General features: G+C 42.1%; 1 protein-coding gene, 2 non-coding genes and 2 pseudogenes across 11 annotated transcripts; 4 read left to right on the forward strand and 1 right to left on the reverse strand.

The window, feature by feature from the left end:
* The first annotated feature begins 13,191 nt into the window (after positions 1 to 13,191).
* FAM120C (family with sequence similarity 120 member C) lies at positions 13,192 to 111,968 on the forward strand. Of its 9 annotated transcripts, XM_066357557.1 has the most exons (17): positions 13,192 to 13,977; positions 46,664 to 46,910; positions 48,551 to 48,633; positions 55,953 to 56,081; positions 68,583 to 68,685; positions 69,249 to 69,325; positions 69,887 to 70,164; positions 72,481 to 72,754; positions 73,387 to 73,558; positions 79,124 to 79,373; positions 98,781 to 98,895; positions 101,947 to 102,156; positions 103,540 to 103,741; positions 105,532 to 105,670; positions 106,035 to 106,092; positions 107,420 to 107,465; positions 109,859 to 109,990. In XM_066357557.1, exons 1-16 carry the CDS (start codon positions 13,258 to 13,260, stop codon positions 107,462 to 107,464), a joined length of 3,102 nt encoding a protein of 1,033 aa, XP_066213654.1. In that variant the 5' UTR covers positions 13,192 to 13,257; the 3' UTR covers position 107,465; positions 109,859 to 109,990. The 9 variants fall into 9 exon arrangements, 5 of the variants coding, with proteins under 5 accessions (XP_066213654.1, XP_066213653.1, XP_066213655.1 ...); XM_066357556.1 differs by lacking the exon at positions 107,420 to 107,465 and having other exon boundaries at positions 109,859 to 111,968; XR_010747894.1 differs by lacking the exons at positions 103,540 to 103,741; positions 107,420 to 107,465; positions 109,859 to 109,990.
* Positions 19,172 to 19,278, forward strand: LOC136386593 (U6 spliceosomal RNA). The gene has a single exon (XR_010747963.1). It is a non-coding gene; the product is annotated as a U6 spliceosomal RNA (small nuclear RNA).
* Positions 53,065 to 53,171, forward strand: LOC136386577 (U6 spliceosomal RNA). Its single transcript, XR_010747947.1, has one exon. It is a non-coding gene; the product is annotated as a U6 spliceosomal RNA (small nuclear RNA).
* Positions 57,286 to 58,564, reverse strand: LOC136385964 (DNA repair nuclease/redox regulator APEX1 pseudogene; annotated as a pseudogene).
* On the forward strand, positions 75,649 to 77,020 carry LOC136385744 (SWI/SNF-related matrix-associated actin-dependent regulator of chromatin subfamily E member 1-like; annotated as a pseudogene).
* Positions 111,969 to 114,579: the final 2,611 nt, after the last annotated feature.

Below are 114,579 nucleotides of genomic sequence, written 5' to 3' on the forward strand. Positions count from 1 at the left end.
AGAAAATAAAGGCTGTGTTAAAATGAGTATGTCATCTTATTAAAAATGTCCTAGTCACTGCACTCATCTGGCTTAAACTGGTTTTCATTTACCAAATGTAAGTTAGCAGATTTTTTTTAATTAGCACATTTTAAAAAATGCAGTCCTATAGATTGACTGGCTGAACAAACTAACCAAGCTACGGCCCCAACAACTTTTGAACTGGACTTCTTTTCCACACTTGTCAGCAAGCGATAATTGTCAGAATCACTATGATTTACTAAGTACCTACTGTGGTAAATAGGCTTTTACCTGTGATATTTTCATTCATAAAACATTCATATAAGTTAGGTCTGTTACTATATATACTTTATAGAGAAAATTTGAGGATCAGAGAGATTATGGAATATACCAAGGTAACACAGCTAGTAAATGGTGAAGCCTGGATCCAAATCCAGGTCTGTCTGATTCCAAAGCTCATGGGGAAAACACTGGATCATACTCTTAGATATACTGCAGAAAAAATAATCCAAATACATTTATAGTAGGTTTTCATAAAATTATTAGGATTACTATGTACTCTTTTTTTTTTCTTTTTGCAGGGGAGTGGGGAGAGACAAGAAGGGAGAGGCATGAGAAGTATCGACTCATAGTTGGCATGTACATGCCTTGACGGGAAGGGGGGGGAGACTCCAGCCAACCCAGTGATCCCTTGCTTGAGCCAGTGAGCTTGGGCTTCAAGCCAGCAACCTTTGGGCTCAAGCCAGCGACCTCGGGTTTTGAACCTGAGGCCTCTACATTCCAAGTCAACACTCTGTCCACTGCAGCACCACCAGTCAGGCTAGTATGTACTCTTTACATATTTTATTTTTACATGAGGTTATATCTAGTACTTGTTTCATAATTTCAGGAGTAGAAGTATATGTTTGGTACAAGAAAGGATTCATAATGTGCCCTCTGCACAAACTTATTAAAGAGTATTCCTTTTATTTATTTATTTATTTATTTATTTATTTATTTATTTGTATTTTTCTGAAGCTGGAAATGGGGAGAGACAGTCAGACAGACTCCCGCATGCGCCCGACTGGGATCCACCCGGCACGCCCACCAGGGGCAATGCTTCACCCACCAGGGGGTGATGCTCTGCCCCTCTGGGGCGTCGCTCTGCCACGACCAGAGCCACTCTAGCACCTGGGGCAGAGGCTAAGGAGCCATCCCCAGCGCCCGGGCAATCTTTGCTCCAATGGAGCCTCGGCTGCAGGAGGGGAAGAGAGAGACAGAGAGGAAGGGGGGGGGGTGGAGAAGCAAATGGGCGCTTCTCCTATGTGCCCTGGCTGGGAATCGAACCTGGGTCCCCCACACGCCAGGCCGACGCTCTACCGCAGGGCCAGAGTATTCCTTTTATATTGACAGTGATTATGTGTCCACCTTTAGAAAAATGTGCATTTGGATATTTACCTCCCACATCTCTTATTCATCACACTACCGTGACTTAGCAGACTATCAAATGAGGTTGGATCACTTGTTCAGTTGATAATTTAGGATGAAAATTCATGCATATATTTATGCAAACAATCATGGAGGAAGAGTAAGAGGCCTATCAGAAATATGCAAGATTAGGTAGGGATTTTTAATGGTTTAGAAAATGTATATTCTTGATTTATTGACACAGTGACTCAGGCTTTCTATCTTAGTGAGGCAGCAAGGCACATAGTAGAACAAGCATGAGCTTTTTGATTCACAGACCTCTCAAACTTTCATTTTCTCATTGTTAAATGATGTTATATTAAATGAGCTGTATAAAGGCTACTGACCCTGTTCCCAATTTGCTAATTTTGCTTATTGTTAGGCAGTTCTGGTAACTTGCATACTAAACTTGCACTGGGAAATCAGGCTGCTTTGGAAATGGGCTCCAATTCTTTTTTTTTTTTAAGTGAGAGGAGGGGAGATAGACTCCCACATGCACCCTGACTGGGATTCACCCAGCAACCCCTGTCTGGGGCCAACACTCAAACCAATCAAGCCACTGGCTGTGAGAGGAGAAGAGAGAGAGAAGGTGGAGAGGGAGGGGAAGAAGCAGATGGTTGCTTCTCATGTGTGCCCTGACTAGGGATCAAACCTGGGATGTGCACACACTGGTGTAACACTCTTAACACTGAACCATCCAGCCAAGGCCATAGGCCCTGATTCTTATAACAGTTTATATAGATATCTTTTGGAGTCCAGCAGACCTGCATTTGTATTTTAGCTTTTCCCTTAAGATCAGGAACAAAACACGAATATCCACTTCAACAGTCCTATTCAACATAGTACAGGAAGTTCTAGCTACAGCAATCAAACAAGAATAAAGATAAGACATCCAAATTGGAAGAAGAAAAACTCATTATTTGCAGATGACATGATACTTTATATAGAGAACATAAAGATCCCACCAAAAAACTATTAGAACTGAAATATGAATTCAGTAAAGTAGCAGAATACAAAATGAATATCCAGACATCAGTTGCATTTTTATACACCAATAATGAACTATCAGAAACAGAAACTAAGAAAACAGTCCCATTTATAATTGCATCAAAAAATTAAAATATCTAGGAATAAATTTAACCAAGGATATAAAACACCAGTACTAAGAAAACTATAAGGCACTGAAGAAACAAATTTAAGATACAAACAAGTGGAAGCATGTACCGTGCTCATGGATAGGAAGAAATAGCATTATTAAAATGTCCATACTACCCAAAGCAATCTATAGATTCAACGCAATTCCTATCAAAATACCAATGGTGTATTTCATAGAACTAGAACAAATATTCCAAAAATATATATGGAACCACAAAAAGGCCACAGAAATCTTTAGAATGAAGAACAAAGTTGGAGAAATGCTACCTGATTTCAAACTATACTACAAGGCTATAGAAATCAAAACAGCATGGTACTGGCATAAAAGCAGAATACATCAATGGAACAGAATAGAGAGCCTAGAAATAAACTCACTCCTTCATGCTCAATTAATATTTGACAATGGAGGGAAGAACATATAATGGGGTAAAGATAGTCTATTCAATAAGTGGTGGTGGAAAAATTGCACAGATACGTGAAAAAAAAATGAAACTATCCCACCTCCTTAGGCCATACAGAAGAATAACAAAGTAGATTAAAGACGTGTTAAATTCAAAACTATAAAAATGCTAGAAGAAAACATAGGTAGTAAAATCTCAGACATTTCTTGTAGCAATATTTTTTCTGATATATCTACTTGGGCAAGGGAAACAAAAAATAAACAAATGGGGCTACATTAAACTAACAAAGGAAACCTTCAACAAAATGAAAAGACAACCCACTGAATGGGAGAACGTATTTGCCAATGATAACATCTGATGAGTTAATATCCAAAATTTATAAAGAACTTATACAACTAAACACACACAAAAAAGCAATCCAATTAAAAATATGGGCAAAGGACCTAAATAGACACTTACCCAAAGAGGACATACAGATGGCCAGTAGACATATGAAAAGATGCTCACCACTAATCATCATAGAAATGCAAATTAGGTCCTGGCCGGTTGGCTCAGTGGTAGAGTGTCGGCCTGGCGTACAGGAGTCTCGGGTTCGATTCCTGGCCAGGGCACACAGGAGAAGCACCCATCTGCTTCTCCACCCCTCCCCCTCTCCTTCCTCTCTGTCTCTCTCTTCCGCTCCTGCAGCCGAGGCTCCATTGGAGCAAAGATGGCCCAGGTGCTGAGGATGGCTCTGTGGCCTCTGCCTCAGGCACTAGAATGGCTCTGGATGCAACAGAGCGATGCCCCCTGGTGGGCATGCTGGGTGGATCCCGATCAGGCACATGCAGGAGTATGTCTGACTGCCTCCCTGTTTCCAGCTTCGGAAAAATGCAAAAAAAAAAAAAGAAAGAAAGAAATGCAAATTAAAACCACAATGAGCCTGACCTATGGTGGCACAGTGGATAAAGTGTCGACCTGGAACACTGAGGTCATCAGTTCAAAACTCTGGCTTTGCCTGGTCAAGGCACATATGAGAGTTGATGCTTCCTGCTCCTCCCCTCCTCTCTCTCTCCTCTCCAAAATGAATAATAAATTCTTTAAAAAAAAAAAAAAAAAGCCACAGCCTGACCAGGCGGTGGCACAGTGAATAGAGCATCGGACTGGGATGCGGAAGACCCAGGTTCGAGACCCCGAGGTCGCCAGCTTCAGTGTGGGCTCATCTGATTTGAGCAAAAATTCACCAGCTTGGACCCAAGGTCGCTGCTCGAGCAAGGGGTTACTCCGTCTGCTAAAGGCCCGCAGTCAAGGCACATATGATAAAGCAATCAATGAACAACTAAGGTGTTGCAATGCTCAATGAAAAACTAATGATTGATGCTTCTCATCTCTCTGTTCCTGTCTCTCTGTCCCTGTCTATCCCTCTTTCTGAGTCTCTCTCTCTGTCTCTGTAAAAAAAAAAAATAAATAACAAACAGCAAGTGTTGACGATGTGGAGGAAAGATAACCCTTGTGCACAGTTTTAGGGAATGCAGAGTGCTGAAGCCACTGTGGAAAGCAGTATGGAGTTACCTCAAAAAATTAAAAATAGCCTGACCTGTGGTGGCGCAGTGGATAAAGCGTCAACCTGGAAATGCTGAGGTCACTGGTTTGAAACCCTGGGCTTGCCTGGTCAAGGCACATATGGGAGATGATGCTTCCAGCTCCTCCCCCCTTCTCTCTCTCTGTCTCTCCCTCTCCTCTCTAAAATGAATAAATAAATTTTAAAAAAGAAAAGAAAATCTTTAAAAAAAAATTAAAAATAGCTCTGGTTGGTTGGCTCAATGGATAGAGCATCAGCCCGGCATATGGACATCCTGGGTTTGATTCCTGGTCCAGCCACACAAGAGAAGCAACTATCTGTTTCTCTTCCCCTCCCTTTCCCCTTTTGCTCCCTCTTCCCGTCCCACAGTCAGTAGCTCAGTTGGTTCTAGCATTGGCCCTGGGTGCTGAGGATAGCTTGGTTGTTCTGAGCATGTCATCCTCAGGCACCAAAAATAGCTCAATTGATTAGAGCATCAGCCTCAGACAAGGGTTGCTGAGTGGATACCATTCGGAGGGCATGCAGGAGTCTGCCTCATTATCTTCCCTCCTCTCACTTGAAAATAAAAATAAGAGTGCAATTACCTTATGACCCAGTAATTCCACTTTTGGAGATATTTTCAAAGAAACAGAACAACTAATTTGAAAGAATATTTGCACCTCTATGTTCATTGCAGCATTATCTACAATAGCCAAGATCTGGGAGTATTTCGGGTGCCCATTAGTAAATGAGTGGATAAAAATGCTGTAATACATTTATACAATGGACTACTACTCAGCCATAATAAAGAAGGAAATCTTACCCTTTGTGACAGTATGGATGGACCTGGAGAATATTACGCTAAGTGAAATAAGCCAGTCAGAGAAAGTACCAGAGGATTTCATTTAAGTGTGGAATCAAGTGAACAAAATAAATTAGAAACATATTCACAGAGCCTGGCCTGCTGTTGTTCAGTGGGTGAAGCATCGACCTGGAATGCTGAGGTTGCCGGTTCAAAACCCTGGACTTGCCTGGTCAAGGTACATACAAAAAGCAACCAATTGCCTGACCTGTGGTGGCGCAGTGGATAAAGCATTGACCTGGAAATGCTGAGGTCGCCGGTTCAGAACCCTGGGTTTGCCTGGTCAAGGCACATATGGGAGTTGATGCTTCCTACTCCTCCCTTCATTTCTCTCTCTTCCTCTCTCTCTCCTTTCTAAAATGAATAAATAAAAAGTATTAAAAGAAGCAACCAATTGCCTGACCTGTGGTGGCGCAGTGGATAAAGCATTATCCTGGAAACGCTGAGGTCGCCGGTTGGAAACCCTGGGTTTGCCTGGTCAAGACACATATGGGAGTTGATGCTTCCTGCTCCTCCCCTCATTTCTCTCTCTTCCTCTCTCTCGCCTCTCTAAAATGAATAAATAAAAAGTATTAAAAGAAAAAAAAGAAGCAACCAATGAACAACTAAAGTGAAGCAACTATGAGTTGAAACTTCTCGTTCCCTCATCCCCACTCTGTAAAATCAGTAAATAAAATCTTTTAAAAAAAGAAACAGACTGACAGAGAACAGATTGATAGCTGTCAGAGGGTAAGGGAGTTGAGAGGCTTGGTGAAAAAGGTGAAAGGATTAAGCAAAACAAATAAACAAAAAACTCATAGACACCGACAATGGTATGGTGATTACCAGAAGGAAAGGGAGTTTGGGGGGACATTGAACAAGGTAAAGGGGGATAGATGGTGAAGGAAGGAGACTTGGCTTGGGGTGGTGAACACACAATACAATACACAGATGATGTATTATAAAATTGTACATCCCTGGCCAGAGAGCTCAGTTGGTTAGAGTGTCATTCTGAAGCGCAGAGGTTGCTGGTTTGATCCCTGGTCAGGGCGCATACAGGAACAGCTCGATGTTCTGTCTCTGTCTCTCTCTCCCTGCTGCTCTCTAAATATAAAATTAATATGTATGTGTGTGTGTGTGTGTGTAATTGTACACCTGAAACCTATAATTTTATTAATCAATGTCACATCAATAAATTCAATTTAGGCCCTGGCCGGTTGGCTCAGCGGTAGAGCGTTGGTCTGGCGTGTGGGGGACCCGGGTTCGATTCCCGGCCAGGGCACATAGGAGAGGCGCCCATTTGCTTCTCCACGCCCCACCCCTCCTTCCTCTCTGTCTCTCTCTTCCCTTCCCGCAGCCGAGGCTCCATTGGAGCAAAGATGGCCCGGGCGCTGGGGATGGCTCCTTGGCCTCTGCCCCAGGCGCTAGAGTGGCTCTGGTCGCTGCAGAGCGACGCCCCGGAGGGGCAGAGCATCGCCTCCCGGAGGGGCAGAGCATCGCCCCTGGTGGGCGGGCCGGGTGGATCCCAGTTGGGCGCATGCGGGAGTCTGTCTGACTGTCTCTCCCCGTTTCCAGCTTCAGAAAAATAGAAAGAAAAAAAAAAGAAAAAGAAATAAATTCAATTTAAAAATCCCAAAGAAGGCCTTGGCCAGTTGGCTCAGTGGTAGAGCGTTGGCCTGGCGTGCGGGAGTCCCGGATTCGATTCCCGTCCAGGGCACACAGGAGAAGCGCCCATCTTCTTCTCCACCCCTCCCCCTCTTCTTCCTCTCTGTCTCTCTCTTCCCCTTCTGCAGCTGAGGCTCCATTGGAGCAGCGTTTGCCCGGGCACTGAGGATGGCTCTGTGGCCTCTGCCTCAGGTGCTGGAATGGTTCTGATTGCGGCAGAGTGATGCCCCAAGATGGGCAGAGCATCGCCCCCTGGTGGGCATGCCAGGTGGATCCCGGTCAGGCGCATGCGGGAGTCTGTCTGACTGCCTCCCTGTTTCCAACTTCAGAGAAATACAAAAAAGAAAAAGAAAAGAAAAAAAGAAAAAAAAAGAAAAATAAACAAAAGCTCCCAAGTGACATATTAATATCATACATATTAATGTAAATAGGGTTAAGAGCCACTGTCTTTGTTTCCTTTACTAATCCTATGCCTTACCTGTGTTTTGCCAGTTGCTACTTCAAGAAACTCAAGCAGCCCTGGATGGATAGCTCGACTGGTTAGAACAGTGGTCGGCAAACTCATTAGTCAACAGAGCCAAATATCAACAGTACAATGATTGAAATTTCTTTTGAGAGCCAAATTTTTTTAACTTAAACTATATAGGTAGGTACATTCCTTATTGAGGTAGTGCCCGCACGTGGTATTTTGTGGAAAAGCTGCACTCAAGAGACCAAAGAGCCGCATGTGGCTTGTGAGCTGTGGTTTGCTGACCAGGGGGTTAGAGCATTGTCCAAATGCATAGAGATTGCCAGTTTGATTCCCGGTCAAGGCACACACAGGAACAGATCGATGTTTCTGTCTCTCTCTATAAAATCAATAAATAGCCTGACCCAGGTGATGCAGTGGATAAAGCATCAACCTAGAACACTGAGGTCAACAGTTCAAAGCCCTGAGGTTGCTGGCTCTGAGGGGGGCTCATCAGCAAGGGGGCTGTCACTGGCTTGGGGGGGGCAGGGAGGAGTTCGTCCACATGATCCCAAAGTTCTCCAGCTTGAGCCCAAAGGTCGGTAGGATGAAAAACCCATGATCACTGGCTTGAACAAGGGGACACTGGCCTGGCCCCGGTCAAGGCATATACAAGAAGCAATCAATGCATAACTAAAGTAGAAGTATCTATAAGTTGATGCTTCTCACTCTCTCTCTCTCCTGTCTCTCTCTCTCTCAAAAATAAATAAGAAAACAAATTGTTTAAAAAAAAAGAAACCCAAGCAATATGGCAGTTCCATTAGACCTTCTAATGATTTATTTTCTATAACCATATGAGCATAAACTTTATAGCCTCTCAAACAAGCTCCAAGAATTTGAGCTATAGAGAAACCTAAGTAGGCCCCTTGCAAAAACTGAACAGCTAGTTACTATAGGTGGAAGATGTCAGAAGATAGTCCAAAATGACTCCCCATGAAATCTCTTTATGCATCTCTCTGCCCTTCATGATAAGATTAACATTTATTGCCTGACCTGTGGTGGCGCAGTGGATCAAGCGTCGACCTGTAAACGCTGAGGTCACTGGTTCAAAACCCTGGGCTTGCCTGGTCAAGGCACATATGGGAGTTGATGCTTCCTGCTCCTCCCTCCCCCTTCTCTCTCTCTCTCTCTCTTACTCTCTCTTCTCTCTAAAAATTAATAAAATTAAAAAAAAGATTAACATTTTTTAGGTCCTTGCTGTGCCAGTTATTCTGCCAAGCACTTTAGTACATCACTTAATCTTTACAAGCTTCTGTAGTATCATTACCATCTCCCTTTTAAGGCCCTTGACTATGTTGAAAACTTTTCTACCACTGCCCAGCTCTTTTCCTGGCATATAGGAGGTACCAAATCAGTTAAATAAATTAATGAGTCCCTATTTCACAGATTCAGTAAGGAATCAAGAGGTTAAGTAACTTGCTAAAGTTATATAGCTAATAAAGAGTTGAACTGATATTGGAACCCATATCTTGGCTCCAAAGCACACACTTTTAACCACTATTCTGTGACATCTACTATCCACTTCTGCTTTCAGGGCTTTGATCTGTTATTTCTACCCTCTCTAGGGCCTATGTCCAGCATAAAGTTTCTCCTATAATTTACATGTTAAGATTCTTATTTGTAAGTAATAGAAACCCAATTTGAACAAGCTTAAGCAAAAAGATTAATTTATTATAAAGATGGCAGTGTCTCACAAAACCCAGGGATAATGCAGATGGACTTTAGGAACAAATACATCAGGTGTTTGAGTGCAGTCAGAATTTCTCATCTCTCCTCCAGCTCAATCCCAAATTGTCTGGAAAGGTACATAAAGGATGACTCCTGCTGCAACCATGAGGATAAGGGCAGAGAAGGTGGTACAAAAGGGGGTCTGGGGAGACAAAACAATAGATGTTTACCTGTAGTCCTCTTTTTATAAATAAAGATTTTATTTATTGACTTTACAGAGAGGAAAGAGAGAGAGACAAAGGTGGGGGCGAGGGGAGGAGTGGGAAGCATCACCTCACAATTAGTTGACTTTTGTATGTTGACTCTTCAAAGCCTGGGATTTGAAACCGGTGAGCTCAGCATTCCAGGTCGACGCTCCATCTACTGTGCCACCACAGGTCAGGCTACCTATAGTCCTCTTTATAGCCTATAAACACATGTGCCATTTCCCACTTATCTACAATTCCAAAAATGTCCACACCTAACATAACCTACGGACAAATGCAAGTCACATGCAACTACTGCATGCAGAAGCAATGGCATGCCATGGACATGTCCCTTCCTTGTCTAATTCAGTGACAATCTGAATGTGGCTCCTCTTGGCCCTGGCTGGGTACTCAATTGGTTAGTGTCATCCCGATATACCAAGGTTGTGGGTTCGATTCCTAGTCAGGGCACATACAAGAATCAACCAATAAACGCATAAATGAGTGGAGCAACAAATTGATGTTTCTCTCTCTCTCTCTCTCCTTTCCTCTTTCTTTCTCTTAAATCAATCAATAAAAATAAATAAATAAATTTGGCTCCTCTTGATCCTAACACATTTCACAAACTTAACTGCCACCAAAAGATCTAACATGCAATAGTAGAGAAATAATTAAGCCCAGTAAAAATTACTTTTTAGAAAAGTAATTGGCACACCATTATCAGCCAATAGGTTTGCGAATGTACCATTTCTACCTGGATAGTGATAAAGGTGCTAAATTACAGGCACAGAAAAATATATGGGGTCAATTTAATGATGCGCCTTCTTTCTTAACTAGTCTGTCCTTGGGCCAGGGCCTACTCTGAAGAGTAGTGATTCTCAAACTTGAGACAGTGCTTTAGAATCACTAGGAGGGCTAGTGAGACCTGCAAAACCTCGACACAAACACTCCATCAAACATCTGCACTAGGAGACTTGACCAAATTTTAGTGTTAGTATGGCTTCTAGCAGCCTAAGACAGTTCCCATCTAGAAAAGCTCAGGGCTGTTGAACAATTTACTTTTTACTCTAGTGACATAGGCCCTTGACCTCCCTGCTTAGAGCATTTACTAAAAGGGGCTTACAGGCCCTGGCCGGTTGGCTCAGCGGTAGAGCGTCAGCCTGGCGTGCAGAAGTCCGGGGTTCGATTCCCGGCCAGGGCACATAGGAGAAGCGCCCATTTGCTTCTCCACCCCCCCCCTTCCTCTCTGTCTCTCTCTTCCCCTCCCACAGCCAAGGCTCCACTGGAGCAAAGATGGCCCGGGCGCTGGGGATGGCTCCTTGGCCTCTGCCCCAGGCGCTAGAGTGGCTCTGGTTGCGGCAGAGCGATGCCCCGGAGGGACAGAGCAGCCCCCCCTGGTGGGCAGAGTGTTGCCCCTGGTGGGCGTGCAGGGTGGATCCCGGTCGGGCGCATGCGGGAGTCTGTCTGACTGTCTCTCCCCATTTCCAGCTTCAGAAAAATACAAACAAAAAAAAACAAAAAAACACACACACACAAAAAAACCCCCAAACTGACCAGTATTTCAATGGGAACTATGCTCCTCTCACTGACCACCAATGAAAGAGGTGCCCCTTCTGGAAGTGTGGCGGGGCCGGATAAATGGCCTCAGGGGGCCGCATGCAGCCTGTGGGCCCATAGTTTAGGGACTCCTGATCTAGAACCTGAGACTTAAATACACTGAAGATTTCCTGTCTCTTTGATCTGAGATTCTTTTTTCTATGGACCAGCATCTGTTATTTTTTAAACTATTTTTTTAAGACTTTATTCATTTTAGCGAGGAGAGAGAGAGAGAGAGAGAGAGAGAGAGAAAGAGAAGGGGCGAGGATAGGAAGCATCAACTCCCAGATGTCCCTTGATTGGCAACATCAGCATTCCAGGTCAATGCTTTATCCACTGCACCACCACTGGCCAGGCCAGACCAGAGCAGAGCAGCATCTGTTATTTCTGTCTCTCTGGTGGGAAATTGACTGGTTACTGTTTCCAAGTTTGATACTTAGAGGAAAACTGATTTCTCTGGCCCAATTCCAAATATGAAGGAATGAGGTTCTGATCAATCCAGTTTAGCTTAGTTGTCTACCTTTGATCCAATCGGCCATGTAACCATGGATAATGGAACATGATAATTTCTTTTTCTGTAACTCTGTAATTGGGGGAGGGTTAATTCCTAGAAAAGAAGGGCTGAACAGACAATCCAGTAGGTTTCCATTATACTAGAAAACCTCTCTTCTTTTCATTCTTCATCCCTTCCAGCCACTGTTCTCTCCTTTCACTACTAGTTTTCAAAAGTTACCTATGTGCACTGCTTTACCATCCACTTATTCTTTGCCAATCTGACTTGTTCTATCTCCCCTATCCTTTTATGATAAACTCCTTTATGGACTTTGAATAAAAGCTTTTGCATCCTATTAGACTATTCTCAGACTTGATTCATCTTGACTACTCTTAGGTTCTGCACTATTGGGTTCTAAGCCTGCTTGTCATTATCTCCCACCTTCCATTAAGCTCCAAGGCAGATATGGCTACTACTCCCTGTAATAGATCATGTTTTTTGCCCTTCTCCTGCTGAAAGAGTAGGCCCTAAAAGCCAGACAGAAGACTGGTGCTACATTAGTATCAACTGAGGAACATGATGAAAACGTATTTTTTTTTCCAAAATACTGATTCTGTATGTCTGGAATTGGAGTCCTTGTGGTTATTTTATTATACATCCCTGACAGTTTGGTTCACAATGAGGTGTAAAAACAGAGGTTTTAACTATAAGACACTGTAACTCAATGAATACCAGAAAGACACAACTTGTAGTTTAATTTGTGTTGGTGCTTATCTCCCTGGGGAGAGATCCCAATGACAATTTCAGTTTTTTTCTGCATTGCCTTAAATAATGTAAGTTTTACCATTCATTAATTGCGGCCAACAACTATTCTTCCAATTGTGTGGTAAGTTAAAAGTTAAATGGATTGCTTACAAAATGGTAGTGATTATTATTTTATGTTCCACAAGTGTCCTTCTCCTCATTTATTAAAAGCTATACATATTACATTTTTCTCCTGAAATGAAAATTCCAGCTCCGGAGAATTTTAACATATTTGAGCTGAATTCAATCAATTCACTCCACTTACTTTCCCATGATGCATCACTCCTTCCCCCTCAAACCCTTTTTCCTGGGAAAGCATTAAATGGCATGAAGCAACTCGGTGGAAACTAGGAGTTGAAGAGCAAATCCTAAACACATATCATCAAGCCCCGCCACTTGTGACCCTGTGAGCGAAAGGGCTGACAAGTGTGGTAATCTTGTTCCTCGAATGTATCTTGAGGCCATAAGAGAATACTACAACTCCCAGGATGCCTTTCTGCCCCGCCCCGCTGGCCCCCCTCCTTCAGCTAGAAAGTGTGTACCATCCAGACCAGGCAACATGGCTCATAGGTGGAAGGAAGAGGCTTCACCACTTTTAAAGCGGTGAAGAGCGGTCGGAGAAGGAAAAAAAAAAGAGAAGTGACTAGAGCCCGTCATCAATTTTACTCTACCAGTTTCTCCCAAATCCGGTTGTCTTCATTAATCCCCTCCTCTCAAATCCAATCTGTGGTCTCCTCCCCACCCCGCCCTCCCTCGCTCACCCCTCCCCTCGGGAATCCTTTTCCCGCCCCCTCGCCCCCCGCGGAGTGCGCACGCGCCCGCCCCCAGCTTCGCGCCCAGATCGCCGCCTAGCCTGCTAGCTCTGCTCCCCTCTTCGTCAGCCCGCCGAGGAAGCATGGGCGTCCAGGGCTTCCAGGAGTTCCTGGAGAAGCGCTGTCCCGGGGCCGTGGTGCCCGTGGACCTCCTCAAACTCGCGCGCACGGTTTCGCGCCAGCAGCAGCAGCAGCTCCAGCAGCTCCAGCAGTTCCAGCATCGTCAGCTGCCACCTACAGCAGCCCTAGCGCCAGGGGCTCCACGCGTCGCCAGGGGCTCCGCTCCCCAGCAACCGCCGCTCCTGCCGGCTGCCTTAGGTGCCTACTCGGGGGGTGCGGGGCCCACTCGGCACCATCACCCCGCTCACCACTTCCACCACCACGGCCAGGGGCATCCTGGCCTGCACCCGCCGCCGCCGCCCCCGCCTCCCCCCCCGCCGCTTCCCGGGGCCCGGGTGCTGGTGGACGCGGGCTCGGCGCTGCCGCGGCTTTATGGCGGCTACCAGACGGATTGGGTGTGTGGCGGCCAGTGGAATGCCATGCTGGGCTACTTGTCAGCGCTATGCCAGGCTTGTGCCTATCCCGGCGACGACGGCCTGGAGCTGGTGGTCATGTTTCCCGGGGGCCTGGGCAAGGACCGGCTGGCTGAGTGGGGCCGTCGGTGCCAGACTGAGCGGCAGACAGCGCAACTGATCGTGGGACACGTGGGCAACAAGGGCACCCCTCCTCCACGGGCCTGGTTCCTGCCACCGGCCTGCCTGAGCCACTGCGTGAGGCTAGCACTCATCCGCTTCCGGGTCAAGGTGAGGGAGGGGCCGGATTTTAAATTTTATGCCCCCACACCTATACCCTCCTAACTAAACTCCTAACCACCCACCCACCCACCTGCCTGCCATCTACCCACCTACCTCCCATCTAGCCATCCACCACCCAGTCAACTAACCCATTTGCCTAACTCCCCTTGATCATTTTATCCATCTACGCACCCCTTCGTATCACCCCCTACCCATTCGCTCATCTACTTAATCATTTCTCTACCGTTGTCATCCCAATACCTCCCTTTAACCTTCCATTTATCCAATTGGCCTATCCTTAGGTTTTTGAAGAATTTCTTTTGCAGCCCCATCTTTCTCTCCTGTCTTCTGCCTAAAGCTAAAATGCCTTTTCCAAATTTTCCCAGTTGGCCTCTCTTCTCTATGTCTTGTTCCAACCTTGCAAGCAAATCAGATAAACAGATGTTAATTGAACACCTTTCTTCTACAATATTTTTTTCCAATTTTGACCTAGTGCTTTTTTCTAACCCATATGTCCGTCCATACGTTTTTCATTTCAACATGCTTCTACCTCCTTCCTTAGCCTACACACACAAACAAAAAACCCCACTGATTCAGTCAATGTTCAACAAGTATTAACCCACTGAGGCAGGTTTAAAAAACAATGCGAGACATGGTCCTGTTCTTGCAAAATCAAATATATACACATGAAACATTTATTTAATAGTGTAAATGCGTATGTGGTTGTGCATTTTGGTACATATTGTCAGTGCAGTACCTGCTTTGTGTGTGTGTGTGTGTGTGTGTTGTGGGGCATATCTCTGGGCCAAAGGGAAGGTTTCCTTGAAGAATTGGTTACCGGTTTTGAAGGGGGCTGCTTCAAGTGGGAGAAAGAAAATGAGCAGAAGCAAAAAGGGCTATTAAAGCGAGTGAGGCCCCGTGGTCAGTTAAGTCCAATCTCGGCATGTAGTTGGTCACTGCATATGGAGCCTGGGGAAGAGCTTGGCAGCATCCCAAGTTCTTGGCACTACTGCTATTGCTCTGTTGCTTTCCCATGCTCTTAGGTTTCAAGTTCCTACGTGTGAGGAATAGCAAGGCTTAAGGATTAAATGAGGTGGGCAGGAAGAAGAAAAAGAGTAGTGCAGGGTTGCGTAGGAGAAAACCTCAAGCCCACTTACCAACCGAGGCTTTTGGGGATATGTTTACAGTCAGAAAAACAGAACAGGGAATTGTGGGAATCATAAACTAAAGAAATGGTGCTGCGGGGAGTAATGAAAAAAATTGCAGCTGAGAGACTGAAAGACCTGCGTAGAGAAGAAGCATGCAGTGGTCGTAGAGCTTGTGGTTAGAGTTCACTCGTACTAGACGCCTGCCCAGCATCTAATTTCTACCTAGGCTGGGTAAATTATAGCTCCTTTTTTTTTTTAATACTCTGAGGGAATGTGATTTTTTTTTATTTATTCATTATAGAGAGGGGAGAGAGAGAGAGAGAGAGAGAAGGGGGAAGGAGAAGGAAGCATCAACTCCCATATGTGCCTTGACCAGGCAAGCCCAGGGTTTTGAACTGGCAACTTCAGCATTTCCAGGTTGACGCTTTATCCACTGCGCCACCACAGGTCAGGCAATTATAGCTCCTTTCAACAATGAAAACCCCAATCATGAGCTGTGTCAAACATACAAGGTAGAAAAAAAATATATATAACAAGTGCATTTTGCTTGTCTTCCTGATGAAACACTTTTCAGTAGGTTCATCATTCATAGTCATTGTTCCCACTTTGTTTCCAGTGCTACCACCCCAGCTTTAAGAACTTTTTACCTTATTGTCATTAACTGGATTGCTGGCCACAGTGGGTAACATTGATGAAATACTTATTATGTTCCAGGTGCTAATTTATATGCTTTAACAACAGAAAATTATCTCTTGATCCTCACAATAATATGTGAAGCAATATTATTGATTTTTGAAATGAGGAAACTGAGGCACAGGAAGTTTAGAAACTTGCCTAGAGTCACCCAGCAATAAATGGCAGAGCTGAGATTCTGGGATTTGTGCCCAGACAGTCTGGCTCAAGACTTATGCTTGTTAAGCTTATGCTCTTAACAACGGTGCTCTCTAAGAGGAATCTTTCTAAAGTGCCAGTGTGATTAGGTCATTCCCACACTCGACTAAAATCTTCCCTGGCTTCTGAGTAAACACAGGTCTGGGTCATTCATTTATATTATTCATTTATTGAATGCTTATGACCTATATAGTCTGGGTACTGTGCTAGTTGCTGAGGATTCAGAGGTAAATAGAGGACCTCTGCCCTCAAGAAGGTCAGTTTAATAAAAAAGCCAGACAAAATAAAGTTGTAGATACTATGAGCTAATTGCAAATTATGAAAAATGTGACTCTTATGGTGGGAGTACATGGTTAATTCTGAGTGAGGATGTCAAAGTTGAGGGAGGCTTCACAGGTGGATGCTGAGCCTTCAAACGGGTGCACAAAGGATATGGAGACCCAAAATGGCCTGTTGTAAGCTCTGAATAGATTTTGATTGGAGGCTGGCAAGAAAGTTAAACGTTGAACATGGGTTTGTGGTTTCCAAACCTTTTGGTTGATGTACCCTATCAGTCAACATTTTTAGGAAGTAACCCTCAGGTGGCCTTCATCAAACATAGTCTCATTTTCTAAATCTCAGCAGTTTATCAGAAAATAAGATGGATGGATGGATGGATGGATGGATGGATGGATGTGTGAGAAAGCAAGTGTAGTAAAAATGGTAGAATCTTGGTGTGGGTTCAATGTAAAATTATTTCAACTTTGCCATATATTTGAAATTTTTCATAATAAGATGTTCAGAGGGAAAAAAATCCCAGCATCCCTCTGTAGGTCTGAGAACCACCATTTGGGGAACATATAAATCTTATATCTATGCGAAATTATAAACTTTATTCTTTTCATATTTTCTACAGTGTCTTGTATATTTTAGGTGCAGGATACTTTTGTTCCCTGAATGAATAGGTTTGTGATCCTAAGAGAATGGAATGTAAGAGTAACTTAAAAAGTGCAATGTGGTTCCTAAAATAGTGGATTTAAGACTGGCTTCAAAATTGCATAGGTAAAATATCTGTAGCTAATTACCAGTGAGTGAAGTTCTCTCTCCTGGTTCTGGTCAGTGATTTCTGTTGTTTGTTGTTGTTACAGAGAGATTCCTGGTTTATAGAACAGACATAGAGGATATTGGTTAATAACTGATTTTGTTTATGGTTTCAGAGGAGTGTTACATTATCTTGAAGTTAACAGTTTTTCATTTGGATGATCTATATGCCTGCCATTTCTTTCTTTTTTTTTTTTTATGTAGTCTAGGTCACGTGTTTATATATATATATATATATATATATATATATATATATTTTTTTTTTTTTTTTTTTCTAATGACAGTTTATATTCGGCAGTGTTTTGTATTAGTTTCAGGCGTACAGCATAGTGACTGAGAAATGCTAGTGCTTCAGAACAAAACCCACTACTGTATTTCTCCTCCTTCTGGTTTTGTTCTTGAGACTACGCCACAAAATGGGCCTTTATTCCATTCTCATTTCATGTATGATAGAGAAAATAGAGGTGGAGAGATTAAGCAAAAGATAAATTGCTGGGTTATAAGTTTAGCTTTAGACAAGGTAGGACTTCTCATGAAGATTCATGAGATGAATTTTGTTATTTTGTTTATTTTATGTTCTGCAAACCTTTGTGGGAGGTAATCACCAGTAGCAGAAAAATGAAGTAAACACACCAGTTGCTAGCCTGATCTCTTCCTAATGGTCTCAGAAGCAGAACAACCTACAGCAGTTTTAGAATGTAATTTGGGAGATGATACGGGGTGGTTAAGGGAATGAATGCTTTGTTTTATTTTTTATTTTTTTAAATTTTATTTTATTGATTTTTAGAGAGAGAGAGAGAGAGAAGGGGGAAGGAGCTGGAAGCATCAACTCCCATATGTGCCTTGACCAGGCAAGCCCAGGGTTTCAAACCAGCAACCTCAGTGTTCCAGGTCAACGCTTTATCCCACTGCGCCACCACAGGTCAGGCAAATGCTTTGTTTTAATAGTTAATATATATTAGGGGAAAAAAAGATAATTAGCTCTAGCCGGATGGCCCGTTTGGTTAGAGTATCATCCTGAAGCACAGAGGTTGCTGGTTCCATACCCGGTCATGGCACATGCAGGAACAGCTCGACAGTCCTGTCTCTCCTGCTTTCCACCTTCCTCTCTAAAATCAACAATACAAATACTTTTTAAAAAGATAATTACATCAAACCCATCATTTCACAGCTATCCTTCTTTAGAATGGGATCAATTAAAGAAAAGTAAGTTGATTTAAAGAAACTTACTGCCCTGGCCGGTTGGCTCAGTGGTAGAGCATCGGCCTGGCGTTCAGGAGTCCCGGGTTCGATTTCCGGCCAGGGCACACAGGAGAAGCGCCCATCTGCTTCTCCACCCCTCCCCCTCTCCTTCCTCTCTCTCTCTTCCCCTCCTGCAGCCGAGGCTCCATTGGAGCAAAGATTGCCCGGGCACTGAGGATGGCTCTGTGGCCTCTGCCTCAGGCACTAGAATGGCTCTGGATGCAACAGAGTGACGCCCCAGATGGGCAGAGCATCGCCCCCTGGTGGGCATGCCGGGTGGATCCCGGTTGGGCGCATGCGGGAGTCTGTCTGACTGCCTCCCTGTTTCCAGCTTTGGAAAAATGGAAAAAAAAAAAAAAAAAAGAAACTTACTAAGGTGCAATATGTGGATGTGGCAGAAATCATGTTGGTGGTACATAAATGACCAAAGTTTAAGAAGTCTGACCACAAGTTGGTGTATCATTGTCTAGAATATAGTATAACAATGGCTGTTAATGTTAAATCCTTGTTCCAGGTCTGCATTGCTCAAAGTCTTCACAATCCCACCACACAATTTCCTTTGTTTTGTACATTCTTGTATAAAATTGTATACTTTTATTAGCCAGATAATGTGTATAGATACATGAGGAAAAACAATAGATTTTTAGAGCACTTAGTTTATGCCAGCATTGCTAAATGTATTATATAGCCAGAACAAAGCAAATGTGTAAGCTAAGTGAGTGAGTCCATAGTGATGTTATAGGAATTCAAACGTAGTAATCTCTTTTCTGTTTTCTCTGTCTCTTCACCTCTGGTTCCTTTCACTTACAACATCCTTAAATAACCTTTAAAAAACCAAAACTGTGCTCGCTTCGGCAGCACATATACAAAAACTGGAATGATACAGAGAAGAATAGCATGGTCCCTGCACAGGGATGGCATGCAAATTTGTGAAACATTCTGTATAAAATAAATAAGTAAATAATTTTAAAATAAATAAAGCAAAAACTTTCCCATTACTTTGTAATCCCCTTAAGTCATTATTCTTATCTGCTTATGTCCCTTTTAACCATTCTTCTTCTTTTTTTTTTTTTTTAAAGTGAGACAGACTCCTGCATCTGCCCCGACTGGGATCTATACGGCAACCCCGGTCTGAGATCAACACTCAATAGAACTGAGCTATCAGGGCCCAGGTCTGATGCTCAAACCAATCAAGCCACTGGGTGTGAGAGTAGAAGAGAGAGAAGAGGGAGAGGGAGGGGAAGAGAAGCAGATGGTCGCTTCTCATGTGTGCCCTGACTGGGGATTGAACCCGGGATGTCTGCCCATAATTCTTTTTTTAATTTTATTTATTTATTTACTTATTTATTTATTACTTTCTTTTTTAAAATTTTAATTTAGAAAATTAAATTTAACAGGGTGACATTGATCAATAAGAGTACATAGGTTTCAAGTAAACATTTCTATAGCATTTGAACTGTTGATTATGTTGTATACCCATCACCCAAAGTCAAATCATTTTCCATCACCTTATCTTTGTCCCTCTTTATACCCTTCCCCCACATTCTTCTCCCCCGTAGCCCCTCCCCCAGTAACCACTTCACTTTTATCTATGTCCATGAGTCAGTTTTATATACCACTTATGTGTGAAATCATACAGTTCTTAGGTTTTTCTGATTTGTTTCGCTCAGTATAATGTTCTTAAGGTCCCTCTTTGTTGTTGTAAATGTCACTGTGTCATCATTTCTTATGCCTCTGAAGTATTACATTGTATATATACAACATCTTCTTTATCCAACTCTCTATCAAGGGACACTTTGGTTGTGTCCATGTCTTGGCCACTGTGAATAATGCTGCAATGAACATGGGGATGCATGTGTCTTTTTTTTTTTTTTTTTTTTTTTTTTTTTGTGGCAGAGATAGAGTCAGAGAGAGGGACAGATAGGGACAGACAGATAGGAAGGGAGAGAGATGAGAATTTGTTGCAGTTCCTTAGTTGTTCATTGATTGATTTCTCATATGTGCCTTGACTGGGGGGGGGGGGCTACAGCAGACCGAGTGACCCCTTGCTTGAGCTAGCGACCTTGGGCTCAAGCTGGCGAGCCTTGCTCAAACCAGATGAGCCTGCACTCAAGCTGGCAACCTAGGGGTTTCGAAACTGGGTCCTCGGCGTCCCAGTCTGATGCTCTATCCACTGCGCCACCGCCTGGTCAGGCTGTATGTGTCTTTATGTACCAGTGTTTTTGAGATTTGGGGTTAGATACCCAGCATAGGGATTGCTGGGTCATATGGTAGTTCTGTTCTTAATTTTTTGAGGAACCACCATACTTACATCTATAATGGTGGTACTAATTTGCATTCCCATCAACAGTGAATGAGGGTTCCTTTTTCTTTACAGCCTCTACAACATTTGTTATTGCCTGTCTTGTTGAAAATAGTCAATGTAAGAAGTGTGAGATGATATCCCATTGTAGGTTTGATTTGCATTTCTCAAATAGCTAGTGAAGATGAGCATCTTTTCATATATCTGTTGGCCATTTGCATATCTTGGGAGAAGTGTCTGTTCAGGTCTTCTCCCCATTTTTAATTGGATTATTTGCTTGTTTGTTGCTGAGCTTTGTGAGTTCTTTATGTATTTTGGATATTAATCCCTATTGGAGCTGTTGTTTGCAAATATCTTCTCTCATTTAGTTGGCTGCCTGTTTGTTTTGTTGTCAGTTTCTTTTGCTGTGCAGAAGCTTTATAGTTTGATATAGTTGTGTTCATTTATTTTTGTCTTTACTTTCCTTGCCTTTGGGGTCAAATTCATAAATTGTTGTCTGTGGCCAAGGTCCATGAGTTTAGTACCTGTGTTTCCTTCTATTATTATTTTTTTTAAATTTGAATTTGTTGGGGTAACACTGGTTAAAAAAAATTATACAGGTTTCAGGTGCACAATTCTACAATACTTCATCTGTACACTGCATTGTGTGTTCACCACCCCAAGTCAAGTCTCCCTCCATTACCATCTACCCTGCCTCTATCCTGCTCCAACTGCCCCCACTATTATAGAGAAGAAAGGAGGGTGGAGGAGGGAGAGAGAAGCATCAACTCCATTGTTTCACCCAATTGTGCACCTATTGAGTGCTTTTCATATGTGCCCTGACTGGGGCTTGAAACCAGTGACTCAGGGTTGAGCTAGCACCTTCAGGATTGAGCTGGCACCCTTTTGGAGCCCTGATCTGAGCTATAACGGGACCCACGGGGTTAAACCAGTGTTGTTGGGATTGAGTCAGTGACCCCGAGATTGGCAACCCCGGGATCACGCTCTAACCACTGTGCCAGAAGCCCAGGCTCCCCCCATTCTTCTTCTTTATTTTTTTACAGTGGTTTTTTTTTAAAGATTTTACTTACTGATTTTGCCTGACCTGTGGTGGCACAGTAGATAAAGCATCCACCTGGAAATGCTGAGGTCGCTGGTTCGAAACCCTGGGCTTGCCTGGTCAAGGCACATATGGGAGTTGATGCTTCCAGCTCCTCCCCCCTTCTCTCTCTCCCTCTCTCTCTCCTCTCTAAAAAAAATGAATAAATAAAAAATTTTTAAAAAATTAAAAAAAAGATTTTACTTATTGATTTTAGAGAGAAGAGTGGGAGAGAAAGAGAAGAGGAAGGAGTAGGAAGCATCAACACATAGTTGTTTCTTGTATATGGCTTGACTGGGCAAGCCTGGGGTTTTGAACCAGCGACCTCAGCACTCCAGATTGAGGCTTTATCCACTGCACCACCACAGATCAAGCAACTCCCTCATTATTCTTTTTTTTTTTTTTTAAGCAGGAAAGAGAGAGAAACAGGCAGAACAGACAGGGAGAGAGATGAGAAGCATCAACTCGTAGTTGCATCACTTCAATTGTTTATTTATTGCTTCTTATAGGTGCCTTGACTGGGGGGCTCCAGCTGAGCCAGTGACCCATTGCTCTAGCCAGCAACCTCGGACTCAGCCCAGTGGCTTTAGGCTTTAAACCAGCAACCATGAGATCATGTTTGTGATCCAATACTCAAGCCGACGACATTGAGGTTTCAAACCTGGGACCTCAGCATCCCAGGTTGATGCTCTATTTACTGTGCCACCATGAGTCAGGCATCCCCATTCTTTTTTTTTACAGAGACAGAGAGTCAGAGAGAGAGATAGGTAAGGATAGACAGACAGGAACAGAGAGAGATGAGAAGCATCAATCATCAGTTTCTCGTTGAGACACCTTAGTTGTTCATTGATTGCTTTCTCATATGTGCCTTGACTGTGAGCCTTCAGCAGACCGAGTAACCCCTTGCTCGAGCCAGCGATCTTGAGTCCAAGCTGGTGAGCTTTGCTCAAACCAGATGAGCCCGTGCTCAAGCTGGCGACCTCGGGGTCTTGAACCTGGGTCCTCCGCATCCCGGTCTGACGCTCTATCCACTGCGCCAACGCTTGGTTAGGCCCCATTATTTTTGAAAAAAAGAATAGTATAGTAATTCCCATAACCTAGCCTATTGCTAGTTGATGTCTGATGTCAGGTTCTCTGAGATAGTTGACACTATTGAACCATCCTTTCCTTAAATTTTCTTCCTTGGGTTCCATAATGCTGCTCACTTCTGATAAGTCTCTAGTTCTTCTTTTCTAACTTATTCCTCTTCTGCCTACTTCCTTAAGCATTGTTGCTCTCAAGGCTTTTGTCCTTGTCATGTTCTTCTATTTATTTTTTAAGAAAATATTTATTCATTTTAGAGAGGAGGGGGGAGAGAGAGAGAGAGAGAGAGAGAGAGAGAGAGAGAGAGAGAGAGAAAAGAGGAGAAGTGCAGGAAGCCTCAACTCCCATATGTGCCTTGATCAAGCAGGCCCAGGGTTTTGAACTGGCGACCTCAGTGTTTCAGGTTGATGTTTTTTCCACTGTGCCACCACAGGTCCAGCTTTTTATTTCTTTAAATTTTCTTTAATTGATTTTACAGAGAAAGAGAGAGAAGCGTTGATTTGTTTCTACTTATTTATGCATTCATTGGTTAATTCTTGTATGTGCCCAGACCAGGGATTGAGGCCACAAACTTGGCATAGGGTCTGTTTATTTATTGAACACTCATCCATTATTATGACTTTATTTATTTATTTATTTATTTATTTATTTATTTATTTATTTATTTTTGTATTTTTCTGAAGCTGAAAACGGGGAGAGATAGCCAGACAGACTCCCGCATGCGCCCGACTGGGATCCACCCGGCACACCCACCAGGGGCGACGCTCTGCCCCTCCGGGGCATCACTCTGCCGTGACCAGAGCCACTCTAGCGCCTGGGGCAGAGGCCAAGGAGCCATCCCCAGCGCCCAGGCCATCTCTGCTCCAATAGAGCCTTGGCTGCGGGAGGGAAAGAGAGAGAGAGACAGAGAAGAAGGAGGGGGGGGGGTGGAGAAGCAAATGGGCGCTTCTCCTATGTGCCCTGGCCGGGAATCGAACCTGGGTCCCCCGCACGCCAGGCTGACGCTCTACCGCTGAGCCAACCGGCCAGGACCCATTATTATGACTTTAGTAAATACTAACTATATTCTAGCCTGACCTGTGGTGGCGCAGTGGATAAAGCGTCGACCTGGAAATGCTGAGGTCGCCAGTTCGAAACCCTGGGCTTGCCTTGTCAAGGCACATATGGGAGTTGATGCTTCCAGCTCCTCCCCCCTTCTCTCTCTCTCTCTCTCTCTCTCTCTCTCTCTCTCCTCTCTCTCCTCTCTCTCCCTCTCTATCTCTCTCTCTCTCCTCTCTAAAAATGAATAAATAAAAAAAAATAAAAAAGAAAATAAATACTAACTATATTCTTTAGATCAGTGGTCCCCAAATCCCAGGCCGCGGACTGGTACCAGTCCGTGGGCCATTTGGTACCGGTCGGCAGAGAAAGAATAAATAACTTACATTATTTCCGTTTTATTTATATTTAAGTCTGAACGATGTTTTATTTTTTAAAAATGACCAGATTCCCTCTGTTACATCCTTCTAAGACTCACTCTTGACGCTTGTCTCAGTCACGTGATACATTTATCCGTCCCACCCTAAAGGCCGGTCCATGAAAGTATTTTCTGACATTAAACCGGTCCGTGGCCCAAAAAAGGTTGAGGAACCACTCTTTATTTTTTTTATTTTTATTTTTTTCCCTATTGCTTTACTTTATTGCATTTGACAGATGTTGCGTTTTTTACAAACTGAAACAAGACCACCCACCAGCAGAAAGGTTACAACCTGCTTTGTTGTGATATGCACATTGTTGCAGTGGTCTGGAACTGAACCGGCAGCATCTCTAACCTGCATATTGTTTTTCTTTTTTCTTTTTTTTTTTAATAATTTTATTTTTTTAATGGTGCGACATCGATAAATCAGGATACATATATTCAAAGATAACATGTCCAGGTTATCTTGTCGTTCAACTATGTTGCATACCCATCACCCAAAGTTAGATTGTTCTCTGTCACCTTCTATCTAGTTTTCTTTGTGCCCCTCCCCCTTTCCCTCTCCCTCTCCCCCCTCCCCCCGTAACCACCACACTCTTATCAATGTCTCTTAGTCTCACTTTTATGGGACCACTCTTTAGATGGAGACTTGACTTGAGGATTAAACACATAATAAGTGTACAGATGTGTAGTAGAATTGTGCACCTGAAACCTGTATAATTTTGTTAACCAGTATCACCCCAATAAAATAAAATGCAATAATAATGATAAAAATGATAAGTTGAATAAATTGAATACAAGACAGAAAAAAAACCCAAAACATATTCTGATGATTCCTGGAGCTCTTTCTCTACTCCCAAGCTCTCATGAGCTTTTGGCATGTCTTTTCCGCTCTCTCCTACTTGGTGTCTCACACGTCACTCAAACTAAAAAAATATCCAAATTGGAACTTTGTATTTCCTCCCAGACTTACTCAACTTTCTATATTCTCTTCTTCTATGAATGTTGTTTCTCATCTCTTTCGAGCCCGAAATTGTGGAGTTCTCAATTCTTCACTCGCCTGTTCTTACCCATATCCACTTGGTCACCATATCCTGTCACTTCTACCTCACAAATGCCTCCTGAGTCCAGCCACTTTTGCCACTATTACTTTAGTTCAGGCTGCTATCAACAAAACAGAAAGGCAGCCAACCAAATGGAAGCGGATATTTGCAAATGATAGCCTCCAACAAGGGGCTACTATTCAAAATATATAAAGAACTTAGGTAATTTAACAACAACAAAAAAATCTGATTTAAAAAATGGGCATGGCCCTGGCTGGTTTGCTCAATGGAAAGAATGTCAGCCCAGTATATGGATGTCTCAGGTTCGATTTCTAGTCAGGGCACACAAGAGAAATGACCATCTGCTTCTTTCCCCTTCTTTCTCCCCCTACTTTCCCTTTTTTTCTTCTGCTCCCAGGGGCTCGATTAGTTCAGGTGTTGGCCCTGTGCACTGAGGATAGCTCAGTTCTGAGTATGTCAGCCTCAGGCTCTAAAAGTAGCTCGGTTGATTTCAAGCATTGGCCCTAGACAGGGGTTTCCATGTGAATGCCCGTCAGGGTATATGCTGGAGTCTATCTCCCCTCCTCTCACTTAAACTAAAAAAGTGTGGCCCTGGCCGGTTGGCTCAGTGGTAGAGCGTTGGCCTGGCGTGCAGAAGTCCCGGGTTCGATTCCCGGCCAGAGTACACAGGAGAGGCGCCCATCTGCTTCTCCACCCCTCCCCCTCTCCTTCCTCTCTCTCTCTTCCCCTCCCGCAGCTGAGTCTCCATTGGAGCAAAAGATGGCCTAGGCGCTGGGGATGACTCCTTGGCCTCTGCCCCAGGCGCTAGAATGGCTCTGGTCGCGACAGAGCTACGCCCCGGATGGGCAGAGCATCGCCCCCTGGTGGGTGTGCCGGGTGGATCCCGGTCAGGCGCATGCGGGAGTCTGTCTGGCTGCCTCCCCGTTTCCAGCTTCAGAAAAATACAAAAAAAAAAAAAAGTGAGCAGACCTAAATATGTACTTTCTTTTTTTTTTTTCTTCACAGAGTCAGAGAGAGGGATAGACAGGGACAGACAGACAGGAACAGAGAGATGAGAAGCAAAAATCATTAGCTTTTCATTGCGCATTGCAATACTTTAATTGTTCATTGATTGCTTTCTCATATGTGCCTTGACCGCGGGCCTTCAGCAGACCGAGTAACCCCTTGCTCGAGCCAGCAACCTTGGGTCCAAGCTGGTGAGCTTTTGCTCAAACCAGATGAGCCCTCGCTCAAGCTGGCAACCTCGGGGTCTCGAACCTGGGTCTTCCGCATCCCAGTCCGACATTCTATCCACTGCGCCACCGCCTGGTCAGGCATTATGTACTTTCTAAGGAAGACATACAGATGGCCAACAGACACATGAAAAGATATTCAACATCACTGGTTAACAGAGAAATGCAAATCAAAACCAGAATGAGATACCACCTCACAACCTTTAGAATGGCACTTATCAAGAAATCAGTGTTGGGCCTGACCTGTGACCTGTGATGGTGTAGTAGATAAAAGTGTTGACCCGAAATGCTGAGGTTGCTGTTTTTGAAACCCCAGGCTTGCCCTGTCAAGGCACATATGGAAAGCATCTACTGTGCTTCCTGCTCCTCCCCCACCCCCTTTCTCTCTCCTCTTTCTAAAATCAATGGATAAAAATATTTTTTTAAAAAGGTATTGGCCTGACCAGGCAGTGGCGCAGTAGATAGAGCATCGGACTGGGATGCGGAGGACCCAGGTTCAAGACCCCAAGGTTGCCAGCTTGAGCGCGGGCTCATCTGGTTTGAGCAAGGCTCACCAGCTTGAGCCCACGGTCACTGGCTTTGAGCTCTGCTGTAACCCCCTGGTCAAGGCACATATGAGAAATGAGTCAATGAACAACAACTAAGGAACCTCAATTAAGAATTGATGTTTCTCATCTCTCTCCGTTTCTGTCTGTCTGTCCCTCTCTCTGGCTCTCTCTGGCTCTGCCACACACACAAAAAAAGTGTTGGGCTCTTGCCAGGAGCTCAGTTGGTTGGAGTGTCATCCCTATATACCAAGGTTGTGAGTTCAGTCCCCGGTAAGGGCACATGCAAGAATCAACCAATGAATGCATAAAAAGGTGGAACTGTTTCTCTTTCTCTCATCAATAAATTAAAAAAATTTTTAAATTATGTTGGATAAAAGAGCTGATGGTGGGAATGGAAATTGGTGTAGCCGCTATGGAAAAGAGTAGAGGTTTCTCAAAAAAATAATGGAAGTACCATGTGATGCAGCAATCCCTCTTCTGGATATTTCCCCACCTTCATCTCTCTTTTATATATATATACTTATACTAAAATTTGTTGTCTTTCTGAAATTTAATTTGGGCTACATGTTGAAAGGCAGAAACCATGGGCTGAACCAAAAACACGAGGCTAGTGTGTTCGAAAATGAAAGTTTATTATTATATATTCTTATGGCAGAGACAGAGAGAGTCAGAGATAGGGACAGACAGACAGGAAGGGAGAGAGATGAGAAACATTAATTCTTCGTTGCGACTCCGTAGTTGTTCATTGATTGATTTCTCATATATGCCTTGACCTGGGGGCTACCGCTGACCGAGTGACCCCTTGCTTGAGCCAGCAATCTTGGGCTCAAGCTGGTGAGCTTTGCTCAAACCAGATGAGCCCTCGCTCAAGCTGGCGACCCCGGGTTTCGAACCTGGGTCCTCCATATCCCAGTTTGACGTTCTATCCACTGTGCCACCGCATGGTCAGGCAGAAAGTTTACTTTTAAATGCCTGGGTACAGGCGGGCTGAGACCAGCAAAGGGTGTCAGCCCATCATCTCTTATCTGGACCATAAAAATAGACTCAACTTGTTCCTTGACTACTCTCTTCCACTTTCCACATTACTGTTAAAGATGCCATCCTGAAAACTAAAGCTGACTTGATTGTGTGCCTGATGATACCCACTGGCTACGTTTTGCGTACCCTACCAAGTCCAGACTTCTCGGCTTGGCAGACAATGCCTTTCACAGTCTGACCCCAAACTCTTTTCAGGCTTACTTCATGCTTACCTTTGCTCACACCTCTTCTAACCATTGGAATGTCCCAACCATTCTGAACTCTTCCGGTGTCCTAGACACACCGTGTCTTCTCACATAGTGCTTTTCTTATGTTGCTTTTATCTTTGCATAGCAAATTCCTACTTATTCTTTCTCAAAGTTATCACTATGAAATCTTTCCCTGCCAAGTGAATGTCACCTTCCCTTATGATACCAGAATGCTCTTTTACCTCATATATTTTTCTCTCATACTATTTTCATATCACATTATAACCCCCCCACCTGTTTTACATTACATCTCTAGAGCTTATTTATCTTATAACTGGAAGTTTGTATGCAAATGTCTTGATTGAGTTCCAAGAGGACAGAGATTTGCTCTAGGGTTTGACACAGTATATACAATAATGGTTGGAGAGAGAGAGAAAGATTGTAGAGGGTTTTTTTGTTTGTTTGTTTTTTTGTAGAGGATTTTAAAGGTCAGATATGGAAGAATTTAGAACCAATGTGTTATAATATTTGTTAATTTCATGTAAATCAACTCAGACTCCAAACAATTGTCAGACTCTGTTAAGTAGAAGTAAGTTTTGTAGCTGCTTAGGAGTGCATTTATAGAATAACTTCCCCAAGGTGGTAATAATAATAGCTACCACATGAGCTAATAAGAGCCTTACATAGAGTCATATCATTTAATCCTCACAACCACCCTTCAGGATGCATATTAATCTCCATTTTTATTTTTTATTATTTTTGTTTTTATTATTAAATGAGAGGCAGGGAGGCAGAGAAACAGACTCCCACATGCGCTCCAACTGGGATCTACCGGGCAAGCCCACTAGGGGGCAATGCTCTGCCCATCTGGGGCTCTTTCTCCATTGCTTGGCAACCAAGCTATCATATTTTAGCCCCTGAGGTGAGGCCATGGATCCATCCTCAGTGCCCGGGGCCAGCTTGCTCAATGAGCCATGGCTGTGGGAGGGAGGGAGAGAGGGAGAGAGAGAAAAAAAGAAAGGAGAAAGGGGAGGGGTGGAGAGAAGTAGATGGTTGCTTTACCACTGAACCAATCAGCCAGAGCCAATCTCCTTTTATTTATTTAAGATTTTTATTAATGATTCTAGAGTGAGAGGAAGGAGAAAGAGAGAAAGAGACAGAGAGGAGAGAAACAAACATTTCTTTGCCGTTCCATTTATGTCATGCATTCACTGGTTACTTCTTGTATGTGCTCTGACTGGGGATCAAACCCTCCACCTTGGTGCATCAGTATGAGGCTCTACTAACTGAGGCACCTGGCTAGAGTTTAATATCTATTTGAAAAAAAGTCTGATAGGTACGTCTTTTATTTTTGAATAACTGCATCATGGAGTTATTTAATTTTTTTTGTTTTGTTTATTGATTTTAGAAAGGAGAGAGACGGAAACATTGATCTGTTCCTATATGTGACCTGACCAGATGTTGAACCCACAATCTTTGTGTATCAGGACGACACTCTAACCCAGTGGTCCTCAACCTTTTTTGGGCCACGGACCGGTTTAATGTCAGAAAATATTTTCACGGACCGGCCTTTAGGGTGGGACGGATAAATGTATCACGTGACCGAGACAAACATCAAGGGTGAGTCTTAGACGGATGTAACAGAGGGAATCTGGTCATTTTTAAAAAATAAAACATCGTTCGGACTTAAATATAAATAAAACGGAAATAATGTAAGTTATTTATTCTTTCTCTGCCGACCGGTACCAAATGGCCCACGGACCAGTACCGGTCCGGGGGTTGGGGACCACTGCTCTAACCTAACGTGTTATCTGCCTAGGGCATAATCTCCATTTTTTTGTAGTTAAAATAAAAACAGGTTCAGCATGGTCAGTGGCCTAAGGTTGCACTGGTATAACGTGGCTGAGCCAAGATACAAACCTAAGTGTATTTGACACCATACTCCTCAATTTTTAACACATCTCAAAACTGTACAGCTGCATTTTAATATTTTTATAGAATACTTTTTTCTCTTTTTAAAAATTTTTTCATTGATTTTAGAGAGAGAGGAAGGAAGAGAGAGAGAGAGAAAAGCATCAAGTCATTATACTTAGTTGTTCCATTTAGTCATGCACTCATTGGTTGCTTCTCATTTCTGCCCTGACTGGGAATTGAACCCATGACCTTGGCATACCCTGACTACACTCTATCTACTGAGCCATGCAACCAGGGCCTAGAATACTTTAATTTTTTAAAAAATTTTATTTTTTAATTATTCATTTTAAAGAAGAGAGAGAGAGAGAAAGGGGGAGGAGCAGGAAGCATCAACTCCCATATGTGCCTTGACCAGGTAAGCCCAGGGTTTTGAACCGGCAACCTCAGCATTCCAAGTTGACGCTTGATCCACTGCGCCACCACAGGTCAGGCCAATACTTTAAATTTTTTAAATTTATTTTAGAGAGATAGAAACAGGAAGGGAGAGAAAGAGGGAGGAAGATGAGACATGAGGGGCATCAACTTGTAGTTGCTTCACTTTAGTTTTTCAAAATTGCTTCTCATACATGCCTTGACCTGGTGGCTCAAGCCAAGCCAGTGACCCTTTGCTCAAACCAGCAATCTTTTTTTTATTTTTTAATTTTTTTTAATTTTTCTGAAGCTGGAAACGGGGAGGCAGTCGGACAGACTTCCGCATGCGCCCGACCGGGATCCACCCAGCATGCCCATCAGGGGGCGATGCTCTGCCCATCCAGGACGTCGCTCTGTCATGACCAGAGCCACTCTAGTGCCTGGGGCAGAGGCCAAGGAGCCATCCCCAGCGCCCGGGCCATCTTTTGCTCCAATGGAGCCTCGGCTGCGGGAGGGGAAGAGAGAGAAGAGAGGAAGGAGATGGGGAGGGGTGGAGAAGCAGATGGGTGCCTCTCCTGTGTGCCCTGGCCGGGAATTGAACCCGGGACTTCTGCACGCCAGGCCGACGCTCTACCACCGAGCCAACCGGCCAGGGCCCAAACCAGCAATCTTGTGCCTCAAGCCAGCGACTTTTGGGCTCAAGCCAGCAACCATGGGATCATGTTCATGATCCTGCACCGAGCCAGTGCTCAAACTGGCGACCTTGGGGTTTCAAACCAGGGACCTGAGCTACCCAGGTCCATGCTCTGTCCATTGCACCACTATCAGTCAAGGCCCAGAATACTTTTGTTATAGTTTGTGTAGCATAATGGTCAAGAGTACAGACCTTGGAGACAGACTGCCTGGGTGTTAATCATTGTTCCTCTACCTACTAATTACGTATATAAACTTGGGCAAGTTAACCTCTCTCTTTCTCATTTTCCTCACTTGGAAGATTAGAATAGTAATAATACCTACATCGCAGACTTTGTTGTGAATGTTTTTGTCTGTTTTTGCAAGAGAGACAGACAGGAAAGGAGAGAGAGATGAGAAGCATTAACTTGTTGGGACACTTTTAGTTCATTGATTTTGCTTTTTTCCCCCATTGATTGCTTTTCATAAGTGCCTTGATCAGGGTGCTCTAGCTGAGTCAGCGACCCATTGCTCAAGCCAGCGACATTAGGGTCATGTCTGTGATCCCACACTCAAGCTGGCGACCTCATGCTCAAGCTGGTGAGGCTACGCTCAAGCCAGTGACCTCGGGGATTTAGTGTCCCAGGTCAGTGCCCTATCCACTGCACTAATACCTGGTCAGGCTGTTGTGTTAAATGTTTTAATGTAAATAAAGTGCTTAGAACATTATATGGCACATAGTAAATGCCATATAAATGCCAGATACCATGACTTTGACCAAAATATCTTGTGTTCTAAGTAGGTTGGGTATTGATCATCTCACTCTCGTGCTTTAAGCTCAGCATAGCATGACATTCAGGGTCTTTCATCATCTGCCTGCCATTCTCTGTCCTCATTTCACCCCATTTTTCTTACCAGGACAATGAATACTTTTCAGTTCAATTAACATTTTTTTGAAATAGGAAAGTGAGATAAGGGAGTGCTGAGGTGAGGAGAGTACTCTGTCCCTCCAGGAGCTCATATTAGTAGGGGAGACAAATAAGAAACGACTAACATGCCCTGGCCGGTTGGCTCAGCGGTAGAGCGTCGGCCTGGCGTGCAGGGGACCCGGGTTCGATTCCCGGCCAGGGCACATAAGAGAAGCGCCCATTTGCTTCTCCACCCCCCTCCTCTTTCCTCTCTGTCTCTCTCTTCCCCTCCCGCAGCCAAGGCTCCATTGGAGCAAAGATGGCCCGGGTGCTGGGGATGGCTCCTTGGCCTCTGCCCCAGGTGCTAGAGTGGCTCTGGTCCTGGCAGAGCATCGCCCCCTGGTGGGCAGAGCGTCGCCCCCTGGTGGGCGTGCCGGGTGGATCCCGGTCGGGCGCATGCGGGAGTCTGTCTGACTGTCTCTCCCCATTTCCAGCTTCAGAAAAATACAAAAAAAAAAAAAAGAAAGGACTAACATTATGAGTCTCTAGAATTATTTCTCTGGATCTTATCCTAGGCCCAAGGACATGGTCAGGGGAAGTGGCAGAAGAAGGATTTGCATACCAGATGCCCAAACACTTGCCCTTTCACCTGTACCACAAAAGATATTACAGATATTATGCAAGGATGGCGAGCTGGCTGCCCATAGGCCTATACATTTTTTTAAAAAAAGAAATTTATTTACATTAGTCAGTAGTGTTTATCAGAATCTGACATCAAATAGTGGGTTTGAACCAAATATTAAGAGATCATGTAGTTGAATAAGTTTTCATTTCCCTCTACCATTTAACTTGCATTATATGAACATGTTTCTGTTTTAACAAATATATGCCTGTTGCCAACATTTTTTAAATTGTGAAATGTTGCCAAAAAAAAAAAAGTCTGATTTTTTCAACCACTCTTGAACTATCAGATCTTCTGGCAACACTGGTTGCCCCCTTTTGCTGAACTACATGGTCATCATTTATTGCAGTCTCTACCATTCATGGTGTCTACACACTGACCAAGTGCCGCTTGTCATTTCTGATAACTATTTTCTACAGTTGCTCTCAATGATTCCACCTCCTGGTATTTACACTCTTGTGTAATCTACCCATACCCCTTGTGTGTGGGCTGAACTTAGTGACTTACTGCTAATGAACAGACTACAACAAAAGTGATGAGATGTCACTTCCAAGATTAGGTTATAAAAAAACTTGTGACTTCCATCTTGTGTGTACTCTCTCTCTGGCTTTTCTTGCTTGATCACTCTGATGAAGCAAGCAGCCATGTTATGAGCTGCCTTGTGGAGAGGCCCGCGTGACAATGAACTGAGGTCAGCCATCGACCTACAGCCAGTGAGGAACTGAGGCCCTCAGTCCACCAAGCTCCAAGGAACTGAATCCTGTCAACAGCCATGTGTGTGAACTTGGAAGCAGATCCTTCTCCAGTCAAGTCTTGAGATGACTGCAGCCCGGCTGACACCTTGATCACAGCTTGTGAGAGCCCTGAGCCAGAGGACCCAGTTAAGCTATGCCCACAGATAATATGAGATAATAAATGTTTTCTTTTAACCACTAAGTTTTGGGGATAATTTGTTACAACTAAATAGATAACTAACACAGCATTAATTGTTGTGCTTGTACTTTTTATTTCACTTTTGATGAACACCAAATATTTTTTGTACCCACATCTATGAAAAGTGGAAAAAAGAGGTTATACAAGAAAGTCACATATAAAGGAAATTTGGAAAGAGCCTATTTTTTCTTAATGAAGAATTCTTTTTAAAAAATTTAAAGACTTTATTTCTTAATTTTTAGAGAGGAGAGAAAGAGAGAAGGGGGGAGGAGCAGGAAGTACCAACTCCCACCTGTACCTTGACCTGGCAAGCCTGGGGTTTTGAACTGGTGACCTCAGTGTTCCAGTTTGACCCTCTATGCACTGCGCCACCACAGATTAGGTGAGCCTATTGTTGGAAGTGATGAATATTTCTCTATACCTAAATAAAATGCCCATTATAAGACTACATTTTATGATACCATTTTAAGATAAGCCATTATTGGAAATAGGATCATTATATAAAAATGATGAGTGCTGAAACAAAAAGAACTTTAAAATGCTAGAAATTTCAATAGGCTGTGTTTGAATACAGACAGAATAAGTGATACTGCCATTAAATGCAGTTATGTAGTAAATGAAACATTGCCAGGCCTTGAAAGCCTTTTGTAGGTAGTAGTTTAAGAAAAGAGTGTTGAGTATAGCAGAAACTATGTTATGAACAAGTATTTGAAGGCCCTGGCCAGTTTGCTCAGTGGTAGAGTGTTGGCCTGCTGTGGGTGTCCTGGGTTTGATTTCCAGTCAGGGCACAACAGGAGAAGCAACCATCTACTTCTCCCCCCTCCCCCTCCCCTTCTCTCTCTCTCTCTCTTTCTCTTTTTCCCTCCCCAGAGCTCCCGCAGCCATAGCTCCATTTGGTTTGAGTGCATTGCCCCCAGGTGCTGAGGATGGCTCCCTGGAGCCTCTGCCTCAGGTGCTATAAATAGCTCTGTTGTAAGCATGGCCCCAGGTGGGCAGAGCATTAGTCCCAGACAGGGAGTTATAGGGTGGATCCCAGGGTGCATGTGGGAGTCTCTGTCTCACTCCCCCCCCCCCCACACGCACAATTGGAAAAAAGAAGAAAAGTCTTGATATTTTTTTAATATAAATTGATTAAAATTAGTGAATATGACTACATGTATGCTTCTGCAAAAGTGTTTACTATTGGACTTAGGAAGCTTCAGTTTGAAGTAGAAACATTTTACAAGGATTTAAAGCTGTTGTGTCACTCCTTTGGATTCACTTTTTGTGCAAAAATGTTCAAAATGAAATGTCAGGAACTAGTAATTTAATACTGTGGTTTGCACCGAACACAGTTGAATACTTCACTTCGTGAGTCACTAGATTCATGTTATGGAAATCTGCCCTAGTCAGTGTTGGGATCCAGCCAGTTTGCTCTGGTTCAGCAGAACCAATACCTAATTTTCTGTTGAGTTTGGTGAACTGGTTGTTAAAATAGCACTTGTAATCAGTGTTCTCTCTAAAGTGGGCACCTGGGCAGCCCCCCAATGTGGAACTCACAAATATACATTCTAAAGGAATGGGATCTTGCCCCTACAGTGAAAAGATGGTTAAGGATAAATCAAATCACACAGCCGATGGTGCTCAGATAAAAGCGAAGAAAATTGCAAGTGAGGACGCCAATCAAGAAGCAATACGGGCCTGACCTGTGGTGGCACAGTGGATAACGCGTCGACCTGGAAATGCTGAGGTCACCGGTTCGAAACCCTGGGCTTGCCTGGTCAAGGCACATATGGGAGTTGATGCTTCCAGCTCCTCCCCCCTTCTCTCTCTCTGTCTTTCTCTCCCTCTCTCTCTCCTCTCTAAAAATGAATAAAGAAGAAAAAAAAAGAAGCAATACGGAAATATCTCAAATAACAGTTTTATTGCTTTTTGTCAGGTATTACTTTATACTTTTTCATTAATACTTTTTTTTTTTTAATTTGTTTTTTGCATTTTTCTGAAGCTGGAAACAGGGAGAGACAGTCAGACAGACTCCCGCATGCGCCCGACCGGGATCCACCTGGCACGCCTACCATGGGGCGATGCTCTGCCTACCAGGGGGCGATGCTCTGCCCATCCTGGGCGCCGCCATGTTGTGACCAGAGCCACTCTAGCGCCTGGGGCAGAGGCCACAGAGCCATCCCCAGCGCCCGGGCCATTTTTGCTCCAGTGGAGCCTCGGCTGCGGGAGGGGAAGAGAGAGACAGAGAGGAAGGCGCGGCGGAGGGGTGGAGAAGCAAATGGGCGCTTCTCCTGTGTGCCCTGGCCGGGAATCGAACCCTGGTCCTCCGCACGCTAGGCCGACGCTCTACCGCTGAGCCAACCGGCCAGGGCTCATTAATACTTTTAAAACTCTTATAATCTAGTTTTGTGTACCTCTTTTATTGTTCTTATTTAAGTATTAAATGCATGAAAGAATAAACTACCTTTTGGTATATCGTTTTTTTATACTTAAAACAGTCATTAGGGCAGAGAACCAGTTGTTAAATTATTTGAATCCCACCACTGACCCTATTATATGGAGATTGATTGGCTTAGTTGAAGCATGGTACTGAAGATACTGGAAAAAAATGACTTAGGTATCCAAAGGGCATGTGGCACAGCAGCAAAGATTGAGATAAAATACTTGACCTGTTTAGTTGGCATTTCAACTCATCAGGTCACTTTGAATTAAAGCAGGTTTGTTCAGAAATAACTTCACAAATATACTGCTCACAAAAATTAGGGGATATTTCAAAACGAGTATGAAGCAATAAAATATCCCCTACTTTTTGTGAGCAGTATATGTGGTTGTATTCGCTCATTCTAGCAAAATTATGCCTTTGGGAAACTCATTTTCCAGGAGATAAACTGGCTGGCTTTTCTCTGCCAAAACTGGTTTCCAAGAAATGAAATCGAAGCCTGAATTACATTCCCAAAATTATGGAGCTATCTGCTGAATTCCAGAAAAGGCTCTGACATTATATTTTATGAAAATGAACCAGTATTGTTCAGTTAGCCTTTCTCAGTGTTCATGGTGAAAAAGAAGAGCTACAGTGGAGATACTGAGTAACTGTTGTTGTATGGTACTGAAAGTGAAGCGTGATGTCATTGAAATACCAGAACTCTGCAAATATCTTGGGGAGCAGTTACCTTAAATATAAAAAACACTGCAAAATGTCAGTCTGTGTTTGGAAATGCTTGCATTAATAAACAGCTGCTTTCCATTATGAAATAGGGATAAAATTAGTCATTCCCAGTGAACGAATTCAAGGCTAAATTCTTCACTGCACATTATAACACAAAAATATAAGACATAACACTGACCTCCTGATACATAAGAAAGGCGTCAGACCGCCTGTTCCAAGTCAAAGGATAATAAATAACAGACACAAACGTAGTGATTAAGTTTTTGTATTTGTTGACTTGTGTTCTCAATTTTGAACCTAAAAATATAAACGGCAAGATTTTGCACATTTATATTATTAACATGTTATAGCTTAGTAAAAAAAGATTATATTACTGGCAGTTGATTTTCTTAACCCCCTTTATTCATTTATGTTAGCTTTCCAGCTCCTGGAAACATGCAGCCCCTGGTTCAAGGATTCCTAGAAATTTCTTGCTGTCATTTTCCTCTGCAGTTCCTGTCTTCCTTTCTGAGGTAACCCAAAAGCTCCCTTGGGCCTTCGTATGCCTTTTATTCCTAAGGATACCGTTCATCAGGGCTTCTGAGTTTTCAGTCCTGAAGATTTGCTTTGGGCAGAACAAGTGCCTCTCTAGTATCTACGTATCTCAAATGATTTCTGAAGACCTGCAGACAGTAGTATGTACCACAGACTTCATCCCTGCAGTATAAACAGGCTGTGACTTATTTTGTAAGCACTTTTGCAGAGCCTTTGTGCTGGGTATTTTATATAAGTATTTTTTTTTAATAGAGGGAGAAAGGTACATACAGGGACAGATAGAAAGGGAGAGAGATAAGCATCAACTTGTTGTGGCACCTTAGTTGTTCGTTGATTGCTTCCTCATAAGTGCCTTGACCAGGGTAGGGGTGGCGGCTCCAGCTGAGCCAGTGAACCCTTGCTCAAGCCAGCGACCTTGGACTTCAAGCCAGTGATCTTTGGGCTCAAGCCAGCAACCATGGGTCATTTCTGTGATCTCATGCTCAAGCTGGATGAGCCAGCGCTCAAGCCAGCAACCTCGGGGTTTCGAGCCTGGGTCCCCAGTGTCCCAGGTCGATGCTGTATGCACTGCATCACTGCTTGGTCAGGCTGTATAAATAATTTCTAAGTCATACAATTAGATAGGAATTAGCAAAATCTCCATTTTATAGATGAAGAAGCTAAATGACTTACCTGACCACCTGAAATTGAGCATAGGTACAGTGGATATCAAAGTTTCTGCTATATTCACTGATTACAAAAGTTATTTTCAAAGTAGAGTCTCTAGCCCATAGATGAGCCCCAATAGATTTAGAAAATATGTTTTTCCTTTTGTTCTCACATGTGACAGGCAGTTTCACTTACAGAAATAGGCTGGCTCCTGGCAGCCTAAGAATAATTAGGAGTACTAAGATGGGATATTCACACATTAAAATTAGCACTTTAATAGCCTTTACTGAACACTGGATCCAGCTTAACTGTGGAATTTAATGGCAAACATTCTAACATGCCTGTGTATGTAGATAATTGAAATTCATACAGGAAGGAAACTTTGTCAATGTTACCTTGAGTTGGCTATGGTTTTCAATTGCTGCAATTCTTACTTTTTAATTCTACATTATTTAGTTTCATGATTGTCAGTTTAGTCTCTTAACAGTTGTTGAAATCCGTAGAGTGGTATAATGAAAATTTGCATCAACAAGAATTTTGGTCTGTTTTTCCAGTTTAGACTTCAAGGCAGATAGGCCTTACATTTGACATAGAAACCACCTGTATTTCTTTTTTTTTTCTTTTTTTTGTGTATTCTTTTGAAGCTGGAAATGGGGAGGCAGTCAGACAGACTCCCACATGCGCCTGACCGGGATCCACCTGGCACGCCCACCAGGGGGCGATGCTTTGCCCATCCGGGGCCTCGCTCTGTCGCGACCAGAGCCAGTCTAGCGCCTGAGGCAGAGGCCACAGAGCCATCCCCACCGCCCGGGCCATCTTTGCTCCAATGGAGCCTTGGCTGCGGGAGGGGAAGAGAGAGACAGAGGAAGGAGAGGGGGAGGGGTGGAGAAGCAGATGGGCGCTTCTCCTGTGTGCCCTAGCTGGGAATCAAACCCGGGACTTCTGCACGCCAGGCCGACGCTCTACCACTGAACCAACCAGCCAGGGGCGAAACCACCTGTATTTCTATTGCTAAAGCACACTTACACATAATCTACCCCTACCCTTTTTTTTTCTTTTTAAAATAAAAGATTTTATTTTTTTAATTTTAGAGAGAAAGAGATATTGAGAAAGGGATGGGGGAGGAATGGGAAGCATCAACTTGTAGTTGCTTCTCGTGTGCACCTTGACTGGACAAGCATGAGGCTTTGAACCAGCAACCTCAGCACTCCAGGCTGATGCTTTATCCACTGTGCCACCACAGGTCAGGCTCCCTCCCCTTTCTTAAAAGGTGATATTTGTCATCTCTTATTTCTTTTTGCTTTGGAACTGAACAGGTGGAGAAGGTGGACCACAAGGCCCTGCATGAATCACACCAATTTGGTATATTTAACATGGTAGATGGGAGTGAGGCTAGTATCCCAACAGAATTTGAGATGAGCTGGAGGAATTCAGATAATTGCAGAGGTCAGAAAGCAGTAGTGCATCTGGATTAAGCTCTTTTTATGGTCCAAGCAGGGTTCTAGGGACTGGATGTAACTGAAATAACAGGCTCATAATCTAGTTATTCTTTATGGCCATGTGATTCTTGTATTTATAAATTGATCTGAAGTTCGTGTATGCTCGGTTCCCAGTTGCCTTTATTTGAAAAATGACATATTAGATGGAGAGAGTTCTTTTATTTATTTATTTTTGTTTCTTTAATAAGTGTGTAGTTCTTTTTATTCATTTTTAGAGAGAGAGAAGGGGGCAAGAGCAGGAAACATCAACTCCTATGTGTGCCTTGACCAGGCAAGCCTGGGGTTTTAAACTGGAGACCTCAGTGTTCCAGGTCAACACTTTATCCACTGCGCCACCACAGGTCAGGCCAAATAAGTGTGTATTGTTTCTAAGCAAGCAAACAATTTTTTCTAACCTAGAATAGACAGTTTTCAAAGCATTACTTTGTTAAAATGGGCATAGTGAATGATAATTTGCACTATATTTAATCTAAAAATCCTACCAAAATCAACTTTTTTTTTTTTTTTTTTTTTAGCAAGAGACAGAAGAGAAAGAGACAGGGACAGACAGCAGACAGGAAAGGAGAGAGATGAGAAGCATCAACTCATAGTTTTGGCACCTTAGTTGTTCATTGATTGCTTTCTCATATGTGCCTTGACCGGGGAACTCCAAATGAGCCAGTAACCCCTTGCTCAAGCCGGCAACCTTAGGGTTTTAAACCTGGGTTCTCAAGCGTCCCAGGTTGATGCTCTAGCCATTGTGCCACCACCTGGTCAGGCCAACTTGATATTTTCCTTTAAGCGTTGTGCTATCCTGCTGCTCTTTAAAGATATATATATATTTTTTTTCCTTTTTACCCATCCTCTCACCCCTTTGGCAAACATCAGCTGTTTTCTGTATCTGTGGGCCTGTTTCTGTTGTTTTGTTTTTAGATTCCAAATATAACTGAAATCATGTGGTATGTGTCTTTCTCTGTCTGACTCAAAATAATATTCGCCATGTCCATTCATATTGCAAATGACAAGCTTTTATATATATATATATTTTTTTTTTACAGAGGCAGAGATAGACAGGGACAGACAGACAGGAATGGAGAGAGAGAAGAAGCATCAATCATCAGTTTCTCGTTGCGCGTTGCAACACCTTAGTTGTTCATTGATTGCTTTCTCACATGTGCCTTGACTGCGGGCCTTCAGCAGACCGAGTAACCCCCTGCTGGAGCCAGCGACCTTGGGTCTAAGCTGGTGAGCTCTTTGCTCAAGCCAGATGAGCCTGCGCTCAAGCTGGTGACCTCGGGGTCTCGAACCTGGGTCCTTCCGCATCCCAGTCCGACGCTCTATCCACTGCGCCACCACCTGGTCAGGCGCTTTTATATTTTTTATTGCTGAGTAATATTCCATTATATATGTGTGTATGTGTGTTTGTAGGTATAAATGTCTATCACATCTTCTTTATCCATTCGTCTATAGACAACTGGGTTGCTTCCATATCTTGGTTATTGTAATAATGCTGCAGTGAACATGGGGTGCATGTGCCTTTTTAAATGAGTGCTTTTGTTTGCTTTGAATAAATACTTAGAAGTGGTATTGCTAGGTCATATGGCAGTTTTATATTTTTTTTAGAAATCCCCATACTCTTTTTCCATAGCAGCTGCACCAATTTACAATCCAACCAACAGTGCGCAGGGGTTCCGTTTTCTCCACATCTTGACCAGCTCTTGTATTTGTTGATTATTTTATTTCAAGTTACAGTTGACATATAATATTATATTAGTTTCAGGTGTACAGCATAGTGTTTAGACATTTATATAACTTATGAAGTGATGTCCCTGATAAATCTTGTACCCATTGATATTTTTTTTTCTTTAGCGAGAGACAGGAAGGGAGAGAGATGAGAAGCATCAACTCGTAGTTGTGGCACTTTAGTTGTTCATTGGTTACTTTCCCACATGTTCCTGGACTAGGGGGCTCCAGTCAAGCCAGTGACTCCCTGTTTGAGCCAGCACCTTTGAGCTCAAGCCAGAGACTGTGGGGTCATGTCTGTGAGCCGTGCTCAAGCTGGCAATCTTGGGGTTTCTTTTTTTAAAGATTCTTAAAATTCATTTTACAGGGGAGAGAGAAAGAGAGAGAGAGAAAGAGAGAGAGGGAGAGAGAGAAGGGCACGGGGAGGAGCAGTAAGCATCAATCTCCATATGTGCCTTGACCAGGCAAGGCCAGGGATTTGAACCGGCGACCTCAGCGTTCCAGGTTGATGTTTTATCTACTGTGCTATTACAGGTCAGACTTAGCTAAAGAAATCTTGAGGAAGAACTAAGTGGGAGGTATCATGGTCCTGATTTCAAAATATACTACAAAGGTACAGTAATCAAAATAGTATGGTAGGCCCTGGCCGGTTGGCTCAGTGGTAGAGTGTCGGCCTGGCGTGCAGAAGTCCTGGTTCGATTCCCGGCCAGGGCACACAGGAGAAGCACCCATCTGCTTCTCCACCCCTCCCCCTCTCCTTTCTCTCTGTGTCTATTCCCCTCCCGCAGCCGAGGCTCCACTAGAGCAAAGATGGCCCGGGCGCTGGGGATGGCTCCTTGGCCTCTGCCCCAGGCGCTAGAGTGGCTCTGGTCGCGGCAGAGCGTCGCCCCCTGGTGGGCATGCCTGGTGGATCCCGGTCGGGCACATGCGGGAGTCTGTCTGACTGTCTCTCCCCGTTTCCGGCTTCAGAAAAATACAGGGGGAAAAAAAATAGTATGGTAGTAGCATAAAAACAGACACATAGATTAATGGAACAGAACAGAAAGCCCAGAAATAAATCCTTGCTTATATCGTCAGTTAATCTAAGATAAGGGAGGCCAGGATATACAACAGTGTAGATAGTCTCTTCAGTAAGTGGGAAAACTGGGCAGATACATGCCAAAAAAGAGCATTATTTTGAAGTCAGACCTGACTTCAAATCCAACTTCTGCTATACGGTCAGCTGTGGGATTTGGGGCAAAATACTTACATATTTTTGCTTAAAAAAAAAAAAAAAAAGGAGGGTAGAGGGGTGTTAATGATGACCTATTTCACAGGGTTAGAAGAATAAACATGTCTTAAGTTGTTTAGCCCAGTGCCTGTAGTGAAATATTAATTATTAGATTGTCAGTTCCATAAAGGTAGGAATTTGGGACTCTTATTTACTGCTGTATCCCCACACCCAGATCAGTCCCTTGGTATATAGCAGTTCTGGCTCAGTAAATATTGGTTACAAGTCGAAACGGTTCATTGGTTCCCTACTCTGTGCAAGTATTCTATGCACCAGAGATATAGCAATAAACAAAACAAACCAAGAAATCCTGGCCCTGGAGCTTACATTTTAGTGATTAATACTTCTAGTCTTAATAGAAAATATTCTTCAACAAAATAGTTCTGAAAGAGCCAAAAGGTAAATAAAATGGTGAATATGAGCTCAGATGGATGAGAAAATAGGAGCATCATTCCTGCCTGATCATTTGGTCCAATTTTCCACTTATCCAAATCATGATTTAGGAAGTACAATTTAAAAGGCACTGCTTTTGACTACTTGTTATTGGAAGTGACACATTAAACTTCTCAGGGAGCTGTGCCTGTGACCATGGTATCATGTCTATGATCCCATGCTCAAGCCAGCAACCCAGTGCTCAAGCCAGTGACCTCGGGGTTTCAAACCTGGGTCCTCAGAGTCCCTGGTTGATGCTCTATCCACTGTGTCACCACCTAGACAGGCTCAACTATTACTTTCTTTAAAGCTCAAATGTATTTCTTTTCCACTTAGTTGTTGGTGTATGTTGTTTAATTTTTGCCCAAGTCATTTTAGTCTGGAAAATTGCAAGGCTGCCAATGAAACTGGATCAGTTTGGACCAGGTATTGGAAGTCATTCTGCATGGTGGCAGTAGTCATCACAGATGGGGAAATGGAGCCAGGGAGGGTGCAGGGCTATTTTAAGAGGCATTGTTGCCTGACCTGTGGTGGTGCAGTGGATAAAGCATCGACCTGGAAATGCTGAGGTCACCGGTTCGAAACCCTGGGCTTGCCTGGTCAAGGCACATATGGGAGTTGATGCTTCCTTCTCCTCCCCCCTTCTCTCTCTCCTCTCTCTCTCTCCCCCTCTCTCTCCTTTCTAAAATGAATAAATAAAAATAAAAAAAATTAGAGGCATTGTTGCTGGAAGGCTTTATCGTTGTCCTAATCAAGATTTATTGTCATCAGCCAATTTGAGGTGAAGCACGGGTTTGTGCATTTGAAAATGCTCTCTGGGTCATTGTAATTTACATTCCTAGTGTTATAAGAGCCACCAGATTAGTTAAAAATCACTAGTCCTTGGTTTTCTGGAATTGAAATCACTTGGATGGTGGCATAATCAGCTTTAGCCCAGATAAAAGTAATATATTGTAGTTGAAAGAGCATGGACCTTGGTGTCAGTCTGATCCAGGTTTCTGTTTCTCGATTCTGTGGCCCTGAACATGGCGTCTCACTTCTCCAAGCCTCAGTTTTCTCATATAAAATTGGGCTTCTAAAGCCTACAGGGTTAGGTTGTGATGATGGGGTAGAATATACCACACTTAGTATTATGCCTAGTACAAAGTAGAAGGATGCTCTGTCAGTGACTTGTAGGAGAGACGTGCTGGAAGAAATGATCACCAGGGGGCAGCATAAAACTCGACTACCCTGGCCCATCTAGAGTTAGTCATAAATCTAGGCTTAAATATGTTGCAGTGCAAAGTAAGGATTTTGGGTTCCATTGCCTGGATATCAAACACAAACCTTGCTGCTTACCCATGTCTCTCCCCTTGTATGACTTGATATGTGACTTGACTACCTATTGTGACTAGACTTTCTTTCCATAGCCTAGTAAAGCTTAATGCATTAAAACTCCTATCAGACTCCAGAAAACTACCATTCCTTTATAACTTAAGTGAAGAAATAGGTCAGCTGGGTTCAACAACATTATCGATATCCACAGGCTCTAGAGCCAAAATCCAGATTTAGCTCCTTTCAGCCATGTGACCCTAAGGATAATAGTGTAAAATGGGTATAATAATAGTTATGGCCTCATAAGATTGTTTTTAGTATTAAACGAGTTAATGCATATAAAGTACTTGGAACATTGCTTAGCACATTGTACCTGTTCAGTATCTGTTAGCTATTATTATTCATATTACTGTGTTCCAGTTTATTTGGGAGCCAGGAATACAGAGATAAAGTCTCGATGATCAAGGAAGTTGGTGTGACGGAACTAGTGTGCAGATTGTTTCATTGTGTTCTAAGTACAGCTACAGAGGCATGCATAAAAAGGTACTTAATGGTCTATCTCTATTACATAAAAGATAGGCTCTCCAGGAGGAAGCCTGACATGAGGGAAAGTGTGCATGCTGGCGTCAGATCAGCCAGGGTTTCAATCCTGTCCCCACTCACTCATTGTGTAACTTTGGGGGCAGCCAAATTCTTGCACTTTTAGTTTTCCCAATTCTAAAAGTAGGGTGAAGTTTCTGACCTCCACATGTTGGAAGTGTTCTTAGATCGCAGGACTGCCATCTAAGAGGCTCCTAAGAAAGCCAAGATTTTTTTAAAAGAGTTAGATGAACTTAGATTCAGATTTTAGCTGTATGTTGTTTAACCTTTCTGTGCCTATTTCCACGCACAAGTTTTATATTATGGCTCAGAAAATTCTACAGATTCTGTCACTATTCTTGTCTATAGGAGACAAACTGTAAAAAATTAAAGTGAAAACTTACATACAATGTTAATTTCAGTGTTCTTTTAAAGAGACTCAGGATTCAGTTTCATGAAAGGAGTCAAAAAAGACTGGGCGTTTGAACAAACATAATTCTGCTTGCATTTGCAGGAGAGGCTTTTTTTTTTTGAAGAGTCTTCTGTTCAGTCTCATATAATCTTTTTTTTTTATTTTTTAATTTATTGTATTTGTTAGAATCCATGGGAGTCCGAAAGACCAGAGTAACAGGTTTTATTGAAAGGAAGAAAGGAACCCTGCTGGGCACTTCTCCCGGGGAGAAGAGCACCCGTTACAGACTAGGGGCGAGTTATGTAGTGTTTGGGAGAGCCTGAGGGGATACTGAGGCAAAAGTCCTGGTATGTCCGGAATGCTCCTCCTTGGGGGGCTTCGAGCATGTGGGTGTTGAATCAAAAGTCCTGGTGTGAGGCCCTGGCTGGTTGGCTCAGCGGTAGAGCGTCGGCCTGGCGTGCGGGGGACCCGGGTTCGATTCCCGGCCAGGGCACACAGGAGAGGCGCCCATCTGCTTCTCCACCCCTCCCCCTCTCCTTCCTCTCTGTCTCTCTCTTTCCCTCCCGCAGCCGAGGCTCCATTGGAGCAAAGATGGCCCGGGCTCTGGGGATGGCTCTGTGGCCTCTGCCTCAGGCACTAGAATGGCTCTGGACGCAACAGAGCGACGCCCTGGAGGGCAAAGCATCGCCCCCTGGTGGGCATACCGGGTGGATCCCGGGCGCATGCGGGAGTCTGTCTGACTGCCTCCCCGTTTCCAGCTTCGGAAAAATGAAAAAAAAAAAAAAAAGTCCTGGTGTGTCCGGAGCCCCTCCTTGGGGCGGCTTGTCAGCTTTTTGGAATTCCTCTGTCTCAGGGTCAATAGTCCAGTAAGGGTGAGGTCTGACAGATAAGTGGAACATCAAGAAGGGTAGTTTGGAATCTATCAGTATTAACATGGATTCAAGTGTTCCACTCAATATAACACCCTCACCCACAAACAATGTACCTTCCATTACACCCGTTTACACCCTCCGTCTGACTCCCTCCCTCTGGGATTTGCTGTCCTGTTATCTGTATCTGTGTTATGTATATATAATTTCACTAATCCCTTCACCTTCTCTGATCCTGTCTCCCTATCCCCCTTCCCTCTGACAGCTGTCCTTCAGTCTCATATAATCTTAAATTTCAACAAATTATGCAATTCCATTAGTTACTAACCTTCCTGACTTCTAACCAAATATCGCTCAGCTTCTGTTGCATGACCTGTTCTTCTCTTCTTCCCTCCTAGGTCTTTCAGAGCCTTGAAGACCACCATTTGGAAGTGGTGGCTTTTTTCAGGGAAAATGGCTTCCATGGCCTTCTTGCCCATGACTCCGAGTATGCTCTCTACAATATTCCCTTTTACTACAGTTCCCATGCTCTGAAGCTGAGCTGGAATGGGAAGAACCTCACTACCAACCAATTCCTGATGCAGGAGGTGGCCAAACAGCTGGGCCTGAAGCGGATGAGTTTTCCCATATTTGCTGCACTGCTAGGTAGGTAGTCCAAAGAACAGACTCCATTGATTAGTTAAGTTTCCCCTTCCAGTATTAAGAGATGAAGACCAGAACCATTTACCCTATCGCTATTGGATTTATCTTCTGAAAGTCCTCATACCAAATACTGTGCTTCTGGGCTTCTAATTAAAAACTTAGTATGTTTGCCTTATGAATTAATACAGGTTGTTCCAGAACATTATTTTAATTCTTGTGACCTCTTTTGTTATATTCCATAACTACTTTATGCAGAGTACTGTCTTAGGCCACCTGTTTTCTAGCTCTAGACAGCTTTGGTTTCCCACTTAGAGCATTTCCCCAATGTCTAAAGTTAGATCCAGAACAAAAATTGTTGATACTCTTTTTGCTTCTGTTGTGCTACCATTTTATAATGAAATTTTCCAAACAAGCAAAGTTGAAACAATTTTGTAGTGAAGATCCTGTATCTACCTCCTGTTTTCTGCCATTAACATTTTACTATACTTGCTTTATCATACATCTATCCATTCTAGCCATCTGTCTATCTTTTAAAGACACATTTCAAAGTAAATGGCAGAGAATTGATTGTTTTAAGTTAGTTTTCCAAGTATTGACAGTGTGAAGGTTAATATCTTGTCTCAGGTATGAACTTTATTTATAATCCCAAAGGAGTTGCGTTTAGATAATCTGATGGATCCAGCACAAATGTTGAAATTAGGCCTTGGGCAAGTCATTGAAGTTATATCTCCCTGGTTTTAGTCTCCTCCTCTGTGCAATGGAATAATACCTCATGGTGTTATTGATAGGGTTAAATGCAATAAGATATGTAAAATACCCAGCACTTACTAGGCAGGCAGTAACTGGTGGTTGCTATTAAAAAAGGCGGAATGACTACGTAATAAAAAATAGCATGGACTTTGGAGTCAGACAGTCTTTTTTTTTTTTTTTTTTTTTTTTCCATTTTTCTGAAGCTGGAAACGGGGAGAGACAGTCAGACAGACTCCCGCATGCGCCCGACCGGGATCCACCCGGCACGCCCACCATGGGGCGACGCTCTGCCCACCAGGGGGCGATGCTCTGCCCATCCTGGGCGTCGCCATATTGCGACCAGAGCCACTCTAGCGCCTGAGGCAGAGGCCACAGAGCCATCCCCAGCGCCCGGGCCATCTTTGCTCCAATGGAGCCTTGGCTGCGGGAGGGGAAGAGAGAGACAGAGAGGAAAGTGCGGCGGAGGGGTGGAGAAGCAAATGGGCGCTTCTCCTGTGTGCCCTGGCCGGGAATCGATCCCGGGTCCTCTGCACGCTAGGCCGACGCTCTACCGCTGAGCCAACTGGCCAGGGCAGTCTTTAGCTTCTTATCCTGGTATAGACACTTATTAAGTATGCCATCTTAGGCTACAACCCAACTTGTCCAACCCTCAGTTTCCTTATCTGTGAAATGGGGAAAATAATTCTACCATATATGGTTATTATGAAGATGATACATATAATGTATCTGATACACAGTACGTGATCAACACGTAGCCGCGTTAGTCGTTACATTAAGAATGTCTACCTATGTGAATTATTTGATCATTTTTCTCTCCCAGAAGCCCTTTCATGCCCTAGAGGTTCTAAGAAAACACATTTATACAGTTAATAAGTTACAAATGTACTTTATAGGTAACCACATTCTCCCAGATGAGGACCTGGCTGCTTTTCACTGGAGCCTCTTGGGACCAGAACATCCTCTTGCATCGCTTAAGGTAATGTGCCCCATTTCATCTGTATGCATCAATGCCTAGTGGACGTCAGCTTTTGATTAGAGTTTTCACAGAATAATTTTTTATAGGTTTAAAATATTCCAAATACTTACAAAAATTTATAATTATGTTAAATACCCTTTTTTTTTCATGAGAGGAGGAGAGATAGAGACAGACTCCCTCATGCGCTCCTTACTGAGATCCACCTGGCAACCTCCATCTGGGGCCGTTGCTGGAATAAACTGAGCTGTCCTCTCAGCGCCTGAGGCCAGCCTTGGACCAGGCAAGCCACTGGCTGTGAGAGGGGAAGAGAGAGAAGGGGGAGAGGGAGGGGAAGAGAAGCAGATAGTGGCTTCTCATGTGTGCCCTGACTAGGGATCGAACCTGGGATGTCCGCACACCAGGGCGATGCTCTACCCACTGAGCAAACTGTCCAGGGCTTGTTCAATGCTCTTTAAAAAAGGAAAAACTTGCCATGGCCAGATAGCTCGGTTGGATAGAGCATCACTCTAGAGCACAAAAGTTGCCAATTAGATCCCTGATCAGGGCACATACCAGAACAGATCAATGTTCCTGTCTTTGTCTCTCTCTCCCCCCTCCCATCCTCTCTTACTAAAATCAATAAATTTAAAAAAGAAAAGGAAAAACTCAGTCTGACCGATGGTGGCGCAGTCGATAGAGCCTAAACCTAGGACACTGAGGTCCCAGGTTTGAAACCCTGAGGTTGCCGACTTGAGTGTGAGGTTGACGGCTTGAGCCCAAGATTTCTGGCTTACCTGACAAGGTGGTAGTGCAGTGGATAGAGCATCAGACTGGGACGTGGAGCACCCAAGTTTGAGACCCTAACGTCACCAGCTTGAACCCAAGGTCGCTGGCTTGAGCAAGGGGTCACTTGCTCTGCTGTAGCTCACCGGTCAAGGTACATACGAGAAAACAATCAATGAATAACTAAGGTGCTGCAATGAAGAATTGATGCTTTTCATCTCTCTCCCTTCCTGTCTGTCTGTCCCTATCTGTCCCTCTCTCTGTCTCTCTCTGTCTCTGTCACACACAAAAAATTGCTGGCTTGAGCAAGGGTCACTGGCTCAGCTTCAGCCTCCCACCCCCCATCAAGGCATGTATGAGAAGCAGTCAGTGACAACTAAAGTGATGCAACTGTGAGTTGATGCTTCTCATCTCTCTCTCTTCCTGCCTGTCTCTGTCTCTCTGTCTCTCTCTCTCCTGCTAAAAATAAAATAAAATAAAAATAAAAAGGAAAAACTCAGTTTTCCACCTTCTATGTCGGGGAAAACCCAGTTTTTTATCTTCCTATGTCTTTCTTTCCTGTGTGTCTCTTACTTTCACACTGTTACCACACTCCCACAGAATATGTCACTTCTGATACTTCTGGTCACCAAATGTGTGGAGGTTTTCCCCACATCAAGCACTGCTCTGCAATAGCAGACGGGTATACTACAATTGAACTCGATTTTGACACACTATCTACCTGGCGATGACAACAGATTCATAGCTTAAGAGTTCATTCTCACAGAACTCCTCCCCCACACACATACAATTGCTTCTAACCTGTGCTTACAATCTGTGCTTCTAACCAAGCCATTATAGATCGGAGGTTTCCACAACCCCCGACCCTTCGATTTGATTAATTTGCTAGAGCAGTTCACAGAACTCAGGGAAACTTAGTTAAATTTACCGGTTTATTAAAGGATATGATAAAAGATGCGGAATGAATAGCCTGATGAAGAGATACATAGAGTGAAGTCTGGGGGGATCTCTAGCTCAGGAGCTTTTGTCCTTCTAGAATTGGGGTGCCTCATCCTCCCAGGGTGGATGTGTTCACCAACCCAGAAGCTCTCTGAACCCCACATTTTGGGGATTTTATGGAGGCTTCATCATAATAGTCATATTGATCATTAACTCCATTTTCATCCCTTCTCCCTTCTCAAGAGAATGGGAGTGGGGCTAAAAGTTCCCAGCTTCTAATCATGGGTTAGAGTTTCCGGTGGCCAGCTCCTATCTAGGAGCCTGCCCAGAGTCACCTCAGTAGAACAAGAGATGCTCCTAGTGCTCTTACCACTTGGGATATTTCAAAGGTGTCAGAAGCTCTATGCCGGGAACTGGAGGCAGAGACCAATATATATATATTTTTATTGTCTCACACCCTTAATGTCTTAAGGATTTGTACAAATCTGTGAAGAAAGATACTAGTACCCCAATAAATGAACTGATGGGCCTGACCTGTGGTGATGCAGTAGATAAAGCGTCAACCTGGAAATGCTGAGGTCGCCGGTTCGAAACCCTGGGCTTGCCTGGTCAAGGCACATATGGGAGTTGATGCTTCCTGCTCCTCCCCCCTTCTCTCTCTCTGTCTCTCTCTCTTCTCCCTCTCTCTCTCCTTTCTAAAATGAATAAATAAAAATAAAATTAAAAAAATAAAATAAAATTCTAAAAAAAAATAAATAAATGAACTGATGAACAAAGGACAGAAACAGGCAATTCACAAAAGAGGAAATACAGTTGCCAACAGTGTGACTAAGTGTTGAACCTCACGAGCGATGAGGCATGGAAATTAAATGAACAGTGGGATTTTTAAAAAAGGTTTTATTTATTGATTTTACAGAGAGAGGAGGGGTGTAGTAAGAAGTATCAACACATAGTTGCTTCACTTTAGTTGTTGAATGCTTGTTGTATGTGCCTTGACCTGGCAAGCCCCGAGTTTTGAACTGGTGACCTCGATGTTCCAGATCGATGCGCCAGGCCAGTGTGATTTTTTTTAACCTAATAGTAAGTAAATATTTAAAAATTAACATGCCTGACCTGTGGTGGCGCAGTGGATAAAGCGTCGACCTGGAAATGCTGAGGTCGCCAGTTCGAAACCCTGGGCTTGCCTGGTCAAGGCACATATGGGAGTTGATGCTTCCAGCTCCTCCCCCCTTCTCTCTCTCTGTCTCTCTCTCGTGTGTCTCTCTCCTCTCTAAAAATGAATAAATAAAATTTAAAAAAAAATTAAAAAAAAAAAAAGAATTAAAAAAAAATAAAATAAAATAAAAATTAACATACGCTTTTCTATTGAGGCTATGTATGGTGAGACTGATACTCCGTACACTTTTGGAAGTAGGGTAAGTTGGTGATTATATTATATTTCTCTAGTGCTTTTACTCTCCTAGACAACTATTTCACACCTTTCCTTCTCTCCTCAAGCCTCTAATGCTCCCTCCTCCTTGCTTACACTCTCAGCTCATGACCTGGCTTCCTATTATTGCACTGAGAAAATTGAAGCCATGGGAAGAAAACTTTCACCAGCTCCCACCCTTTCGTCTTTTCTCTTGCATGCATCTGCCTCCTGTGCCCAGATGCTCTGTATGCCTCCTGTTAACTGTGGAGGACCTGTGCATGATCCTATCGAGGGCCAGCCCCTCCACTCTTATGCTAGGTCCCATCCCCTGCAGCTAACTTCAGGGCATCACTTCGTCAGTTCTCCCCTCTTTCTTCTGCATCAGTTCCCCTCTCTGCATTGGCTCTTTCCCGTCAGATACATAAGCATGCATGCATCTGAAAAAATAAAACAAAACCTGATCTTGACCTCGCTCCCTTCACCCAAGCTACTACTCTGCATTTCTTCTTCCCTTATGTAAAGCTCTCCTGGAGAATTGTCTGTATATACTTTAACGTTTACTGTCCCTTTTCCCTGTTCTCTCTTCAATCTGCTTTGCTGAAGTTGCTCTTGACAAAGTCACCAATGACCATAACTCCAGTGGTCAGCTCTCAGGTTTTGTCTTACTTGACCAATAGCTGTATGTGACCCAGGGGCTCACTCCTTCTTTCACGAAATGTGTTCTTTACTTGACTTTAAGGACACTACTCTCTTTTGGTTCCTTTCTACTTCATTAGCTGTTGCTTCTGTCTGCTTTGCTGCTTCCCGTCTTCTTCCCTACTTTGGAATGTCCCAGAGTCCTGTCTGCAGTCCCTTTTCTTTTCTGTCTACAGACACTGCCTTGGTGATTGATTTCATGTCTCCAGTGATGACTCCTAAATATATGTCTCCAGCTTTGACTTTCCGCTTGAACTCCAGACTCTAATATGACCTGCTAAATATGTCCAAATGGAAACTTCTGATCTCTCCCCTAAACCTGTTACTCCCATAGCGTTCTCCATTTTCATTTATGGCAACCGCATTCTTCCATTTGCTCAGGCTAAAATACCTTGGAGTCATCCTTGACTTCACTCTCTCTAACTTCCCATATATCTGTGTCAGCAAATACCATCAGTTTTTCCTGCTACTATACTCTGGTCAAGCCACCATCCTTTCTTGCCTGGATTATTATAATAGCTTACTAACTGTTGGTCTTCTGCTTGCACTCATTCGTGCCACCCCGTTCCCCCAAATCTATTCTCAATACAACTGTCAGAGTGGTCCTTTTAAGAACTGGCTCAGTGCTCGCTTTGGCAGCACATATACTAAAATTGGAACGATACAGAGAAGATTAGCATGGCCCCTGCGCAAGTATGACATGCAAATTCGTGAAGCATTCCATATTTTTTTGGGTGATGGGTATGCAACATAATTGAACGACAAGATAACCTGGACATGTTATCTTTGAATATATGTATCCTGATTTATTGATGTTGCCCCATTAAAAAAATAAAATTATTAAAAAAAAAAAAAAAAAAGAACTGGCTCAGATCATGTCACTTCTCTATTCAAAATTCTCCAGTGGTTCTTTATGTCACCCACCCAGTCTTTTCCATTGCCTACAAAGCCTTGTACTGTCTGACCCTTTTCCAGTTCTGATCTCACCTTTCCTTTTCGTTTGCTCTTTGAACCTTTGCATTTACCATTTCTTCTACTTAGAAGGCTTTTTTCTTCCACACACATACACTCACTTGCATTCCTTAGCCCCTTCTACTGCTTAGATTTTCTCCCTAACACTTATCTACACCAAGCACTCTATACATTTTACTCCCCCCCCCCCCGAAGTGAGAAACGAGGGGCGGCAGACAGACAGACAGACTCCCACATGCGCCCGACTGGGATCCATCTGGAATGCCCACCAGGGGGCGATGCTCTGCCCATCTGGGGCATTGTCCGTGACAACCAGAGCCATTCTAGCACCTGAGGCAGAGGCCATGGAGCCATCCTCAGCGCCCAGGTCAACTTTGCTCTAATGGAGCCTTGGCTGTGGGAGGGGAAGAGAGAGAGAGAGAGGAAGGAGAGAGGGAGGGGTGGAGAAGCAGATGGGCGCTTCTCCTGTGTGCCCTGGCCGGGAATCAAACCCGAGACTTCCACACGCTGGGCCAATGCTCTACCACTGAGCCAACTGGCCAGGGCCTACATTTTATTTATTTTGTTTATTTGATTCCCTTCACCCTATCCCAACACACCTACACTAGAAAGTAAACTTCTATGAGGGCAGGGATCTGAGTTTATCTAGGCTGTGTCTGTGGTGCCTACAACAGTGCCTAGCTCACAATAGGCAGTAAATATTTGTTCAAGGAATGAATGGCACAGCCCTTTGCCTAAAACCATTTATATAAAAAGCCTTTAAGAAGTTTATACCCTTAAAAAAAGTTTATACCCTTGTATTCAGTAATTACTGTTTTAGGAAGCTTGTAATTAAATAATTGGAAAATGGACAATAAATCATACTTGTATTTTGTCACAGTATTAAAAATCTTTAAAAATACTTTAAAATTTTTCAAGCATTACAAAATTAGAGAAAATAACATAGTTATATAGTGAGCTACTATTGTGATATCTTCCAGCTCCAACAGTTATCAAGATGTAGCTACACTTGCTGGGGTTTTTTGTTGTTGCTGTTGTTAATGCATTTTAAAGTAAGTTCCATACCTCAAGTCATTCTACTCCCACATTCTTCAATATGCATCTCTAAAACATACAAGCATTTTCATACATAATCGCAATGTCATTATTACTCCTAACAAAATTAATGACAATTTCTTGTTATCATCTTAATATCCAGTCCATTTTTGGATTTTCCTAGGTATCTCAAAAAGACCTTTTTGTGGTTATCTTAAATCAGGATGTAAACATGGTCCACATATTATAACATTACCTTTAATAGCAAAACCTTGGGAACAGCCAAAATGTATCATGAAAGCAAACTGATTAATTATGGCACTGTCATAAAGCAGTGGTTATTTCTGTAGTAGGATATGGATAATACGATTTTATCTTTCTTTAATACGTCTCAATTTTTCCCAAGTATTCTGTACTGAAACAAACTATTTTTTTAAATTTTTTAATTAATTTTTTTAATTTTTTAAACATCTTATTCTTTTAAAATTTGATTGATTTATTGGTAGGTTTTAGAGAGAGAGGAAGGGGAGAGAAATGTCGATTTGCTGTTCCACTTATACATTTATTGGTTGATTCTTTTTACTTTTTTTTTTTTTACAAGGACAGAGAGAGGGATAGACAGGGACAGATAGACAGGAATGGAGAGAGATGAGAAGCATCAATTATCAGTTTTTTGTTGCGACACCTTAGTTGTTCTATGATTGATTTCTCATATGCACCTTGACCGTGGGGCTATAGCAGATCGAGTAACCCCTTGCTCAAGCCAGTGACCTTGGGTCCAAGCTGGTGAACTTTGCTCAAACTAGATGAGCCCACACTCAAGCTGGTGACCTCGGGATCTCGAACCTGGGTCCTCCGCATCCCAGTCCGACGCTCTGTCCACTGCGCCACCACCTGGTCAGGCTATTGGTTGATTCTTGTATATGCCCTGACTGGGGATCGAAACTACAACCTTAGTGAATTGGGACGACGCTCTAACCAACTGAGCTACTTAGCCAGGGCTGAAAACTATTTTTTTTTGTTGTTTTTTGAGTGAAAGGAGGAAAAATAGTGAGACATACTCCCACATGTGCCCCAAACAGGATCCACCAGGCAATCCTGTCTGGGGCTGATTCTCACGTACTGAGCTATTTTTAGCACCTGAGGCTGACCACACTCAGACCAACCGAGCCATCCTCAGCACCTGGGGCCACACTTGAACCAATTGAGCCACTGGCTGTGGGAGGGGAAGAGTGAGAGAAAGAGGATAGGGAGGGGGAGAGAAGCATGTGGTCACTTCTCCTGTGTATCCTGACTGGGAATTAAACTCAGGATGTCCATATGCTGGGCTTACACTCTATCCACTGAGCCACCAGCCAGGACCTGAAAACTATTTTTAAAGAAAAGATTTTAACTGTCTCTCAGTGGATTTACTGAATTTGAATTCTGTATCTCATCCTGACCTTACCCTTCTTAATGACCCATGTCTGATACCAGTGTTCCTTACTTATATTAACTCTTTTAGGTTCGAGCTCATCAACTGGTTCTTCCTCCTTGTGATGTGGTGATCAAGGCTGTTTCCGAATATGTTAGTTCCATCAAAGATCCATCTAACCTAGACCTGGTTGGGAAGGATGTTTTCAAACAGTCTCAGGTGAGCTAGCCCCCCCCCCCTAAGAATAGTCAGTTTTCTTACCTTCACTAGTACCACCAACATATCTGATCTTTCCTGTGTTGGCTACCTTCTCTCTTCTTATCAGGTATTCCCAAACTGCAGCCCCCTGAGGCCATTTATCCGGCCCCTGCCACATTTCCGGAAGGGGCACCTCTTTCACTGGTGCTCAGTGAGAGGAGCACTGTATGTGGCGGCCCTCCAACGGTCTGAGGGACAGTGAACTGGCCCCCTGTGTAAAAGTTTGGGGACCCCTGTAGGCTGCTTGTCTTCTCCATGCATACAGACCAGAGTCCCAGAGTGCCCTTGAGAAAACATTACTACAGCTAGATTGAAAGGGTTCTTTACCCTTTCCCACTGATTATCAAAATTATGCAAGCTCATTCTGGAAAATTTAGAAAATAAAGAATAGTCACTTAAAATGTCATTATTCAGAAACAATTTGCTGTATTATCACTAGCATATATCTTTCTACTCTTTTTGTTTCAATGTATAGGTTAATATAAAGGAGGTCTTGCTTAGTGGAGGGTAATGGCTAATGAAAAAGACTATTTAAAGTAGGTTCACATAAAACAAGAATCAGTATTTCACTGGTAACAGTGAAAAAAAGAGCCTGACTAGGATTTTGTCTTGTGAAAGTAAAAGTTAGGAAAATAACTTAATTTTATTTTTAATAATTTAATTTATACTTGTGCTCTGTTTTCTAAGTTGATACACAGTAAACATGATTTTTCTATATGTGTGTATACAGTTCTATAATTTTAGCACATATAGATTTGTGTAATCACCATCACAATTAGGATCAGAGCAGTTAACCACTCCACTATCTCTCATGCTATCCCTTTGTAATCACACCCAAACTTATTCCTAACTACTAGTCCAGTCTCTGTCACTATAGTTATATCTTTTAGAGACTAACATATGACTAGAATAATGCAGTATGTAATCTTTTGAAGATGGCATTTTTCATTCAACATAATTTCTTTGAGAGTCTTCTAAGTTGTTGCATGTTGCATCCATCAGTATTTTATTCATTTTTGTTGCTAAGTAATATACATTGTGTGGTATAGCACCATTTGTTTATCCATTCATCCCTAGAGGATATTTGAGTTGTTTCTAAGTTTTGGTAGACCCTCTGTAAATATTTGTATGTAGGTTTTTTTTATGAACATAAGATTTCATTTGCCTAGTGTACATACCTAGGAGTGGGATTTCTGGGTCTAGGGTGATGGAATAGTGGTTGTTGCCCAGGGGTCTTGGAATGGATCTTGCTGTCACACAATGCAAGTAGCAGAAAGTGAGACACCAAAAAGAAATCAAGGTGACAACCAGCATTTTTGGATTGAGCATTCATCATGTAGGTCCAAAAAGTGTAGACATAGACTGTGCTGGGGTAGAGGTGGGAAACTGTCAGCCAGTTAGCACAGCCTACAGCAATCCCCCCAGAGTTTTGCCACTCTTTCGGAATGAAGCCAGCATTCTTTTTGTTTCCCTTGGGGTTGTGAAAGGTCATGAGCCACGTTGAGTTTTCCACATAGCACAAGGGAAGCCAGGACCTTCAGGAACTTGTGAAAGGCTCCATCTCAGTGCTGCTGGTACTCCGGGTGCACCAGACCTTGTCCTGCGTTAGATACCTAGGCTGATACCAGCCCAAATGCGTCACATTCAGCCACAATCACATATGTATGAAATTCAGCCAGTGCCATGCCACTGTACCTTTCGTTGTCTGAAGGAGCTGACCAGTACTGATGGAATAGTCCAGACAGCTCTTAAAGTTCAGCTTGTAGTTGATTCTCTGACTTTTGGTCTCTTGCAGGCACAGGATACCTGGGACTTTTTCCTTTATCCAGTCTAAACCTTTCTTCTTCATCCAGGCTCGAAGCCTAGCCACATTCCAGGATCAGATTTTGAGTATGCCTGATTTACCACCGGATGAGGTTTCCTGCTGCCTCTTACTATTATTTTTTTTGTGTGACAGAGAGAGACAGAGACAGGGACAGATAGTGACAGACAGACAGGAAGAGAGAGAAATGAGAAGCATCAATTCTTTGTTGCGGCATCTTAGTTCATTTATTGCTTTCTCATGTGTGCCTTGACGGGAGAGGCTCCACCAGAGTGAGTGACCCCTTGCTCAAGCCAGTGACCTTGGGCTTCAAGCCAGCAGCACAACCTTTGGGCTCAAGCCAGTGACCGTGGGGTCATGTCTATGATCTCACACTCAAGCCAACGACCCTGCGCTCAAGCTGGATGAGCCCACGCTCAAGATGGTGACCTCGGAGTTTCGAACCTGGGTCCTCTGCATCCCAGTCCGACACTATTCACTGTGCCACCGCCTGGTCAGGCCCTGCTGCCTCTTTTGCATTTTTTTTTGCTCCTGCTTCTAACTTACTCTTCTTGACCTCTGGCTCAGACGTGGACTCTTCCTGTCTTCTGCCACCACTTCCTTTGCCTCTGCTCTTCAGCATCACTGTAACAGATGCCCTCCTGTACCATGTGGTCCAGGGAAGCAGTATTTTTCCAATGTTGCCTGCTCAAGTCCTTGCCTGACTACTCCTTACCTGAGCGCAAAGAATGGAGCACCTGTCTTTACATTATTTAATGGTGTCTTTTGCAAAACAAAAGTTTTAAATTTTTATCTTTTACAGATTATGCTTTTGATATCATGTCTTAAAACTCCTTGCATAACTGCAGGCATGACAAATTCTCCTGTTTTCTTCTAAAACTGTTATAGGTTTACATTTAGAACAAATCATCTGTTTTGAGTTTATTTTTGTGTAAAGTGTGAGGTGTTCTGTTTTTGTGTATGACTATCCAATTGTTTTGACACAGTTTGTTGAAAAGGCTGTCCTTTCTTCTTTGAATTGCCTTTGTCAAAAATCAGTTGTCCATATTTGTGTGGGTCTGTTTCTGGACTCTATTCTGTTCAGTTGACCTATGTGTCTATTCCTTTGCAAGTAGCACATTGTCTTGAATACTCTGGCTTTATGGTAAGTCTTAAAATTGTCAGTGACTCCTAATTTTGTTTCTATTTTTCAAAATTACTTTGTCTATTCTGGTTTCTCTGCCTTTCCATATAAATTTAGAAAAATCTTTCTATGTCTATAAAAATGTCCTGCTGGGATTTTAATTGGATTTTCTTTAAATAATAGATGAATTTGGTGATTCTTTAAATTTGTGAATACAGTATTCCTCCATTTATTTAGGTCATCCTTAATATCTTCAGCGTTTTATAATTTTTAGTTCTGTGCAGGTATTTTTTATATTTAAATATTTAATAGTTGAGGCACCTATTGTAAAGACTATTGTTTCTAATTCTTCATTGGTAGATATAGAAATATGGTTGATTTTTGTCTGTGTACCTTGTATCCTCCAACCTTTCTAAACTCACTAGGAGTTTTTTGGTAGTAGATTGGTGTTTTCTGTGTAGGTGACTATGTTGTCTGTAAGTGGGACAGTTTTTTGTGTGTGTTTTTTTTTTAACAGAGACAGAGAGGAGACAGATAGGGACAAACAGACAGAAAGGGAGAGATGAGAAGCCTTAGTTCTTTGTTGTAGTATCTTAGCTGTTCATTGATTGCTTTCTTGTATGTGTCTTGACCAGGGGGCTCCAGCCGAACCAGTGACCCCTTGCTCAAGCCAGCAACCTTGGGCTATAAGCCAGCGACATTCGGGCTCAAGCCAGCAACCATGGCATCATATCTATGATGCCATGCTCAAGCCAGTGACCTCGGAGTTTTGAACCTGGGTCCTCTGTGTCCCAGGCCAATGATCTATCCACTGTGCCACCACTTGGTCAGGCTCAAATATTAATTGAATATAAAGTCATGGGTTTATTTCTGGGCTCTCTATTCTTTTCCATTGATCTGTATGTCTGGTTTTATGCCAGTATCATGCTGTTTTGATTACTATGGCCTTGTAGTATAGTTTGATATTCAATAGCATTATTCCTCTAATTTTGCTCTTCTTTCTCAAGGTTGCTGTGACTATTTGAGGTTTTTCATGGTTTTATGTAAATTTTTGGAATATATGTTCTAGTTCTATGAAATACACCATTGCTATCTTAATAAAAATTGCATTGAATCTATATATTGCTTTGGGTAATATGGAATTTTTTTTTTAACAGAGACAGAGTGAGAGTGAGAGAGATAGATAGGGACAGACAAGAACGGAGAGAAATGAGAAGCATCAATCATCAGTTTTTCGTTGCAACACCTTAGTTGTTCATTGATTGCTCTCTCATATGTGCCTTGACCGTGGGGCTACAGCAGACCGAGTAACCCCTTGCTCGAGCCAGCAACCTTGGGTCCAAGCTGGTGAGCTTTGCCAGATGAGCCCGTGCTCAAGCTGGCGACCTCCGGGTCTCGAACCTGGGTCCTCCGCATCCCAGTCCGACACTCTATCCACTGTGCCACCACCCGATCAGGCGTAATATGGAATTTTAATGATGTTAATTTTTCCTATCCATGAACACAGTTTTTGCTTCCACTTGTTTGTATCTTCCTTAGTGTCTTATAATTTTCTGAGTATAGTCTTTTGCATCCTTGGTTAAATTTATTCCTAAATACTTTATTCTTTTTGAAGCAATTATGAATGGGATTGTTTTCTTAGTTTCTCTTTCTGATAGTTCATTATTGATATATAAAAAATGCAGCTGATTTCTGGTTCTTTATTTTGTATCTTGCTACTTTACAGAATTCATTGATCAGTGCTGGTAGTTTTTTGGTGAAATCGTTAAGGTTCTTTTCGTACCAGTGTTTTTCAACTGCCATTCTGTGGACTGGTGACAATCTTCCAGAAATTTCGTGCACGTTTGTGGTAACTCTTTCATGGGCTGGCATGAAATTTCTGGCAGACTGCCACAGGTCTGGGGACCAGTGGTTGAAAAGCACTGCTAATACACAGTATCATGTCATAATGACATTTTTACTACTTCCTTTCTAGTTTGCATGCCTTTTATTTATTTCTTCTTTTCTGATTGCTGTGGCTAGGACTTTCAGAACTATGTTGAATAAGAGTGGTGAAGCCCTGGCCGGTTGGCTCAGCGGTAGAGCGTCGGCCTAGCGTGCGGAGGACCCGGGTTCGATTCCCGGCCAGGGCACACAGGAGAAGCGCCCATTTGCTTCTCCACCCCTCCGCCGCGCTTTCCTCTCTGTCTCTCTTCCCCTCCCGCAGCCAAGGCTCCATTGGAGCAAAGATAGCCTGGGCGCTGGGGATGGCTCTGTGGCCTATGCCTCAGGCGCTAGAGTGGCTCTGGTCGCAACATGGCGACGCCCAGGATGGGCAGAGCATCGCCCCCTGGTGGGCAGAGCGTCGCCCCTGGTGGGCGTGCCGGGTGGATCCCGGTCAGGCGCATGCGGGAGTCTGTCTGACTGTCTCTCCCTGTTTCCAAACTTCAGAAAAATGAAAAAAGAAAAAAAAAAAAAAAAAAGAGTGGTGAAAACGGACACCCCTGTCTTAGTCCCGATTGTAAGGAAAATACTAGGCAGTTTTTGCCTGTTGAGTATAAATAGGCTGTGGGTTTGTCATACATGGCCTTTATTATGTTGAGGTGTTTTTCTGCTATTCCCACGTTGCTGAGAGTTTTTATTAAAATGGGTGCTGAATATTATCAAATGCTTTTTCTGTATCTATTGATATGATCATATGGTTTTTATCTTTCATTTTGTTTATGTGATGAATCACATTTACTGATTTTGCAAATATTGTACCAAACTTGCCTCCACACAATAAATCCCACTTGATCATGGTATATGATCTTTTTAATGTATTGCTGGATGCTGTTTGCAAATATTTTGTTGAGCATTATAGCATTTATGTTCATCAGAGATACCGGCCTATAATTTTCTTTCTTTGTAGTATCATTATTTGGTTTTGGAATTAAGATAATGCTGGCCTAAGAAAATGATCTTGGGAGTCTCCCCTCCTCTTGAACTTTTTAGAATAATCTGAGGATAGGTGTTACTCCTCTTTTAATGTTTCATAAAATTAAACTGTGAAGCATCCTTTCCTGAACTTCTGTTTGTTGAGTGTTGATCGATTGCTGCTTCAATTTCACTAGTTGTACTCTGTCCATTTTAGATTCTCTGATGCTTCCCGATTCAGTTTTGGAAGATTGTATGTTTCTGGGAATTTATCAGTTTCCTCCAGATTGTCCAATTTGTTGGTATATATTTATTTGTAATAGTCTCTCTTTTTTTATTGATTCTAGAGAGACAGGGAAAGGAAGGGAGGGAGGGCGGGAGAGAGAGAGAGGCATTCATTTGTTGTTCAACATAATTGTGTGTTCATTGGTTGTTTTCTGTGTTTGTCTTGACTGGGGATCAAACCTACAACCTTGATGTTTCAGGTCAATGCTCTAACCAACTGAGCTAACTGGATGGGGCCTATAATATTTTCATACATTCCTTTATATTTCTTTAGTGTCAGTTGTTACTTTTCCTCTTCTATTTATGATTTTATTTATTTGGGTCCTCTTTCTTTTTTTTCTTGTTAAGTTTGGTTAAAGTTTTGTCAATCTTGTTAATCTTTTCAAAGAACCAGCACTTGGTTTCATTGATCATTTGTATTGTGTTTTTAGACTCTATTTTGTTTATTTCAAGCCCTGATCTTTTTTTTTTTTTTTTTTTTGTATTTTTCTGAAGCTGGAAACGGGGAGAGACAGTCAGACACTCCCGCATGCGCCCGACCGGGATCCACCCGGCACGCCCACCAGGGGCAATGCTCTGCTCACCAGGGGGCGATGCTCTGCCCCTCCGGGGGTAGCTCTGCTGCGACCAGAGCCACCAGAGCCACTCTAGCGCCTGGGGCAGAGGCCATGGAGCCATCCCAGCGCCTGGGCCATCTTTGCTCCAATGGAGCCTTGGCTGCGGGAGGGGAAGAGAGAGACAGAGAGGAAGGGGGGGGGGGAGTAGAGAAGCAAATGGGCGCTTCTCCTATGTGCCCTGGCCGGGAATCGAACCCGGGTCCCCCGCATGCCAGGCCGACGCTCTAACCGGCCAGAGCCTCAAGCCCTGATCTTTATTATTTCCTTTTTTCTGCTCACTTTGTTCTTTGTTATTCCTTTCCAAATACTTAAAGTGTAAAGTTAGATTGTGTAGTTGAGATTTATTTTCAATTTTTAAAAATGTATTTATTTTAGAGATAGAGGAAGGGAGAGGGAAATAAAGAGAGGTATACTTATTTGTTCCACTTAATTATGCATTCATTGGTTGATTTTTTGTGTGTGTGACAGAGACAGAGAGAGGGACAGATAGGGACAGACAGACAGGGAGGGAGAGAAATGAGAAGCATTAGTTATTTGTTGCGGCTCCTTAGTTGCTTCCTCATATGTACCTTGGCCCAGTGGCTACAGCAGTCCGAGTGACCCCTTGCTCAAGCCAGCGACCTTGAGCCACAGGCCAGTGACCCCATGCTCAAGCTGGTGAGCCTACACTCAAGCCAGATGAGCCTGCGGCTCAAGTCTGTGACTTTGAGGTTTTTAACCTGAGTCCTCTGTGTCCCAGTCTGATGCTCTATCCACTGTGCCACAGCCTGGTCAGACTCATTGGTTGATTCTTTTATGTGCTCTGACCTGGCATCAAATCTGTGACCACAGCCTATTGGATTGGGTCAATGCTCGAACCAGCTGAGGTACCCATCCAGGGCTCTTGTTTCTTGAGATAGGCATGTAATGGTATGAATTTCCATTTTAGGACTGATTTTGCTGTGTCTCATGGATTTTAGGGTGTGTACTTATTTTAATTTGTTTCAAGGTATCTTGATTTCTTTGTTGATTGCATTGTTAACCCATTTATTATTTAGTAATATGTTATTTAGCCTCCATGTCTGTGTTTTTCAGGGTTGTTTTCTTTTGTAATTGATTTATAATTTTGTACCATTCTGATCAGATGCTTGATATGGTAAGATGCTTGATATGATTTCAGTCTTTCTTCTCCTTCTGGTACCCCTGTGGTGTAGATGTTGTTATGCTTCATGTTGTCCCAAAGGTTCCTTAAACTATCCTCATTTTTTTCAATTCCTTTTTTCTTTTGGCTTCTCTGGTTGGGTGTTTTTTTTTTCTACCTTGTCTTCCAAATTGCTGATTCTGTCCTCTGCTTCATACAACCTTGTATTTATTCCTTCCAGTGTATTCTTCATTTTAGATATTATATTCTTATTTCTGGTCCCTTTTTATGGTTTCTATGTCCCTTTTCATGCTGTTGAGCATTCTTATAACTATTATTTTGAACTCTGTATCTGATAAATCGTTTGCCTCCATTTCATACAGCTCTTTTTTCTGGAGGTTTCTTCTGTTCTTTCATTTGGGGGCTGTTGTTTTGTCTCTCCCTTTGGGCTGCCTCTCTGTGCTTATTTCTATGTATTAGATAAATCTGCTATGGTTCCTAGTCTTGATGGTGTGGTCTTGCATAGTAGGTATCCAGTAGGACCCAGTGACACTGTCTCCTTGATCACATGAGCTGGGTGCTCCAGGAATATCCCCTATGTTGGTTATATGGGCCTTACTGTTGTAATTGAGTCTTGATTGCTATTGGCTCGTTCATTTATGGGATTGACCCTCGGGCTGGCTGACTGTGAGGCTTAATCCTGACCATAGTGTGTGAGCTGCTGTGCAGGTGCTGACCACGTGCGGCAGGATTCACTTCAGCAGGGTTTGGTGCCTGCCAAAATCTGCCTTAGGATATGCTGCTTATGGATCCTGCTCTGATGTTAATCTGAAGCTGAGCACTAGGCGTGTTGGTTCTGGATCTTTCGGGAGGGAATCTGGTGCGGGCCAATGTAAGACCTTGCCTGTAAGTGGCCCTTGACAACTGTTTGGAGCTACAAGCGTTCCACAGTTTGTGGCTGCCTTTGCTGGGCTTGGGTGCACACAGGAAGATCAAGCTATACACTAAGGATGGTTTTTACCAGCACTGAGCCTGGGTCAGATTTCACAGCCAGATGTTTTATGGGTGCCTCTTCCTGGCTCTGGTGCTCCTGCTGAAGAACCTGGTTTGGGGTTTAGACCATTCACTGCCCAGGGGAAACCCCTTGTACCTGAGAAATCCCTCTGTAACTTCAGCCCCCTCCCATGGGAGTGAGGGCAGCCCTTTTCATGTCTGCCCTTCCTACCAGTCTCAGTGTGGCTTTTTCTGTAAATTCTTGGCTATAAAACCTTTTTTCAGCTAGTCTTAAATTGGTTATTCAGGATGATTGTTCTATAATTTAGTTGTAATTACATGGTCCTGGAAGGAGGTGAGTGTAGGTTCCACATACTCTGCTGCCATCTTGGATCTCCTATTGACTATTTTTAATATTATAGCTTTTACTTCCCTTGAATTTTGGAACTTAGATTAATATCTGTTCTTAATAACAAAGGTCACCTTTTTAATTAAAAACCAAAAATTAAGATAGAGACTGCTCCTAATTTCATCCTAAATTGTTTACAGTGTTTCCGTGTCTCTTTTACATGTGTGCTTTGATGTGCTGTGGTAGTCATCTTAAAGTTTTTAACCTGCTTTATTTCACTGAATATTATGTCTTCTGCACTTTTCATTGTTGCTGTATCATTTTCATAAACATCACCTTTGTGGATGTATACAAGGAAAGGGTAGGACTTTATTTAATACGATCATTTATCAAATACTAAATGAACCTCCACAGGCAAGGTCCCATGCTAGACACTAGGATATAAGTGTGAATAAGTCATTCCTTGTTGTCATAGAACTTGAGGTTAAATTGGGAGGCAGAAGCAAATAAATAAGCACGGCAAAGAAAAAAGACAATACAGGTTTCATAGAAAACCAAAGGTTTTATACCGCTAGTACCCCTTAAAGGAAGAGTAAATAATTGTCTGTCAGGACACAGAACGGACATTGGTACATTGAAGAAAGTATGCATACTTTGTATATAGGAGGATTGAGTCAGAGACCTGTACTCACTGACAGTGAATAGCTTATAAGAATACTGTTAAGTATAAAAAGCAGGCTGAAAAACAGATGATTTCATTTCATCTATGTGAGGGGGGAAATACTGTTATATATATAGCAAAAGTTATGACAAGATATACACCAAACTGGTAACAGTGGTCACTTCTGGGAAGAGGCATGGATACAGAGGTAGAGATGCTAAGGAAGACTCTGTATAACCTGTATCTTGTAGGAGATTGTTTTTAATTATTATGTATATTATTCAATATACTAACAAAATAATAATGAATATATAAATCATGAAACCTTGACACAATGGGATGTTATTCAAGCATGTAGATATGCTGTAAGTCACTAATCAAACATTCTTTAGACATGGAATCCTTTTTTTTTCTTTTTTCAAACAGTTATATTAAGTCTCATTATTTTGAAAAGCAGAGTGATTTTGTTTGTAAGTGAGGCTGGATGACCTGGATTTTAAAAATATATTTATTTATTTTAGAGAGAGAGGAAGGGGGAGAGAGAGAGAGACAAGAACATCAAACTGTTTCTGTGTGTGCCCTGACCAGGGATTGAACCAGCAACCTCTGTGCTTTGGGATGACTCTAACCAACCAAGCTATCGTGCCAGGGCCTGGAGATCCTGATTTTCTTGATGTCTGTGTTTGCCTGCACATATGCACATAAAGAAATTTGGAATACTATCTGGTTTCTGGGCTGTTAATAGTTACAAACTCTGAGAGATAAGTTTAAGTTTTCCTTTTTTATTAATGTATTTTAATTTTACTATAAGATAAATGTTTTTTGTAGTCAATAGGTTATCTTTTGTAGAAAATATTTAACACTATGGCAAATTGGGCACTCTCACACATTGATGATGAGAGTATTACTTATGATATCTATTCTGGTATGAGATTTAGTATCTTGTGTCAAGAGTCTGAAAATGGCCTGACCTGTGGTGGCTCAGTGGATAAAGAGTTGACCTGGAACACACACTGAAGTTGCTGGTTCAAAACCCTGGGCTTGCCCGGTCAAGGCACATATAGGAAGCAACTACTATAAGTTGATGCTTCCCACTTCTTCTCTCTCTCTCTCTTCCTCTTCTGTCTAAAAGTCAATAAATTTAAAAAAAATTTTTAAGAGTATGAAAATGACCATAGCCTTTGACCTAGTAATTCTGCTTCTAAGAATTTGCCCTATGAAATAACCCAAGAAATATATGTTAAAAACATGCTTATCAGAGCATTATTTACAATGAGAAATTAGAAGTTACTTTAATATCTTATATTCCATTTAATGAAATATGAAGGTCATAAAATTATATTCAAGAGGATTTTAAAATTACATTATAAAAGGCTTCTCAAGAAAAAGCCTTTTAGCCCCAGCCCTACAGAGGTAAACAGCATTTTTACTTCTATTGACATTGATTAGTCTTGCTTCTGCTTGAACTTTATATGTATTTCTTTGTGTTTGTCTTCTTTCTCTCAATATGTCTTTGAGATTTATCCAATGTTTCATGTATCAGCACTTCACTCTTTTTTATTATTATATAGTATTTCCTTATATGAATATACCACAATTAATTCTTCTGTTGATATGCATTTGAGTTATTTCTAGTTTAGAGCTATTATGAATAAAGGTATAGTTAGCATTCTTGTTTATATCTTTTGGTGGACAAATATATTTATTTCTCATGGGTAAATTACTTAAGAGTAGGATTACTATGCTATGTGGTAAATATATGTTTAACTTTATAAGAAGCTGCCAAACTGTACCAATCCACACCTACTGGCAATCTACTGCATATCCTTGCCAGAGCTTGATATTTATAATCTTTAATTTTAGTCATTCTGTGAATAAACAGTGATGTCATATTGTGGTTTTGTATGTGTTTAAGTGCTTTGGTTTTAATGTTCATAGCTTTTGAACCAATAATTTCACTTTTGAGACATTTAACTAAGGACATAATCTGAAATCCAGAAAATCTTATATGATACGTTCTTTGCTGCATAATTTATAAAAGCGAAATGTGAGAAATAACCTAAGTGTCAGGTATTAGGGAAGTAGTTGCATTGTTTATTATAAATTTGTAATGAGAAAATATGCAGCCATTCAAAATTATCTTACCATAAAAGCAGAATACAAAATAGTACATAGAGTAAGGTATTAACTATAGTAAAATATATGTATTGAAATAGTCCAGCTATTTACTTCAACAAAAAAGTTCATTTTAAAAAGTACTGGAAGGAGAAGACACACCAAAATATCTTTGGCTGGTGGTACTATGTAATTTCCCCCCGTCCTTATCTATTTTTCTCATGATTATGTGACCATTTTAGAATAGCACACAATTTAGTAAATTTTTATTTATTTTTAGACAGTTAAAAATATTTTCCAGATTTTATGTTCTATAATGCTTTCTCCTTATCTAATATTTCCTGCAACATAAATAATTTCTCTCTTGGGTTTCTTTAAATATTTGATTTCTGCTACTGTTTTGACTCTCAAATTATAAATTGCATGAAAAAGATACTCTTATGTTGTTTCTTCTTCTGAACATCTGATGTTGCAACATCCAGTCCAGGACGGAAGATAAAATAGAACGATTCAAGAAAGCAGTTGAGTACTATTCAGTCACAACCAAAATCTCTTCGCTGCCAGTGGGTTCCTCCTCCTTTCTAGGTAAGGCTTCCATCTGACCCAGAACTATTCTATCCATAGAGGAAACTGAGGTAATTCCTCAGAAAGTCCTGGGCCAGAGTAGAATCACTTGTTTGTATTGCATCCTCCCAGAAGTCATTCCTATTTGATAGACATTCTTCTTTTGATTTCCATATAATAAGAGAGGTAACATGAGACAGGTCTCCAATTTCTCAAAGTTTTAGATGAGGTCCAATGCCATTTCCTTTGCTTGGGCTTCTTCTGGTGCTCCATTGTGGCCTTGTATATGTATCAATAAAATAGCCCTATCTGTGGTGTCAGGCTTGAGTTTGAATTTCACCTCTGCTGTTTACTAGCTGTGTGATCTTAGCTAGTCACATTTGTATTAAAGGTGGCTCATGATACCTACTGTGTAGGGTGTTAGCAGATGTAATTTATGAAGATTCCTAGCATGATGCATAATAGTTTGATAAATTGTTACTTATTTATTAATGATAATTTTTCAAGTCATGTGGGGATAACAGAATGTAACACGGTAGAATTACTAGGATTGGCTAAATCATAGCCCTTTCTCTTGGCTTCAGGTTTTCGTAATAATCGGCTTGGAAATCCTCCCTTTCCACAAAGTCAAATGAACACTGTTTCTGCGGGGAAGCCAATGGTAAGTATCTTTTAAGAGGTTTGAGACCATTTGTTAGCATTAGAGACATAAGTGGCTTTCTGATTTTTATAATCTCAGTTAAGGAGTTAGGGTGACTCAATGTTATCAGAATGTCAAGGCTATATATACCTATGTCACCTTCTCAACTTGAAGTGAGCAGACTATGTAAAGAAAATATCCAAATCAGTAACCACTAGGGCGTTGTGAAGGTAGATTAGTTCATGTTGGAGAGTGGTTTTAAGAGACATGGATTGGTCCATTGTCCTACCTGTGGAGAATTCTGTCCATACATCACTGCTAGAATTATTTTTTTTATATAGTTTTAATTTATTGTTTACATAGATTCAAGTGTCCCACCAAATATATCTCCCCCTACCCCTGTATTCTCCTCAGCCCCCCCTTTTTCCCCTCCCCCCAATGTCTTCCCCCTTTCTTTTCTTCTCAGTAGGTTCTTTGTATTCTAATAATCCCTGCTACTGACATCATCTGCTATATCACAGCTTTTGAAGGAATCATCTTGGTAAAATGTTAAAGAGCTTTTCTGTCTGTTTTATTCTTTAGTTTTCTCACCACGCGCCCCAGAAAATGAAATATCCACCACCATTCCCATTGGGACCCAACTCTTCTCTTCTCTTCCCCCCCCATGCTTTGGGGGAATCCCATGCTATTTCTGAGGATCCTATGATGCAGGACAACCCCTTTGCCAGTTGGGCTGTCTCTTATGACTCTTCATCACAGTTTCCCAATTACCTGACTTCCAAAGCCTCACCTCCTCTGGGACCAGACTCTTCCCACTCTTCTTCTTCTGATGGTGATGAGCCAAATGGAGTCAGCTCTGAGTAAGTATCTGTATGATAGGCGCCCAAGAAACAGACTTTTGAAGCATCTGTATTTTTTTTGAGAGAGAGAGAAGAGAAAGAGACAATAAGGGAGAAAGATGAGAAGCATCAACTCATAGTTGCAGTACTTTAGTTGTTCATTGATTGCTTCTCATGTGTGCCTTGACTGGAGGGCTTCAGCTGAGCCAGTGACCCCTTGCTCTAGCCAGCAAGCATTGATATGATCCATACTCAAGCCAGCAACCCCATGCTCAATCTGGTGAGCCTGCTCTCAAGCTGGATGAGTCCATGCTCAAGCCAGTGACCTTGGGGTTTCAAACCTGGGAACTCAGCATCCCAGGTCAACGCACTATCCACTGTGCCACTGTGCCACCACTGCTCAGACTGAAGCACCTGTATTCTTTTACTGCTAACTCGGTCACAGGTGTTGGGAAGTGTATGTCTCTGGCTGTTCTCTGTGGCTCTTTGCTCTTAAACAAGGTAAGACAACGCTCTCTCTGCTTGGTCACTTCATGCTCGTTTTGACCCTATGCACATGGTAATTTTTGGATATCCAGGCCATGGAGTAAAAGGCAGCTTAGCAGCTAGTTAGGGAAGCCCTTGTATGGGTGTGCTATATATCATGGCTGTCATTTCTCAATTTGTTTGGGCAGTAGATTGAATGTAAAAAAATGAAAAGAATTGATACCGTTGAAGTATTGAAACAGTTAATTATGCAGTTACGGTATTTCCCCATGTATAAGAAGCTCCCATGTGCCCTGGCCGGTTGGCTCAGTGGTAGAGCGTCAGCCTGGCGTGCAGGAGTCCCAGGTTCGATTCCCGGCCAGAGCACACAGGAGAAGCGCCCATCTGCTTCTCCACCCCTCCCCCTCTCCTTCCTCTCTGTCTCTCTCTTCCCCTCCCGCAGCCAAGGCTCCATTGGAGCAAAGATGGCCCGGGCGCTGAGGATGGCTCTGTGGCCTCTGCCTCAGGCGCTAGAGTGGCTCTGGTCGCAACAGAGCGACACCCCGGATGGGCAGAGCATCGCCCCCTGGTGGACGTGCCAGGTGGATCCCGGTCGGCGGGTGCATGCGGGAGTCTGTCTGACTGCCTCCCCGTTTCTGGCTTCGGAAAAATACAAAAAAAAAAAAAAAAAAAAAAAGAAGCTCCCATGTATAAGATGCACCTTACTTTTGGGGCCCGAAATTTGGGGGGAAAAAGTATTACATAAAGTTATTGAACTCAAGTTTTATTCATCATAAAATTCATACAACTCCCTATCACTGTCAGAACTCCCATCCATTAGTTTGTCCTCATGTGTCTGATGACGAATCACTGTCTTCAACGTGTGCAAAAACAAGCATGAAAAAGCTGAAAATGGAAGTAAAAAAAATCTACCACCACTGTATAAGATGCACCCAGTTTTTAGACCCCAAATTTTTTCCAAAAAAGGTGCGTCTTACACATGGGGAAATACGGTATATTCTTAGTACCTGAAACAGGTTCTGAGGACTAAAATACTTAGATTTTGTACTAACTGATTTGTTCTTAGATTATTTATGGGAAACAAGGCTGCTTTGAGGTTTCAGTTTTTTAGAACATAAGCAGACTCTAAACATGGCCTCTTATATGATGCATAGGATTCGGAATGGTTCCCACAACTTTTTAATTAGCAATAGTCGTGCCCTGGATAAACTCATTAACTACGATACTGCCATTGCACAAAATTAGTTCCCCCAATTTTTTTTTTTTTTCTGAAGCTGGAAACGGGGAGAGACAGTCAGACAGACTCCCGCATGCGCCCGAGTGGGATCCACCCGGCACGCCCACCAGGGGCGAGGCTCTGCCCACCAGGGGGCGATGCTCTGCCCCTCCTGGGGGCCACGACCAGAGCCACTCCAGCGCCTGGGGCAGAGGCCAAGGAGCCATCCCCAGTGCCCAGGCCATCTTTGCTCCAATGGAGCCTCACTGCGGGAGGGGAAGAGAGAGACAGAGAGAAAGGAGGGGGGGTGGGGGTGGAGAAGCAAATGGGCGCACCTCCCATGTGCCCTGGTCGGGAATCGAACCCGGGTCCCCCACACGCCAGGCCGACGCTCCACCGCTGAGCCAACCGGCCAGGGCCAGTTCCCACAATTTTTTATCACTTTGGTTTGTTTCAAAGAAGCCAGGTGAGTGGTAATGGCCACTGAGTAGAATGATAACAGATCCATTGCTAACCAGTGTCCTAACTTCCAGAGGATTTGTAAGATTTGTTGAGATCAGAACAGACATCTTGAGCTGGAATATCTTTATTAACCACTTTTCTCTTTTCTTCATTGTCTTTCTAAATTTTTTTAGTCACATACCAGAAACATTTCAACAGCAGCCTGGATGGGAGGATCCAAGTGGTGACAGAGGGTCCTGGGTACAACCCATTGAGGCTAGAGTTTCAGATGCTACCCTGGGCGATAGTGAGCCCCACATACCATCTCTGCTTTCTATGTCTACGAGGAACCACATGGACATCACCATTCCGCCCTTACCTCCGGTAGCTCCAGAAGTCTTGCGGGTTGCCGAACACAGACACCGAAGAGGTCTTATGTACCCATATATCTACCATGTCCTCACTAAGGTGAGAGAGTATCTCACTACCTCCCTCCCTCCCTGCTCTTGACAGTGTACTTCACACTTCCGAGAAGTGTGAGTTGCCAGAGAAAATTCTGATTATTGGTATTGAAGGGAGATGAAGAGACCAAGTGTGCTGGGGCTTCTCACTGTATTAAGGGTTTTAGGTGAGGAGAGACCAGCAGGAAATGGGACTGTGCAGTGAATGAGACCCCAGGAAGAAGTGTATTGTGAGATCTCAAAGAGGATAATATACCATCTTGGTAGATTCTGGTCTAAGGGTAGACACAATATAAGAAGAGCCTGTATGTCCTTGTTCTTTACCTCTTCCCCTACTTCTCCAGAGCTGTTCCCTTCTTTCAGTCTTACCATATGAATTTCTCTCTCAGCAAAATGTCTAAGATGGACGTTTCCTGTTTAGCCAGCTAGTCAGTCATAGCAGAACCTTTAAAAGGGGAACATAGCTTTAAGCTGGCTATGGTCAGCTGGGCTTGTTGCAGCTTCTTTTTAGTCTAAAACTCTAAGTACAAGTAGAAAATTTAGTGACTAGGCTATCATTCATTACTGGTTCTTCTCAGCTCAATTTCAAACCTTGAGGTAACTTATTTTCTCTTTTCCCTTGGACCATTTTCTTACTAGGGTGAGATTAAGATCCCTGTATGTATTGAGGACGAGTGTAACATGGAGCTGCCTCCAGCTGTTCTCTTGTTCCGGTCAGCTCGTCAGTATGTATACGGCGTCCTTTTCAGTCTGGCAGAGACACAGCGGAAAATGGAACGCCTGGCCATACGGCGGCGGCTGCCTGTGGAACGTAAGTGTAGTTCTAGCTTTGAGAGATATGGCCACGTAAGCATGTTATACTTTGGGCTACTGAGCAATTTTTGAGATAATGTATAATTTACCACGATACTATTGGTATGGGGAATGAACTATTAAGCATTCAGAGCGACGACTCCTTATAAGGACCGTGCTAGATTTGGGGAATGTAGAGATGTATCTGACACAGTCTCTCCTCCTTAATGAGGTTTTTATTTTGGCACTTGATCATTTAGGTAATTGGAGCCATGGAGATTTTTTTCTGTTTCTTTTGTTTTTGAGAGAGGAGAGGGGTGGGGGTGGGAGAGGAGCAGAAAACATCAACTAGTAGTTGCTTCTCATATGTGCCTTGACTGGGCAAACATGGGGTTTTTTGGTGACCTCAGCATTCCAGGTAAATGCTTTATCCACTGTGTCACCACAGGTCAGGCTACCATGGAGATGTTTTTAAGTTTCAGAGAGAATGGTCAAATTAGTGTGTTCAAACGAACCTTCTAGATTTCTGCTTCTGAGAAGAGAGAGTAGATATACTTTTCCTTATTTCTCCTGTTAAATACAACTAAAAGCCCAGGATATTACATATGAAAGAAACACTAGGCACTCTAGAAGGTGAAGATAAAAAGTTAGACTAGCTAAGGACCTTGGATTTACTTTTGCCTCATATATCCCAGATTGGATGTGGGACAAGCTGGCAGCCCAGAAATGCTAAGACGTGCAAACCAATGAAAAACCCAAGAAAAACATGCTTTCTCTATCCAAAGGACCTAAAAGGAACAACCTAGCAATACATAAAATTTCAAGATAATAACCACTATTTCAGCCAAACACCACAGATAACTGTAGCCTACCCCTACCCCCACCAGCAAAGGCTTAATAAAGAGCCTAGATTTCTTCTACCCTTGCCAGACTGAGATAAGGTACCCTACTTGCTCCTATTTGGGGGGGTTGTCAGACAAGGGTGAGTGGGAGCCAGCACTTCCATTCCCACTTGGAAGTAGGCAGCATACCCTGTCAACCACCAGAGTGCTGTCAGAAAAGACCTGCTAAAACACAAGATTTAATACCCAAACTGTCGATGTGTCAATTGAAAGATCCTTTATCATACAAAGACTCAGAAAGATTTCAAACTGGCTAAGAAAAAAGTCAGTAGACACCAACATTGAGATGACACAGATGTTTGAATTACCTAAAAAGGATTTCAAATAAAAATGCTTTGACAGGTAGTTGTGAACATGCTTAATATGAATTAAAAATAGACTTAGCAAAGAGATATAAGATATAAAAAAGGAAATTAAGAACTAAAAATTACATTGGTGCAGTGTATAGAGCCCATTTTTGAAACCCCAAGGTTGCCAGCTTGAGCGGGCTCCCCAGCTTGAGCGCGGAGTTGCTGGCTTGAGCATGGGATCATAAACATGACCCCATGGTCACTGGCTTGAAGCCCAAGTTTGCTGGCTTGAGCCCAAGGTTGCTGGCTTGAGCAAGGAGTCACTCACTCTGTTGTAGCCCCCCTGGTCAAGGCACATATGTGAAAGCAATCAATGAACAACTCAGGGCCGCAACAAAGAATTGATGCTTCTCATTTCTCTCCCTTCCTGTCTGTCCCTGTCTCTCTTGCTTAAAAAAATTTAAATAATAAAAGAAAGAAAAAGAGAGAGAGAGAGAAAGAAAGAAAAGAAAGAAAAAAAGAAAGAAAGAAAGACCTATATAAATGGAAAGACATAGATGTCCATGAATTGGAAGACTCAACATAATGACGATGTCGATTCCTTCCAAATTGATATACAGGTTTAACACAATTCCTATCCAAATCCCAGCAGAAGTCTTTGTAGAGACAAGAATATTCTAATATTTATATGGAATGACAAAGGAACTAGAATAGCTAAAACTTTATGAAAAGTAAAAATAAATTGGGAGCAGTCACTGTATCGGAGGGGCAGGGTATGCACTAGACCAGCGGTTCTCAACCTGTGGGTCGCGACCCCGGCGGGGGTCAAACGACCAAAACGCAGGGGTCACCTAAAGCCATCGGAAATATTCCGGGCTCGCGACCCACAGGTTGAAAACCGCTGCACTAGACAAATGGAAGTAAGATCAGAGCCGTGGATGTATTTTCTGCCTGTGGTGTCTCAGATTCATTCTTCAGGAACTGAGAACCAATCTTCCAAAATGTGTAAAAGACCATTTTATGCCCCACCTCCCATGCCAGCTTCTGCAACCCAAATGCCCAACACACCAGGTTTTGTGGGATATAATACATAGTCATCTTGTGGAAAACAGCTACTACAGTCTGGGAGGAAATCCAGGAGCCAAGAGCTGGGTCACAGCATTCTCTGGTATTACAATTCCAAATCCCAAAGCCACCAGGTAAGCTGCTGATGCCCTACACGAGGTACAGCAGAAAGGTCTGGGACCAAGTAAAGACTTCCAACCCTGACCTAAAGTTGTGGGAGATTGGCAAGATTATTGGTGGCATGTGGCGAGATCTCACTGTTGAAGAAAAACAAGAATATTTAAATGAATATGAAGCAGGAAAGATAGAATACAATGAATCTATGAAGGCCTAGCATAATTCCTCCGCATACTTTTCTTACATAAAATGCAAGAAGTCATGCGGAACCACTTTAGAAGAAGAAAGTCGACATTGGCAGTGTCGCCTGGAGAAAGGAGAACCTCACATGAGCATACAGCCACCACTTTTTCCAAAGAAACCACCACCTCATCACTAACAAAACCCTTAGTGAGAGTGTGGTACCAGATGTTTGGTCAATTGTCACAATAGCTAGAATGCAGGTTCCTCAAATGACAGGTCTAGTCCTTAATGGTCCATCAGTGAAACTAGAAACCAACCTTCTTCAAATAGAGGAGTGATGCCCGGAAAAGAAAGGGAAATTCCTGGAAAGCACAGATTGATTTAACAATGAATGAACTTAAAGGTTGTGGGATTTGAAAGTAGTTGTGGATATGGAAAACATTGCAGCTAAAGTTGCACAGGCAGAAGAGTGGGCTCACAAAAGGCAGGAGGAAAGAGAGAAGGAGACAACAGAACAAGCTGAATGCAGCCAGAGAAGTATTGGTCCTGAGAAAGAGCAAGCAGCTAATAAAACTGAAGTAAAGAATGAAGATGGTAGCATTCCAGTGGAGACAGAGGAGACATATCTTGAAGTCTTTATTCATAATAGACCCAACCAGAAACAACCCAGATATCCTTCAAAAGGTGAATGGTTAATTAAACTGGTACATCCATACTATCTGGCAAAAAAAGGAATGACCAAAAGCCAACAGAATGGTGAAGAAGGCACATCTGCTCCTAAGGATAAGGAGAGGGGACAGGGAGGGAAGACAGTATAGCAGAGAAAGGGGCCAGTGAAAGTAACACTGGCTCAGAGAGCAGTAGTGCAGGAATGGAGGAACCACCCACTGATCCCATACACCAGAGGATGAGAAAAAAGAATAAATGTTGCCTTGTTTTATGTGTTCTAAATACTAAATACTATTTTAGTGAAAAAACTGTTTTTGAGGTGTTTTTTTAAAAAGACTAGTACCTACAGTGATATAGACACATAGGTCAATGTAACAGAATAGGAAACCCAGAAATAGCCCATACAAATACAGCCAACTGAATTTTGACAAAGCTACAGAAGACCTTCAGTGGAGGAAGTATAGTCTTTTTAATAAATGGTACTGGATCAATTGAACATCCATAAATGTACATGTACCACAAATCTACACCAGTATCTAAAATATATATAAAGAACTCTCAAAACTAAACATTATAAAAACAATCCAGTTAGAAAATCAGCAAGACACGCTGACATTTCACTGAAGATGTATATATGACAAATAAAGGTATGAAAAGATGTTCATTATTAGCCATTGGAGAAATGCAAATTAAAACAACAATGAGGTATTAATTATATACCTATTAGGATGGCTAATATGAATAATGCTGATAATACCGCATGCTGGATTGGGTGTAGGGAAACTGATCATTTGTAAATTGCTGGTAGGAATTTAAAATGGTACCGCCACTCTGGAAAATAATTTGGTAGTTCTTTCAAAACTAAAAATAGACCTATCATACAACGCAAGTGTTTATACTTTTGGGCATTTATCATAGAAAAATGAAGACTTATTTTTATTCAGGAACTTATACACAAAGTACAATAATAGTTTTATTCATAATAGACCCAACCAGAAACAACCCAGATAGCCTTCAAAAGGTGAATGGTTAATTAAACTGGTACATCCATACTATCTGGCAAAAAAGGAATGAACTATTCATATATGCAACAACATGGATGGGTCTCAAGCGTGTTATGCTAGGTGAAAATGCCGGTCTCAAAAGATTGCGTACTGTATGATTCCATTTATATAATATTCTCAGATTGACAAAACGATAGAGCTAGGGAACAGATTAGTGATTGCCAGGGACTGGGAATAATGCTGGAGGGTACTGGGTGTGACCATAGAAGGGTTAGGTAGCATAAGGGAAATCTTTGTGGTGATGAAATAGCTCTGTATCTTGGTTGTGGTGGTGGTTGCACAAATCTACACAGAAATCTATTCACAGTTATACCAATATCAATTTCCTAGCTTTGGTATTTTACTATAATTATTTTAGATATAACCATTTGAGAAAACTGGGTAAAGAATGCACAGGATCTCTGTCTACTATCTTTGTGACTCCCTGTGAATCTATAATTTTTTTCAAATTAAGAAGTTTTCTAAAAAGAGGACTCTAGTAGTTGTGGAGCATGGATGTGACGAGGCTAGGCAGAATTAAGTTAAGGCAAGGACAACAGTCTAGACCCTCTTGTCAGGTAAAAGATGATAAGATCTGAACCTCTACAATAATCATTGTGATGAAGAAAAGGGAACAGATGGAAGGGATGGTAAGGCAGTAGAATCAGCGGGATCTTGGGAATAACCAGATATGTATTCAATACAAGGTGAAAGAGAGCAAGGACTCTAGGATGACTTACAGGTTTCTAGCTTGGGTAAGAGTAGACACTAGATGTCTTAAGTAAAAGAGACCATAGCTTAGGAGCCTGAGGTGTACTAGAAATAGAAGCCGTGTTTTCCTTGTCTGTTATACCTTTGTAAATTTAAAAGAGATTGTTTTTTAGAGAATTTTATGAAATTCTTTAAAATTCTTTTGGAGTATACTATAGTCTGCTATGAAGCCAGGTAGTCACATAATTGTTCCTGGACTTCTTTCCTTGCCTTCGCTGGTACATCTACTTAAGAAATAAATTTCAAAATAATTAAGAACTGTGTGACATTGAACCTGATTTCTTTATCTGCAAAATGAGTACTACGTTTTGTGATAATATATCATAATACTTCTTTTTTAGGATTGATCTGAGGAGTATTTTAGGTTTATATTTATATGCAAAGTACTGAACACATATCAAGTTTATAATACTGGTAACAATAAAAATTATAGCAACAAAAATAAAAAGATGTTAAAATGTAATGGATTCTGTCTATTGTGGCCAGTTACAGGAATGCTCAGAGATTCTCTAGATCCTATTTTTCCTCAATTTCTGTTTTCCAGTTCCTTCAGTGATCCTTAAAGAGTGGTCTGCATATAAAGGGAAGTCACCTCAAACCCCTGAACTGGTGTCTGCGCTGACATTTCGGGAATGGACTTGCCCAAACCTCAAGAAGCTCTGGCTAGGCAAAGCAGTTGAAGACAAGAACAGAAGGATGAGGGCCTTCCTGGCATGTATGAAGTCAGATACACCCAGTATGCTCAATCCAGCTAATGTCCCCACACATCTGCTGCTCATGTGCTGTGTACTCCGGTAAGCCATGTGACAGGGAGGTGACCAGTTCATTTTTCTTTTACTTTTTGGACATTTCCTTTAATCAGGTGTTTTTATGGTATTCTGGGGTGGGGAGGTTTTTGTTTCATTTTTAGCTTAGACTTCAGAAAAATGAAATTGATCACTATGATAGTCTCCTTAGTTTATGATCTTTGTCATTATTAGTCCATGCACGACTTCTCTTTTCTCTTTGGTTTTATATTTGGTTTTTGTCCCTGTTAGTCTTTATTACTGATTCAATTCCCTTTTCTTGTCTATCCATTGTTATCCACGCTGGGGTATTTGATATATGTCCTTCTGAACCATCTTCCATATATTTATTTAGACACTATCCATGCACAGTCTATACTATCATTCATATGTGTAGATTTCTTTTTTCCTTTTTTTACATGAAAGATATTGTACTGTGTGGTTCATTTCTCTTTTTTTTTCTTTTACAGAGACAGAGAGTCAGAGAGAGGGATAGGGACAGAAAGGAATGGAGAGAGATGAGAAACATCAATTTTTCGTTGCGACACCTTAGTTGTTCATTGATTGCTTTCTCATATGTGCCTTGACCGTGGGTCTTCAGCAGACCAAGTAACCCCTTGCTCGAGCCAGTGACCTTGGGTCCAAGCTGGTGAGCTTTGTTCAAATCAGATGAGCCCGCACTCAAGCTGGCGACCTCGGGTCTCGAACCTGGGTCCTCCACATCCCAGTCCGACCCTCCATCCACTGCGCCACCGCCTGGTCAGGCTGGTTCATTCCTCTTGACTGACAAATTATATGCCATCAAATATTAATATCACAGTACAGTTGACTCTTAAACAACATGGGTTTGAACTGCACAAGTCTGCTTATATACTGATGATTTAGTTTTTCAATAAATACTATATATTTATTTTCTTTTATGATTTTATTCATAACATTTTCATTTCTCTAGGTTGCTTTAGTGTAAGAATACACTATACATATAATGTACAAAATATGTGTAAACAACTATGTGATCAGTAAATCAATAGCAAGGTATTATTAGTTTTTGGTTTTTTTGTATTATATATTCTTTTTTTAATTTATTGTATTGACATGATTTCAAGTGTTCCACTCAATATAACACCCTCTGCACACTGCATCGTGCCCCCCATGCCCCATGAAAAGTCTCTTTCCATTCCCATTTCATCCCCTTTGCCCTGAGCCACCTTTATCCAACCTTTCCCTCTGTGAATTGCTACCCTGTTATCTGTATCTGTGTGTTATGCATATATAATTTCACTAATCCCTTCACCATCTCTGATCCTTGATCCCGTCCTCTCATCCCCCTTCCCTCTGACAGCTGTCCCTCTGCTCCCTGTGACCCTGCCTCTGCCTCTGTTCTGTTCCTCAGTTCACCTTGTTCATAAGATTCCACATGTAAATGAGATCATATGTATTTGTCTTTCTTTACCTGACTTATTTCACTTAGTGTAATAATCTCCAGGTCCATCCATGCCATTGCAAAAGGTAAGATTTCTTTCTTCCTCACAGCCATGTAGTATTCCATTGTGTAAATGTACCACAGCCTTTTAATCCACTCATCCACTGATGGACATGATCTGGGATGTTTCCGGATCGTGGCTATTGTAAACAATGCTGCAGTGACCATGGGGGTGCATATCTCCTTTTGAATCAGTGATTTGGGATTCTTCGAATATGTTCCTTAGAAGTGGGATGGCTGGGTCATAAGGCAGTTCTATTTTTAATTTTTTGAGGAATCTCCATACTGTTTTCCACAGTGGCTGCACCAGTCAGCATTCCCACCAGCAGTGCAGGAGGGTTCCCTTTTCTCCACATCCTCGCCAGCACTTACTCTGTGTTGTTTTGTTGATGAGCGCCATTCTGACTGGTGTGAGGTGATACCTCATTGTGGTTTGAATTTGCATCTCTCATGATTAGTGATGTTGTGCATTTTTTCATATGCATATTGACCATCTCTGAACTTCTTTGGAGAAGTGTCTATTCAGGTCCTTTGCCCAGTTTTTAAATGGATTGTTTACATTCCTGGCATTGAGTTTTATATGTTCCTTATAAATTTTGCTTATTAACCCCTTATCAGACTTATCAGTGAATATGTTCTCCCTTTGAAGAGGCTGTTTTTTTATTTTGTTAAGGTTGTCTTTAGTGGTACAAAAAGTTTTTAGGTTGATAAGAGTCCCATTTGTTTGTCTTGTCCTTTATTTAAATTGACCATGGAGATCAATTGGCAAAAATGTTACTATGAGAGATGTCTGAGAGTCTACTTCCTACATTTTCTTCTAGGATTTTTATGGTTTCGTGACTTATATTTAACTCTTGTCCATTTTGAATTTGTTTTTATGAATGGCGTAAGTTGGTGGTCTAGTTTCATTTTTTTACACGTACATGTCCAATTTACCCAACACCATTTATTAAAGACACTATATTTACTCCTATGTGCACTCTTCCCTACTTTGCCAAATACTAATTGATTGTCAAGGTGTGAGTTAATTTCTGTGTTCTCTGGGAACACCTTTGATCTGTGTGCCTGTTCTTATGCCAGTACCAGGCTGTTTTGATTACTATGGCCTTGTAGTATAACTTAATATCAGGAAGTGTGATACCACCCACCTTATTCGAACCTGGGTTCTCTGCGCCCTACTACGACTCTCTAGCCACTGCGCCACCACCTGGTCAGGCCCAGCTCCTATTAGCCATGCAGCTACCCTAGTTATTTGATTGGAGCATTTAATCCATTTACATTTAAGGTTATTTTTGGTAGGTACTTACTTTTTTTCATTTTATTCTTTAAACCTATAATCCTTTTTCTCTTGATTTCTTTTTTTTTTCTCTCTCTTTTCCTCTTATAGCAGGCCCTTTAACATTTCTTGCAGTACTAGTTTGGTACTAATAAACTCTTTGAGCCTTTTTTTGTCTGGGAAGCTCTTTATTTCTCTTTCAATTTTAAAAGATAGTTTTGCTGAGTGGAGTAGTCTTAGTTGTAGGTTACTGTTTTGTAGCACTTTGAATATTTCTTGCTAATCGCTTCTGGCCTGAACTGTTCCAGTTGAGAAGTCAGATGTCAGTCTTATGGGGGCTCCTCTGTAGGTTATTAATTACTTTTCTCTTGCACCTTTTAGTATTCTTTCTCTCTTAACGGTGTCATTTTAATTAAGATAGTTTTTTGTGTGGGTCGCTTTGGATTTATCTTTAATAGGACGTTCTCTGCATCTTAAATTTGACTTTTTCCTTCATCCATTTAAGGGAAGATTTTGGCTATGGCTCCTTCAAAGAACTTTTCTATCCCTTGTTCATCTCTTCTCCTTCAGGAACCCATATGCTATGGATGTTGTTTCGCTTCATGTTGTCACAGAGCTCTCAGAGTTTCCTCAGGTTTTTTTTTTAGCTTTTCTTTTTGCTGTCTTGCTTCTGTGCTCATGTTTATCTTGTCTTCTAAAGCGCTAATTCGATCCTCTGCTTCATCCAGCCTGCTATTGATTCCTTCTAGTGAAGTCTTTATTTCAGATACTCTTTTTGCCATTTCTGACTGGTTCTGTTTTATGGTGTCAGTGTTTTTTCTTTTTTGTGTGTGACAGAGAGAGGGACACTTAGGGACAGACAGACAGGAAGGGAGAGAGATGAGAAGCATCAGTTCTTTGTTGCGGCTCCTTAGTTGTTCATTGATTGCTTTCTCATATGTGCCTTGACCTGGGAGCTCCAGCCAAGCCAGTGACCTTTGGTTTCAAGCCAGCCACCATAGGGTCATGTGTATGATCCCATGCTGCTCAAGCTGACGACCCTGGGGTTTCGAACCTGGGTCCTCTGCATTCCAGTCCAGTGCTTTATCCACTGCGTCACTGCCTGTTCAGGCAGGGTCATATTTCTTTGTCTGCCCATTTTGTCTGTGTGTTGTGTAGCTCTGTTGTGACTCCCAAATTTGTTGTGGCATCTTTATGAGGAAGATGGGTTCAGTGGTACTTACCTCCAGGCCACCTGAGCTACTTTCTATAGGAATGTTTCTTGAGGGATATATTTACCCTTCTGTTCTATGTGAGTCTTGAATGCTATTAGCCCTTTCATGGGTGGAGTTACCCCTTCAGACTAGCAGATTCTAAGGGTCAATCTACATCACATGTATTAGATATTGTGCAGTGTCTGTCCTCTGGGGCATAGTTATTTTCAGCAAGGTCTGGTGTCTTCTGGACTCCTCCTTTCAATGTGCCAGTTGTGTGGCTAGCTGACTCTAGGATTAGTGTTGTCTGCCACCTTCTACTGGTTGTGTTCGTTCTGGGTTCTCTTGGGAGGGGTTCAGGTATGGGTTGATGCCAGACATTGTTCGTAACCTGCCATGGGCTATGTGACTAGAGCTACCACTGTGTCCGCTGTTTGTGTCTGCATTTTCTGTGCCTGTATGTGTGTGGGAGGGGCCAACCTGTGTATAAGGATCAGCTTCCTCCTGCTTAGAGCTGACAGCAGCTCTGTAAAAGGGCCCAAGTTCCTTAAGATAATCTCCACTTTTCAGCTACTCTCTCTCCTCTTGCAGCTGCCTGGTCTTCCCACCAAGTCTTCTGTAGAAAGAGTGTGGTCTGGGCACAGACTGACCTCACCCCACCAACCTCTCTTCAGGTTGCAAGCTTGTTGGGTTAGGGCAGCTGAGGTCAGGATGGTTACGTTAGTGGGACCCCCTACTTTTGGAGTCTCTTGGCCAGGAGCTCAGTATGGGATAAATGTCCCTTACTCCAAAGCCTAATTCCTCAGCCACTGCTGGATACCACAGTTGTGTTTTTCCCCAGCAAGATGAGCAGCAGGTTCATATTGGATGCGGCTGACAGTCCCCTCTGCAGCAGTTCTTTCATCCAAGGAGCCCCTGGTTTCAGGGAAGAAGATTGAGAGAGCCCTCCACTGGGGCTGGTTGTTCCCCCCCCCCCCCCCCCCCGGCCAGAAGGTGGCTAAGCCCCTAGACGAGTCCCAACAATAGGTTCCAAGGAACTGACACTTTGAATGTCTGTGCTCTAAGCCTCTCTCCCTTCCCCCTGTGGAATTCAGCCCAGTGGGTCAGGATATCTAGGACTTGGGCTGGCCGACTGTGAGGCTCTGCCTTGTTCAATGTGTGTGAGCTGCTGTGCAGGTGTTGACCACAGAAAGTGGAATTCACCTCAGCTGGGTTTGGTGCCTGATGTGTTCTCCCTTTGGATATGCTGCTAGAAAGATTAGCTGGTCCTGCTCTGGTGTAGTCTCTAGCTGGCCACTGAATGTGTTTGTTCTGGGCTCTTAGGAGGGAACCTGGTGCAGACCACTGTAAGACACTTTCCATGACTAGCCCTCAGCAGCCTTTTTGGAGCTATAAGCAAACCAGAGTTTGTGGTTGCACACCTAGGCTGGCGTTTTCCCACCCTGGGCCTGGGGGCAATCAGCGAAAGGTCCAAGGTTCCCTTAGTAATGCCTCCTGCTACCTTTGTCCGCTGGCTGTTTGTTGGGCTCTGCCACTGAAAAAACCTCTGGTAGGGTCTAGAGCCCGGGGCAATTCAGGGATTAGGAGAGGTGTGCGTGTGGCCTCTGAAATCAAGAGATTTGGTCTATCCCACAGTCAGACAGTTTCTACCGAATCTCCCATTAGGCAGAAGTACCAGTCATATTATCTGGAGGATTTGGGGAAAAGCTCCAGCCTCCAGGTCAGAAAACTGAGTCACTGTCACGCCCCCTGCTTCCTAGCCAAGGCTACTTAATTCTCAGCAGGGCCCAATATCTATAGGGTAGGGCAGTGTCTTTTCCCCAGTCTGATTACGCATGGAGGGGAGTGTTCCAAGAAAGATGGTGACTGTAGTATTGGAGAATGATTCAGCACAGGGATTCCAGTGACTATCCCCTACCCCGTCTCTCCCTGGGGCCTGCTATTTCACATTCTCCTCATGTGACTAGTTCTCTTAGCCCTCCCTCTGCCAGAGCCCAGGGTAAGTGGCTGTGAACAAGATTTTCTGCCTTAGCCCTTTAAGAGGGTGCCTGCGTCTCTGAGCTCTACTGTCTCTTCCTCGAAGACAGAAACCTCATCTCTTTTTACACCAAATGCTGTGTGGGCACTTCTTCTAGACTCCAGGCTGGGGCTCACTTCCTGGGGCTTAGGACACACAACTCTGGGGGCACACCTCCCAGCAGCTGAGAGTCCCTGCAGACCCTCAGCCACTGCTTCCATACTTCTGGGAGTGGAGGGCAGCCCTTTTTGCATCTCAGTCCTTCCAACCAGTCTCAGTGTGGCTTCTGTGACTCCTTGATTATGGACTGCTCTTCATCTAGTCCTAAATTGTTTTTTCAGGATGATTTTTCTTCAATTTAGTTATAACTCCAGTTTATTCCTGGGAGGCAGCAGTTGGAAAGCCTGCCTACTTCATCGCGATCTTGGAATCTCTCAGTTGTTAAGTTTTTGAGAAGTCAGAAATTATACATGGATTTTTGACTGTGTGGGTGGTCAGCGCCCCTAACTCCTGTGTTGTTTTAGGGTCAACTGTATTTTATTTGTCAATTCATGGGGAGTTACTTCCAGTTCTTGGAAATTACAAACAGTATTGCATGGAATATCTTCTAGACGTCTCCCTTTGTGTTCCTGCGTCAGTATATCTGAAGTATATACTCAGAGTAGAATTCCTGGATCCTATAAAATATACATATAGTTTTTTCACCAAATATTGACAAATTGCTCTAGATTATATATGTACTAATTTATAGTCCTATGCATAATGGTTTTTATTTCTTCATATTATTGCCAGTACTGATACCATATAACTTAATTTTTGGCCCTGGCCGGTTGGCTCAGTGGTAGAGCGTCGGCCTGGTGTGCAGAAGTCCCGGGTTCGATTCCCGGCCAGGGCACACAGGAGAAGCGCCCATCTGCTTCTCTACCCCTCCCCTTCTCCTTCCTCTCTGTCTCTCTCTTCCCCTCCCGCAGCCAAGGCTCCATTGGAGCAAAGATGGCCTGGGCGCTGGGGATGGCTCCTCGGCCTCTGCCCCAGGCGCTAGAGTGGCTCTGGTCGCAACAGAGCGACGCCCCGGAGGGGCAGAGCATCGCCCCCTGGTGGGCGTGCCGGGTGGATCCCAGTCGGGCGCATGCAAGAGTCTATCTGACTGTCTCTCCCCGTTTCCGGCTTCAGAAAAATACAGGAAAAAAAAATAATAATAACTTAATTTTTGCCAATCTAGGAAACTTCATGTACTATCTTTTTAATTTACATTTCTTTGACTACAGATGAGATTGAGCTTCTATTTCATACATATCGCCACTTTTTTTCTCATTCTCTGAGTTGCCTATTTATTTTGCAAATTTTCTTTTAGGATATCCTTCTTGCTGATTACAGATTTTTTTGTCAGAAATGTATGTATACACATACATGTATAGCAAATATCTTTTATTTATCTGTGTATCAAACATCTTTTTCAAGGAATCAGTATTTTTTTAACTTTATTTATTTATTTTATTTTATTTTTTTACAGGGACAGAGAGAGAGTAAGAGAGAGAGATAGACAGGAATGGAGAGAGACGAGAAGCATCAATTATCAGTTTTACGTTGCAACACCTTAGTTGTTCATTGATTGCTTTCTCATATGTGCCTTGACCACTCGGCCTTCAGCAGACCCAGTAACCCCTTGCTCGAGCCAGCAACCTTGGGTCCAAGCTGGTGAGCTTTTTGCTCAAGCCAGATGAGCCCGCGCTCAAGCTGGCGACCTTGGGGTCTCGAACCTGGGTCTTCTGCATCCCAGTCCGACACTCTATCCACTGCGCCACCGCCTGGTCAGGCAAGGAATCAGTGTTTTTAAACTATATACAATTTCTTTGCTGAACAAAAGTATTAGATTTTCACCAACCTTTTATAATTTCATACATACAGAAAAGCTGAAAGACTAGTATGGTAAACACCTATATGCCCAGCACTATTCTACAATGAGTATTTTACTATATTTACTTTATTTCATGTAACTATTCATCTCTAGCCATTCACTTATTCATCCTTTTGGATGCATTTCCAAGTAAATTGCCAGGATCAGAATACTTTTGTCAAACCAATCAAATTGTTTTTGGGGTTTTGTTTAATATATACTTCCCTCCCACTGGGTCATAAAAAATATTTTTTTACATTTTTGTATAGTTTTATAATGTTGCCTTCCATGTCAGATCTTTAAATATAGCATGTATTTTATATATGCTGTAAGGAAGGATCTGATTGCAAAATAAGCCAGTTTTTCCATATGCATTTATTAAATGATCTCTTTTCCCACTGATTTATATTACCATCTTTAATATATACCAAGTTCCTGTATAAGCATGAGTACTTTCCTAGATTCTGTTTTGTTTCATTGCCTATTTGATCCCTCACCAGGATTACATTGTTTTAATTATTTAAGGGTTTGTAGTTTGCCTTATTATCAGGTAGGATACATCTCTATTTTTTGCTTTTCATGTTTAATACTTGTACATATTCCTGAACCATGTGAACTTTTATTCTTCTAAATATAATTTAGAATTAGTTTGCTTTACTCAAAAATCTTTTGGGGCATTTTTTTTCAATGAATTTAATTTATAGATTAATTTGGGGAGAGTTGATATCTTTATAATGTTGAGTCTTCTCATCCAAAGATCATAGTTTACCTCTCCCTTTATTCAGGTCTTGTTCTTTATCTCTTAATAGAGTTAATTTTTTTTCATAGATGTCTGATGTGTTTTAAATTACTTCTAAGTTACTTGATATATATTACTGCGATTATGGGTAGTATTCTGTTTTCTATTCTTCCTTGTTGTTTATTTGCTGATGTAGAGGAAGTAAGTTTTGTGTGTGCGTGAGAGAGAGATAGAGAGTGATACAGAAAGACAGGAAGGAAGAGAGATGAGCATCAATTCATGGTTGCAGCATTTTAGTTGTTCAGTGATTGCTTTCTCATACGTGCCTTGGCCCTGGAAAGTTAGCTGGGGGGAGGGGTTGGTTTGTCTCTGCCACTCTTCCACCATGAGCTGAAGGAGGAGGGATCTGGGAGGCTTGGGGTCGCACTTTTGTTTTTTCTGTCTCTGCTGAGTGAGGGCTATAGGAAGACCGTGGGAACACTGGCCATGACCCTGTGCTCTGGCCGCTTCAGTTCAGTACCTTCCCCTCTGCCCCTATGTTTGACTGCTCCCCCCGGCAGAAGGAGACCTAGTCACTCCAGGATTCCCTCTCCGTACCCCTCAGACCAAATCCAGACAGCATGAGCTGCCATCCTCCCCATAGTTGGGCAGAGAAAACGAAACCCAGTCACTCTGGGTTTGTCTCCAGAGCCGACTGCAAATGCATTTTATCTTTTGCCCTCATTTTCAACCCATCCCACCTTTAGTCCATTCGGTGCGCAGATCTTTCATACACACCTGCGAGTCCAGCTGGGTTTCCTTCACTGCGTTATAATTATTTGTTGAAATTTCAAGGGGAGAGATCAGGAGTATCTCTCATGCTGCCGTTACTCTGATGTCACCTCAATGAAGTTTTTTATAGTAAGCTTCTGTGTATGTAAAATTATTGTAAAACAAGTTTAGTTTTAAAATTGTGTAGTATTAAAGAAAAAAAATAAAAAGGTAATTTTCCCCCAAAAGAGAAGATTTTAAAAGGTCAATCATTATGAGTGCATCTGTATGCCACAATGCATAAAATGAAAATACATAGGAAAAACTGGGAAAATATTTGCTAGTTAGTATAGAAAAATATGTCAATATTCTCAATACTATTTAAAATACTATTAATATTTAAAATACTAGCACCCCAAGGCCCTGGCCAGTTGGCTCAGTAGATGGAGCATCGCCTGGTATACGGAAGTCCCAGGTTCGATCCCTGGTCAGGGTACACACGAGAAGCTACCATCTCCTTCTCTTCCCCTCCTTCTCTCCCTTCTTTCTCTCTTCCCCTCCCACAGGCAGTGGGTCACTTGATTTGAGCATCAACCCCAACCCCAGACGGGTTGCTGGATGGATTCCAGTCGGGGCACATATGGGAGTCTGTCTTACTATCTCCTTTCTACTCATTTACAAAAAATACTAGCACCCCAATAGAAAAGTGAGTAAATGACACTCTTTAGATTTATTTGTTTGTAAGAAACAAAAGCTGCTCTAGATATCTTATTGCAGGGGTCCTCAAACTACAGCCCGCAGGCCACATGTGGCCCCCTGAGGCCATTTATCCGGCCTCTGCCGCACTTCCGGAAAGGGCACTTCTTTCATTGGTGGTCAGTGAGAGGAGCACAGGATGTGGATGCTATGCTCCTGGAGTACTACTGTATGTAGCAGTGCTGCAAAGCGCAGCATCGTTCACATACAGTACTACTTCCGGTGATACAGGACGCACGCATCATGGCTCCGGAACCATGTCATATCACTTGTTACGGCTAGCAGTGACAAATGTGGAACTGGACATTGACCATCTCATTAGCCAAAAGCAGGCCCACAGTTCCCATTGAAATACTGGTCAGCCCTGGCCGGTTGGCTCAGTGGTAGAGAGTGGGCCTGGCGTGCGGGAGTCCCGGGTTCGATTCCCGGCCAGGGCACACAGGAGAAGCGCCCATCTGCTTCTCCACGCATCCCCCTCTCCTTCCCCTCTCTCTCTCTCTTCCCCTCCTGCAGTCAAGGCTCCATTGGAGCAAAGATGGCCCGGGCGCTGGGGATGGCTCCGTGGCCTCTGCCTCAGGCGCTAGAGTGGCTCTGGTCGCCACAGAGTGGCGCCCCAGGTGGGCAGAGCATCGCCCCCTGGTGGGCGTGCAGGGTGGATCCCGGTTGGGTGTGTGCGGGTGTCTGACTGTCTCCCGTTTCCAGCTTCAGAAAAGTACAAAAAAAAAAAGAAATACTGGTCAGTTTGTTGATTTAAATTTACTTGTTCTTTATTTTAAATATTGTATTTGTTGCCATTTTGTTTTTTTACTTTAAAATAAGATATGTGCAGTGTGCATAGGGATTTGTTCATAGTTTTTTTTATAGTCTGGCCCTCCTGTGTTCTGAGGGACAGTGAACTGGCCCCCTGCGTAAAAAGTTTGGGGATTCCTGTCTTTTTTTTTTTTTTTTTTTTTTGTATTTTTCTGAAGTTGGAAACAGGGAGGCAGTCAGACAAACTCCTGCATGCGCCCGACCAGGATCCACCCGGCACACCCATCAGGGGGCGATGCTCAGTTGCAACCTGGGCCATTCTAGCACCTGAGGCAGAGGCCATGGAGCCATCCTCAGCGCCCGGGCCAGCTTTGCTCCAATGGAGCCTTGGCTACGGGAGGGGAAGAGAGAGACAGAGAGGAAGGAGAGGGGGAGGGGTGGAGAAGCAGATGGGTGCTTCTCCTGTGTGCCCTGGCCAGGAATTGACTCCGGGACTCCTGCACACCAGGCTGATGCTCTACCACTGAGCCAACCAGCCAGGGCGACTCCTGTCTTATTGTAAAGATATAACAGGAAATCTCATAATCATCCAAGAATAAGAAATGAAAGTGCTGCACACAGGGAATAATGTTGGCAAAGCAGGAACAGAGACTGCCTACGTTTTTATGGGCCTGTGTAGCTTCTCTTTTTGCTTGTGTTTTATCCGACTCTGAATTTCTTAGCTCAAATTCTCACTATTGGCTTGCCATGCATTGATTTGACTTGTATAAACTGTCCAACCTGTGTCTGAATAGCTGTCACTATTATAAAGAAAGGCTTTCAATTCTGTTCCATTGGTCTGTATGTCTGTTTTTCTGCAAATACCAGGCTTTAATTATCGTGGCTCAGGAGTATAATTTGCAGTCAGGTAGTGTGATACCTTCAGTTTCATTCTTTTTCCCCAGGACTGCTTTGGATATTCGGGCTTTTTCATGGTTTCATATAAGCCTGGTGATTTTTTGTTCTATATTTCTTTACGAAATGACATTGGGATTTTGATGGGGATTACATTAAATTTGTATATATTGCTTTGGGTAATATGGTCATTTTAATTATGTTGATTCTTTAATTCCATGAACATGGAATATTTTTTCATTTCATTGTGTCTTTTTAATTTTTTTTAATAATGCTCTGTAGTTTTCAATATATATGCCCTTCACATCCTTTGTTAAATTTATTCCTAGGTATTTTATTTCTTTTTTTGCAATTTTAAAAAGAATTTATAGCCTGGAAATGTAATCACATATATATGGACAAATAATCCTAGACAAAGGAGCCAAAAACACACAGTGGAGAAAAGAGAGTCTCTTCAACAAATGGTGCTGGGAAAATTGGAAAGCCATATGCAAAAGAATGAACCTTGACTACAGTTTGTCCCCTCACACAAAAATTAATTCAAAATGGATCAAAGACCTAAGTATAAGATCTGAAACAATAAATTACATAGAAGAAAATATAAGTACTGAACTCATGGACCTTGGCTATAGAGAACAATGTATGAATTTGACCCCAAAGGTAAGGGAAGTAAAGGCAAAAATAAATGAATGGGACTATATCATACTAAAAATCTTCTGCACAGCAGAAGAAACTGAGAACAAAACAAATAAGCCCCCCCCCCCCCAAAAAAAAAACAAATAGGCAGCCAACTAAATGGGAGATGATACTTGCAAACAACAGCTCTGATAGGGGTTAATATCCAAAATGTATTAAGAACTCAGAAAGCTCAGCAACAAACAAGAAAACAATCCAGTTAAAAAATGGGGAGAGTCGCCTGACCAGGCGGTTGCGCAGTAGATAGAGCGTCGGTCTGGGATGTGAAGGACCCAGGTTCGAGACCCCACGGTCACCAGCTTGAGCATGGGCTCATCTGGTTTGAGCAAAGCTCACCAGCTTGGACCCAAGGTCGCTGGCTCGAGTAAGGGGTTACTCAGTCTGCTGTAGCCCCAGGGTCAAGGCACATATGAGAAAGCAATCAATGAACAACTAAGGTGTCGCAATGAAAAACTAATGATTGATGCTTCTCATCTCTCTCCGTTCCTGTCTGTCTGTCCATCTATCCCTCTCTCTGACTCTCTTTCTGTCTCTGTTTTAAAAAAAATGGGGAGAGACCTGAACAGACACTTCTTCCAACAGGATATACAAATGGCCAACAGATATATGGAAAGATGCTCATCTTCACTAGCTATTTGAGAAATGCAAATCAAAACTACAATGAGATACCACCTCATACCTGTTCGACTGGGTATTATGAACAAGACAGGTAATAACTGTTGGAGAAGCTGTGGAGACAAAGGAACCATTCACTGCTGGTGGGAATGCAAATTAGTACAACCATTATGGAAGAAAGTATGGTGGTTCCTCAAAAAATTAAGAATAGAACTACCATATGACCCAGCAATGTCTCTACTCGGTATCTACCCCCAAAATCTCAAAAACATGGGTACCTGAAGACATATACACCCACAAGTTCATCACAGCATTATTCACAGTGGCCGAGATGTGGAAACAACCAGTGTCTCTTGATAGAGGATTAGATACAGATGATGTGGTACAAAAAAAAAAAAAAAAGATGATGTGGTACAGATATACAATGGAATACTACTCAGCCATAAGAAATGATGACATTGCCATTTATGACATGGATGGACCTTGAGAACATTATACTGAGTGAAATAAGGAAATCAGAATAATCTAAGAACTATATAATTTCACACATAGGTAGGATATAAAAAGGAGACTCATGGACAGAGATAGAGGTGAAGTGGTTACCGGAGGTAGGGGAAGGGAAAGGAGTAAATAGGGACAAGTATATGGTGACACAAAATGATTTGAGTTTGGGTGATGGGTACACAACTTAATCAGCAGTTCAAATGATATAGAAATGCTAACCTGAAACCCATGTACTCTTATTGATCAGTGTTACCCTGTTAAATTTAACTTTCTAAATAAAAGTTAAAAAAGAAGAAATGAAAGAAAGGCTTTAGATACTGAGAGAGAGGTGTCAAGAAAACAAGCAAATTAACTGACCAGTCATACAAGTAAATAAGTGTTTAAAAATATATACAATATTATCATTAGAAATTAAAGAGACAAATTTTAATAGCAAGAGATTTTTTTTTTTCATTAAATCATCAAAGACTAATTACAACAATCCATGCTGACATACTGAAAACAATATTCAATTTGTTGAGGACCTTTTAAATAGACTTACCCTTTGACATAATAATTCCACTTCTAGGAATCTATCCTAATGGAATGAAGAATCAGATACAGATAAGATGGATATGTGTGATGTTTGTAGTATTTTTTTATTTTAATTTATTGTGTTTACACAGATTCAAGTGTCCCACCGAATACATCCCCCCACCTCCATGTTCCCCACAACATCTCCCTTACCGCCCTCCCCCTACGCCTTCCCCCTTTCCCTCCAGGATTTGCTTTCCTGCTCTCTGTAACGTTGTTATGTATATATAATTTCACCAATCTCTTTCCCTCCTCTGATCCCATCTTCTCATCCCCTTTCCCTCTGGATCCTTTGATCCTGCCTCTGCCTCTATTCTGTTCCTCAGTTCACATTGTTCATTGGATTCCTCAAATGAGTGAGGTCATATGATATTTTTCTTTCTCTGCCTGCCTTATTTCACTTAGCATGATAGTTTCCAGGTCCATCCATGTTGTCACAAAAGTAAGATTTCCCCTTTTTCCACAGCTGCGTAGTATTCCATTGTGTATATGTACCAAAGCTTTTTAATCCACTCATCCACTGACGGACACTTGGGCTGTTTCCAGATCTTGGCTATTGTAAACAATGCTGCCATAAACATGGAGGTGCATTTCTTCTTTTGAATCAGTGATTTGGTACTTTTAGGATATATTCCTAAAAGTAGGATAACTGGGTCAAAAGGCAGTTCGATTTTTTATTTTTTTGGAATCTCCATACTGTTTTCCACAGTGGTTGCACCAGTCTGCATTCCCACCAGCAGTGTAGGAGGGTTCCCTTTTCTCCACATCCTCACCAGCACTTGTAGTATTATTTATAAGAAATAGTATGAATATGTAAGTTTTCATTATTACAGGAATGTTTCAATTGATACATGAACAGGCAGTTATTAAGTCATGTTTTTATAAAGTATTTAATGTGTGGAATATTCTCATAGCATAATGTTGAGTGAAAAAAGCAAGATACAATAATCTATATATGCATAGTATGAAAGAGAGAAATTGAGATTTGAGATGCTAGGAAGAAAAAAGCCAAAATTGTAACAATTTTGAGTGGTTTTATCTGAATGGTGAGAGTGCAAATTATTTCAGTATTTTTTATTTTCTTTATACTTTTTATTTTATATTTTCTGAATGAGAATGAACTTGAACTTCTGTAATAAGAATAAAATTTCAAATGTTATTTAAAATGAAAAGAAATAGCGTAAAGAGGGGAGACTACCAAATATTGAAAAATATTTAAAATTGATGTTTATATGGTACTTGCATGAGAGATCAACATAAAAGAAATAGGACAGAAAGAGGTTGTTATATGTGTGAAATTTTAATATATGATATGAGGGTTTCACCAGAACAGTAAAGTAAGGACTGTACTGTAATTGGCTCAGTTACAAATGATAATCAGGAGTGCTACTGTACCAGACACTGTGCTAAGTGCTTTTACATGCATTTTCTTTACTTATTCCACCTGTTGAGATATAGGCAGTATTATCCCCATTTTGGAGATGAGTGAACTGAAGCCCCTAGGGTAAGGCACAGAATAGAAGTAGTGGAACCTAGATTGGAACCAAGTATGTCAGACTCCAAGTACGTATTCTTTGCTACCCCATTCTATGTATATAAAGTTCCTGCCAAGGTGTCTAGAATACCAGACATTTAGTAAATGTTATGCCTTTGAATGACTTAGTAGTTTGCTGCATATATTATGTAATACATAATGCTTGTATATAGTATGTATAATAATGTAAGTACTATTAAGAGTAATAATATAGTTGCCATCTTGTCATTGAGATTGAGGAACTTCCTTGGGAAAATAGCAATGCTGTAGTTTTCCCAGAGAAAATCCCCAGTGGAATCACATAATTTAAAAAATAGCTCAGATATGCATCACGAAATATTGGTTAATTCAATAATTATTTCCTGCTGTCTCGTGTATGAACCTCTCACTGCTCCGACTCCTTGCATCCTACACACTCTGTCTCATAATTCGTTGAAAGCTGGTTGAAGAGCAGTGCTGGCTAAAAGACAGCTAGCATTTCCTTTTGAATGTCTTGACTGATATTCATTTGTTCAGCAAACACTTATTGAGTACCCCTTCTGCCATGCACCATACTAAGGTTAGAGACATGAAAAAGTTTACATTACTCTTAAAGTATAAGCCAAACCGAACTAAAAACTCAAATCTCTGAGAAATGAAATGTTCCCTTCTCTATGAAGTCTTCTCTGATTCCAGCAGGTAAATTTAGTTACCCTGTCCTTAGAGCATCAAGAACAACTTGTTCAGCTTATAAATCACATCCCTCCTGTTGTATTAGTCTTTCTGTGAGCCTGCCTGTCTCCCACACTTGACTACTTTGGACCTCTGTTAGGTGAGTTTTTCTTCCAGAGCAGTCAGGATATGGCAGTACAGTTCTGCTTTGGAGGATTTTTGTGAGGTTTTTTTGTATGGTTGTTTGTTTCTGTTTTTTGTGGGTTTTTGTGGTGTGACCTGATTGATGCATTCAGTCATTCCTCTAATAGATACTTACTGATACTTACTTTATGCTATGGGCTATGCTAGATAGTTCATAATATATCAGAGTAATGAATAAGCAAAGGCAAGGGCAATCTAACAAGGTTCTAGAACTCCTGGGAACTCACGCGGGCACTTGTAAAGAATTTGTTTTTGCCTGACTGGTGGTGGCGTAGTGTATAAAGCATTGACCTGGGATGCTGAGATTCACAGTTCCAAACCTTGAGGTTGCTGGCTTGAGTGTGGGCTCCATGGCTTGAGTGTGGGGTCACTGGCTTGAGCGTGGGATCATCAACATAATTCCAAGGTCGCCGGCTTAACCCCAAATGTCTGTGGCTTGTTGGTTTGAGCAAGGGGTCACTGGCTCAGCTGAAGTCCCCCACCCACTGTCAAGATACTTAGTGTTGTAACTACGAGTTGATGCTTCTCATCTCTCTCCTTTCCTGTCTGTCTATCTCTGTCTCTCTCGCTGAAAAAAAAAAAAAAAGCAGGGCTTGTTGCATGAACTAACTAGATGGTTTAGGCCAGTGGTCGGCAAACTCATTAGTCAACAGAGCCAAATATCAACAGTACAACGATTGAAATTTCTTTTGAGAGCCAAATTTTTTAAACTTAAACTATATATATATAGGTAGGTACATTCCTTATCAAGGTAGCACCCGCACATGGTATTTTGTGCAAGAGCTGTACTCAAGGAACCAAAGAGCCACATGTGGCTCTCGAGCCACAGTTTGCCAACCTCAGGTTAGGCTTACAGAAAGAGGAATGGTGTGGAGCTTCCTGCTCTGTTTTGGTGAGGAACAGGAGGCTAAAAATGTGAAGCCAGGCTGTCTGGCTTCAGAGCCCAGGCTCTTTCCAGGGCACCACACTGCCTTCTGGTAGTAGTAACTGGGCAGAGTCCCCAGGAACCCATCTCATGTACTGCTCAGAAAAGACTAGCTCTTGCTTTAAATGCCAAGTTTCTGAAGTATTCTACAGGTCCAGTAATTATGAGCATTATCTTGTGGGCCCTTCAGGAAGCTAAGGACTAGACTTTGTACTGATGTATTTGTATTTTTTCACCTCTCTTTCTCTTCCTCTTTCTGCATTCTCGATGCTCAGAAGAGTAAGGCATATTCAATTCATGAAATTCAGTTCAAATACTCATCAATGAGTACTTATTTATTTTATTGATAGATTTTCTATCTTGGAGAATAACTCTGTCATCTAGCCATTTGCCTAAGCCAGAATTCTGGGAATCTGGGACTCTTCCCTTGCTTTACCCCCTCCCATAATAAAATCCATGACCAAATCCTATGGGTTTATCTTCTTAATAGCTCTTTGTCCCCTCCCCTGCCCCTTTTCATCCATCAGCTAGTGCCTTTGTTCAGACCTCTTTGGCCAAAGATTGGTAGTCTCCCAACTGATATTCATACTTCTTGTCTCTCTAAGCCAGTCAGTATCAAACCAGTCAGTATCACTCTTCTGCTGGCAATCCTTAAACTCTTCCTTTATTTTCAGGATGAACATCCAAATTCCTTAATACTGTTTTCAAGACCCTTCATGATTTGTTCTACCCTTTTTTTATTATTATTAAGTGAGAGAAGGGGAGGCAGAGACAAACTCCTGCATGTGCCCCGACCAGGATCTAACTGACAAGCCCCCTATGGGGCGATGCTTTACCCATCTGGGGCATTACTCCATTGCTCAGCAACCAAGCTATTATTAGCACCTGAGGCAGAGGACACGGAGCCATCCTCAGTGCCCTGGGCCAAATCACTCCAATTGAGCCATAGCTGTGAGAGGGGAAGAGAAAGAAAGAAAAGCAAGAGGGTGAGGGGTGGAGAAAGAGATAATTGCTTCTCCTGTGTGCCCTGACTGGAAATTGAACCCAGCACATCCATGCACCAGGCTGATGCTCTACCACTGAGCCAACCGGCCAGGGCCAAGATTTGTTCTACTTTTGAATCTTGTTTCCTGTCACTGCAAACTTGCTTAGTTAGCTCCAGCATTATTATTTTTTTATTATTTCAGTGAGAGGAGGGGAGGCAGAGACAGACTCCTGCATGCGCCTGACCAGGATCCACCCAGCAAGCCTACTAGGAGCCAATGCTCTCTGCCCATCTGGGGCCCTTGCTCCATTGCAACCAGATTCATTTTTTTAGCGCCTGAGGCAGAGGCCACAGAGCCATCCTCAGCGCCCTGGGGCCAACTTGCTCTAATTGAGCCTTGTCTGCAGAAGGGGAGGAGAAAAGAGACAGAGAGAGAGAAGGGCGAGGGGTGGAGAAGCAGATGGGCGTTTCTCCTGTGTGCCCTGACCAGGAATCGAACCTGAGACATCCACACACCGGGCCGACGTTCTACCATTGAGCCAACCAGCCAGGGCTGCTCCAGCATTATTGAGCCTGGTATATCATGTTGAATTCTACAGCTGTATGCCTTCATTCATACTATTTCCTCAACCTAGAACATTCTTTCCTCAGCCTTTTATCTCACTAATTTTTATATGCTCTTTGAAATCCAGCTCCTGCTGAATTTTTTTTTAGGATGCCCTTCCTCACTCTTCCACTCATAGACCTCTTATAGCACCCTGTGCATGTTTCTATCTTGGTACTTAACACACTGTCTTGTCACTGTTGGTGTACTTGCCTGTCTCCTCTACTACCTAGAATGCAATAACCAAAGGCAGAGGTTCTTTTACTTTATTTCACTGGAATCACCAAAACCTAGCCTAAGATCTGGCCCATGACAGTGTCTTAGTTTAAATGAGCTTTTATGACTTAATAACCATGCTTTTGTTTTCTAGGTACATGGTTCAATGGCCTGGTGGCCAAATCCTGCATCGCCATGAGCTAGACACATTCCTTGCACAGGCAGTATCTACCCAGCTTTACGAACCAGATCAACTTCAAGAACTCAAGGTGATTTAGCCCATCCTCATTTAAATTCTTTCTTTTATGAGTTTATACCTTTATTTTAGCTCTTTTTTCTGAAGCTGGGGACAAGAATAAGTTCTATAGGTAAATGTTTGATTTATTTTAGCCGAATATTATATCTATTAAGAAAATCAAGAAGTGCCTGTAACACTGTTCCCGTGCCGATGGGTGAGAATGGACAGAAAAGATGGATATTATGCAAGACAAATAAGTTGTGGCCCATAGACCATGGTAAATTTTCTGATTCTTTAAGATATACTTCAGAGACTTATCCTGGTGTCCCCTTTTTGTCTCTGAGTAAATCTTTACCTGTCCCCCTTTTTTTCCAGTTTTATTGAGATATAACTGACATATAGCACTGTGTTAAATTTAGGATGTGCAGCACAGTGATACATATATCACACAATGATTACCACAATAAGTTTAGTTCATATCTGTCATCTCATATAGATACTACAAATACAGGGGTGGGCAGAAGTAGGTTTACAGTTGCTTGTATAGAAAATAATATAGTAATTAGTAAATAATAATATAAGAAATTGTTTCACATATTCATAACTGTTAACCTACTTTTGCTCACCCCTGTATATTTTTCTTTGTGATGAGAACTCTTAGGACTTACTCCTAGAACAACCTTCCTATCTGTCATATAGCAGGTTAGCTATAGTCATCCTGTTGTAATCGCCTCCCTAGTCCTTATTTATCTTATAACTGAAGTATGTACCTTTGACCACTTTTATCCAACTCTTCCTCCCTCGGCCCTTACCTCTGATAATCTCAAATATGATCTTTTTTTCTATGAGTTTGGGGTTTTTTTGTTTGTTTGTTTTTAGATTCCACATCTATCATATTTCCCCATGTATAAGACGCACTTTAATTTTGGGGCCTGAAATTTGAAAAGAAAATGTATTACACAAAGTTATTGAACTCAAGTTTTATTCATCGTAAAATTCATGCAGCTCCTTATCACTGTCAAAACTCGCATTCAGGCCCTGGCCGGTTGGCTCAGTGGTAGAGCGTCGGCCTGGCATGCAGGAGTCCCGGGTTCGATTCCTGGCCAGGGCACACAGGAGAGGCGCCCATCTACTTCTCCACCCCTCCCCCTCTCCCTCCTCTCTGTCTCTCTCTTCCCCTCCCGCAGCCGAGGTTCCACTGGAGCAAAGTTTGCCCGGGCACTAAAGATGGCTCTGTGGCCTCTGCCTCAGGCGCTAGAATGGCTCTGATTGTGGCAGAGTGATGCCCCAGATGGGCAGAGCACCGCCCCCTGGTGGGCATGCCGGGTGGATCCTGGTCATGCGCATGTGGGAGTCTATCTGACTGCTTCCCCGTTTCCAGCTTCGGAAAAATACACACACACACACACACACACACACACACACACACACACAAAACTCGCATCCATTAGCTTGTCTTCATCTGTGTCTAATGACAAATCACTGTCTTTAATAATAAGCGCAAAACAAGCACAAAAAAGCGAGAAATGAAAGTAAAAAAATCTACAACCACTGTATAAGGCGCACTTAGTTTTTAGATCCCAAATGTTTCTGGGCAAATGTGCGTCTTATATATGGGGGAATACGGTAAGTTGAATCATATAGTCTCCCTTTCTCTGACTCATTTCACATATATAATATACTCAAGGTCCATCTGTGTTGTTACAAATGGCAGGATTTGCTTGTTTCAAATGGTTGAATAAGAAGATTCCATTGTCTCTACCGCCTCTTCATTATCCATTCATCTGCTGATGGACACTCTCCTTTTTAATAATACTTACTGGGTTGTTGGAGGGAAGACTAGAAGAGCATAAGAGAAAATAAATCCACCCTATAACTGAAGGTAGTAGGACATCGTAGGTTAGAGGGCAGGTTCTGTAGCCTGGCTTCTGAGCTGTGTAATCTTGGGCAGGTTGTATAACTTCTCAAGCTTTAGTTTTCTTACTCGTAGGGTTATGAGGATATTAAATCAAACAATAGATGCAAAACACTTAGAATGGTGCCTCAGATACTCAATAAATGTTAACTATTAATTCAGGATACCCCTCTCCCAACTTCAGTAGCCATGAACTTTTGAGCCCCTAAGATAAACTAAAAGAAGATTAAGTCCAACAAGACTTGAAGTCTTAATTTAAGTGAGGTCAACTAAGGGAAAAATGAAACAGGCTAAGACAAATAATGCATGGTCTTTTTTACTGTAAACGTGATATTGCTCAGTCCTATAGCAGTTACTGACTCCAGACCACACCTAGGAGAGAACCTGAAAGAATGGCCCCCTTTCCTATTAAAGCTACCTAGCACACCAACTTGAGGTAACCACTGTGAAAATTTTGATGATTTCTTCCAGTCTTTTGTCATGCATTTTTTACATAGTTGAGATCATGCTTACCTAATTACATATTGTTTTTTTACTTAACATAGCATATATGTTCTGTCGTAAAAATTTTAGAGAATACTTTATCATAATAAGATGTATCATTTAATTATTATAATGTTGGCCTTTGTTTTCTTGTTTTTCCCTATGATATGTAATATTAAAATTAACATTTGTATGCATAGAGCTTTGTTCACATTTCTATTTCCTTAGAATAGATTCCTAGAAGTAGTATTTGAGTCCACAAACGTGAACATGTTCAAAGTTCTAGATGTATATTGCTTAATTGTAATATACATTCCTCATCAGATTTGTATGAACATGCCCATTTATTTCATTGCATCCTCATCAGCATTGGGTGTTTTTTTGGTCTTTTGTTTTTTTAAATTTTTTTCTAATTTGGCAAGCAAAAAAAAACCCTAGAAACCTCAATTGGTTCTTAGTTTCGAAGCTAATGTCTTTTTTTTTTTTTTTGTAATGAGTGTCTTTCAAACCATCTCGGGGAAAGACATGGATAGAAGCTGCTTGTGAAGTCAAATGTCTTTATTGAAAGGTAACATGTTCAAATTTAACTGGAATAATCAGCATAACCGAAATAAGAGTATATGTAACCAATAACCTTAATTTCCTAATAGTAGGTTTTTTTGTGTTTTTTTGTGGTGGTTTCAGATTGAGAAACTGGATGCCCGAGGGATCCAGCTTGCTGCCCTCTTCATGAGTGGGGTTGACACAGCTCTGTTTGCTAATGATGCCTGTGGCCAGCCAGTCCCTTGGGAGCACTGCTGCCCCTGGATCTACTTCGATGGCAAACTGTTCCAGAGCAAGCTAATTAAAGCAGGCCGAGAACGAGTATCCCTAGTTGAGCTTTGTGATGGCCAGGTACCAGCATGTCTGGCAGCTGTGAAGAGCTATCTCTGATCTGCTGAGGGGATGAATGGGCAGGGCGGGGAGCACAGCAGAAACATTGGGAGGGAGGTAGCAGAAGGGGGGAAATGTATTTGACCTTGACCTGACGGATCAGTGATGGTCCCAAAGGCCCAGAGTCTGATGTACATCTTTTAAAATCATATGCTAGAAAGTTTCCTTATGAGCTTCATGTTTTTATATTACTTTTCTTACTACGACTGTTTTTCCCCATGGAATACTCAGATAGACTATGTCTTCCTTCCAGTTCTTAGAATTTCATCTCCCTTGTTTACAAAAACTGTGAGACAATTTTGCAAGTGATGATTTTTTTGTAAAGGAATTATGTTTAAAAATAGAAGAGGGTAGTGAGGTAGATAACAGGGTAGAAGCAGGGTCGTTGTTGTTTTGTTCAATGAAATTTTGGTAAAGATGAGGGGAGGCAAGGGAAAAAACTATTTGCTTACTCCTTTATCCATTTGGGGGGAATGAGCTGAAGGACTAGAGCAGGGGTCGTCAGACTACGCCAGATTAAAAACCTTGGAGATTTTATTTTCATTCAGTTTTATTGGAGCACAGACACATTCAGTTGTTTATGGCAGAGTAAAATAGTTATAACAGAGACCATATGGCCCGCAAAGCCATATTTACTATCTGGCCCTTTTCAGAGCAAGTTCATCGACCTCTGGACTAGAGGCGTGGACTTAACCTGGACAGGTCAGGCTCACTGATCCTGGGTATGGAGAAGGTTGGCAGGCTTTGTGTATGTCAGGGTTTTATTCTTCTGTCTTGGACCTAATTCTGTTTCTTCCATCTTAAAAACGACCTATCCCATGCCTGACCTGTGGTGGCGCAGTGGATAAAGCATTGACCTGGAAGCGCTGAGGTCGCCGGTTTGAAACCCCAGGCTTGCCCAGTCAAGGCACATACAAGAAGCAACTACTACTAGTAGATGCTTACCACTTCTATCCCCCTTTTTCTCTCTCTTTCTCTCTCTCCTCTCTCTAAAATCAATAATAAATAAAATCTTTAAAAAAAATATGACCTAGCCCATTGCTTTCCATGTAATAGACAATCAGTAAATACTTATATTAATCTTCCTTGACCTAGTCAATATGCCTCACAAGTCCTTAATTAGAACTAGTATGATGGCAGTGTGGTGTCATATGAAAAGTGGGGGCTTTGGAGCCACACAGGCTTTCCTGAGTGTGTCACCTTGGCCATTTAACTCCAGGCCTGATTCCCTTAATGGGAATAGACTTGTAAGACTATGCCTAGAGTGCACAGTAAATACCATGCCTGAAACATAGAAGTTCGAAAAATAGCAGCTGCTATTATTATTCTGTTCCTCGTTTGAAGGCTGACTTGGCAACCAAAGTGGAAAAGATGAGACAGAGTATCCTTGAAGGAGTCAACATGAACCATCCGCCGCCTTCTGCTCTGCTTCCATCACCTACTTTTGTGCCTCCCATGGTGCCCTCTCTCTATCCTGTTTCAATTTATTCCCGAGCCATGGGCTCAATGCCACCTCCCCCTCAAGGAAGGAGCCGGGGGTTTGCAGGTCAGTACCTAAGAATGAGGTATTTGTCATCCTCAATGTATTTCATGATAACCAGTCCAGTAATTATTGCCAGTTACAGAATTAGCAGTGCCACATATATAGTATCTCACTCGCCATGTGTGCTGTGTCGTGGTAGTTTGCAGAGGAGCTTACTGAGATAGAGGGCCATAGCCTCGGGAAGAACATCCACTGGCTTCCCAGACTGCTGTCCATGCAGGTAGACAGTCCCTAGGAATTTGACCCTCACCAGCCAAACTCCTGATGTAGCTGGTGCAGAAACTAGGAGCCACTTAATTACTTCTAAGAACTATAACTCATGTGAACTGGATCTTCATGGTTGCTGGTTTGATATCTCAGTCTCATTAGGCAGATATACAGAGGAGCTTGCAGGAAGAAAGTGAGTTAAGAGTAGATGACCATAGCATGATGTACGTACGCATCTACCCACTCTGGGGGTAGATCTGATACATTTTCAGAAGCACAGAGAGAAATAAGTTACAGACCGTGCCCTCCAAGGCATGCAGTTTAGTTGGGAAAACACACACCCACACCACAAACATGTATAAATTATTAAATTATGGTGACACCTGAGCTGCAGCTTAATGATGAATAGACTGTCATGCTTAGGTGGCTCAGATACTGATCCTGATGATTGCAAACAACCTGTCCCCTGGTAAAATAAGATACTTTAATGGGGACATTTTAACATAAAATGTGGACATTCTGTGATGAGGTAGGAATGTCATTGCTATGGTTGCTGTGGTTGAAGGCGTTTGTTGTCTATTGCTTGTCACTTTAAAAATAAATTTGGGAGTTGAAGTTTGTTAAATTAAGGGTTGCAGAATTCAGTATGGATATTTAGCTTAAGGCTCTGCTTAGATGAACAGTGTGTGATGTCTGTTCAGTCGGGTAATGCTCACGTCTTACAAACCAGGGAGGCAGCCATTTATTTCATTCTTTGAAGGTGACTTATGGCTCTCTACTCTCATTCTTTGCTTCTTGATTTTATTGTGTCTCAGAAGACAGAATTAAGACCAGGTTCTTAGGAGGTCCTCACCAATGCCTCAAGTCCCAGCGATGCTTAGTTTCCAGTTACAAGTGGTTCATGAGGAGCCTCCTGCCTCCTGAAAGGCCACAAGATTCCCCCAAATGCCCTCTTAGGACTAGTTAGTGCTCTAGTCCCTTCGATTCCTACTTTTATGTAGATGAAGGGCTCTTTACTAATGAATTGCTAAACGAGTGAAGGATTAACATTTGGATTTTCTCCATACACTAAAATTTAAGATTTACTAGAACTCTATACTATGGAGGATTCCTTTTGGATTACAAAGTTCTGTGTCTGTGAGCTCATGCACAGAGAGTTGGAATTTCCTGTTAAAGAGATAGGCTACCTTGTCTTGAACTCGGTCTGGTTTTCAACTATTGCTATTTTTGCTTTGTAGTGATAAAATACTATTAGTTTAGTTTCATTATTATCAGTTTCATTTGGTTGGTTGGCAAATCCCTCAGTGATTAGTGATATGTATTTAAGTCAAAAGTGGTTTTGGCCTATAATTTTCCAATAATTAGATTATAAGGCATTCATTCTCTCAACAAATATTGAATGCCTACTCTGTGCCAGGCTCTGTAGTTGAAAAATGAATCATCCATAGCCCGCTTGCTAAAGTGACTATGCACAGATCTTCAACCCTCTGACCCTAACTTTGCTTCCACCATGACCCTTTGTTGTTTCACTTCTTATAGTACCTTACACTTACCACTAATTATTGTCATTCTTCCTCTCTTTCTAGGTCTTCATCCAATCCCACCCCAAGGAGGAAAACTAGAGATTGCTGGGATGGTTGTGGGCCAGTGGGCTGGCAGCAGGTCCTCCAGGGGCCGAGGCTCCTTTGGCATGCAAGTGGTGTCTGTCGGTGGGCCCGGAAAGGGGTATGTACTCGCATGGGTTGGTATGAGCTAGTGTCTATCAAGGTACCCTTGGGAAAATGCCCAGCTGTTGAATCTTGATATTAAGGGAAGAGGCATTAACCAAATTTTCATTTTTAAAGCCAGTTTTCAGTTTAGTTCAGGAAACATATACTAAATGCCCTGCCTCGATGAAAAAGATTTTTCCTCAGAGGAGGACATGGGTTACAGAACAATTTAGTATAATATAGAAGTGAAAGAGAGATTTACCGTGGTAGCACAGAGGAAGGGCATCTAACTTATGAGAGTAGGAGAGTAGTTAGCTAAGGAAAGTTGGGGTACGGGCTTTATATGTTCCTCATGATCACTTTCCCCTCACTTTCTAAAGGCATGGAAAAGAACAGACTGGTAGAGGATCCAAAGGACATAAAAAAGGAAATAAACAAGTAAGTATCTTTTTGAGTCTATTTAGCTTCTGTTTGATACCTGTTACCTTTTCAGCTAAATTGCAAGAGATGTGATTAGGCAGGAAACCTGAGAGTTTTCCTAGCTTCTCCCGGCATTTGATTTTATTGCCCTGCTCTAGTTGTATACTGAGGGTTTGACTGCCAGGCTATTTCCGCAGGGCTGCAAAGTGCCATATTATCTTTTTCACTCAGTAAGGCCACAAGATGGAAACCAGGTACTGTGTCACAAAAACCTTTAGGTAGCATAACATATGCTACATGCAGCCTTAAAGCGGCCAGAGTGAAGTTAACAGTGGAATTGTCAGCATCATGCCTGTGCTTCTGGGTTCTGCCTGAGATACATAGAAAGCTGGACTTTGGCTTTAGCTGAATATGCAAGGGGAAGAGGTGTTACCATTCTGCTTATTTGTAATGGTTTAGAATGGTCTTCTAATCTGCACTTTGAATTATATCACAGTCCCCATTGGTCTTCTGTGGACATGGTCCTCCCCCACAAATATGAAAGCCTATTCTTGTAGTGATCCAAAGTCTCATATTAGATTCAGACTGCTGGGCTCCTCATAGTATAGCAGCTACCATTTCTTGAGTACATACTTTCTACCAAGCCTTGTACTAAAGATTTTGCATTCAGTCTCTAATCCTCACAAGGATCACTGACTAGACCATAGTGCAAGGGAACTTTATAGTCAGTTCTCAGTCTCAAATCAGCTCTCCTGTATACAGCCAGCCCTCACTGAACCCGTGTTAACCCCCATTGTCTAATGTTTTCTCAAAGAATACAGATTTGCTTTAATGTTATTTTCAGCCAGAAATGGAATTAGAATGGTACGTCCCCCAAACAAAACATTTTGTAATACACTTCAAAGCCAGAGAGCAATAACTTTGGGATTTTACCAAAGCTTCTCAACTCTTTCCAGAAGCTATTTAGTAAGGAAAACTAGTCACTAAGATAGGCTCCCATAAGGTAATACAGCCTTGGGGAATTGACCATGATTCAGGTCTGATCATTCCATATATATAGTCTGAAAAATCTCATATTTATGGTACAATAAGAGTGGGTCCATCTCTCAGTGCTTGACTCATATCAACCAGGATTGCAGAAATAGTATGTAGCTATTGTCCAAAAGAGTGGGGGGGGGGGTTGGGCAACAAGAAAGGAGGGAGTAAAAGATAAAGTTACTGAGTTATGATGAGAAGAAATAATTACCATGATGTAGTATATGCTTATGTTATTCTATGCTTATAAATTCATTTGAGGTATTTATTATTCATTATTTCATTTTTCAATATTCATTATTTTAAACAGAAGGAAACTGAGGATCAGAGGAATGACGCCCAAAATCATCTATAAAGTCAGTATCAGAGTTGACAGTTCAGCCTGAGCTGAATCCAAAGCCCTGTGCTGTGTGACTCCAACAAAATATAGCAACACTAATTGTTAGAAACAGAGTTAGACCTGTGATTAACTGCCTCTAGTGATATGCTCTTAATTGTGTCTATCAGAGCTTTTTTTCTTTAAGTGAAAACTCCAAGGGAGGCCATGGTATCAGAAGTTTGCTTGGGGATGTGAAATCTGAACAATAAAAGTAGCTGATTTTTAGTGAGTTTTTACAGTGCCGGGCACAACATGTTCTAAGTACTTTACAGTGAGTGCCTCAGCTGAACAAGAGCTTATGAAATTAGATGCTATTATTTTATGTCACAGATGAGAAAACAAGGGATGGTAGGTCATGCTAAGTTTCTCTTGGCTAAGATTTCTGGGGGCACTATTATGTACTCTAGAGCAGTGGTCCCCAACCCCTAGGCTGCGGACCGGTACCGGTCCATGGGCCATTTGGTACCGGTCTGCAGAGAAAGAATAAATAACTTACATTATTTCCATTTTATTTATATTTAAGTCTGAACAATGTTTTATTTTTTAAAAATGACCAGATTCCCGCTGTTACATCCGTCTAAGACTCACTTTTGATGCTTGTCTCGGTCATGTGATACATTTATCCGTCCCACCTTAAAGGCCGGTCTGTGAAAATATTTTCTGACATTAAACCGGTCCATAGCCCAAAAAAGGTTGGGGACCACTGTTCTAGAGGTAGCCTGGTCAAGGAAATCTTCCTACTGACTTTGTTTTTAAGTAAGGCATCTTTTCTGGATGGAGCTGCTGCTGATTGCCTTGTTAACTCTTTTTCTGTTCAGTCACCCTTTCTTCAGAGTTTGATATAATATATTGTTCTAGCTTATTAAATCTGCTTACATTATAGTCCTGTCTTCTTGAGAGTATTCCTAGGCCACTGGAATTTTGTGTGTTTTCAAATTCTAAGTCACTTATTTTTAATGGTTTTGCTCACTTTGTTGGCTCCCCCAAGTGGCTAATTCCATCCATTGTGTGGAATTGTACTAGTTTCATCTTATTTCCAGATTCTTTTTTCAAAAGTTTTTTAAAATTGATTTGAGAGAGAGAGGAGAGAGAAACAGAAACATCAATATTTTGTTACATATATTTATGCATTCATTGGTTGATTCTTGTATGTGCCTGAACCCACAACCTTGGAGTATTGGGATGACTAACCAACTAAGCTACCTGGCCCGGTCTTAGTTCCAGGTTCTTGAGTAACAGTTCACAGCGGCACCCATGTTGTACAGGCTTTAGAGTCAAGTGATTTAGATTTTAATATGTAAAATGTAAAAGGCTCTGCCACTTACTAGTTCTTTGACCTTGGACAAGTTATTTAACCTCTCCGTGCTTTGGTTTTCTCAGCTGTAAAATGGAGAAATTGGTATCTACCTCAGAGAGTTGTTATGAGTGTTAAATGAGATGATGTATGTAGTGTTTAGCACAGAGCCTGGAACATGGGAAGTACTCCATAAAAAATAGTTATTAGTTATTATTTATAATTAACCACCAATTCAACGGGGATTAGATTTCCATTATGTATTACATCATAATGGAAAGAACAAGGTCTTTGGAGTCAAACAGACTTGGATGCAAGTCTAGGTATGCCAGTGACTTTGGACAAGTCATTTTACTTTTTTGAGTGTCATCTGTCTTCTCTGTAAAAGGAGCATCAGAGTATCTGTCATGCCTAACCACTTAGTAATCAAGCTGTTATTATTTCCTAATGACATTCATTGAGAGCCAGCACTACACTATAAGGTAATGCAATTCATGTCATTAGCATTTCAAAACAGTCACATTCCTGAAATGAAAAACATATGATGTTTTTAGTTATAAACGATTCTGAGGAATATTGCACATAGGTCTCCTGGGGTTTTTTTTCCCTTTCATTTACATGTCCAACTGTCAGCATTGGACAGCACTGCATGGCAGTTTAGAGGCTGCCTGACCTGGAGTGGAATTCTGGTCCCACTGCTTTCCATCTCATTCTATCTGGGTGTCCCTGAGCACGTTACTTTAATCTCTGAACCTCCGCTCCTCATCTGTAAATGGGGCACGATAATAGCTACTAGCATTCCCATTAATATTAGAAAAATATATTGTTAAGCTTGTAAATTGTAGCTGTGTCATTATTGTGATGCTGTCACTGCCATTGGATTTTGGTCAGATCCATATGTTGTCACCCTCAGTTCTTAGCACACAGTATGAGAACATATTAGATGTTAAATATGCTTTGAGCTTTCTGGTGGCTTTGAGAACTGAAGCAGATTCTGCAGGCTAATCTATGAACATGCTTGGGGTCAGCCAGTATGGGATTACCATTTCCACTGAGTATCTCTATTTTTGACACAGGGCACTTCAGATGGAGTTTCTAAACCCCTGGAGCCTCAGCAAAGTCGGTCCCACTCACAGATAAATGGAAACAGTGGCACATTGGTCAAGGAAGAAAAGAGTGATCATCACCTTCCAGCTCCATCACAGTGTGCCTTATCCAGAGACAGCAGCATGTGTAGTGATGGTAACCGCTACTTTCCTGTGAAGAATGGGGAGAAGAGCCACCTGGGAGAGCAGAAGTTGGGAACTGTGGCACAAAAAGAGGAATAAGAAGCTGCAGATGGATTTACCAGATCAGGAAGAGGGGAAAACACAGACTTTTCTGATTTTAGGCCCGAGTTAGAGGACATAAATGCTTACCCTAGATTTAGCCAAAATTTTGTTGGATGTCCTGTTATACCCATTTTTTTTTCTTTCCCGTTTTTTTCTGGGCCTCCAGACCTAGTGGTCTGCTTTGGGGAAGCCCTGGTCAAAAATGAATGGCAACAGGACTAGCTCCTATTGTCACATTTAATATAAAATCCCAGTAATCCCTTTACCTCCCCTGGGAGCCTAGCCTAGTAAGGTAGTAACTGTAAAATATTAGTGTCATCACATAAGGCCCTACATAGAAAAGTTCCAGCTTTGGTTTTCTGAGTCTTCATTATGATACTCATTTATAAAACCCATGAGGTAGTAGGAACAACTGGCAATAGCTTCCTAACTATTGCTCTGTGAAGTAGTGGGGCCTTTGTATATAATCAGTGTCCACCTCCTCACCCTTTCCCCACTCACACAACTCTAGGATTTTGTACCATTGCCTCTAGCGCTGGCCTGTCAGATAGGTAGATGTTTTCAGGGAAGTGAGGTAGTATTGGTTATATTATTTTAGTTTTTATTTTATTTTATACATTTAAAAAAAAACTACCAATGGCCTTTGTACTGGGGGATTCGAGTGAGTCAAAAAAAAGTACTAGGCAGATTTTTCCTGCCTCTGAACGAATGCATTATTTGTAAAATAGAAGATGTGGTGCAGTTCACCCACTCCCTGCTGCCCACACCCTGAAAAGGTGGGAGTCAATGTGATGAAACTGAGTACGAAAGGGAACTCAAAAGAGTGTGTGTGTGTGTGCGCGTGCACGTGCCTTTGTATGTGGGTGTGTGAGGATGTATATATGAATGCATGTATCTATATGCGTGCACATACCCTTTATATAAAGAGACAGATCTATTTATCTATACATATTTTATATATATAAGTATATGTATATGTGTGTGTGTGTTTATCTATCTACATATAGATAGATAGATGCATGCATGCATACATACATACATACATACATGGTGATGTCCCAGAGGATTTACGGAATTTCACAGAAATACTTCCACTGCTATGGAGTGGTGGGTTTCAAAAAACCACACTTTAAAATCCTTACTAAGTCACAGCTTATCACAATTATAAGAAGATGGGATTCTCTAAAGCAGACAAAAGGTACTATCCAGAGATTGCCTGTTCAGAACAACACACAGTTGGGTTGTCACAAGCTTAATATTGAACAGAGCCCTCACATCCCATATGGTGAAAACAGGAGGTTGGAATGGGATTGGGAAGATCTGAGCATTTCCTTATGAAGGACCTGCCTGGATCATAGAGAAGAAGGGGGAGGGAGGTGATACCAGGGCTTGCAGCCAATTTAGAAGAAGTCTCATCTGGAACTCCAGGATTATACTGGCCTCAGGCTACAACTGATTGCCATAAATACCTGAAGGAGAGAAGACTAGCATTGGAAAGATGGGGTAGGGAAGTGTGAAGAAATTGACAATTGGATTTTACATGGCTAGATTGTTTCATTTGTTCATTGACATTTTGACTACTGGATCTTTTCATTTGCTTCGCAAGGAAGGACTCTGGCCTGGGCCTTTAGGGGTATTCTGTAAAAGGTTTCTTAGCCCTTGGTGAGGCCAGAATCTGCCTAGGACAAAGAGGCTATTCCTCCTTGCCATAGATACTCTTGAGACAACCTTGCATTTCTAGTTTCCCTCCTTAGCAGTCTAAGTCTGAGGGATGGGAACATGGCTTGTGACATATTAGCATTGTGTCTTGATTCAAGAATTGAGGCTTTCAGCATTACACACCTCCTTTTGGGCTTTCTGATTTTCTTGCCCAAGAAGTACCATTTCTACAGAAATTCACCTGACTAGACCGCTAGAAGGGTTCTCTCTCTTTGAAAAACCCCATGCACTTTGACCCACTGCAGGTCCTTGGTGATTTTTTTTCCCAGACAACCAGAATGCTGTTTGCACATTGCCCACTTACAATTAGTGTATCATGAGAGATTGAAAAGTCTCAGACTGCTTTATCCTAGTCTGGCCAGTTTAAGAGAACCTACAAATTGCAGGGGAAAGGGGCCCTAGAATGCCTCTCCTGTGCCCAGACACTTTTTATGCAACCAAAGCAGGATGACAAGAGTGCATACCTAGCCAGATATAACCAGGAACATTGTGTACAAAAACTTCCTCTTTGGAATGTGCTCCCCTAATTTGGTCCCCCCTCTTCTCTTGCACCTGCTCAAACTTTCACAACATCTTGAAGTTTAGGACTTGTGTATCCAGAAAGAGGGATTTAGTAGTGAACCTAGATGACTTGGAAATTTCTTTCTGGAGCCACAGAGGGAGGAATCCTTAGAAGCTCGAAAAGTAACCGGAGTCACTGAGCTGTGTTAAATTAAATCTATCTAGCTTTCCATTTTCTGATAGGAAGTACTTGGAGTTACATAGAAAGGTATTTTCTTCAGTTGCTGTTTCTGTGCATCTTGAACCTATCTGATACAATCAAATGACAGTATTGTTAACTCTCACAGCATTAAGGAGACTTCTTGTTTTGTAGGCATTCATGCTGAGAAGTATAATTGCTGCTTGACAGGGGTGATTCCAGTTTGCCAAGAGGCTTACTTTTCTCCCTTCCACAATCCTCCACTTTCTCCTAGTCTGGCCCAGGGTGAAACAAGTGGCTTGCTTCCAACCTTGATTTTTATTTAGATTCAGCAGTTTGGATTTAGAACATTATAAAAAAGAACCATAAAGGACCATATTCATATATTTTAATTCATCTGCCAAAATACACAATTTGAAGCCAGAAAGACTACGGTTCATTACTAGGAGATGAACTTTTCTAATTGGAGGACAAATTGGGAAAGGCAGATCTGATCTTTGCTGTGAATACCACTTAAAGAGACTGTCATCCTTCACTTGAGGCCCTGTTTCTGATGATGATGTGGCCTCTCTTGAATAAAGTCATATAGGATCCCCCAGAAATGACCCCTTACTTTATAGGGCCACAAGCAAATGCCCCTTGGTTATATGTAGACACTGATCCCCAAGGGCTGCAGTTCTTGATTTCTGCTGGTGTGCCTTGGGGTCAACCTATAACTCCCACCCTTATTCAGTGGCCAGTCTGGTCTGGACCAGGTCTGACAAACTTCTACTCACTTGCATCATTTCATTCTGACTCAGTAGAATTTTGTGTAGATTTTAAAGCCCTAGAAATGGCCCTTGCTTTAGCTAGTGATGTTTGGTTTTTGTCTCCATCTTGATTTTCTGGCATTGTTGGCCAAGTCACTATATATATACATATATATATATATATATATATTTGATCATTAAGAAAAACAACCAGACAAGGCATTGGGGAGGATGGTTAATGTGGGCGGGAGGAATGCTTATGTAGGGTAGAAAGAATGTGGAAGTCACTGTTTGGTTATAGTGATCCAGTCCATTGAAACTTAGAAGTGTCAGTGCTACCCTTTCAGCATCTAAGAACCCCCTTCTTTGAAATGACAATACAAGTAGACCATAGTTTAAAGTAGTTAGTATAATTCTACTAAGGTTTAATCATTATACTTGTTCACTTCCTGATGCATATTTCCTAAATATGCCTGGGGTTTGGGGCGGGGGTTAAGTTTTCACTGTTTCATTGTGTCACCCTCTGTTTTGCTCCCTCTAGTGACTTTGGCATTTTCTTTGACTTTGTTTTCTTTCCCCTTGGCTTATTGCAGTAGTCTGCTGGTGCAGGTAGAGCTCAGTGTACCTATTCTCCTGTAACTGATCATTTTCTTCAGTATTGCCAGAGGTTGTTTTGATGTTCTAAGAAGATAACTTCATTTTTTTACAAAATCATCTTTACCAAGATAAAAGCAACAACATAAAAGACCCCTTGTGCTAGGGTGCCCATTTCAGCTTTTGACATTGCCCTTGTACTTTTATAGATACTCTTTTTGTCCGTGTTGGTAGTAACTAATAACTAGTGAATTTCCATGTAAATGAAGCAAATTAAACATTTCAGATTTTCTTTCATAACCCTGCCAAATCTGATGACTTCTTTTTAGTTACTTCCCAGAAGACACTTCCCCTCCCATTGTTTTTTTAATTTTAATCTATTCTATTTTTAGAATAACATACTAGGTAAAGACATGTTAACTGCAAGGAGTCAATGTTTTTTGTGCTCCCTGATAAATGATGTTATTGACAAAAGTAAATTCTTTCATAATTTTTCCTGTGTTAATATCTCTTCTCCTGTGCTCTTGACAGTGTGTTTAGTGGATGGATAATATGTATGTCTGTTTTCCACTCCCAGATTCCAAATTCCCTGCCTTTTTGGCCCACCTCATCACAAAAGCTCCATAGTTTATTAATGTAAGTTTGAATGGATGCTTCTTAGGGAAAACTGCAGGAGTTAATGGAAGTGTTTCAGAAAGGAGTGA

Source organism: Saccopteryx leptura, chromosome X (genome assembly GCF_036850995.1).
Source record: "Saccopteryx leptura isolate mSacLep1 chromosome X, mSacLep1_pri_phased_curated, whole genome shotgun sequence".
In the NCBI taxonomy this organism is placed as follows: domain Eukaryota; kingdom Metazoa; phylum Chordata; class Mammalia; order Chiroptera; family Emballonuridae; genus Saccopteryx; species Saccopteryx leptura.

Excerpts from the sequence above, each read along its gene's own strand:
- FAM120C (XM_066357556.1), top strand. The coding sequence starts at position 13,258 with ATGGGCGTCCAGGGCTTCCAGGAGTTCCTGGAGAAGCGCTGTCCCGGG. Across the intron at positions 72,755-73,386 it reads TCTACCATGTCCTCACTAAG|GGTGAGATTAAGATCCCTGT; the intron begins GTGAGAGAGTAT and ends TTTTCTTACTAG. Across the intron at positions 105,671-106,034 it reads GTCGGTGGGCCCGGAAAGGG|GCATGGAAAAGAACAGACTG; the intron begins GTATGTACTCGC and ends CACTTTCTAAAG.